The 144,179-nt window shown below is 36.7% G+C and overlaps 1 protein-coding gene across 1 annotated transcript; it reads left to right on the top strand.

Moving 5' to 3' along the window:
• Positions 1-44,219: 44,219 nt before the first annotated feature.
• On the top strand, positions 44,220-136,629 carry ITGB8 (integrin subunit beta 8). Its single transcript, XM_060020404.2, has 14 exons — positions 44,220-45,265; positions 81,469-81,554; positions 87,495-87,666; positions 96,332-96,578; positions 97,979-98,144; positions 98,726-98,884; positions 111,983-112,078; positions 121,283-121,372; positions 125,113-125,247; positions 127,896-128,301; positions 130,721-130,946; positions 132,207-132,313; positions 135,315-135,478; positions 135,575-136,629. Exons 1-14 carry the CDS (start codon positions 45,139-45,141, stop codon positions 135,695-135,697), a joined length of 2,304 nt encoding a protein of 767 aa, XP_059876387.1. The 5' UTR covers positions 44,220-45,138; the 3' UTR covers positions 135,698-136,629.
• The last annotated feature ends 7,550 nt before the right edge of the window (positions 136,630-144,179 follow it).

Genomic DNA, 144,179 nt, shown 5'->3' with positions numbered 1-144,179 from the left:
TCCTTTTTCAGGTTGAAAATATTCCATTGCATGGATATACCACATCTTACATATCCATTTATCCATCGATGGACTCTTGGGTTTCTTATGTGTTAGCTGTTATGAATAATGTTGCTATGAACATGGGTGTACAAATATCTCTTCAAGACTCTGCTTTCAATTCTTTTGGATATATACCCAGAAATGGGATTATGGAATCATATGGTAATTCTATGTTTTATTTTTTTAGAAACCTTCAAACTGTTTTCCACAGTGGCTACACCATTTCACATTCCCACTAACAGTGAATAAAAGTTCCAATTTCTCCATGTCCTAGCCAACACTTGTTATTTTTTTGCTTTTTGTTTTTCTTTTTGATAATACTGATCCTAGTGGGTGTGAGGTGGTATATCACTGTAGTTTTGACTTGAATTTCCCTAATGATTAGTGATGTTGAACATCTTTTGATATGCTTACTGAACATTTATATAATACATCTTCTTTGGAGAAATATTCAGGTCCTTTGCCCATTTTTGAATCAGATTGTATGTTTTTTTTTATGTTGAATTTTAGAAAAATCATTGCCAAGTTCAATGTCATAAATCTTTTGCCCAATATTTTTTACAAGAATTCTATAGTTTTAGGTCTTACATTTAAGTCTTTAATACATTCTGAGTTAATTTTTGTTGTTATAACTTCTAATTTCACCCCATTGTAGTTGGAAAAGATACTTTATATGATATCTATCTTTTAAAAATCTATTGAGACTTAATTTGCAACCTAATATATGATCTGTTGTGGAAAATATCCCGTATGTACTTGAGAAGAATGTGTATTCTGTTGCTGTTGAGAAGCATGTTCTTTATATGTCTATTAGATCTAGTTGGCTTATTGTGTTGTTTAAGTGCTCTATTTCCTTACTTATCATCTGTCTGGTTGTTCTATGCATTATTGAGAGTGGAGTAGTGAAGCCTCCAACTATTATTTAGAACTGTTTCTCAATTTTTGCTTCATATATTTTGATGGTCTGTTATTAAGTACATAAATGTTTGTAATTATTATATCTTTTTGCTGTGTTGAATCTTCTATTAACATAAATTGTCCTTCTTTGTTTCTTATAAACTTTTTTTAATATAAAGTCTATTTTGTCTGATATTAGTATATTACCCCTGCTCTCTTTTGGTTACTATTCTCATGGAATATCTTTTTCCACCTTTTCACATTCAAACTCCTTGCATCTTTGGATCTAAAGTGAATTTCTTGTAGACAGCATATAGTGGTATCATTAAAAAGAAATCCAGGGCTTCCCTGGTGGCGCAGTGATTGGGAGTCCGCCTGCCGATGCAGGGGACACGGGTTTGCACCCTGGTCCGGGAGGATCCCACGTGCCGCGGAGCGGCTGGGCCCATGAGCCATGGCCGCTGAGCCTGCGCGTCCGGAGCCTGTGCTCTGCAGCGGGAGAGGCCACAACAGTGAGAGGCCCGCATACCACAAAAAAAAAAAAAAAAAAATCCATTCTGCTAATCTCTGTTTTTTGATTGGAGAGTTTAATCTTTTTACATTTAAAGTAATTACTCTAAGGAGGGACTTACCTCTGTCATTTTGCTGTTTGTTGTCTATATGCCTTACAGCATTTTTTGTCTCTCATCTCCTGCATCACTGTCTTATTTTATGTTTAATTTTTTTATAGTGAAACGTTTTAATTCCCTTCTGTCTTCCTTTTATGTATATTCTATAGCTATCTTCTTTGTGGTTACCATGGCGATAACATTCAACATCTTAAAGTTATAACACTAATTTGAATTTATACCATCTTAACTTTAATAACATATAAAAGTTCTACTCCTTTACAGTTCCATTCCCACCCTTTTCAGTTTTTGATGTCACAAAATTATACATTGTGTGTCCAAAACTACAAACTAATTACTGGGTTTTTTCATGCATTAGTCTCTTAAATTACATAGAAACCAAAATGTGGAGTTGCAAGCCAAAGTTACCGTGAAATAAAAGGAAATCCATATTGATATTGATATAGAGAAACATAGACCTATAGATATAGATACACAGATATAGATATAATGTCCCCAGTTCCTGAAACACAGCCCTTAAAACCTTTGTGAATAGGGGTGGTAGAAGAATCTTTATTATAACAGTTATTCTTTGACCCCAGTTTATGACACAGAGTTCCTAAGACCTTTGTAATTCCTGACTGACAGGAATATCTTTTGTCCTATTGTGGTGACTCCTGGTAGACTCCTGGATAGGAGCTTGTCACCTGAAAGAACAAGCCATGATTAGATGTTTGAAACTTTCCATGCCACTCCACCCCCATCCTTCAAGAAGGAGACAGGAGTTAACAGTTAGGACAGGGTTCTGAGAGCTGCAGGATTGCTGTACACATGGAGGTACTGAGAGGGTGGCATGCCTGGTGAGGGCATGGAAGCTCTGAGCCCCTTCCCTCATACCTTGCCTTATGCACCTCTTCTGTCTGGATGCTTATCTATATCCTTTATCACATCCTTTTATAATAAGCCAGTAAACATAAATGTTTCCCTGAGTTCTGTGAGCCACTCTAGCAAATTATCAAGCCCAAAGAGGGGGGCTGTAGGATTCCTGATTTATAACCAGTCAGTCAGAAGTACAGGGGAAAACCTGGGACTTGTGATTGGTATCTGTAGTTGGGGAAGCAGTCCTCTAGGACGAGTCCTTAGCCTGTGGGAGCTGAGGCCATCTCCACATAGATAGTGTTAGAATTAAGTTAAATTGTAGGACACTCAGGTGTTGTTGTAGAGAATTGTTTGATGTGTGGAAAACCCACACATCTAGTGCCAGAAGTGTTGTGAGTATGGTAGTAGTAGGCAGAATAAAGTAGACACACAGAAGGAGTGTGTTTTTCTCTTACAGTTACAACGATACTAGCTTTTACAATTGCTAATGCATTTACATTTACTATGATCTTTATTTCTTTACATGGCTTCAAATTACTGTCTAGTGTACTTTCATTTGAACCTGCAAGACTTCCTTTAGCATTTCTTGAAGGGCAAGTCTAGTGGCAACAAACTCCCTCAGCTTTGGCTTATCTGGGAATGTCTTAATTTTCCCCTCACTTTTGAAGAACACTTTTATCTGATATAGGATTCCTGGTTGACAGACTTCTGGCCTCCAATGTTTCTAATGACAAATCTGCTGATCATGTTATTGAGATTCCCCTGTATGTGATGAGTCACTTCTCTCACACTGCTTTCAAGATAGTCTTTGTCTTTCAACAGTTTTATTACGATGTGTCTCAGTGTGAGTCTCTTTGAGCTCATACTACTTTGAGTTCATTGAGCTTCTTGGATGTTTACAGTTATGTCCTTCATCCAATTTAGAAGAATTTTGGCCATTATTTCTTCAAATATATTATCTGTACTCTTCTCTCACTCTCTCTTCTCCTTCTGGACTCCCACTGTGCATATGTCGATCCACTTTATATAGGGTTCTGAGAGCTGCAGGGTTGCTGAACACATGGAGATTCTAGAAGAGTGGCATTCACTTTTAGGCTCTGCTCGCTTTTCCCCAATCTTTTTTCTTTCTTTTCCTCAGTCTCAGTAATTTCAATTTTTCTATCTTCAAGTTCACTGATTCTTTGTTCTGCCTATTTAAATTTTCCCCTGAACCCCTCTAGTGAATTTTTTTTTTTTTTTTTGCGGTACGCGGGCCTCTCACTGTTGTGGCCTCTCCCGTTGTGGAGCACAGGCTCTGGACGCGCAGGCTCAGCGGCCATGGCTCACGAGTCCAGCCGCTCCGCGGCATGTGGGATCTTCCCAGACCGGGGCACGAACCCGTGTCCCCTGCATCGGCAGGTGGACTCTCAACCACTGTGCCACCAGGGAAGCCCTCTAGTGAATTTTTTTATTTCAGTTGTTATACTTATCAATTGCAGAATTTATTTTTCGTTTCTTTATAGATTTTTCTATCTATTTATATTTCCATTTTGTTCAGACATCTTTTTCTCCCCATCTTTCTTTAGTTCTTTGAGCATCTTTAAGATAGTTGTTTTAAAGGCTTTTTATAGTAGATCTGTCATCAGATCTTTCTCAGCAAAAGTTTATGTTAGTTTATTTATTTTTTTCATTTGAATGGGACATACTTTCCTGTTTATTTGTATGCCCTGTGATTTTATTTGGAAAATTGGACATTAGAATCTAATAATCCTGTAATTCTGAAAATTACATTCTTCCCCTTCCCCAGGGTTTGCTGAGGTGTTTTGTTTTGTTTTGATTATTGGAGTATGTCTCTATGCCAAAGATGAATGTGAGGTATAAACTTAAGGTCTTACCAGGTCTTTTCTTAGCAGGCACCTTTCTCTGGGCATGCATGGTGGCTTTCTAATTCCCCCCATACACATGGTTGCTTTAGAATATTCTAATCTTTAATGCCTGGTTCCCAAAATGTGAAAAAGAGAAAAATAAAGTGTGGGGCAGGGAGAGTGCCAGCCCTTTAAATCTCCTGGAATTCACTTCATCTGGAAGCAGGAGAGGTTTCCAACAATAAGGGGTGGTGCAACACACATAGTTGCCCACTTCTATGTCTGCACATCCATGATCAGAGATAGCAATCAGCAATCAGAACATAGATCCCTGATATTTGAAAGACAGGGTTCTCATTGCCACTCTGGCTCCTGCAAGCTGTGTGCAAGCTGCTTCAGAAACATGTGCACAGTTGCCTGCCATTGGCCTGGGGAGTGTGCGATGGGTAGCTGATAAGTGCTGAAATTGCAATTAAGCATAATTTAATATCTAAGCCTTCCCCTAGAAGTAGCAAGTCTTCATTAGACTCCAAGGTTTCAAAATAATTACATCAGCCAAATTCTGTCTCTGTAACTTTGTCTGGGTGGGATGATGAATTCTTGGTGCTTCCTACTGCACCATCTTCCCAGAATCCTATCATGCCCAGATAAACTTTTTTAGGGGTCATCAATAGCACTGAACTCACAATGAATACAATGACTCACTAAAATGCAAATATAATTTTCATAAAATAATTTCTAAACTGAAGATGAAGTATGACGCTAAGACCATTGTCCTATGGTTTTCTCAATACATTTGTATAATTTTGATTCTTTTTTTCAGTGGTTCTAAAATGTACTCTAATAGATATGTTGAAGAACTGATGTTGAAGAATTTTCAATAATTTTCATTTCCGGTATTCTTTCTTATGGATTATTCTACTTAGTCACTCTCCATCTCAAACACAATAGGAGTGTACTTTCCCTGTGGGTTCCATAAATGCCTCATGACAGGAATAATTTTCCTTGCCTTGCAATAGTGCCTTTAGAATCCAAACTATTTGCTCTCACACTCCCAACTTAGATATTGGGGGAAAGTAAGAAGTAAAAAATCAAGAAGTGAATATACTCTGAGTCATATTTTTTTTTAAAAAATGACATGTACACATAACTGTTTTTAAAAGAGACATCATCTGTTAGGTAAGAATGAAATTAATGCACAAAACTGCAATAAGATAAAAATACCCAGATGTAGTTTCTGAGGTGATAGGATATGGATTATGAAAATACATGTCCTGTGAAGTTCTAGTGGGAAGTATGAAAACACATGCTGTGAACTGAGGAATTTTGTCCCTTTGTTTATGATTATAAACAATGGTGGGACTGAGACTGGGGATTCTCCTTTCTCCTGGAAAATCCCTACTTCTTCCCTCTTAGAACTGAAAGGGACTAACTCTGTGTTATGAGGCTACTGGGGAATTACAGCTAACTCCTGTGGGAAAGAGATGGAAACAAGCATTCCTCAACAATCCCACTGATCAACCACAGGTTTTCCATAAGCATCTCTGAGATTCCCATATGTCCTGCTGAGGGATAAGTGAGAAAAATGGAATCACCACATTTAGTCAAGCTTACTATAATGACTGCCACTAACTATAACAACTATTTATTCCTCCTGAAACCTGGACCCATCTGACACATGCTAGAGGCTAAAAAGCAACAAGAGGGCTTAATGATCACCATGGATTCCTGGCAGGCTTGATCATCTTAGTACCTATAGGAAGCAGGCTATCTATGAAATCAGATACCTGGAAACTTGGGCCCATGCCACTACCAAAATGACTAGAAATCAAATTTCCATTAATAAATGGAATCCCATCTATGTCACTTCTGGCTAACCTACAACTTCTTACCTCCCTATCCACCTTAGATACTACAGATAAAGATCATTAGTCCTAGAGTCCCATCTTCATTCTGCTCCTTTCCCTCCAGTTCTGCTCTCATTCCAGACCCTTCCACAGGTCTTTGGAACCCTCCATTCTGAAAAAGAAGCAAGCAAACCCAAATCCTCTATATCCTTAAATCTTTAAGCTCTCTCAGGTCATGTCCTGAATGCCTTTTTCTAAAAAAAAAATAGAAACCTTACATCAATGGGAGGTCAATTCTTCTCATGTTGACTTCTCCAGTAGGGGGTGTACATTCTTCCATATATCAACATGAACACCTCAGCCCCTGAGGCAGGGCTGGCATCCTCCTGTCTCCCTACTGCCTCTTTGTTTATCACACATCTATTTTCATTCAAGAAGTCTCTTCTTTTAAGCTCATGCTGTGTGGCTTTACATCGATTTATCTGAACCTACTGCTCTCATCTTCTAACCCTTGGACATTTAATAATAATATTGTCATTTGACCAACAGTCTTCATCCTTACTTATCCAACATCCTATTCCACATCTGAGCTACTCAACTGACCTCCTCTATTCCAAAGATCTTTACCACTATTCAACTTCCACAAGTCATACCCTGGGTCAGTCAACATCTGAAATTAACTCACATCCACATCCAGAATATTAAACTATGAGTACAAAGTGCTATTTTAACTCTCTTGTTCCATACAAAAAAGAAGAAGAAGAAAGAAAGAGAAATAGACAAAGAGAGAGAGAGAGAGAGAGGGAGGGAGGGAGGGAGGGAGAGAGGGAGGGAGGGAGGGAGGGAGGGAGGGAGGAAGGAAGGAAGGAAGGAAGGAAGGAAGGAAGGAAGGAAGGAAGGAAGGAAGGAAAGAAATTCCACTCATCCTCTGTACCTGTTGCTTCATTTCCTTCTCCTTTCTTTCACGGCATACTTCTTAAAAGAATTATCTGCCCTCACTATCTCTAGTTCCTCACTTCACACTCTTTCCTGATGAAATTCAGCTTCCACCGCAACAATGGAAACTGTTCTCACTAAGGTTAACATCTTCCTCCTTATCACTTGATACTACCTCATCTTTGAAATCCTTTCTTAGTTTGGCTTTCTTGACTTCTCTTTCTTTTAGTTTGTCTCTCACTTCTCTGAGTATTCCTCATTTAGTTCTCTATATACCTCTTAAATATTAGTGGCTTCCAGAGTTTAATCTGTGTTTACTTTCCTTCAGTACACTCTTCTTTTCTAAAACAGCCTCTCCACTGCAATTATTATACCTAAAAATGTAAAATAGGTGTAAAATGACTGCCCAGTCTATAAACATCAATCCCACAACACTCTTCCATGTTTCAAACAAGATTTTCCTTTGCCCCTCAACTATCTTCACTTCAATGAATTACAGATACATCAATATCCACATGCCCTTCCTTCATTTATTAATGGAGTACATTATAACAGACAAGCAAGAAATAGGTGAGGCTGCTAGACCAAATATCACAGGACTCAAAGCTCTCTTTTTTCTTTCTATAGCTGCTTACTTGGACACATTATTTCTCGCCTGAATTATTGCAATCACCAACCAGGTTGTATAGCAAATACTGTTTCTTTACACCTTTATGCACAGACATCTTTTCCTTCTGAACATCTAAAATATATAATATGCAATAAATTTTTTCCTAAAAATCTGAAAATAGCCATACCATCGAATATAAAATTTAAGAGGATAGTATCTCCTTTTAAACTGACAATAAATTTTAATACTGCTCTTATTTGTTAATAAAAGCCACATTAGCACTTGTGACACAAGCCTCCTTATGTTACCCTAGTCGAAAGGGAAAACTATTTCAGCAAAGGTCTTTAGAAAATCATTTTAGAAACCACTAGATCATTACTATAGTTTTTAAAAAAATAAATTCAAGAATTTTATAATATTGCTCAATCTAACAAAACTGGAATTGTAACAATAGAAAAGGCATTTCCAAAATAATGGTCAAGTCTATGATAAATGAGTTAGTGGTATGTGCAGAACATCTTCCATTTGCCCCTCCAGATCTATTATCCATTCTTCTCCACTCTGTTCCCTTCTGGGAGGCTGTTTGGCCAAAGGAAGGAAAGAGGGAAGAGAAAGAAGTTGGACTACTTCTCTAATCCTTCCCTGTGTGACCATTAATTGTATATATCAATTTGGCTGTGCAACAATGCCCAGATATGTGGTCAAATATTGTTCTGGATGTTTCTGTGAGAGGGTTTTTAGATGAGGTTAACATTTAAATTGATGGGCTTTGAGTAAAGCAGATTGCCCTCCATAATGTGGGTAGACTTCATCCAATCAACTGAAAGCCTAAATAGAATAAAAGACTGACCTCCCCCAGATAAAAGGGGATTCTGCCAGCCAACAGCCTTCAGACTTAAAACTGCAACATAGGCTCTTCCTTGGTCTCTAGCCTGCAGACCCACCTTGCAGATATTGGACTTACTGGCCTCCATAATCACATGAGCCAATTTCTTAAAATAAATCTCTTTCTACATATATATATATATATATATATATAGAGAGAGAGAGAGAGAGAGAGAGAGACAGAGACAGAGACAGAGACAGAGAGACAGAGAGAGAGAAAAGTGTGTGTGTGCGTGTGGTGGTGTAGAGACAGAGACAGAGACAGAGAGATCCTTTTGGTTCTGTTTCTCTGGAAAACCCTGACAAATACACCCTGCTTCAGCACTGAGTGTCTGGAAGTAGTTGTATCCTCCTCAAACTAGAACTCTGGTAAAATGGCCCCTTCTCCACAAGTCCAACTCTCACTGGGTCAATCTATTTCTACTGTCTTCTTTGTCTCTTGGCCATAAGGGTAGTAATGATGCCCCTCCTCTTCCCCATTACTAGTCTCTGGTGTTTTACCATCCTTTATTTCTTAACTCTGCTCACACCTCTGAAATCAGTCCTTTCATTAAAGCATTGGCTGTCAACTCAAGTTGCATATTAGAATCAACTGGGAAGCTTTTAAAAATCCCAATGGCCAGGCCACAAACCAGACCAACTAAACCAGAACCTTTGGGGGCAGCATACAGGCATCAGTTTTCTTAAAGCTCCCCAACACAGCCAAGGTTAAGAACCACTGCATCAATGTCTCTTCATTTGACAGGAATTTTGTTTCCAGCCACGACCCCAACCAATACAGTCATCATCTAATATCCCCTTCAATAAATTCCCCTCAAAGTTTACAGACAAAAAAGTTTCTTGAAATCTTACAAGCATTTATCACCTGTATTTTTCTTATAGCTATTTTCTATACTGCCAAGGATTATTTCACTTTTAAGACTATTTTGCTACTCTTTCATTTTCTCCAGTTCATTCATTTGTGCCTAACCAAAAACTTGTCTTCCAACTACCATTCTCAACCTAATATTTTCAATCTCTTACCCCCACTTCTGGCGAATACTCTTTCTAAAATATGTCTGACCATGTTGCCTCATAATGCAAACTTAAAATTTCTATCAGTAAAGGTCTACAGCCTATATAAGTTGAAAGGTCTACAGCCTATATAAGTTCTTGGTTAGGCATTAAAACCTCTCTACACCCAGCACAATCGGACATTCCTAATTCTCAACAACCTCTCCCCTCCCTTGCCCTGATATCCTACACTCTACCAAACTACTGTCTGTTCCTTTGACTCTCCTTATCCCTTCATGCCTCTTCTTCATATTAACGGAGATCATTTCTCCTGCCTGAAACTTCCTTCTGTTCTTCAGCAGCCTGACCCTTCATCCTTCAAGACTCATCTCACATGTTACCTCCTCAGTGAAGACATCTCCAGTCCCTCTACAATGTTCAATAAACGGTAACTATTATTAACCCTCTTGAGGGCTTGGGGAGATTTTCTGAAGGAAGAGACTTGTAAACTGGGACTGAAAAAAAATAATGAAGGGGAAAGTGTTGGGGAAATGGTGAAGAAAGTTCAGAAGGCTTACATAAAAGTCCAAAGATGAGACAGCATCCATAGCACATGTGTGATGAACTGCAATTATGTCTGTATGGGTAAACAAAGGAGACTGAGGAACAATGAGCCTTGTACAGAGTTTTGTTTTCATCGTAATAGCAATGGATTGTAAAGCATCACTCACAGAGCCACAGAGAATAAATCAGAGGAGACAAAGATTAGAGACAGAGAGGTGACTATGAGACTGTCACAGAAACCCAAAAGTTCCTCACCTGAGCTAGGTCAGTGGTAGTGAAAAAGAAGCCATGTGCCATTTTCTATACTGTCCTTAAGTATAACAATTTTGCCTTTTCCATAGAGATCTGTTAAGATTCAGAGTAAGAATCCAACACTTCTCAGATTCTTTTGATTGATTGAAATATCATATGAAAATGCACATTTCTTTAAAAATCAGTCAAGTATATTTAATGACATATGTGTAAACAAATCATTTACCATCAGCCATGGCATTGAAGTCAACCATTTCTATGTTTTCTTCCAAAAGTCACCCACTGCAACAGTTTTTTCTCATTCCACTATGATATTTTTCTTTTCATTTGACAGCCTTGTTGGTCATTTGATTATCTTTGTCTTTATAGGTATATACGTAAGTCTTGAAAAATCTTTTGTCAGTGTACATAATGGACCTTTCATGAATACAGCAAAGACTAAATATTTTTAAAATGGTGGTAGCTAGGAACAAGGGTGGGATCTCCATTACTACGTCTGTTGTTGTGATAGGGGAATATAATTTGAGCTATAGAATAACTCACAATTAGAACACTATTAAAGGATTTTCCTTTATATATGGAGAAGATATTTATTATAAAAATTTAAGAACTTAACATTTCTATTTCAAAATAACTCTAGTGTGGATATTATGTCACAGATTTTCATATAGGCAGTAAATCATGACTCTAAATCATGACTATTGATGCCTGAAATGTCATGTGGCCATGTATAAAGCAAATGTCACCCGAGACCCTCCCACACAGAGACCAAAGCGAGTCTCATTCAAACCACTGGTTTGAGTTTGATGCTCCAAATCCTCCCTGTGAAGATTATGACTATACCTGTAAATTTCTTAGGGTTTACTTTTTTAGGTCCCTGTTGCTTCCATTCCTAAATCCATGCAGCCTGTTGGCCTGGCATGGATTTAGGTGTGTCACTTTTCTGATATCCACAAAAACCCATTCACAACAAGCATTCTGTGAGTCTAGTAACTTCAACGGTCATGAGGAAAGTAATGATATTCATAGAACGGCTTTCTCCCATCTCCTGTTGCCTCTGCTTTGTTCCCATTCTCATCCTTCTCATCCCTTAATTCTGTCCTCCTCTGTTCCCTTGTATACAAACAACCTTATCTCTACATCACACACACTACTCCTAATCCCTGGTGAAGCCAACACTATACCTGCAAAAACTTACCTCATCTAAGAACTTATCAAGAACTTCCCAAATAAACGTTGTTCTACATCTACTAAACAAATAAAAACTGTTGTCTCATTATATGTGTAATACATGTGAATGCAGAAGACAATCTTGCCTAATGGGGTCTGATATTTTACCCAGGTCATGATCTGTTTGCTTTTTGTCATTATCTGTCATTATCTATCATTACCTATCATTCATCTTTATAGATTTTAACACATCATCTTCCATCAAGAAATGGATGACATGGAGAAGCAAAATATTTTATCTCTCTTTCAAGGAAGGAATGGGGGATGAGATAGACAATTTTGGGGAAAAAACAAAACAAAACTATATGCTAGGTGACATCTGAGGCATTTTACAAATATTACCACATTCAATAACCTTTTTAATTGAATCTTCACAGCAAATGAATGAGATGGGACTCCTGAGGCTGAAAGAGACTGAGTAACTTTCTCAAGGTCACAACAGCTATTAACATCAGTATGGTAAGTGAAGTTACTTTATTCTGCTGAAATGCTGAACTAAAGATTGGAATAGATGTATAAGTTTTCTTTAGCATCTCTTTTTTTATAGCTATGACATCACTCGTCAACCTAAAGTCTTGGTCCTGCATTTGCAAACTGACCAAAAATTAAGCAAGGAGGATATGCCTTTGTAAGAATTTAAGCTCATTACAGACTCATGGAAGAGAAGTTCAGAAACCCAAGGCTTGGGATATCACCTTGTTTCTACTGGAGATGGTAACAAGGGAAAGAGTTAAATTTTTACCTACTAAATCAGTTATTCCTTCATTGATTTATCTTAATAACAGAATCACCTTATTTTAAGTCCAGATGAAATTCAAAACTGAACTTGGATCCTGTAGTCTAACAAATGTCTGTGACCTTAATATAGTTATCCAGACTTTTACCACTCACAGTCATCCCCCAAACAGAGGAAATGACTCATCTCTTTTTAAAACTGAAAGTGTTAAAGTTAACATAAAATATGCCAAGACAAAGTACTTCTTTATATATGGTTCAGGAAGTATGCACTTGTGTTTTTACAAGTCTAATTCATGTGCAGGCCTTTAATTCTTGGGCACCTATGTCAAAATTTCAGTAAAAGTAAGCCCAAAATTGAAAAATAAATAGATTATCAGTAGAAAGGACCATCTATTCTTGGGTTTAATTATATCTATATGTTTCATATGAAAATTTAAAACTTATTTTTAAGTGTGCATCTATTATTTTATCTCCAAATATAACAAAATTTCCAAAAATGTTGAAAATGAGAAACCATGAAGTACTTCATTTGAATACAAATAATACATGATGAACTGAAACTATGACTGTGCTAATTTTTCATTTAAAGACTTAGCTATTCTAAGACTCATTTTGAAGAGGTCCATTGAAACTAAAAGGCAGACTGACCTCACCACAGCCATTCAGCAAGGAAAAGCCACCTTCAAGGTGATGATAGCCGTATACAATATGTATTCTTTGATAAGAAAAAACACAGCATCTCTGGAGACAGAGAGAATACCTTCAGATGCACGCCTCAAAGAGAAACTCAAAAGGAAAAGAAATCTATTTCAAAAGAAAGAAAAAATGTTTGAGGTCTTGCTCCCAAAGAGAGATTTTGCTTTAAACTACTCAAAAAAGGAAAATGGCTGGCTGATATCCAAAGATGAAGAAAGCTTTGGCGTTCTTGACCTCAGATACCTTAATGAATGATACATAAAAAGTCCTATGCTACAAATTCCCATTACTAAGCTGGCATGCAAGAGGGAGGAATCATCCTGTGAGACAGGGGGTACCTATACAAGACAATTATTTTACTGTAGGAACACTGGTGCCAGGATCTGATACACAAGGGTCCAAAGCTTGGCTGGGGATAGTATTCACAAATGCCCAAAAGTAAAAGCAGTAAAATAAAGACCAAAGAAAATCCTGAAGTTTAAGGCCAAACTACACTAGAAACCAAGGACATAATCTAGAATTAATGCCTGGCAGAACAAAAAGTTACCTGGGCATGATGTAGGTGAACCAAAGCAGTGAGAAGTCAGGTTTTGCAAATAAGGCTGTTTTCATGGCTTGCTTTTATTGGCTGTATAGTAGAAAATGTTACAGTGTGTTGGGTTTGACCTTAAAGCAATGGGACCTAGGAAGACAATAGGTTTAAATAAACTTTGTTGTACATCCAGTAACAACTGGCAAGGCATTTCTTATTCTTGGTTTTTATTTTCCTTTTCTTTTGCTCTGGTTATTTTTCTGTAACTCCTATTTCAGTTAATGACACCACCATTCTCTCCTTTGAGCAACTCCAAAATAAGGGATTCATCTTGACTCTTCCTTCAGCTAGTGTACCTAATATCTGTCTTTAAATGAACTCAGCATTTTTTAACTTAAATGTGTTTAAAAGGAAATCTTCATATTATTAATTAAAATGAAAAACCTCCATTAGTTACTATAAAACAAATTATCTTTAAAAATTCAATGAAAATAAAGCAATGTCAATAAATTTTAGTAGAAATCCACTCCCTCTTTTTCAAAAAGATAATTAGCAAATACCATTGATACTTAGTATCAACCTAAGTTTTTCTCCTTAATTAGAGGGGTTAAAAGATAATTGAAAAGGAAATTATTTTTTCATTGTGTGACTTAATTATGATTTAATGCAGCATCCTTGTACCATCAAAAGGTCATCTGTAGACAAGTTCCACACTTTGAGAAGCACTGGACCATGGGATAAAATCCAAACTCAGTAGCTTGATATGATCTCACTCCTGACTACCTTTCAACATAATTTCCTGCCACTCCACAAGCCACACACCCTGACTAAATTTGGCCCCGTTAATTTCCCCACTGTGTCTGCTGGGAAAATTCTAATGCCTCACTCTGGAGGTTTCAGATGTGAAGTCTAGAGGGACCTCCCAGGCACATTTCTCCTTAGCACTGACAAACATTCCTCATGGACTAAACTCTAGTCAGGTTCTTCTGAGTCCTCGACTCAACTAGGTTTCAACCTTGGCCTATAACGATTTGAATAAATGCTAGTATGGTTTATAACAGCTCAAGGCCACATCCCCAGGATGACCCTAGTCCCCTCAAATTACCTGCCTGAGAAAGCTCAAGACTTCCAAAAGAACTCACTACTTGTTCCAGCCGACGCCTAAAGATAGGGCCCCCATCTCCCAGTCTCTGTGGGAGGGTAGGACCCTAATTTTGATAAGTGCCAGTTAGGAAACCCAGATGGACTTCATGTGGACCAAATGCCCCCTTCTTGCTTTTGTAATTTTTTTTTTTACTTCCCTGAAAAATTCTGTTGCTCTCTTCCTTACTCCTTCATTCTCTTTTTAAAACACCAAGTCTCCTCTGTACAAATTAAAGTTGAGTTGACAGCATGCTGGACTGCTTTCCCTACCGCAATAGTTATTGCTGATTAAGTCTATTTTTACCACTTTAACTGTGACTGCCTTTGTTTACCTTTCACAGCACTTCACATCTGCTCCTAATTCACTACATTGTAAATCTTCAACCATCCCTCTTTCTTGCTATGTTGTGCTCACTGGTGTACTCCAAGTGCCCAGATCAGTACCTGTACAGTGTCTCCCATATTAGAAATGGCAAACTCTTTTGCTCACAGGTTAATGAAGTGAAATGATTCAACAATATTTTGTCAGATAGGTTTTTGTACTATATGTGTACTATGCATGAAATAGCTAAACAATATTTTGTCACATAGACAAGGACCCACCACTGAGGCAATATTTCCTTGAGAGGAATTTTTAACTTTAAATAACTGCATACACAAAAAGGGAGAACACTGCTATGTGACTACTGTGACCAGGGCCATGTGGAAAGGATCTAACATATTGCTGTCGTTTTTCTCTCAACCTACAAATCATAAGAGGGACATCACACATTACATTAAGTTTTACAGTTTAAAAATAATTTTAAAATCTTTATTTTCATTCTTCCTTAACTTTGTCAGTATCATTTTTAATTCCAATGTTTCCTTTAACCTCTCATCTTCCTCTTTTGGATGTTCACTTCCTTTTAAAATGAAATTGTCTATGACTTTTCGTATTTTTTGTTTTATATTAGTAAGAGGATTTCTATAACTATGGCATGGGGAATTTACATGCAAGTTATGGGAGACACTGGGTTTTTACTTCAAGATTATTGATAGTTTTGTTTTACTGCTACTAACTTATAGGTGAAAATGCTACTTTGCATAGAAGCCTATTTTATTCCATGAAATTAAATGAACCATAACTCCAAAGTGTGATGAGGCACACACAGCACGACCACATTATTTCGGAAAGCTGAAGAGTTGCCAGTCTGTTGATCTCAGACTTCATGAACCAAAGTGCACCTCAAACTGGTTCCCTGCAGTGGCTTTGAGCTTCTGCCAAACACACTGTAGGACTGAAAACTACAAGGTACGGAGATGGCACCTAGGCACAAGTTTAGAAAGTTAACTCTTTTACTGAAGTTTATTTTCTTACTTTTATTAAAGGGGTTGTTGTCACATCAGACATTTTGCTTACTTAAAGGTAATATAAAATAATTGCTGGGATAGCCTACCACTGAAAACGTGAAACTAAATGTGGGGCCTGTGTGAGCATCCTTCTTTTGCCACTGAATTGCAAATGCTTCTTCCTATACGCAATTGTACTAGCATTAAACCATAAATGTAGAATTCTTATTGTGGGCTGATTTGGGGCATATTAAGTCTCTTCTTGTCTCCAATTGCTGTATCAGCATCACCCTGTTGCCTAAAACTTCGTTGTTTCAGTCTCTGCCCCTCCCACTCTCGGAGTCAATCCTAATGCAATCAGGCAATATATTAAGACTTCTAACCACAATCATTAAATGGAGCCTGGAATTAAACACGCATTACTGTGCCCAGAATCCAGTGTCTGTGGAGTGACTACGCATTCATGCACCTGGCAAGCTGCAACCACTCTCCCACCCAACATTCTGTTGCCCAATCTTCATTATCGGATTCCTGTCCCTGCAGACATCCTCCACTCCTCGGGCTGCAACGCGTGTCCTAAGCGAAACCACCACTGGTTTAACAAGGGACCTGTCCCTGACTAGAATCTGGCCTGGCACTTCACACCCCTTCCCTAGACACTGACTGAAGCTCTGCTTCCAACTAAATGAGCTCTTTCCTTTCCTTGCCTGGAGCTGAAACACTAGCACTGCCATGAATTCTTATTGCTATATTGTCTCCCACCAGATTCCAACCCCTTATAAATTATTCCTGGCCCACAATCTCAGTCTTCCTAATCTCAGATATTACGATTAGGAATGCTGGTAACCCACCCACTTTAGATCCCAGCCCCCTTTTTCCTGCTTATTTCTCTTTCCCTGACCTGAGGTCCAGTGTACTTCATAGTAGGTGAGGTGTGCGATAAGACATGTCAGTGTATTTATATCCCATCATATAAAGAAAATCTTTGAAGGCATCTTTTTTATTCAATGCAAATAATCACCACAATTAATCTGTTTGGTGGTTTCTATTTTTTTTAATGAAAAATAAACCTTTATTTTTTTTCTATTGAGAAAATAGTATAATTTCCTTTTGTTTTATTGTTCCAAAATTTGATAAAAGTTACTCTTTCGAGTTGCCATAATTTGTTAGGTGTTAGAAGTACCTGCAGTACGTAGTTTACTTTGTGTTAGGAGCTTGATTCTTCCTATAAAGCTTTCTGTACTATCTATATTCTGTGCTGCCCAGTTTCCCTGGCAACATGTTTGTTCCCATGGAGAAACAAAAATGAACACCTATACAGAGTTGAACTTGAAGATATAAAACTTCACAGGATGGGTAGTTTGATCAGAGGCTATTAAGGAGCAAAATGAAAAGAAAGAAAAGCAGAAAATATATCTAGGTTTCAAGTTCCAGCTCAAAGCTAAGAAACTACTTCTGATCTCTTTTGACCTAAGTAACAAATGCATTCTTGGTGTCCTTAACAGCAACTTTAAAGAAATTTTTTTTTTTTTCTCCCAAAACCACTTTTTAAAACTCACTACCTAGGCAAAGGGCCTTTTGAAATAGTGACTGGATGGTTTGTTTTATTTTAGCAATTTGGTCCCCGTAATGGCAATTTTTATTACATGTTACATGAAACTGCCTAAATTTAAGTCAACTTGATTTGAGAAACAAACAAACCACCCAATCTATATGCTAACAGTGAGACTGTTAGCAAATGAGCATAAGATTATTTTTTTTAATAAAAACAGTTTATTTTTCTTTCTTTTTTTAAATGTCCAGAATTTTCCTAGTCAACCTATTGCCAGTTTATGCTATCTGAATAGTGCTTGCAAACTGCAAATGGATAGAAATTCGGCTGCTTTGGTTGAATATGAAGGGAAGTTGATAGCCTCAGTTAAGGCTCACACCACTATGCCAAATTCCTAACATTATTATAGCAGGACTTGGAATGATAAATGATACCAGTAAAATAATTCACACTCATTTGCAAGCTCCATGCAAGTGGCATGAACTCCACTAATAAGAGACAAAGCGAAATCACTGGCTCTGGTGGCTCTTTGCTCTGTGACCTCCCACCCTCCTGCCTGCCTTCTTTGCCCCCCACTTTATAATCCAGACTTCATCCTCTCCATTTGTATCTCACTTCTTTGTCTGCTATCCGCTAGCCTTCTTGTGTTTTTGCTCTAAAACCTTGACCTCCTTTTTCCCATTTTGTTCTGCTGTTCCTACTCTACATCTTTGTCACTTTTTTCCTAGCTTCACTCTTGTTTCTTACTCTCTTCCCTCTTCAATCTTTACCTTTTTTTGTATTATCCTTATTTTCAGTCTCCTTACCTGCCTTTAGTTTATTTTCAATCTTGCTACCTTTTCATCCTCTCTATGCTCCCCCTCTTCTCCTAGAAGTTTGTACATTTTGCTCTATCTTTTTTATTATTATGTATTGTTTCTGGATGAATTATTTTTCTTTCTCCTTCCATGTATTACTTTTTTCTGATTGTTTGAACCCCAGTCCCACTGACCTTGTGCAAAAGACTATGACAGGAGCAATTTAAAGTTTGTCTTTATTATGATAAAAGTGGAAGAAAAATTAGCTTTAGGAAATAGCATCTTAAACAGTAGGTTGCCTTCTTGTTAACCAGTCTCTTTGTCCTCCCTGTAGGTTCACAGTGAGTAGAATCAATGAGATTTGTCACCTTTATCTGTCTAGATCAGGTGTTATTCACCCTAATCATGTAGAGAAGAACAGGACTTTGAAATCAGTAAGTCCAGCATGCTGAGTTGCTGCCACTCAAGAAAAAATAACTTTTGTATATTATACGGTTGGTCAACTGACAAGCAGAAGAATAAAGATGTGGCCCAGGATTTGCTGTAGCTGTTGAAGCAATAGTTAACAAGGAAAGAAAACACAGGTTTTACTCCCACTTATTTTTGTATGGTATTCGGGTGGGGGCATTTGCATCATTTTATATTGTTTATTCCATACGGCAGATAGAATAATAAAAATGTTTTAAACTCAGAACTTGTTTTTGATCCTCTGTCATCAAATGGCATGTACTTTGAGTTGCTTCTTTACAAAAAATTTTGGGAGTAGGATGTTCATCTTTCTTTTATAAACTTTTACATAATTTCTAAAAGTATTCAATAGTGAATTGCATGTAAAGATAAATGGTCATTCAGGTTTCAATGCATTGCTTTGAACTAATAAGATATACATCCTAATATCTGAATTATTCATGACCATATAGCTATATACATTATATATATATATATATCCATTAGTATAGTGGCAGATTCTTTGTGTATGCTTGCTTTGTCATACTTAAAATTGAATTTTAATGTAAATTACATTTATTAAGCACCTAAAGGTCACACTCATCCCCTGACAAATTTTCAGTCTTATAAATCCATAAGAAAATATTCATGTCCCATGATATCTACTGGTTTTATAGCACTCAAAGACTTGCTCAATCATTTTCACTAACCTTAGTTAAGATATCTGCCCTTTCTGTTTTCTTCAGTTTACTGCTTTTGCATTTAACAGTTTTTATCTTGCTTAAAGACCTCAGGTTCTTAAAAAAGACCATGACTTGGTAACTAAACCAAATTTATCCTATTCTAGTTTAATATTCTGTTATAATAAAATTTTTAGTACAGAGGAATTTTCCATACAGTATCTTCTTTTCCTTATTATTAATATAATTATAGAGCCAACATATACAGTCATGCAAGCTGAACATTGCACAATGCTAGGGGGTCATTCTTGACCTATGTGTGGGGTCCTGTATACAGTTGGATTCATTTTGCAATTCTCACTGAAACGATGCCCTGCTTTTACTCATCTGATGGACAAAAATTTCTGCTTCAATAATGCTGAATCATGTTTGGTTTTTATTCTCTAAAAATCCTGGAATGTAACATTTTAGAGTTAAGAGGAAATTTAAAGGTCTAGTTCTCCTCTTTCATGTTACATAGAAGGAAGATAATTCCAGAGAAATGATGTATCCTGACCACAATTTCATCACCATATCCACGATCAGAGTCAGCGTTAGAGCCAACCCTCTGAATCCTAGCTTCAGGAATATCATTTTGAATACATTCATGGTGATACAGAAAATATTTCTACCACACAAATCCCATTGGTTCAACTTTTTAGATTTTTAGCCTAATTTTACTCCTAGACAATTTTACATTGCAAACTGCTAGAGGACTGAAATAATTTCTGAGTAATCCTCCTTATGCAGCTTGCTATGTAATCCAGCAACATATTAAAAGGCTTTTTGAGCTGGGATGGTCACCATCTCCATTGACTAACACAGTGAAGAATACTTAGAAAAGAAACTGTTCAATGCTACTGTTACACCTATATTACTACAGTATAATTTTGGAATATTAACATTAAGTAATTGAAATAGAGTTTCTTAGGAATTAAAATGTTTCCCAATAATGTACTGAGAAACTACCAGTTTAATTTTAATCTTCTCTATAGAGATTTTCTCCATTAATATCAGCCCATATTTTTCCTTCTCTTCTTTTTTATTATTCAAAAACAATGTGTGGTTTTTGCTATAGTATTTTAATTTGTTTCTGTTCTCTTGCTGCATCTAAAAAGCTTATCAATTCCATGTACACCAAGTTTGTCTTTTATTTGTTTTCTCTCCTCCATGCTCCTCGGTGTGCATACGGTTCATGTTAAATGTGTGCTACTGAAGTGGACAAGAATTGAACCTGACACTTCATCACCGAAGTTCTGATTAAATGGAAACAAATATCTAAATTTAGTCTACATTGCCAAAAACATTGTCAAAAGTGTATGTAATGAATTTAAATGCCAGTGGAACTAATCATTAATGTAACAACTTTAAAATGGAAATTACTATAAAGCAATATATAATAGTGATGCTTAAAATTGTTTCTCCTTCAAGTAGGTTAATGCATATTGATGGAGAAAACAAGCAGAGAGGAAAAACTGGTGCATACCATCACAAAATCATAATGCTTTTTAAAAAATTATTTCATCTTTCCCCCTTTTTTTTAGAACTGAAAGAGGTAAATGATGGGTTTGGTCGGCTCTTCATTTTGCAAAAGAAGAGAAAGAGAACATATTAGTGCTCCAAGAAGCCATAGCTTCTGGCAGATGCTGCAAAAATGAATTAGCTCGTTGGCCTCTTTTTATTTATTTATTTTTTTGGAGACTTGTGTCAACTTTGAGTGGAGTTTCCAACTGCACAATGAGCATCTGGACAGTTTTGACATCTTTATTACACTCTCTGAGTTCTTAAAATGCTACCATTTTGTTTAAAGATGATGATTTCTTTCAAGATTAAAACAATTATTTAACTGCCAAGAATAAATAATTCCATGACTTCCCAGATCTGGTTTCCTAACTAATACTCATAATCAAAATACCCGTTGTTTAAGCAAAATTAAGATTTGATTGATTGCTTGACGATATTCTCATTCAAATCCATTTCTTTCCAGTCCTAATTTTGTTTCTTGTATTTGCTTTGCACTGAATTTTTGTGGTTTAAATAGCCCGTTTAACATGACCACTTTCAAACAAGATCATAAATTCTCATAAAAGCAGACTATGGAATTCATAATCATAGCTCTTGGCCGCCACCTAAAGGTTTCTTTTTTGTTTTATTTTACATAAGACCTACTGTGCATTCCATTTATAACAAAACCGTTGCATGCAACATCACATGTTTTCACATAAGTATAGGGTAAAGAGACTTATTTCACAATGTCTTTTCACTTTTGTATACTTGTATCAGCAGCCAATATAATTATATCCACTTCTCAATCTATTTGGTACTCAAAGGCAATTTAAACTAGGGCCTCTGAGTGGCTTGAAATTTTCCATTCATTCAAGAAATAGTTTGTCCTTATTATGTATCACTCCCACTCCTAGGTCCATCTTAGAAATAAAAATATTTAAATCATGGTTTCTGGCTTCAAGAAAAATGTCCCAGATACTGATGTTTTAAGAAACTGGCTTCTCTTTTGTCATAATCTGTATTAGAATTATCATTAATTGGATGCCATAGAGTAAATCAAGGAGAAGCCTGAACAAAGAGAAATGTTTCTCATTTCCAACTTTCCAAGGTAAATGCAATTAAACTCATGTTTACTGAACAATTGCTGAATGTAATGTATATGCTAAACTCTTTGAATTCCACAGAAAACATAAATAACAGGTGTAACCTCTTGATTATATTTAAGGGTAAATAAGATATCAGAATTAATAATTGACCTGTTCCATATCCTATTCTCACTCCCTTTATTCGCCTCCTAAGAAACACCTGATTGAATCAGGCAAAATATCTCCAACTCCCTACTTGTATTCTTTTTTTGTTTGTTTTGTTTTGTTTTGTTTTGTTTTTTTGCGGTACGCAGGCCACTCACTGCCGTGGCCTTTCCCGTTGTGGAGCACAGGCTCTGGACGCACAGGCCCAGCGGCCATGGCCCATGGGCCCAGCCGCTCTGTGGCATGTGGGATCCTCCTTTATCGGGGCACGAACCCGTGTTCCCTGCATCGGCAGGCGAACTCTCAACCACTGCGCCACCAGGGAAGCCCCCTACTTGTATTCTGACAAAGTCATGTTTGGAGACTGAAATAAATGCCATACGATATCATAGTGAAAAGTTAGGTATGAGCTCTACAAACTTCTCATTTCAAAATTCATATGAATAAAGCATCTATGAACTACCCAAGTTGTTCCCAAACTTGTAGACATGTTTTATTAGCATGTATACTTACCACTATGGATTTTATGTATTTATCCCTTGACCTATTTATAGACCACTAATCATTAATTCATCAATTCAAAAAATATTTAGTAGGTGTGTCAGGCACTCACCATTGTCAGTGTTCAATAAAACAGACCTCTTTGCCCTCATGGGGTTTGTGAAGAAGATGAAAGAAAGACAGGAAGGAAGGGAGAAAGAAAGGGAGAGAGGGAGGGAGGGAGGGAGGGAGGGAGGAAGGAAGGAAGGAAGGAAGGAAGGAAGGAAGGAAGGAAGGAAATATAAAGGAACTTAAACTTAACACACTGTACTGTGATAGAGAATAATGTTGAGGGGAGACAGACTTTCATCAGGGTAATAAAGAAAAGTTTCTAAGGGGAGGCAGTATTCAAAATGAGACCTGAAGAATAAGGAGCCAGCTCTGCCAAGAACACAGAGAAAGAGGCAGAGGGAATTGTCTATGATGAGGCCAAAATACAAAGAGAGGGCCACGGGATACAGAGCTGAATGAGCAAAGGGGAGTTTTGTGAGATGGGAATGGAGAAGTAACAAGGAACCCAATCATGCAGGGCCTTGAGAGCCAGGGTAAGGACGCTGGGTTTTACTTGAAGTAGAATGGAAATCTACAGTAACAGATTAGAGAAGTAATCTGATCTGATGGCTGCATGAAGAAGGGGTTGGAATGGGCCAAGGGAAGAGAGAGACAGTTAATAGTCTATTACAGAAGTACAAATGGGAGAGATGATGGTGACATGGACAAGGGTGGTGGCAGTGGAGGCAAGAGAAATGAACACACTGGAGATGAATTTTGGAGCTAAATTCAATAAGATTTGGTGGTGTTAAATGACCCCTTGCTTCTGCTGTTCTCTCCCAGCTTGTTAACATTTGCTGATATGAATATAACTGAAATGCTGATATAGTTCTCCATGTTAGACTTAGACTTCTAATTTAGATTTTACGTCAAATGTGAGCTTTAAATTTAGTAAAAAAAATTTTAAGAGGTCTTCCCTGGTGGCGCAGTGGTTGAGAGTCTGCCTGCCAATGCAGGGGACACGGGTTCTTGCCCCGGTCCGGGAAGATCCCACATGCCGCGGAGCAGCTGGGCCCATGAGCCATGGCCGCTGAGCCTGCGTGTCCGGAGCCTGTGCTCCGCAACGGGAGAGGCCACAACAGTGAGAGGCCCGCGTACCGCAAAAACAAACAAACAAACAAAAACAAATTTTTTAAGAAAATATTTTAATAGAATGACCTATTTGTACATCAATAAACACTTATTATCCAGCATTTTCTGCATATGAGGCAATCTACAAAAATTAGTTTTATGAATAATGGAAGTTTATTTACTAAAAGCACCAAAGCTTAGTTCATTTTAACCACTTAGAAGAATTTTTTCTAAAATTGTTAAATATTTCCCTGATCTCTTAAGTAGAATATATTTACAATAAGTTAAGCTTTTCAAAAACTCTGGGTCACCATGATGAAAAATAGCTGCTGTACCTAGTGGTACCCCTAAAAAAAGTGAGATATAAAAGTGGGTCTGGGGCTTCCCTGGTGGCGCAGTGGTTGAGAGTCCGCCTGCCGATGCAGGGGACACGGGTTCATGCCCCGGTCCGGCAGGATCTCACATGCCACAGAGCAGCTGGGCCCATGAGCCATGGCCGCTGAGCCTGCACGTCCGGAGCCTGTGCTCCGCAACGGGAGAGGCCACAACAGTGCGAGGCCCGCGTACTGCAGAAACAAACAAACAGAAAAACAAAACAAACAAAAAAAGTGGGTCTCCTCTACTCTGAAAAACTGAAAACTATTCTGCTTTTAAATAATTACATTTTGTGTTATTGTCGTCTCAGCTGTCCTAGTCCTCATTGTGCCAAACTGTAGACATCCACTTCTGACCCATTCTAACACGATGCTTTTCTTTGGCTGTAAGCTCGGAAACCTGCTACTAGACTTTCATGCAAGTTAACAGTATGTAGACTCCAAGTAAAGTATGAACTTTTGTATTCTATTTTGACTGTACAGAGGCTTTGTTAACATGCTGTTTTCTCAAGTATATTTTAGGTCACTGAAGTTGCTTGATCAGCAAAATTTAGAACAGGGAAATGTCCCTATACTAGCATTTTATTTCCCACATTTTTCATGATGCTTCTTGAAAATGGTATTCACATTATCACATACATTATCATTTTAGGTATCTGCAAAGGATCCTTCCTTATGACACAACTTCAACTACATCATTATAAACATTGTTTTTTTTTTGTTTGATGCCAAAAGTATAGTTTTAAATGTAACATAAAAGCACATAAAATTTGACCGTAAGACTAGACTAAAAAAAAATCCCAAATCTCTTGACTTGGATTATAATGTTATCTCTTTCCTTTTTTCATTTTGCCATGCATGGAAACTAAAACAAATCAAACGTTCACAAAATCCCAATTAGCAACACTAATTTCAAAGTGTCTCTTGACAAATAATATGTGCAGATTACAAACCCAAAGATATGTTTGAAGCAGCTCTTCTAAATAGCCACATTCCTCTCTCTATATCACGACCTTGTTTCATGGAAGAAAATGTGTAAATGTGTAATGGAAATGTGTAAATGATTAAAGGATCTGTATAAACAAAGAACATTCTTAACACGCATAAGAATTATTTTGAGGACTTATTGAAAAATCAGATACCAGATGCCTAAAGCTGACCTGAGAAATGAGAGTCCTTGAGAGAGAGGTCTAGAAATTAGTATTTGAAACAAGAATTCCCCAGCTTATTGATGTAGGTGTTCCATAGAACAATCTTTCGTTAGCATTGTCATAGACACCAGGTAATCAATCATAAACAATCTGCCTTTGTATTTTCCAAAGATGACTGTACCAATGCATACCATCCTATATGCTCTTCCTATAAGGTGACATTGGCATCTCTTCACCAAAAGATGGGGTTTATGTTCCTTTTTCTTGAATCTGGGCAGACTTTTGGCTACAGTGGAAATGATGTTATGTGACTCCCAAGACCAATTCATAAAATGCAATACAGCTTCCACCTAATTTTCCTGGGACGCTTGTCCTTGGAATCCAGCCATCATGCTGTGAGAAAGCCAAGCAGCCACATGGAAAGGCCACATGAAGGTTTCGCAGCCATAGCTCCCACTGAAGCCCCCATTGACAGCAAGGCATCGACCACCAGACATGTGAGTGAACCTTTAGATGATTCTGGTTCCCTGCTTTTTGGCCACCACAGTAGAGCAAAATCAAGGCCTCTCACCCAGCCATGGCCAAATTTCAGCTTTGTGAATAGAATTAATGTTGTCACTGTTCTAAGTCACTAATTTGTACGGCAGTTTTTATACAGCAATAAATAACCAGAATAAATTCAAAATATTGTGTGGCTTCCTCAGATGAAACATAAAGCTTCAGATAAATCTTCACACATGCCAGTTTCCATTTAAGGATTTCAAATTCTATCCAGCCAGGTCTCCCCAGGTCCCAGACCTGCTTGCTAGGTCTCGCTTTAGTTTATCGGCTAGACCTCTGGTTCTCAACCAGGAGTGATTTTTGCCCCTCAGGAGACCTTTGGCAGTGTCTGGACACAGTTAACTGTTGTCACGACTGGGGAGGAAATGCAATTGGCATCTAGTGGGTAAAAGCTAAGGATGTCGGTAAACACTGCAGTGCATAGCACAGCGCCTCCTCCCCAAAACAAAGAATTATCAAGCCTAAATAGGAGACTGAGAAACTTGCACCTAGACCTGGCCCAGCAGTGAGGTACTCCATACTTACCTGTGATTCTCTTCATTATATAGGTATGGAGTTCTCAACCAGGAGTTGAGGAAAAGGGGTGGGTGGGGGCACTAGAGTTGGAACATCAGGATTATCTGTAAAGATTTTCAACTTACACAAGTGAGCCTATGGTGCTTAAAACTGGCTACAAATTAGAATAATTTATCAGTTCTTTTCCTTTTGAAATACCAACTGTATTTAAATACCAGCTCAATCCCCAACTCTAAAGATTCTGATTCAAAAAATGCTGGAAAGGCAGTAGTATTTAAAAACTACTTAGGTGATTCTAATGTGTAGAATATTAGCCCCTTCAACTGGAGATTATGACTCCTAACTTGAGGAGAAGTATTTGCGGAGTCTAAAGAGTGAAACTGTAAAATACTTACAGGTGATTCTGCTGGCACCCCTCTTCCTCTCCCCCCACTGAGAACCTTTGGCCTAAGTGCTCTCCTGAACTTACCTGCCATGTTATGGCAAGAAAAGGACCTGTGCCAGACTCTCACTTCACTCTCCTTCAGTCCCTTCTTTGGGACTGAAGCAAATCCTAAGGCTCAGTAAATGCTTCGTAGGCCAGTAATAAGCACCACTTGGTAAATGCTGAACAGCCAATTCAAGTATAATAGGATCACTCTGCTTCACACCTCTCCACCAATAAAATCAGCTCTATTTACTAGATTTTCCATTAGAAGCCTGAGGTAGATATAAAAATATCGGTCAATATTCTTAGAATTTTACCACTTGGATGTCAAGCTACACCAAATAGTTTATACGATTCACAAAGTTTAAGATGAGACTGAAGTTGTTGATGGGATGTTATCATGCTGAGTCAGATTCATCTCCTTCTATATAGAACTTGTCTTGCCCCATCCCCCCAAAAAGCCATTAGCTAGGCAAATGCATTGTCATCTGCCTCAGATGCTAAGCAGATGAAAGTCTGCTCATTAAAAAAAATGAGTTGGGTGGAGAAGGGAAAAATGTGAAATAGGCTATTATTATAGTAATTACTTTGGCAAAAATGTGTTATTTCATCATGACAATAATCTTTTCTGAACATGTTATTATTACATTTATGGTAAAAAGAAAAAAATCAAAACTATGTTTTTCTTTTAAAAATGTATTTGTTGAAGGAAAACACCAATTGAATAAATTAAATTTCTCAATAATAATCAAGTTCTAACTTTTCTGTTTTTAATTCTTTCCCATTAAACCCAAAGCCAGAAAGAATCTTTAATGTGTTTTGTTACTTAGTAAAATTATTTTTCACCCTCCTCAAAACATAAATGTATGTGTATTTTAATATGTCCTTAAATCTTCTGTCCTTGGGCCTAAAATAGATAAGAGAAAACCAAAACAGAGTAAGGTTTTTGGAATGAGTTTTCAAGCTCTGGGATCCTTCTAAAAGAAGTTTGTATGGCAATTATGCTTTGAGTTGTTACACCTCTCCCTTCTCTAGAGACATATTGTTAGCTATGTGGGTAAAATGAACTTTAAGTTCTTCAAACTCTTGTTATCTTCTCAGCTTGCTAGTACTCAAAAGAATACTTATAAATAGTTTCTTAAAGGTGTTAGGCCTTCTTAAAGGTCTTACTGAATACTTTATGTAAATAACAAAACCTGTTGTTGACCAGTTGTATGTACATCTTTGCTTGAGCATGTCCCTAATACTGTCTTCAGTGTCCATGATGGAGGCAATATTGTTATTTAGTTTCAGGACCTAAAACCAGCTAGGCAGGATCTAGTTTCATAAAAGTATATCTGTTTTAACAGGAGAGAAGCTGTTATAATTCTAAACCACTTCCTGCAGGCTGAGTAAAACACAGAGAGAAGAGGCACAGTGGAAAGCGGTGAGGGCCAGGACACAGAACAGGTAACAGGTAATCACTATTTGGTAAAAGGAACTGTGAAAAGATTGTCAGTAATTTTACTTACGCCAAATTCCATTGGCCATAATGTAGTTCCTGCTGCATTGATATTAAATGTTTGGTTGATGCTAAGGAAATAAAGAATTGGAGGTTGGGCACTGCCCCTTTGTCCATAAGCCACTAGTGCAGGGATCACAAAGTTAAATGTCCACAGGACTCAGGCATGTAACAGATATGAGCAAATCCTGTCTAGGTATATGAAAAGCAGTAACATGATTGCAGTGAAAAATGGTAATTGACTCTCAGAAAGACAACAGAGAATGGTGAAGACTGTAGCAAACTGGAGAGCCTGGGCTCCTTAGGGGGCAGCTAATATGCAGTTCCAGCTCATTGCCTTGCAGAAATGTAAGCCTAGTCGTGCCTAATATTCTCATTGTTCAATAGAAGCTGAAAGTAGGATTTTATGAAATCTCTTGATTTTAAAACATTTGGCAAAAAATCAATAATTTTTTAAACCACTCTATGGGCAGACAGTATGAGGGCCAAACAAAATGTGTTCATATTTGATTCTGAAACTTGTGTTTCACAGTCAGGAAGATCCAGGAAATCCAAGCAAATAATTAGGGGTATATTTGAGAGGAAAGGGACCTCAGCTAGCAGCAATACAAAAGCTCAACGATTAGCAAAGATGTGAAGCTCAGACTAAGAAGCAATTCTCAAGTTTCTTTGGCTAATCTTGCCAAGATAGATTATGACTATCTTAATAAAGCCAATCTCCTTTCCCTTGGCCATTTGACCTCCTTTAAAGCTAAATGTGTTAGATATTTTCCATTCACCCATCCAGTTCCCTTCTCTACCCTCTTTGTGTCCCAGGAAGCTAGCCAGTGTAGATTGCATTAAAGGGTTGCTTCCTCTCTGGATTACACCGTGTTTGTTTGGCCCATCTGGGGCACTGACAGGAGATTGGAGAGTAGGAAGAGATGGACATCAGGGCATTTATTTGCTCTGCTTTTTCCCTGCTGGTTCACTGATTAGCTCCTTTCTTCCCATCTGGAGGCTCTCTATTATACAGATCCTCCATGCCCTTTGTGTGTGTGTGTTTCTTGAAATACTTCCTCTTCTTGACCCTCAAGACAAGGGTCCTAAGGGTTCCCCACTGTTATAAGGCTTAGGGGACTACACCATCACTTGTTCCCTTCCATAAAACCTGCCCTGCAGGCTTCAACTACCCAGCTTAACTCTGCTTTCTATTTCCTTCTGGGAGCCTGCCTTAAGATGCCATTTCCAAGGACACAATCATTCCCCATTTCTCTGCCCTGAGGTGCCAGCCTTTCTGGACTCCACTACCACCTGGCTTAGGGATGAGCTTTGCCAATTGTGTGTCTTGATCAGAAATCAGAGAAGGGGAAAAGAATGAAGTAGGGGTAGTTATTCTTCCTGTCCCTCCCTGAAGATGACCTCAGGCTGGCTGTGACTCTTCAACAAAGGTGACAGAACTTGTCAGGTGATATCCACACACTAAGTACTTCTGGGTTCCAGTGATGCACCCTTCTTTTGCCCTTTGAAGCCTAAGGAAAGCGACGTGTCTCCCCATGGTTTCTAACTCAAGGATACAGCACTATTACAAAACCCTATCACTATGTTTGCGAATAGCCCCTTTATTGTCAAATTCTCTTCAAATTACCCAGTTTGAGCATACCATCTATTTCACTGCCAAGAATCTAGTGGAATCAAGGAGCATATTTAAGTAAACTCATTTGGGAATAATATATAACATAGAAAGATATTCCTGAAAAATCTATATTAACAAAACTGGTAAGTCCAGTATGAACAAAGCAACATAAAAATAAAACAAATGAAATTCACCACGAAAATGTAATACGTCCTTCACATTTTCTGTTATAAAAACACACTACAGGGCTTCCCTGGTGGCGCAGTGGTTGAGAGTCCGCCTGCCGATGCAGGGGACACGGGTTCATGCCCCGGTCCGGGAAGATCCCACATGCCGCAGAGCGGCTAGGGCCGTGAGCCATGGCCGCTGAGCCTGCGCATCCGGAGCCTGTGCCCCGCAATGGGAGAGGCCACAACAGTGAGAGGCCCACGTACCGCAAACAAACAAACAAACAGAAAACACATTACATTTTTAATAAAAAATTTCCTTTAAAAATTACTTAAAAGTGAAAGACACTTTAGATTATGCCTACAGGAATCCAGAAAGATGTAGAAGTGGAATTAGAAATAATTCTTGAGAATAAAGTAGGACAAAAGAGAAGGAAAAGGAGAAAAAAATGCCCAGCTGAGGAAAAAGCCTATGGAAAAAACAAGTAAAAGTGCTTGTACAAAAATCAGGATTCTGTTCTGTACAGCATGTAGGTGAAGTTGAGAAGAGGGGAGAAACATGCCATTGAAAGTGGTACCCAGAATGTGATTTGGGACCAGAATATTCAGGGTTTCATAGTTGAAGCTAATGGTCTCTTTCATGGCCTGCAGAGAGGTTGGGAATGGCATAAGATGAATCATAGATGGGTTTAAGAAAAGGATAACAAGTTTATTTTTATTTTCTTTAATTTAAAAACTTTTCCCTCTTTGCACAGTTTTATTTATTTTTTTATTGAAGTATAGTTGATTTACAATGTTGTGTTAGTTTTGGCTTGTACAGCAAAGTGATTCAGATATATATATATATATGTATATTATAAATATATAATATATATACATATTCTTTTTCAGATTCCTTTCCCTTATAGGTTATTACAAAGTACTGAATATAGTTTCCTGTACAGTAGCTCCTTGCTGGTTATCTATTTTACATATAGTAGTGGGCATATGTTGATTCCAAACTCCTAATTTATCCCTCCCCCGACTTGCCCCTTTGGTAACCATAAGGTTGTTTTCCGTGTCTATAGGTCTATTTCTGTTTTGTACATAAGTTCATTTGTATCACTTTTTAGATTCCAAATATTAGCAATATCATATAATATTTGTCTTTGTCTGGCTTACTTCACTTAGTATGATAATCTCTAAGGCCATCCATGTTGCTACAAATACCATTATTTCATTCTTTTTTATGGCTGAGTAATATTCCATTGTATAATATATACCACATCTCCTTTACCCATTCATCTGTTGATGGACATTTAGGTGGTTCCATGTCTTTGCTACTGTAAATAGTGCTGCTATGAACATTGGGGTAAACGTATCCTTTCGAATTATGGTTTTCTCCAGATATATGCCCAGGAGTGAGATCGCAGGATCATATGTTAGCTCTATTTTTAGTTTTTTAAGGAAACTGTATACTGTTCTCCATAGTGGCTGCACTAATTTACATTCCACCAACACTGTAGGAAAGTTCCTTTTTCTCCACACCCTCTCCACCATTTATTATTTGTAGACTTTTTGATCCTGGCCATTCTCATTGGTGTGAGGTGATACCTCATTGTAGCTTTGAATTGGATTTCTCTAGTAATTGGCTACGTTGAGCATCTTTTCATGTGCCTTTTGGTCATCTGTATGTCTTCTTTGGAGAAATGTCTTTTCAGATCTTCTGCCCGTGTTTTGATTGGGCTGTTTGTTTTTTTGCTTTTGAGCTGCCTGAATTGTTTATATATTTTGGAGATTAATCCTTTGTCAGTTGCATCATTTGCAAATATTTTCTCCCATTCTGTAGGCAGTCTTGTCATTTTATTTATGGTTTCCTCTGCTGTGCAAAAGCTTTTAAGTTTAATTAGGTCCCATTTGTTTACTTTTGTTTTTATTTCCATTACTCTAGGAGGTGGATCCAAAAAGACATTGCTGCGATTTATGTCAAAGAGTGTTCTGCTATGTTTTCCTCTGGCAATTTTATAGTATCCAGTCTTACATTTAGGTATTTTTAATCCATTTTGTATTTATTTTTGTATATGGTGTTAGGGAATGTTCTACTTTCATTCTTTTACACGTAGCTGTCCAGTTTTTCCAGCACCACTTATTGAAGATACTGTCTGTTCTCCCTTGTATATTCTTGCCTCCTTTGTCATAGATTAATTGACCACAGGTGTGTGTGTTTATTTCTGGGCTTTCTGTCCTGTTCTATTGATCTATATGACTGTTTTTGTGCCAGGACTATACTGTTTTGATGACTGTAGTTTTGTAGTATAGTATAAAGTCAGGGAGCCTGATTCCTCCAGCTCCATTTTCCATGCAGATGGAAAGCAAAAAAAAGCTGGAGAAGCAATGCTTATATCAGACAAGATAGACTTTAAAATAAAGGCTGTTACAAGAGACAAAGAAGGACACTACATCATGATCAAGGGATCAATCCAAGAGGAAGACATAACAATTTAAATACATATGCACCCAACATAGGAGCAACTCAGTATATAAGGCAAATGTTAACAGGCATAAAAGGAGAAATTGACAGTAGCACAATAACAGTGGGGGACTTTAATACACCACTTACACCAATGGACAGATCATCTAGACAGAAAATCAATAAGGGAACACAGGCCTTAAATGACACATTAGACCAGATGAACTTAATTGATATTTATAGAGCATTCCACCTGAGAGCAGCAGAATACACATTCTTTTCAAGTACACAGGGAACATTTTCCAGGATAGATCACATGCTGAGCCACAAAAAAAGCCTTAGTAAATTTAAGAAAATTGAAATCATATCAAGCATCTTTTCCAACCACAATGCCTATGAGATTAGAAATCAATTACAAGAAAAAAACTCCAAAATCACAAACATGAGGAGGCTAAACAATATGCTACTAAACAACCAGTGGATCACTGATGAAATCAAAGAGTAAATCAAGAAATACCTAGAGACAAATGAAAATGAAAACTTGACCATCCAAAACCTATGGGATGCAGCAAAAGCAGTTCTAAGAGGGAAGTTTATAGTGATACAAGCTTACCTCAGGAATCAAGAAAAATCTCAAATAAGCAACCTAACCTTACACCTAAAGAAACCAGAGAAAGAAGAACAACAAAAAAACAAAATTACTAGAAAGATAGAAATCATAAAGCTCAGAGCAGAAATAAATAAAATAGAGACCAAACATATAAATAAATAAAATAAAAAAGATCAATGAAACTAAAAGCTGGTTCTTTGAAAAGATAAATAAAATTGATAAACCTTTAGCCAGATCATCAAGGAAAAAAAGGGAAGGGCCCAAATCAATAAAATCAGAAATGAAAAAGAGGCATTACAACTGATACCGCAGAAATCCAAAGACCATAAGAGAGTAGTATAAGTAACTATATGCCAACAAGATGAACAAGCTAGAAGTAATGGACAAATTCTTAGAAAGGTACAATCCCCCAAGACTGAACCAGGAAGAAAGAGAAAATATGAACAGACAAATTACAAGTACTGAAATTGAATCCGTGATTTTAAAATTCCCAACAAACAAAAGTCCAGGACCAGATGGCTTCACAGGCAAATTATACCAAACATTTAGAGAAGAATTAACACCTATCCCTCTAAAACTATTTCAAAAAATTGCAGAGGGAGAAACACTTCTGAACTCATTCTATGAGGTCACCATCACCCTGATACCAAAACCAGACAAAGATATCACAAAAAAAGAAAGTTACAGGCTGATACCACTGATGAACACAGATGCAAAAATCCTCCCCAAAATATCAGCAAACTGAATCTAAACAATGCATTACAGGGTCATACACCATGATCAAGTGGGATTTATTGCAGGGATGTAAGGATTTTTCAATATCCACACATCAATCAGTGTGATAAACCACATTAACAAGTTGAAGAATAAAAAACATGTGATCATCTCAATAGATGCAGAAAAAGTTTTTGATAACATTCAACATCCATTTATGATAAAAACTCTCCAGAAAGTGCGTACAGAGAAAGCATACCTCAACATAATAAAGGCCATGTATGACAAAACCACAGCTAACATCATTCTCAATGGTGAAAAGCTGAAAGCATTTCCTCTAAGATCAGGAACAAGACAAGGATGCCCACTCTAGCCACTTTTATTCAACATAGTTTTGGAAGCCCTAGCCACAGTAATCAGATAAGAAAAAGAAATAAAAGGAATCCAAATTGGAAAAGAAGAAGTAGAACTGTCATTGTTTGCAGATGACATGATACTAAACATAGAAAACCCTAAAGATGCTCCCAGAAAACTACTAGAGCTCAATGCATTCAGTAAATTTGCAGGATACAAAAGTAATATAAAGAAACTGGTTGCATTTCTACACACTAACAACAAAAGATGAGAAAGAGGAATTAAGGAAACAATCCCATTTACCATCACATCAAAAAGAATAAAATACCTAGGAATAAACCTACCTAAGGAGGCAAAAGACCTGTACTCAGAAAACTACAAGACACTTATGAAAGAAACTGAAGATGACACAATCAGCTGGAAAGATATACCGTGTTCTTGGATTGGAAGAATCAATATTGTGAAACTGAGTACACTACTCAAGGCAATCTACAGATTCAACGCAATCCTTATCAAATTACCAATGGCATTTTTACAGAACTAGAACAAAAGTTTTAAAATTTGTATGGAAACACAAAGGACCCCAAATAGCCAGAGTAATCTTTAGGAAGGATAACAAGTTTAGATTTGTATTTTGGAAGGAAAACTCTCATAGCACTGTGGCAATGAGATGGCTGGGAGTTCAAGATAAGGATGAGAAAAGCCTGAACTAAGGCAGCAATAAAGAAATAAAATAGGAAGGAAAAGACTGCAGACGCTTCACTAAGGTGGGATTAATAAAATTTGTTAACTAATGAAAGACAGGGGTTATGCAGTACATATCTTTAAGAGAGAACAGTAATACCTAGGGCACACCTAAAATCTTGATAATATTCTTTGCTACTCTAGCTTTAAAAAGCATTCTTCTAGTGACCAAAATATCGTTTGCATTTTTTGTTGTTGTTGTGATTTCTATCATACTGAAATGTGTATCTTTATAAATAACTTTATTATATTTCTGAATCTTTAGGGGGCTAATTTTCCAGATATAAAATCAGTGTTTCAGATATTTTAAAGATTTATTACATGCTGTCAATGGATTGTAAGAAAGTTTGAGCCAATTTACCATTCTAAGATTAATGAGTTTCTATTTCAGCCTTCTATTGTTAGATTAAGTATTGTCATTTAAAAATTCTTTGAGCATTTAATGGGTAAAAATGGCATCTCAGTTTTTTAATTAGTATTTTTTGGATAGCTGATGGCACTGAACTGCCATGTTTTTAAGCATTTGTATTTCCTATCCTTGAATCATATGCTGATGCTTTCTGCATATATTTATCTATTGCAGACTAAATGTTTTCTTATCCATTTGTACGGACATATTCTGTGTTAAGTATTTTTACCCTTTTTTGAAATATTTATAAACACCTAAGTTTTAAAGAAATCATATCAAATTTGTTGATCTGTTCTTTTGAAATTGCATACATTATTTTTACATTTAGAAAGAACTTTTATTACCAACACCAGAAAACAATTATATGTATATAGTTTTGAAGTTTTACACTAAGCTCTTTAATCCATCATGAATGCATTTTGGTATAAAGTAAGTTTCTAGTATAAAATAGGTAAGCAACAGGATATATTCTACAGCCCATGGACATATAGCCATTATTTTGTAATAACTTCAAATGGAGTATAATATATAAAAATATTGAATCACTATGGTGTACACATGAAACTAATATAATACTGTAAATCAACTATACTTAAGAAAAAAAGAGAAAAAAGGCTTAGTTACAGATGGAAAAATAAAAAAATAAATTTCAAATTCATGTTGGATGTTTTCCAAATAACTCACATTGTCCCATCACTATTTATTAAATTTATTATTCTCTCTAATTGATATTCAAAGCATATCTTATGTTATATTAAATCATCATTGATAGTAGAGTCAACAGCTGAGCTATTCTATTTACCAACTCAGTCATCTTTTTTTTTTATTATTATATATTACTCCCAAATCAGATTATAATATCTTTGAGAAAAGGGACTGGGTTTTACTAATGCTTGTATTTTCCATAGGACCTATCACTTTACACATAGTAAACGTTCAATAAATATTGACATATCTATTAAATGAATGTTTAAATTGAATATCCTGTGCCTAATTTACAAAGAATTTCCTCACCATGTTAAAAGGTCACATTCTTCAAGGTGAAACATGAAGTAATTTTGAAATTGGAGAACAGGGCTGAGAATGGAAGCGTTCCAAGTATAAAAATGCCATGTGAATTTGATTAGAATAATTTAAATTTTGTAGTGACTTCATTCTCCAGAGGCGATGTGATCATGAGAAAATACTGAGAGAATTTTAGTCGTGGGCTTACTCTGAATTACTGAAGTTCAGAAAGCCCTTTAGCTGTATAGTGATGTGCAAATCAGTCCACATACCACCATGGCTCAACAGATGAACTATGTCAATGGTGAAATGTTGTCTTTATAATGTCTGCTGATACCTTTATTTGGGAGAACCAGCTGCGGATCCTTAACATTGTTATACATTTAGAGTACTGAGCAATAAAGCAATGATATTTAAAACATATTACATATTCATTTCCCCTCCTCACTAAGTATAAGTTTAAACATGCTAAATTTTAAATAAAAGGCAGTATTAAGTATGTTGTCCCTGTCATGTACAAATATGTGAAGCTTTCATATAGTTAGCTTTCTGTCAAACTATACAGGATGACTTCAGGCTGAAAAGATTGCGGAACAATCTTTTTGATTAAGGAGACATAAAACTAGGCTGTCATAAAGAATGCTAGGATTACAGGCTTCTATATAAAGACATGCTCACTACAGCTATTAATGTGGGTAAAGAATTGTATAGTTACCAGAAAAGGAAAGTTATGTATTCAGCAAAACCAAAGATATTTGATGTTATTTTTATGACAATATGCAAGTCTTGAAATAAGTATTTATGCATTTTCAATGTTGTTTACATTGTGAAATTAAAGTAACCTAAATTACCATCCCAAAAACCCTTGGGATAATGTATGGTGAATTCTAACATGTTTCATTCTCCTTTGATTCTCATAATAATCTTACTTAGTAGTGTGTGTGTGTGTGTGTGTGTGTGTGTGTGTGTGTGTGCGTGTGTGTGTGCACGTGTTAATAGACTTTACTTTTTATAGTAGTTTTACGTTCCCAGCAAAATTGATGGAAAAGTACAGCGTTCCCTTTTGCTCCCTACCCTCCCATATTTTGCTTCCCCCACTATCAAAACCCCATACCACAGCAGTATGCTTAAAACAATGGATGAACCTACACTGACATACCATTATCACCCAAAGTCCATAGTTTACATTAGAGTTCACTCTGGATGTTGTACATTCTATGGGTTTTAACAATTGTACAATGACATATATCCACCACTGCAGTATTATACAGAGTATAATTCTCCTGTGCTCCATCGATTTACCCTTCCCTCCCCTCTTAACCTGGCAACCATCTTTTTCCTGTCTCCGTACTTTCGCCTTTTCTAGAATATCATATAGTTGGAATCATAGAGTATGTAGCCTTTTCGCATTGCCTTCTTTTACTTAGCAACATACGTTTAACTTTTCCCCATGTCTTTTCATGGCTTGATAGCTCAGTTCTTTTTAGTGCTGAATAATATTCCATTGTCTGGATGTACCCCCTTGTATTTATCCATTCACCTCCTGAAGGACATCCCGGTTGCTTCCAACTTTTAGCAATTATAAATAAAGCTGCCGTAAACGTCCCAAGTGCAGATTTTTGTGTGGAGATAAGTTTTCAACTCCTTTTGGTAAATACCAAAGAGTGCAAGTGATGGATTATATGGTAACAGTGTGTTCAGTTTTGTAAGAAATCACCACTCTTCTAAAATGGCTGCAACATTTTGCATTCCCCCCAATACTGAGTGAGGGTCCCTGTTACTCCACATCCTCACCAGCATTTGGTAGTGTCAGTGTTTGGGATTTTGGCCATTCTAATAGAAGTGTAGTAGTATCTTGTTTTAATTTGCAATTTTGGTAGCTATTTTAATTTTATCACTGTATAAATGAATAAACTCAATCTCAGTGAAGTTAAATAACTTGCCCATGATTCTACACTACTAAGTAGCAGATTAAAAATTAGTTTGTACAGATTCCAAAGCCCTTGGTGCTTTTTATTCTGCAGGTTGCCTTATAGCTAGACAAGAATAAAATTCAAATTCACACACAGAGAACACCATAGAGTAGTTTCCAGGCTCATTATTACTCGTTTTAGTTTAGGTTCCTCCAGAAGAGGACCCTGAGACAAGAAAGTATCAGGGAACAGTGGAGAAAGGAAGGAGGGAAAGGCAGTGAATGAAGGATGTTTGAATACAGTTATCCCTGTGGGCAACTACAGCTTACTCCTACAGGGAACCTAGGGAAACAGTGCTCAGTATTACTCAAAATATAGCGTGTGACAGAACCAGTCCTTGAACTGTTTAAGACGCACCCAGGAAAAAGAATATATAAAAAGTAAAAGTAAGTACTTAGAAACTTTGATAACAACTTGACATTTTTGTAACTTCCATTTTTCTTTTTTTTCAAATTTATTTTATCATTCATTTTTGTCCACATTGGGTCTTTGTTGCTACGCGTGGGCTTTCTCTAGTTGCGGTGAGCGGGGGCTACTCTTCACTGTTGTGCACAGGCTTCTCATTGTGGTGGCTTCTCTTGTTGCAGAGCATGGGCTCTAGGCATGTGGGCTTCAGTAGTTGTGGGACACAAGCTCAGTAGTTGTGGCATGCGGGCTTAGTTGCTCCACGGCATGTGGGATCTTCCCGGACCATGGCTTGAACCCATGTCCCCTGCATTGGTAGGTGGATTCTTAACCACTGTGCCACCAGGGAAGCCCCAACATCCATTCTTCTAACAATTTGTTTTATTTTTTTCCAATCCATGATGGATTGAAAATGAAAAACTGGTCCAAAAATAGTTTGAGAAGCACTAGTATGGAACACAAGGCCCAAAATGATTCCTTTCAAGGAGCAAGGGAGCTGGGGTATTCATACCTCACTTCCCATCAGGTCAGTCCTTGGTTGAGACAGTGTCCAGAAGTGTTCATTTCCCAGCACTTCTGCCTGGGTGGAATGAAGTGGTATGCCCAGAGGGACACATGAATGTCAACAGTAGTGTCTACTACAAACTTTGTCAATGAAAAATTTCACTAAGCTAATTAATCTAAACATCATCACATCTCTATAATCATACTGATAATCAGTTAAAGGCTAAATAAGCATTAATTTGCTATGTGCTATATATAGAAGGATAACAGAAAGCTAGAATTTGACTATGCACAGATAAAATGTTTCATTCAAAAGCACCCATGAAAATAACTAATATTGTCAACCAAAGCATTGGTTAGTGGGTAGGGTAGCTAAATTAAAGCTACATCATTACCTAAAATTCAACTGTAATGCAAAGCAGTAGTCCATGGAATTCAGGATATGTGAGTAATGAGCATCTGTCACTTTACAGGGCTTCCTTCATCAACCTAAGATAATTTTGTGTCATCTTGTTGGAAAATAGTATTTTATTTTCCACTAAGGAAGCCAAAGGCAAAAAGAGCTCCTCCTTCCTTCTCTCCACTCCCAGAAAGCCAGGGGACTGGCATGTGATGAAAGTTCTGAAAATTAGATATTCTCAACCAGGATTCTGAATCTTAAGCAAGTGGTCCAAAGATGAAAGGATGATTAGAGAGCATTCTTATTTTTTGGAGACTTACTGCTACTGCTTACGCCTTCCTTGGTTTCTGGCCTTATTTAATCTTGGTCTCTCAGCCTCCTGCTAATTCTGTGAGCTCCCAATTTACTTCCAATAGTTTCCTTTTCTTACTTATGACAGTTACAGTCTGACTCTTACTTGAAACCAAAAGTCATCACTGATATGAGGTGGTGGTGAAGAATCAGAGCTCTGATTCATGCTTGCTCAGTAATTCTCTTGAAGAAGTGAGGTCAGCCTCTTCATCAACCTGGTTTTTAGTTTCCACATTTCTACAGTAGTATTAGTTCAGCAGTGTGCTTTATGTAAAATTAGTCTGTGAGATGTTCTCTGAATAAAGGATTCTTCCTTTGGAGAATCCAGTTGCATGTTAGCCTATTTAAGTTCCTAAAAAATTGTCCAGCAAAGGATTTAACTTAACTTTAACCCAGCATTTCCTAAACTTAATCATGGAAGTCTTATTTCTGAAAATATTAACATCTCACACAGTTATTCATCCATAGAATACCTTGGAAAGAGGCATTGGCTCCAGCAGTTCATTTTTCTTTGACTTTGCACCTGACACTGGAGTTTATCACTAAGCACACATGAGGCCTTTGAGGAGTCTCTGCATTAATCCATTATGGCAGGGGTTCTTAAACCACAGTAAATAAAGAAGTATTTGAGAAGTTTGTAATAATGCATATTGCTGGACATCACACCAAATCTATGAATTCAGAATCTCCTGGAATAGAGTAAGGAATCACTCTACAGGTGACTATGTTGTAGGCAGTCCTCAGTTCACAGTATGAGGAACACTACTTTCTGTAAATTACCTCCTGATGGCTTACATTCTTTATCATTGGAAGAATCTAGAAGTCATAGTCATAATACTATATCCCACTGGCTTGATCATTCAGATCATTCATCTCCTAAAAGCTGTAGATGAAGCAAGTTCGTAGACAACTTGTGAACATCAGCTTAAAACCTCTGTATAAAACTTTGAAAATCTCTGATCCAACTTCAGAAAGATACAATATTAAAATGTGAATATGGTTTTAGCTGTAACTATGGGGTCAATAATTTGGACAAAATCTACTTAAAGGTTGAACACACACTAAAAGGAGCAGTCAGTCTCTCAGATGTCTCTCTCACTCCTGTTAACTGTCTATAGCTTATTCATTTCTCACCATAAACTATTAGTGAGAAATCAAGGTTAAAGGAGTAGTAGGTCAGAAACTTAATTCATCCAATTTTATGACTTATTAGCAACTAAAAGATTCTGATGATAGGAAGCCTGAAATGAATAGCTAAAATGTTATTTTTAGAGTATCTGTGAATTTCACTTGCTCTCATCAACACAAATGATGAAAAATCACCTGTCAGAAATTTCAAAGCAAGACAGCAGAACACGAAAGAAACAAAAATTACTCAAGTCACCATCTTCTGGAACATTTTTTCTCTGTTAGAATTCTTCAGGTAATATATGAAGAGAATAATACTACATTTCTTCACAATATCCTGTACATTTTCTTACAGGAAAAAGGACGAGCTGTGGTGAAATTTTTGTTGTTGTTGTTGGAAACAAGCAAACTTTTTGCTCCTGGGCCACTAGTTATATTTACTGTAAGAAACCCTTACAGATGATTTGGAAGATTCGGGAGAATTCCCTTTTGTCTTTGTAATACAGCCCCAAATGTATAGATAATTTGTTAGTAAATAATTTGCAATCATAGTCTCACAGCTGCAATATTCTCTTATTTTATTTTGATAATCGGAATTATAACCTCTTTGCAACGGGGGAGTGACAATATATGGAGGTGTGCTTATTCTTCAACATCTCCATAAAACTGGTATACTGACATATATTTGCATGGGCTTCATATAACACAACACAGAATTCTTTCTTTCCAAAGGGCTTCAAAATTTACAAGCTTACCGATTTACAAGCTTCGTTTTATTCCTCTTGCTACACAGTTGTTTTGGCTTAGTATATAGAATATATCAACATCTAACAATATAGAGTTTAAGAAATTTGTACATACCTTATCATATTTCACAGTTACTTTCATTATTTGCATAAATTTATTTTATTTAATATTGTAACTTCCATTTACATTTCCAATACTAAGAATTAAAAATGTCATAAAACTCTGATGTGATAGTCACTCAACAATGCAGAGTGTACTTACACATGCATCCTTATAGGGATTACGGATTGACCTTTTTTCTTTATTGTAGCACTGCACTGTCTCAAGGGTGGCTGCATTCCTTAGGGTTGTGAACTAATCTCTGGAGAATACACATGCTGCCTCACTGAAGAGTCACTAATCAAAGCCTGAATATGTTCCTTTTGTGTTCAAATTTCAAATCCTCATCCCCACTCCAGCCATTTTTCAGGATCCTTCCTTTAAGACCACCGAAAGCAAAACTATAGCTGTTCAAACTTGGAACTAAGGAAAGAAAATAAAAAATGAAGCTGGGCTGGATTTAATTCTATATAGAGTACATTGCCAAGAGTGGAATTACGTTTACAAGCATCAGTTTTTTCAGGTTTGGGTCATTCATTTGGTCTCTCAAAAGGACCTGCTTTGTAGATCCAGGGCACTTGTAATTTTCCACCTGCGTTCCTGGTTTGCTTAGCTAAGCCTGTGGGCCCCAACGTGCAGTCCACACCTGAAAAGGGGGAGTTTTTAATGTCGTGGTTTATTAACCAGGTACTTTCCATTCACTCAGTTAACAATTAGAAAACAGAAAGAAAGAAAAATAAAGAGCGAGAAAGCCTCCTACTTGTTTTTTTACTCCAAATATGGAGATGGAAACTATTAAACAAATAAGAAGGAGGGAAACTCCCGCATATTTCACCTTGACCTGGCTGGAATGCTCTGATGCCTGTAAGAGGCGGTGCTCTATGAAAGATATCGGGCAGGCTGCTAGTGGAAAAATGAGAGGTCAGACTTTACCACGGGGAACCTCTCCTGCCCCTAGAGGAAAAAGAGAACCAGCCTGTGTCTCAGATTGGAAACAGCGCCTTGTTTTCAATCCGGGGGACTGGGTTCCCTCCCTCGACGTAACGTCGTAGGAATGGGACCCAAGAAGGCGCGCGGCTTCCCCGACAGTTGCCGGGCTTAACACCCGCTCCAGGCTTGAACCGATATTTCTGAGCTGCCAACAGGCAGAACGGCCCTCCCACCTCCTCTCTTTAGTCTCACTCTTCTGCTCCGCCGCCCTTTGTAACTTCTTTGTTCCGTTTATTTGGAAGGTGACGCTTAAGGTCAAAAGATCCACCGTGACTGGCAAAAGCCCAGAGCCACCACCAGACCCTGGGCAGAGCAGGGCTGTCCACCTCAAGGGCTGAGGCTCGGTGTGGAGAAGGAGCCGTGAGAAATTTCAGCTGCAACTCCGGGTACAGCCCCTGCGGACCGGTCCAACTCTCCAAGGGTTGGGGAGACGACGGTCTCGGGGTGGGGCAAAGGGTGAGCTCCGAACTCTGCCAGCAAAGTGGGCAGTGCTCACCAGCGAAACAGAGGGTGTTGGGGGGCGGGGAAAGGTGCCTGGACTCCACGTAGTCTGTGGCAGCTGCCGAGCAGTGAGTATCTCCCAACAAAGGAACGCGCAGCTTCGGGGTCAGAGGCTGGGGTTTGCGCACAGCTGCCAGTCTTGCTGAGCTAGTCTCCGCGCCACCTAGGCGAGCGTTGGGATGTAGGGATTCGGAGAGGAGGGGGAAAGAGAACACGGTGTGAGATTCCTGCTGCGCGGCTACGCATCAGGAGTTCTTGTGAACGATGGGAATGGCAACTCTCAGAGCCAAGGGGAGGAAAAAGAGCTGGAGTGAGCAAAACAAAGAGCGAGTGTGGGCCGCGGTGACTTCATGCCTCACCAATGTCCCGCCCACGCTGCTCCGAGCTGTTGCTGCAGCCCGAGCCTCCGCGGCAAGGAACTCTGTAGCGTGGGGCGGTTTCCTAGCAACTCGCAGCCCGAACGCGCCTAGCTAGCCGCACTTTGGGAGCCCCAACCCTCCCTCCCCACCCCAGCGGGGCCGGGGCAGGACCATTCCTCCCCCGCCCCTCGCCAGCCTCGCCTCCTTCTCATCCTCTCCGGGGTGCATCCCAGAGCGCGACAGCTGTCCCGGCTCCGGACGGCGGGACGCCTGAGCAGCACACTGGAGCCAAAAGGACAAGGGCACGAAGCACCCGCCCCCGTGAAGCCAGGCTCCTGCACCCCTGGGGGACCTCTCCTCCTGCGCTCGCGGCCGTGCGCTCCACTCCCGGTCAAGCAGGGAGCTGCGATGCCTCACTCGGTGTCCGCGGGCGCCGGCGGGGGCTTCTAGGGCGCTCCGGGGCCGCCTCCCCCAGCTGCTGGCACATCAAGCTTCCTCCCTCGCCAACCAGGACGCTGCCTCTTCGACTTTGCCCGCTGCTCAGCTGACGAGGCTGCAAAGTTGCAATTAAGTGAAGTTGGCTTCCCTGCCCACCTGTGGAAGAAGCTCGACCTCATTGATGCGCCATCGACTTTTTTCCCCTTCGGCCTCGCCAGCGTCCCCTCCCACAGAGGCAGCATCACCCACTGAATGTACATTAGGCTGGTTTTTCCCCCCAGCTTCGGGCTTTGTTTGGGTTTGATTGTGTTTGGCTCTTCGCTAAGCTGATTTATGCAGCAGAAGCCCCATCGGCTGGAGAGAGACAAAAGCTCTTTTCTTTGTCCCAGAGCGGGCTGCGGAGCCTTTGCTCGCGTCGCCGCCCCGGGCCTTTGGCCGTCAGAGGAGGTGCTTCTCGCGGAGATCGCGGGACCAGCCGTGCGGAGCTGGGAGGGCCGCGGGGGCCCTGAAATGCCGAGCTGTGCTCAGGCCGCCGTACCTGCATCGTTTGCTCCGAGCCGCGGGGTCCGCCTGCCGGGCCTGCTGGAAACGTCCTAGCAACACTTGGCACTTCGCGCCCGGGAGCGCGAGCGCGCATCCGGTTAGCAGCCAGGCGGCGGGCGCGGTGCAGTGCGGGCTGCTTTGCATTATGTGCCGCTCGGCCCTGGCTTTTTTTACTGCCACATTAGTCTGCCTGCAAAACTGCAGGCCAGGTCCTGCCCCATTCCTCCGGGCGGCCTGGGTGTTTTCAGTTGTTCTTGGACTGGGCCAAAGTGGTAAGTTGTTTTGTTTTCTTTTGTTTTCTTCCCTTCCTCAAAGGTCTTGGGCTGTCACGAAGAGCATCCCGGCCAGGTAAGCGGCCCGGTGACAGCCTCCATCTGCAGAGAACTTCAGAAGGGTGGGTGTGTGGCGCCGTTCTCCGTTGCAGGTGGCTCGAGGGAGGCCAGGTGTCAAGCGTTTCCTCCCTAAAGGGACAGCAATAACTGATTACCTGAGGAGACCCTGTGTATTGCTGAGGGAGGCAGTAATAGCATGGAAGTTTGGGAGGGTGGTGGGCCGTATTTACAGAAGCCCGTTTAGGGGTTCTGCCCCGTCCTTGAAAGCATCCTCCTTGAAAGCATCCTCCTTGAAGGCATCCTTGAAGATGCTCCCCATCTTTCTAGTATGTGGGTCCACTAACCCCTAGCTTGCATTTGATTCAAGCCTGAGGATAAATTGGTATAATGAGAGTGAGCGTTCTGTTTTTGAGTCCATGAAAGAAAAGGATAGCTGCACACAAGTTTCCTCTACCATAGTGCTCAGCTTGAATGACTTAAACATATATGAAGAATATTCTTGCTTTAAGTCACTGTTTTTTCAGCTCAAGAAACAATTCCTAGCTAACTCATCCCTCAGTGAGATCAATCCTTGAGACCGAGACCCTGAGACAGAACCCGAGAGCAGGATTGACACCTTTCAGTCCAGGCAAGCCACTTTTGTCAGAACTACCTGATTTGGAGAGGATACTTCTTTATATAGGATATTGTCCCCTCATTTTACAAATCACAAAGAGAAGCTCAAGTCAAATAGTGTATGAAAAAGTGCTTTGGCACTTGTGAATTAGATGCAAATTTAAGGTGGCAGTACTGGATTGTTAGCAAACAGTAAGACATAAAGTAAGTGATAATAATAATCATGAATTTAGGATGAGTTCTTATTGGTATTAAATGTAGGCCAAATATTTATTTTTGCCAATGCAATGATTATTGCCATACTTTTTGGAACATGTTTACTTTATCTGTGTTTGGTCATTGAGACTTAAATTCTATTAGAGCCTTTCTCTGGCCTCTCCTGTTGAAGGAGAGTTGTAATTGTTCTGTATACTAAAATGTTCTCCTATGCTTTGAATTGATGAGCCAAATTTCTGCCTGAAGCTAATTAAAACCATCAAGTCATAACCTTATAAATAAGGGTTTATAATGGAAACATGCTAGCTTCACTTATTGGTTGCATACACAGCTGTCTAATATTTGTTTCCAAAGAAGATTTATCCAACTGTGTGAAATGAGAGCAGTTAGAGTTAATTTTTATCTTGTGGCTCTTTTTTGGCTTATAAGTTGATTTCAAAATAAGTGAAACTTAAGGCAAAGGAAAAAGTAACATTATCAATTATCGGTTAAGTGACACCACTGAGCATAACTCCATCCTGTGTCAATAAGTGACAAAGTATTTTTCTGGATTTAGTAAATACATACACACGCACATACACTAGTAAGATGACCAAAACTCGTGTCAACAGAGTATATTTTGTTCCCAATACTTAGGCAAAAGAAAAAGTGCTACTTGCCCCCAGATTTTGCTAGTAATTGTGAGTTTTTAAAAAATATTCATTGTGTTTGTAAAGATTAGTCAAGTTCTCGTGTAATAGCATTGTATTTCCATCCAGTGACTGTAGCTGATTTGAAGCAAATATTATGAATGAGCTCTCTTGCACCTGCAGTTGTGAAAAGGGAATGCTTATCTGAAATCAGAACAAGGCATCCTTTTCCTAGTCTCTGTCAATATACAAAGATTTCTGATGTATACTGGTTTGCACTGCAGTTAAAAACATGCAAAAAATTTAAATTATAGCCAGTACAACTCAGAAAATTAGAGATCAGCGTAAACTGTTGTACTTTTGTGATATAGCTACAAGTCTCAAATTATATGTCTTCACAGTACAAATTAGATGCTTAAAGCAGAATAGGAATTTAGGTATCACTTACAAAGGAAATCTTGTTCCCTTGCTCAGTAGTTTACACCAAGGAAATGTTGAGGGCAATAAAGCCATACAAAAGAAACCATAAACAGCACAACTTTGGGTTTAATTTTTGAAGTAGAATTTACAGGTCCCAAATACATAGTGGACTTTTAATAATGAATATATAGTGAGAAAGGGGGATGTTATTAATAAAATCTGAACATTATTCTGATCTAGAAAAAAAATTATTGGAGTTTGTTTTTCAACTTTCCTTGGTGGAAATTACCGACAATCAGAGAAACAGTAACACTATAAAATGGTTAATGAGTAACTGGAAAACACTAGAGAATACGTAATGGTTAATATTTGAAGAGCTAATGTACTAACACTGCTGTTTCTACATTTGCTAGTTTTGAAAGGCTAAAAATCTTTTTAACCTAAATTTTTATATAGCAACATAAGAGTGACAAATTTCAGAAACTACCATTTCTTTTTGGAAAGTGGTAACTATTGCGCTGAAATTTCACCTTCTGTGCATAATCAACTATTTATTCTTTTACATAACGATCAACTGGATTAGCATTGTTTTATAAGTGTAGTATATTACCTCAGAACATGTTTTATAGAATAAGTTTCAGAATTCTTTATGCTTACCTAAAGTGAGAGGATATTTAAGAGAACCAACGCTTCATTTTTAAAAATCCAGTTTTCCAAATTATTTGCACAATAAGCATCCAAATTAATTCTATCTTAAAGCAACTGAGATACTTTCCGATAAAAAAGCTTGTACTGTATATGAAAAGGCTGTTTGTGCTGTATATTTTCAAATCATACCAGCAAAGTAGGTGATATGATTTGAAAAATGACATAAAAATTCCTGCGCCCCTGAACAGTTCTTTCACCTGTTACCAAATTATCAAAATTTTCACCATTTAATGGATTTCTTTGGATTAAGCATGGTATTGATACTATGTTTCTTCTAATTTTTAACTTTATATTACGGACATTTTCAAACACACAGAGAAGAAGAAAGAATGGTGTAAGGAATCACCACAGACCCATCACCCAGCTTCATCAACTATCAACTGAAGCCCAACTTCTTTCATGTCTTCCCCCACGCATTTCATTTCCTTCCCCCAAGAAGACTATTTTGAAGCAAATGTCTCATATCATTTTGTCCTAAAATGTATCAGTAAATCAAAATACTACTGGAGGAGAAGCACGCTTCATTAATTCCCATAACACGAATTTTTTTAGCTAAAATTTAGGGCCACAAGAACGTCCACTATCTTTAAAGGGAGGAATGCGGAAGTGAGGGAGGCAAGCAAAGGCAAAGACAGTTTCAAGTATTTGCTTCTCAGTGGTTCTATTATATAGCTCCATTAAAAATATTCTTTAAAAAGTATGCATGCATATGAAAAAGAAAAAATACAGACAAATGTAATTACTTTATTCCAGTGGAATCACAGCAAGTATACCTTGTTTGAGTTTCAGTTTTAAGGAATGTTCCCCCTGTCTCTTGCACCATCAGTTTTCTCCTCTCTGCTAGATCATTTGCAGCATATGCATATCCATACATGCTGTAATAGCTCTCATCTTCTATTTCTGTCTCCTTTGTAGCAAAAATTCTTGAAAGAGTTGTCCATACTTGCTATCTCCAATTCTCCTCACCTTCTCTTTTAATCCATTGCTCAGGATTTCTTTACCATCCCTGAAGTTACACCACTCTGTTAAGATCAGTGACCTTCCTATTGTCAATCCGATGGTCAGTTCATTGTCTTCATCCTTCTTGACCTACCATCTGTCGGCGAGTTGACACTGCTGATCACTCCCACCTTTGAAACACTTCTTTCCTTGGCTTCCTGGACCCACATTCTCTTGGTTTAAGCTCCTTCTCCATCCCTGATGTTGGTTCTTTCTCATGTCCCAACCTCCAAATATAGGAGTGGCCCAGGATTCAGCCCTCAGATGTTCTCTTCTAGATATATACTGGTCTCAGGTGGACTGATCAGGTCTTGGGTATTAAATACCATTTCTATGCTGACAACTCCAGTCCTGCCCTCTCATCTCATCTCCAGAGGGTCTAGCAAACTGCCTATTCAACATCTCCACTGTATGTCTAAAGGCAAAGTTAACCCTAACATAGTCAAAACCAAACTTCCAATTTTCTCCCTCAGGTTTGCTCCTTTCACACACTTATTCATCTCAGTAAGCGATGTCAGTCTTCCAGTAGTTTGGGATAACACTTTGGCAGCACCCTTGATTTCTCTGTTTCTCCCACATTCCATGGTCAGTTCACCACCTCAATTGCCTAAAAAGCTGATTTTGCTGTGATTTTCTTTCGTCCACTCAGATTTGATAAAAGTTGAGTTGAATTAATACCATAACTTTTTTTTTAAGTATAGGATATCTTCAAGTGGTAGAGCCATATATAGCACTCTGAAGAATAAGAGGACTGACCAGGTAGAAAAAGATCTTAGAATAATATTAACCAGCTGATATTTTTTTAAATGTATGTTTAAGTCTTAAAGATATATTATTTATTCATGAATATATATACCTATTAAGCTAATTAAGCCTTGATTGGACTGAAAACAAAATTAGTAACTTTAATAAAACAAGGAAAGTCAGAGGATATAGTTTAGAAGAGAAAGGGACACTATTGAATAGGATTTAATGTAGACAGTTAACAAGATAATCAGTTTTCAGTCCAATTTGATATTTTTATGAGACATAAGAAATAACATGATATAGCAACAGTATATTGCCTTTTCAATTTTCCTGTACTCCATTTTGAATGAACCTTCCTTGAAGCAAATAAAGTATTTGAGATAATCTGGTCTGTGTTTTTTAACAGCCTTTTCTGCCCCACCTGCTAAATTAGCTTTATCCAGGTATAGTTTATGTTAAATTTTCACTTTGTTCACCACTCCTCTCCCCCAGGGCCATTCTATTGATCACTAGATGGATCTCAGAGGGTACAGTTTTTATCTAAAGTTCTTTAAACTTTAATAAATGGGGCCTGATATGCAGAGACCATCCAGTTTTCTTAAAAAGTAATAAACTGTTTGCCTTGTGATATAGTCTTTCTCTTGTTTGTACTTATTAAGGAAAGATGCTCAAAGCATCCTCTTTGAAAGTGCCTGTTGTATAGCATTCTCAGTCATTTAAATGATGTCTTTTCACTGGTTTGATAGGTCTCAGTGATAGGTCTCAATGAGTAACTTATATAAAAATTATGTTATTTTTGATATTATTGAATCTTACCTTAACAAAGTGACATAAGGAAATAGTCTTTTTATATGTTCATTGAACGACCTGACAACATTCATAACCAATCCTGTATTGTTTATGCTCAGTCCTTCTTGGTCCTCAGAACTCTAGTCCCTGTTGCAGCCCAAGTCTACACATTTAGAGGAGTTTTGCCAGCATGAGGACTGTGAGGCCCTATGTATCTTCTCCAGTTATATATGAAATGTATTCTGTAAGCTATTTATTGATTATAAAAGAAGCCATAGAAAAAATATTTTATGCTTATGCATATTGCATTTTATTAAATTGAACAATTAAATACTGAGCTTCTTAAGTAGGTGACCTAACTGCTAATCTCTAAAAATGTAACTTTTCCAGTTGTATCCTAAAGATGTCATATAAGTATGGCTTCTATATGTAGTGGAAAGAAAGTGCAATGCTCATGTAATTTCACAAACAACTGGGTAGCTCTCTCTCTGTGCCATGCACTGATATAAATGATTTACCACATTAATTTAACCTTCATACTAACACTATGAGAGAGGTAGAATTGTTATTCCTGTTATAGAAATGAGAAAACTGAAGCACAGAGGAGATAACTAACTCACTGAAAATCACCTAGCTAGTAAGTAGAAAAGATGGGATCTGAATTCGGTTATGCTGCCTCATACTTGATTTAAAAAGTTTCTAGATGTTGAAGTTATACATTCAGTGTGACTGTCAGATAGAGGACCTTCATGAGGAGGCCCATGGCATATTTGGAAAAAGGCCCTTCATTCATCCCCTTTCTTAATTGTTGGTGTGCAAAGGTGAATTGTGGTGGAAATCTGGGTGTTTCAGGGTTGTCCAGGAGGCAAGGAAACAATGGCCATAGGTAACATGCATGTGAGAGCACGGAAGCCTAGGAACAGAGTTTGGACCTCCTTCCCTGGAGATTGCTGGGCTATGCCATGTAATGCTGTTACCCTCACGGAGTAACTGCAGCGAGGAGGATAAAGATTTGTGAATCAGGGCATGGTGAAAACATACCTCCTGTGGAGGCAAATACTCTCAACCTCATATACACCTCACTATGGTTGTTTTCATATGGGAGTAAGAAAGGGCGAGAAGACATGTGGCCTTACGGGCGTAAACTGGAGTGAAACTCTGCCTCCCACAGGATTTCCGATGTGTTACAGATGTGTTTGACTTGTGGTTATAAGAAAGGAAAAGAGAAAGACATTGAGCTACTAAGTAGCTGGTAACCAGTTCAGTCAGTGTTCAAAGGGACAAAATCATGGTACAAGGCATCACACCATTGATCAACATAGGGCTCAAAGCATTCCTAGCCATTTGGAGCCACTCTATTATATAGCTTGATACTCTATGTTGTTTAATATATTCATATTATTTTTTCTCCATGCATTTTTACAAAGTAAGTGTTTTTTTGGCTGTTAAATATTTACAGTGATTAGCCATAGCCAGTAGTCTACCAATATTGGTCATTTAGAGCATGGCATTTCCAGTATATGCCAGGCTCAAGGCGTCTACTGCTGTACTTTCTTCAGGCAGAAGTTTTTGCTCTGTTGTATGTGTGTGTGTGTGAATGATTTCAGTTTTATAACTATTTGACAGCAGCGGTTAGTTCACATCTATATGGACTGTCTATAGATTTCTGAAAGTGGTGAAAGATTTATAGGTTATCCACATATAGAGCTTGTTTAGTGAATCTTCACCCTTGTTTCCCACATATGGATATGGTATAGGACATTCCTTATTCCTTTGGCTCAGACAGCTTTGTTAAACTTCGTGTCAATGCACACATCTGGAGTTCCCACCTCCTTCATGGCAAACTTCCAGATCTCTTTGAGTGTCCAAGGGCCATGCTTCTTTTAAAGCCTACTCCATATATGCACAGGTAAATGCTGATGGTTTATTCTCTGTTCATCACCTCATTGATGGAAGAATGGCCCTTTCTCCTCACCTCTCTTTTCCGTGGGAGCCATCCAAAGAGTGCAAGAGATTGTGACTCTTCGGGAAAGAGTTTAATGCTGAGACATCAAAGGCTCTATCTAAGCACTAAGAATACAGCAGAGAGCAAAACAAAGTCCCTGCTCTCATGATGCTTACATTCTAACTGAAGAAGACAAATACATGTATATATACATGTGTATATATGCATGATATATATGATATACAATTTATCACATGTGACATATATCATACATACACATGTGTATATATATATGTGTGTGTGTGTGTGTGTGTGTGAATATATATGGTAAAAAGAAGAAAAAATAAAGCAGAGTGAGGGAACTGACCTGAGAGGGACTGGACAGTCTACTATTATATACAGGATAATCAGAGTAGGTCATTCTAGTAAGATAACGTTAAATTTCTTAAATTTTTTTCTTTCTATGATACACGTCAGACATTTCACAATCTTTCCTATAGTTTAGCTCCTTCCTGAAAATGGGAGGCAAAAAGATACACTAGGATTTCTAAGCTGTTAGTAATAGGAGTTTTTTTCCCCTTTGCTATGAAAGGTCATCAAATTATCACTTATGGCTAGGAAGAAAAGAGGTGAAAGGTAGTGGGGGGGGTGACAAGATGATAAATAAGTGGGTGATTCTAGGTAAGATGACTAAAGGAAAATGGAGATTTTTGTTTTTTAGCATCAACTCTGTCCATAATGGTTTCTCGAATCTATCTGCTCCTTTTAATACAATGCCAATAGAGTAGAGAAAGCCTGAAATAGTCTTCATTCCATGAGGCAAATCTTTTGGCAAAATCTATGAGTGTCCTAACCAGTCTCCATTATTTCAAACCTTTGTCCACACTTTACCTCCCTACTCAGAATCTTCATGGCTTCCATTGTCTTCAGGCTCCTCTGCATGGTATGCAAAGCCCTTCCAGAACATCCCATGCCTAACATTCTGGCTCCTCGTTCAAGTCCTGTCTCCACATCAACCTGTGACCTCCTTGAGAGGAGAAACTGTGCCTGTTGATTCCGCATTTTCAATACCTGGCATGCAATAGGCCCTAATAAATTATTTGAAGTAAATGACTCAGTGAATGAGGTGAGGATAATAGTGATCAGTTTTAAATTGGGCAGCTAAGCAAATAAGCCCTATTCAGCTCTAATCCTCACTAGAATTTGAACTTTAAGAAATACAGTTTTCTTTTGAATGTGAGTTCTACTATAAAAGGTTTAACACCATGAAAGGATGTTTGTTTCTGCATTCCCAGTCCACTCCAAAAAGCAGTCTCTTGACTTGATAGGCAAATCTTTAGCAAAGATCACAATAGAGACTTAGTTTTTTAATCTACTTTTTACAAATTTGTTTTGCTTTCAAATTTCTGTGATAATTATTTTCATTGTTTTTAATTAATATGAAAAGTAATCCTGATCCTTTACCCTCAGTGTGTATTTTAAAATTGATTTCTACTTAGATTATACAAACTGAAATTTGTAGTCATTTTAACCAAATACTAGAAAAAGTAATGAAAAAACAAGATATTCTAATCAATTTAGTCATTATACACTCAGATTTTCTTAAAGCATCTATAGCTTTGTGTCAGACACTGTTCTGGAGTTAAAAGAATAACAATAGTTAACATTTGTAAGGTATTTTCTCTATGCCAGACACACTCCTGTATATATGATAGGAAAATATATACTTTAATGCCCACAACCCTCTGAGGTATGTACTCTGATAATTCACATTTTATAGGTAATCAAACTAGTTAAAGAGTCATTGAATAACTTCTTCAAGATCTCTTAGCTAATAAGTAATAGAACCAGAATTCAGACCTGCGTGGGTTTGACTCTGTATGCTCAACCTCACAACAGACTATCTTCCAGGGGTATCTTCCAGAGTCTCTATCCCGGGCCTTGGAGGGCCTTGCTCTGGCCCTCTCCACAGGCAAGGAATCCATGGGGCATGCCTGTCCAGAGTCTTCAATTCCCTTCTAGATCATCTTTAGAATTCTCTGCCCAAGCAGCCCCAACCTACTTTCTTTAGACTGTGCCACCCATATGCCAAGCCCAAGGAGAGGGGAAATAAATAGAGCTTGGGCATAAAGGCTGGAGTATCCATGCAGGTAAGTGATAGGCTATTTGCTTTGCAGAATAAACCTAGAAGTGAGAGAGAAGAGGGGCAGCTTGAGGGCTGGAGGAACAACATGCACTGCAAAGTTCCCAACCAGAAATCTTAAGAATCTGAAATTCTAAATTCACACCTAGCCTTCTAGGGCACTATCAATGCGTGTTTATCAATGTAGGAAAACAGAACATATTTTACGTAATAGTTTCTTAGCCTGGGTTTTAACTGTTAAATATTTAATCCTGTTATGCCTGCAACGATTTGTATTCTTGCTCCTGTCCTAAAAAAAGTTAGGGACAGATTTGTCTAGTACATTAAATATTACTGGGGGGAGGGTGACAGACAATGAATGCACCATAGATCACTGAATAAAGAGAACTACTTTATGTCGAGGTGCTATTTGGTAAAGCTCTGAGATGTATACAGATTACACTAAATTCTATTTTCCTGAAAAACAGTGTCATACAGAGAGTCTAGTGTATACATTTTTTAATTTAGTTTTACTTTTTATTTCCCCTTATTGGTTTAAAACATGTCACAGAAAAGAACATTTTACTGACATGAATTAGCCAAATTCGGTTGAATTATTCAGCTGGCATATATTTAATATCTATAAGTAAATGAATGTGTGGAAAAAATACTGCCAGACTGCCTTTATGGACTAAAAGGACTATTTTCCAATTTAAATATCAGTCTTTTTTTTTTTCTTTTCCTACAATTCTTTTTTTTTTAATATCTTTATTGGAGTATAATAAATATCAGTCTTAATGTGACCTCCTTTCTGTTTTTACAGCAAGTAAATTACTCTAATTTACATATGAAAGAAAAATGTAATAAAAGTCAAAATGATTTCCATTGGGATTTTATAATTTAATTAAAACAGTCCTACATTTCAACAAAAGTACTAGGATCGATTCTTGCTAGGAAATTACTAATATTAAATAGATATATTAAAATTATCTTCTCTAACTTTAGGAAATTAGTTTAGGAAATACGAATAAGATCATTAAATTAAAATTGCAGTGTTAAATTATAGTGGTCTTATTGGATATATACTCTTAAGATGATTCTAAAGGACGCTTTTATTTTCAATGCTGTTATTCAAAGTACTAGAAGTTCATATTTTAAAAAAGCATATAAAGTCTTAAAAAGTGATCTTTCATGCTGACCTTATCAATGAGCCAAACTATCATTACTATAGTTATTTTGAAGAGAGTTGTTACACTCTTTCCCAGGTGTTTTTGTTGTTTTAATCCACTGTTAACAGTTGTCAAAGATAGAGTCTGTTGCCATTCTAGATCAGTACTGGTACAGTTTGATTACTCTGGAGAATTGCCCAAAAAAATCACAGCACCCAGGTAGTACAGAGTGAGGAACGAGAGTAGCAACCAAAGGCTAATTCAAGCTAAAGTCCATGAGAGAGACTGAGTTTGGAAAGACTGGAAATGGGAAAGGCTGGTAATGAAGACAGGAGAATAGCAGACTAGAAATATGTCAGCTCTGAAGAAACGTGCCAAATATTTCTCATTACGTATGTGAGGTGTGCAGTAGCTTTTGGTCAGGGATGTTTTGATATTTTGGACCCAGCCTCCTTTTAGGATTGAAAGAGTTGATATGCCGATGGTAAAATACAGCCACAGTCAAGGTACTGTTGTTCCAAATATACATACGGTAACAGAGTCCTGTCCTTGGAATTGAACCACAAACATTTTCCAAGGTACAAGCATGTTTCCTGATTTCAGTGGGGGCCATATATTCAGTATAATTCCCTAGTAACTGTTGCAGGTACTAGGTAGGGAAAAGATCTTCAATCTTATAGAATGAGGGATGACTACTATGCTCTGAAGGAGCTTTAGAATATTATGAGTTCAAACAAAGAAAATAATTAAAAGAAAAATTCAAAATTCTACAGAACCTTAAGGAAGTACCTTACGGAGTGCCAGACTAGGCATTGTCTTTTTTAATTGCCTACTCAAGTCAGGCTTGGAGGTCAGGCTGGCTACGCCTAATGGTGTAAGGTATTCATTGATTGCAGTAAAACAAAGAATGCAGGAAAGTTTTGGGGTGTGCAGAAATTGCTGTAGAACTCGCTGTTCTAGTTGGAAACAAAGAACTCATTGTAGCAGAACTGAATTATTGGCTGAAAAATGACCTACCTGGTCTCTTTCTTAGTACAAGGCATACCTCCCAAGGTATCACTCTATTGTCTTTTGTGCATTTGGTTTGGATTTATATGGTGAATTGAAGACAACTGAATCATAATTTGCAAAAGAAAACCCTCAAGAAATGATACAAGAGGCTCAAGTTCCAAGAAAATTTATCTGGAAGATGATAACACTGAAAAACACACTCAAGAAGGGAGTCAGTTTCAGGCATCCTGAATTTTGGTTTAAAATGTCCCTTTTGATGAGTGTTTCAACCACAACCGTCTAGAAACAGAGCCCTAAGGTGAAGGACAATGTATATAATCACAGGGCCCAACCCCTGAGGTTGGTAATGGAAACACAAAGATTAAATGTTATTAGTACCAGTCTTTAGTTCAGAGGATATAACTTGTTTGATGCCTCTTGAAGACTTCACGGCCACACGATGCTTGGTGACATCTGATGGGACTAAGACGGGGTGTTAGAAGGGGTGAGGTGTCCTGAATAGGTACCTGTGCCCCAATGAAGACAGCATGACACAGCTGGAGAATAAAGCCCAGCACCCACTGTTAGGGACCACATGTGTGTTAATATATATGTCCAGGGCCGACCCTTGGCTACTTGCAGGTCAGCATAGCATTGATGCCAGAAATCATTACTCTCTGAGGATAAGACTGCAGGCTAGATCATCTGGTGGTAGACTTACTGGGGTAGAAATCAACTTATGGGCATTATCAGAAGTCAGATATCAGGGCTTTTTGGACAAATCCTGCCTCTCAGAGATGTGTTTGATTTTGAAGTTAAAAAAAGACAAGTGCTGCTTCTGACTGAATTACTTGGCAGTGCAGAAATGTTTTGTCGGTTAGACCTATAACTGGATGTTACACCCCGCTTCCCCACAGGATAGACTTCTCAAATACTGCCCAGATGACATGGGTTTTTTCTCCTACACTGGGCACCTATCAATTCCTTTGGGTTTAATTTTTTTAAAACAGAAAAGCCCATGTACAGAACTTGGGTTTTCTTGGCCTTTTTACTAAATTACATACAGGCATACCTTGGAGATATTTTGGGTTTGATTCCAGAGCACTGCAATAAAGCAAATACTGCAAAAGCAAGTCACATGAAATTTTTCGTTTCCCAGTACATATAGAAGTTATGCTTACACTATACTGTAGACCATTAAGTATGCAAAACCATTATATCTAAAAAAAATAATGTACATACATTAATTAAAAATATTTTATTGCTGAAAAATGCTGTCATCTGAGCCTTCAGTGAGTCATTATCTTTTTGCTTGTGGAGGGTCTTGCCTGGATGTTGATGGCTGCTGACTGATCAGGATGGTGGTTGCTGAAGGTTGGGGTGGTTTTGGCAATTTCTTAAAATAAAACAACAATGAAGTTTGCTGCATCGATGGACTCTTCCTTTCACAAAGGATTTCTCTGTAGCATGCAATGCTGTTTGATCACATCTACCCACAGCAGAACTTCTTTCAAAACTGGAGTCAATCCTCTCAAACCCTGCTGCTGCTTTATCAACTAAGTTTACGTAATATTCTAAGTCCTTTGTCGTCATTTCAACAATCTTCACAGCATCTTCACCAGGAGTAGATTCCATCTCAAGAAACCACTTTCTTTGCTCATCTATGAGAAGCAACTCTTCATCTGTTAAAGTTTTATCATGAGACTGTAGCAATTCACTCAATCTTCAGGCTCCACTTCTAATTTTCTTGTTATTCCCACCACATCTGCAGTTATTCCTCCACTGAAGTCCTGAATCTCTCGAAGTGATTCATGAGGGTTGGAATTAACTTCTTCCACACTTCTGTTAATATTGATATTTTGACCTCTTCCCGTGAATCACAACTGTTCTTAATGGCATCTAGAATGGTTAATCCTTTCCAGAAGGTTTTCAATTGACTTTGCCCAGATCTTTCAGAGGAATCACTATCTATGGCAGCAATAGCCTTATGAAATGTACTTCTTAAATAAAACTCAAAAGTCAAACTTACTCCTTTATCCAGGGGCTGCAGAATGATCTTTTGTTAGCAGGAGTGAAAACAAATTAATCTTGTCCATCTCCATCAAAGCCCTTAGGTGATGAGGTGCATTGTCAGTGAGCAGTAATATTTTGAACAGAATCTTTTTTTCTGAGTAGCTGGTCTCAAAAGTGGGCTTAAAATATTCAGTAAACCATGTCATAAACGGATATGCTCTCATCCAGGCTTTGTTTTTCCATTTATAGAGCACAAGCAGAGTAGATTTAGCATAATTCTTAAGGGCCCTAGGATTTTCCGAATGGTAAATGAACATTGGCTTCAAGTAAAGTTACCAGCTGCATTAGCCCCTAACAAGAGAGTCAGCCTGCCCTCTGAAGCTTTGGAGCCAGGCATTGACTCTTCCTCTGTAGCTATGAAAGTCCTAGATGACATCTTCTTTCAATATAAGGCTATTCTGTCTACACTGAAAATGTGTTGTTTGGTGCAATCACCTTTATTTTAATTATCTTAGCTAGATCTTCTGGATAATTATCTGCAGCTTCTACATGAGCATTTGCTACTTCACCTTGTACTTTTACTTTATGGAGACTGTGTCTTCCCTTAAACCTCATGAACCAACCTCTGCTAGCTTCAAACTTTTCTTCTGCAGCCTCCTCACTTCTCTCAACCTTCACAGAACTGAAGAGAATTAGGGCCTTGCTCTGGATTGGGTTTAGGCTTAAGGGAATATTGTGGCTGGTTTAATCTTCTATCCAGACCACTAAAACTTTCTTCATATCAGCAGTAAGGCTGTTTTGCTTTCCTATCATTTGTGTGTTCACTGGAGCAGCACATTTGATTTCCTTCAAGAACTTTTCCTTTCCATTCACAACTTGGCTAACTGTTTGGCTCACGAGGCCTAGCTTTCGGCCTGTCTCAGCTTTCAACCTGCCTTTCTCACTAAGTTTGATCATTTTTAGCTTTTGATTTAAAGTGAGAGACATAGGACGCTTCCTTCACTTGGCTGCTTAGAGGCCACCACGTGGTTATTAACTGGCCTAATTTCAGTACTCTTGTGTCTCAAGGAATAGGGAGGCCCAAGGAGAGGGAGAAAGATGGAGAAACAGCATGTCAGTGGAGGAGTCAGAACACACTTAATATTTATTAAGTTTGTTGTCTTATATGGGCATGGTTCGTGGTGCCCCAAAACAATTACAATAATAACATCAAAGATCACTGATCACAGATCATAAGAAATATAATAATAATGAAAAAGTTTGAAATATTGTAAGAATTACCAAAATGCTGCACAGAGACATGAAGTGAACAAATACACTTGATGCAGGGTTATCACAAACGTGCAGTTTGCAAAAACACAGTAACTACAGAGCGCAATAAGATGAAGCACAATAAAATGAGGTAAGCCTGTAGATGCTTCTAGCTCTATGTTAAAGAATTCAAGCTCCAGAGTACTCCAGAATTGGGCCTTTGAGTTCTGTGGAGCTGCCATAGTGGCAGATGACCTACTAACTGGTCAATCCACTTTAGGATATTTCCTAGGGGTCTTTATTGACAAGCAGAGAACTAAAACACCCAGAAAAATCCCAAGAAATATGGAATTACCTAAAATTTGGAAGCCTACCTCTACAGCACAGTGGCACTCCTATATATGACTTACCTATGAGGAATTTGGGTTCCCAAGAACTTTACCCTTAATAGCACAAACTCACCTTTCCAAAGCTTTGAGGATGCTATACAGTAATTGGCCTAGGATAGTCTGAATTAGTTGGTTATACAAAGAAGGCTGTTGGATATTGCCCAGATATACAGTGGCCCCCTCCATCCAAAAGATCACAGGAGATACCACATGAACACTGGGAGACTGGCAGGGAATTCTAGAATCTGAGAAGACATTATCAATAATGTATATAACTTAATTTATATGTTAAAAATATATTTTGAAAAAGACCTTTCATTCATCTCCTTTTTCAACTGTTGGTGTGCAAAGGTGAAGTGTGGTGGGAATCTGGGTGTCTCAGGGTTGTTCAGGAGGCAAGTAATCAATGGCCACAGGTACACATGCATGTGAGAGCACAGAAGCCTAGGAACAGAGTTTGGAGTCAGGTTGTCATTTGTTTGGGAATAGAATACAATCTTCCAGGGAAGAAGGGGTAGATAAACTGACCTATCTCTGCACACTCAGTGGATCTGCAAAATGGGTCTGACAGGATAGAGAGGCACTCAAGAGCCTCAGTCATGGTGAGGAAACAGCTCCTATTTACCATTCAAAAATAATCATACTTGATTATGTATTTTAAAAGGCAGCTTGGGAGTCTTTAGCAGAAGCATAGAGGTTGAACTTGAAAGGGGTGGTTAAGTATCAGAAGACAAAAGGGATATAAGGGCCAAGGGGAAGCTGAGTAGAAAACAGAAGGGTTCAGAGATTAGACCTGGGGTGTTGTATGTTGGGGAATGATTTCATTTTTCTGAATGGGTTGCTGCTGTTTTGCCAACTTTAACTGATCCAGCTGAATGGGCTGACCCCCTGTAGCAACTTAACAGTACTGTGTGATTTCTAACAGACAGTATATATTTGGGAACAAGACAGAATAGAGATGCAATTATGTAAGAAAAGGATGTGGCAAATTCCTCAAGGAAGTTTTTACTGACCCTCCCAGTCTGCCTTTTAGGTGACATCCTCCTCCTATGGTTTGCTGCCATAGCACCTAGCCTGTTCTTTTCACAGCACACTTATTAAGGTTCTGTCATATGTTAGTTTTTGCTATTACTCTAGAAGCTTCACAAGGTAGATAACCTATTCTTAAGACCCTTCACAATGCCATGATTATAGCAGGTATTAAACAATTACCAAATAATTCATGAATGGACGAAGGCCATCCAAATCATTATAACTTCAAATTCCTTAAGAAGTGGAATTTTCTGCTGTGTTCCCAGATGATAATCTTTTCCTCTTTTGACCAAATCTCTGTCCATTCTCTTCCTTCTACTCAAGAAATCTTTTTTTTTTTTTTTTTTTTTTTTTGCGGTACGCGGGCTTCTCACTCTTATAGCCTCTCCCGTTGCGGAGCACAGGCTCCGGAAGTGCAGGCCCAGCAGCCATGGCTCACGCGCCCAGCCGCTCCGCGGCATGTGGGATCTTCCCAGACCGGGGCACGAACCTGCGTCCCCTGCATTGGCAGGCGGACTCTCAACCACAGCGCCACCAGGGAAGCCCAAGAAATCTTTTAATAATACTAACAGTGCTGCCCATGAGAAGGTGAGCAACAGTTATAGTAAAACCCTGGTTACCTACAGTGTATGTGAAATCCATGGTCATTCATAGTTTGATGCTTTCGTTTGAAAACCTTTTAAGGATGTATTTGTAAACTTTCCTATCTTAGTAAGTACATCATTCAGACTTTGAGATTTGAGAAAAGCCTCACAGTTATCATTCAATCAATAAATCAGAAGGTATTGTTTGAACACCTACTCAGTACATTTGGCATTGTACTAGTTGCTATGGGGACAGAGGAGATGTAAGATAGCATGCAGGTGGGATAGCTGAGCTTGGGAACTGTGTGAGTATGTAAAACAAGATAGTGATGTGGGGCCGAGATGGGTGGTCTGGGTCATTAGTGTTGCAGGGCTTTTGACTTCTCCAGAATTGGACAGGATATAGGTCAAGTGTGTCCTGATGCCGAGACACAACCTCAAAGTACCTTCTAAATATTAATTTTAAATTTTCCTATGCTTCAGCAGAGAATTAAAGCGCAGAGCCTTGATTAACTGAAGGTTTCAACTACTTAGGTTTTACTATACATATGGTTCACCTTTTTAGGTACAATGTATTCCTAGAAACCATCATAAAATGCATCAACATAAAGCAAATCCAGGTTGTGTATCCCTTACCCTAAAGGTATATGTGATTACTTGCATTGTCTTTAGCTATTAGCAGAAAACTGTTAAATGAGTGTATAAAAACAGGAAGAACAGAAATATAAGGATTAATTTATCGAATGAGTAGACTAGGGATATCAAAGTGGCAAAATTCAGAGACAACGTGTCAAAAAAAGAAAGTGTTATGAGTGCTGGGGAGCAGTGCAGAATGGCCAGAGAGAATAAGTGCAGTAACAGGACAAAGCTTCCCCGAGGGGAGGCATCCTGAGCTGAATTCCAGAGTTGACTGAGAGAAGGGGACACAACTGGGAGAAAGTTAACTGAATGATGCAGAAGTAAACACATCAACTCAGAGAGAGAAGGGATTGGGGGAGAGGGCACACACGGGACATTTTGGTCAATGCAGAGGAGACATGCATTCATCTTCTCATTAAACAAATATGTAGTGAGTCTCTATAATGTGCCAGATATTGCTCTAAGTCCTGAAAATAGAGCAGTGGACAAAATAGACAGAAATATCTGCCCACATGTAGTTTATATCCTAATGGGAGGAGCCAGACCATTGACAAAATAAATAGAATGTCCAGCGTGCTAGAGGGTGCTATTTGTCTAGCACCTTCTGTAGTGAAAACAAACGCAGCTGGGGAATAAGCAGCAGTGCTCACACCTTCCTCTCTAGCACTCCTCACTCCCCATCTGAGTCTGTTTTTCTCTACAGAAAGTGCTAGACATATAGCACCTTCTAGAATGCTAGACCTTCTATTTATTTTGTCTATGGTCTGCCTCCTCCCATCAGAATGTGATATCTGAGCCAAGTCCTGGAGGGAAATATGAAAGGATAGCATCTGCCTCAGTGATATGTCACTTGAAAGGAAGAGACTGGCACTTAAACGTGAATTATAATCTAATAGGTTCTATAATTTAAACTAAAATCTAATAAGTGCTAATCATTTAACAAATAATTTTTCAACAATGACCGTGTGGAAAGCATAGTTCAAGATGTATAAGAAACATTAGGAAACAAAAGGACAAAAATCCTTGTCCTCATGAGTCTTATATTTTGGGGGAAGAGGAAACAAAATAAAAAGTAAACATGGTTATACATAATTACATAGTATGTTAGAAAGTGCTAAGTGCTATGGAAAATAGTAGACCAGGATTAGGGGGATAGGTGGGAGTTGCCATTTTAAATGGATTAGACAGGCTAGACATCATTAAGAAAGGGGATGTCTGAGCCAAGTCTTAAGGGCAGTGAGAGTTAGCCTTGTGGATACTTGGTGGAGGGGATCAGAAAAAAAAGAGAGGCTATCAAGGGATGTAAGAGATGTGACATAGATGGGAAGATGGAAGGAGTGGAGGTGGCAGATTGTTGGTGTCAGGATCCTGGAAGTGAGTGAGATTGAAAGACAGGAGGTAGTGGTCAGAGAGGGTAATATGGGAAATATTGGGATTGTAGAGGGGTTGCAATTACTGGTAATTACAAGGTCTAAAGCTATGACCGTGGCTTAAGCAAGTAGCTAAATCAGAGTGGAGGACAAAATAACTGGAGAAGAGAATGAGGAAGTGGGGCATCTAGGTATTGCAAAGATGTTCTGCATATATACTGAAATTGCCATGAACTGAAATAGTAGTAGTATTGGAGAGTGTGATAAGCAATAAGTCAAAATTCTCTAGAAATGAGAAGGTATCACCCTGGCGTCAGTAAATGCCCGTAGTAATTCAGGGTTGTGAGTGATGTAATCTGAGTTAAGAGTGTCAAAACTGGGAGAAGTGAGAGTGCCCTGGAAGTGGCAATAAGAACTAAGGAGGGCCGCTATCTGCCTCTAGGCCCAGTGTCATGAGGGTCATGGGAGAAACAGCCATTACTCATGAGGTCAGCAAAGGAAGCGAACCTCAGGGGTGATTCAGTTTTCATTAGAGCAAGGAGTGGGAAAATTCATAGAAGAGACCGATATACAGGGAATTCTTCTGGAAATGGGCTAACAATTTTGGAGAGCACAAGAAGAGGGTTTCTGGAGTTGTAAAAGAGCGCAGATGAGGGGAGAAGAGAGATTGTGTACAGCCTAATAGGGATTAGAGGGGCATTTGCAAGTCTTAGACTCCTTGAAGCGACTGAGGTGAACACGGGTAAGTCAGATTAGTCTTTGTGAACTCAAGGTAGATAGTGGTGATAAAGCTGTGAGTGGCAAGAGGAAGGTGGATGTTCTGGGGCTTGTTCTTGATTCTATGGAAGGAAGAGAAACGGTCTGAGGAAGCCTGACTTTGTTCTGGTGTGAGGATGCTCATGCTACTCAATCTCCTACTGAGCGGGAGATGGACATTTTTTTTGAATGCCTTGGGCTACCTCCTCAGACAATGAGCTGGAGCTGATTATCCGAGACAACGCTTTGGAAGTGAAAGGGTTTATTGAAGACTTTCCAAACTATCTAACATCATCTCCTCCCTGGGGGAATTTGCTTCTTGCTAAGTATATTTACAAACGTAATATGTAAATTATACCCACACTTGCACAATCTGCAACTAACTGAATAAACAAATAAAACACAAATAACTAAATAAAATACATACAAATAACTATAATTTAATGAAGAATGTAAGAATCACAATGCAAATTCTGTAAGGACTCAAAAGTAGCAAGATAAGCCACACCTGAAAGGAACAGGAAGGAACTGATGGCAGAGATGTAAAAGTAAGATAAGTGTCTTAACTGGATGCTGAAGAACTGGAAGGACTGTAATAGAGGGAAATGCCCAGGATGACTCTTCAGGCAGAGAGAGGAGGCATACATACTGGCCATGACTAGGGCATCAGGGGAGAAGTGAAAGTGAGAGCCATTGAGTTAGATATAGGTGAATTTGTTTGAACTTGACTACTCAGCTGGTGGGAAATCATTGAAGGCTTTTTATCTGATTGTTCAGTAGGGTAGGCAATAATGTATACAGTCAACCCTCCATATCCAGGGGTGTCACATCCCTGGATTCAACCAACCACAGATTGAAAACATTCAGAAAAAAAATTCCAGAAAGTTCCAAAAACAAAACTTGAATTTGCCACATGCTGGCAACTATTTCCATAATATTTACACTGTATTTACAAATATTTACATAGCATTAACATGAAGATTTAAAGTATATGAGAGGATGCGCATAGCTTATATGCAAATACTATGCCATTTTATATTACATAAGGGACTTGAGCATCCGTGGATTTTGGTATGGGGCGGAAGGTCCTGGAACCAACCCCCTGGAGAAACTGAGGAACATCTGTATAAAGTATTTCAGTGGTAGATGCCCAAGGTAAAAGACTGAGAAAATTGTTAACAGTAAAGCAAATGATAAATGAGAGTCTAAACTAGGTTGAAGTCCAATAAGGGAAAGATGAATGCTAAAGATACTGAGGTAAAAGCAAGAAGTATTGGTGACTAACACGTTGCTGGGATTATGGCAGAGGGAGGAGTCAATGTTGACCATAAAGATTTAAAGCAGAATAACTAGGAAAATACTGTAATTAACAGAAATAGGTCAGTCAAGTCAGGAAGAGCTACTGATAGATGGGAAGATGATTTTTATTTGAGACTTGCAGCTTTTGAAGTTCCAGTAGGAACCTACGTGGAATGTCCAGAAGACTGTTGAAAATTCAAGACAGAAACTTGAGTGAGAATTTGGAACTGCAGATACTAAGTTGATGGTCATGTGCAAGCAGATGAGACTTAAAGTCATGTTAGTTCATGAAGCCATCAAGGTATAGAGTTTAGAGAGATGTAAAAACAGCCAGACATAAAAAGAGAATTAGTTGTGGGAATGGGAGAAGTGATAGTGTCCACTCACTGTTAAAAGGCAGAGCACATTTAAACATTACTAAATACTAGCTGCTAGATATAATTAGGAAATTATCGTTTGCCTTTGAGTGAGGAATTCACTAGACAGATAGAGGAAATGATCTTGGCAAGTACGAAACTCTTCTTCCTCTGAAAAGAGAACAAAGACAAATTTGACTTAAAAAAAAAGTAATTTAGATATTCTAGGTAATATAAAGGTAAGGTTGGGTCATATCTTAAGTATGAGGACTTGGCAGAAGCGTTTGCGGATTTGAAGAGAAAGAATTAGAATAGTGAATGTGAGAAACTATGATGGAAAGTCAACAAGAGATGAATCAACAAGGCCTAGGCGTTAGGTGAAATGAGAAAGAAATTTGGAAGAAACAGTGCCCCACAAAGGCAGCTTCAGATGCTAAGGTATAAGCTGTTGCTTGGGATGCATAAACACTACTTCTGTTTATTTTCAACTTCATGTTTAGAATTCTTGGCTCAGGAGCCTGCCTTCTGTCCCATCCTCTGGCTCCTCCTGAATTTGTCCTTTATCCTACTTTTGGTCTTTGGGTCTAATAACTCTCTCATGGTTTCATGATCCATTGGCCCCAATAGCTCATGAGAATTCCCTGCTGCAGGCCCCAGGGATTCCCAACAACTCTGTCTAAGGTGGAGGTAGTGAGATGTGGGGTGATTTGGGTGATTTTATGTAATTGGGTAAGCTGAAAATCATGAGCAAGATAATACTTTGTAAAATGTAGAAAAATGTCTGGTGATGATAACAAAGATTGGGAGGAGCATATTAGATACGAGCTGTGAACTTTGAAAGAATAGAAGTTGACACGTTTTGGGAGGCAGAGACTGGGGGAATGGGGGGAGAAGCCTACAAACAGCTAGTGAGAGCAAGAAGATTAAAGCATTGGTTGAAGATTTACCCAAAGAATGATAAACTCTAATAAAGCTGAGTTTTGATGAAGTGGAAGCAACAGCTGGACCATTTGGGGAAATATGGAGACTATGGAACAAGAATTTCATAGGACAATATGGACTATAGATTAGTTTGTGTTATAGTATCAATATAAAATGTCCTAAATTCACCAACTCTTGGTGGTTTTATAAGAGAATATCCTTGTCCTTGGAAAGTACACCTTGAAGATTATGAGGTAAAGTACTGATCATTGATATATGTATGTAGCAAGAAGTACCTAGTCAAATTCCAGCCAATGGAAGTAAACTGGGCAATTAGTTGAAATAGTTTAGGTAATTTAAATGTTATAGAATATTAAATTTCATTCCTATAAGGTAGAGTAAGGTGAAAATTTTAAAATTATAATTCAGAATTTCCTTTTCCTGAGTCCAAAAGTAAAATGAATTTTATAAGAGACACTGAAGTATTTAGAATCATCTTTGGCTTGAAGATTGAAGTGATTTTATTATAGAGAATGGACTATAAAATATATTATTAATGTGTACTTCAAACTATACTAGTATTAGTGCTAATATTAATACTAATTACTAAGATACTTAATCTTACACTTGGTATTAGTACACACTCCTTTCAATTTTTCATGCTGCTGAAGCCTTGCAAGGAATTCCAAGTAGAATATAAAAAATAATTTTTTAACCTGAAAAAAATTTTTATCATCTCACAGCTGAGCTCAATCTGTTTGAAGGAGCATTACAATAATTTACCCCTCGATCTGAATAGGTTATATAAATCAGGTAAATATAGTATAGGGATAAATGACTTTAGTTAACCACAAATTGATCTGTAAGTCAAAAGATTTATATAATGTGTCATTGGCATACTTTTTAAAAACCACATAAAGTAATTTAATATTTTTATATATATTCTCAAGAAAGGAATATATTTCCCCACTGTGCTCTGGCCTTTATCTAACGAATAATATTCTATCAAAGTTAATTTACAATGCTAATCTTAAATAAACTTTATTGATAAATATTATATCAATAAATCAACCTTACTGATAAAATTTACATCATTTAAAGCGTCAAATGAACAGTTTTTGACAGATGTATAGACCTGCGAAACTAACACTACAAACAACATACAGAACACTTTCATCCCAGCAAAAGTTTGTTTGTACTTCTTTGCTGACAAGGTTAAAACATAAAACAATGAATGATTCCGCATTACAGACAACTGATGAGTAACTGATATATATAACATATAGGGTTGTGGATGACCTTTAAAAACACATCTTTCATATTATAAATTACATCTTAAAATGTCCGCATAAACTAACAGGACTGTACATGCTATAAAGCAAAAGTTTTCCACCAATCGTCATTTTAACTCATACTCTACTTTTTAAAGTGTTTTCACAACACAGTAGATGAATACAGCATATAAAGAGCAGGAGCATTTTCCCTACCTCATCAGCAAGGAAGCAAAACCTCAGCAAAGTTAAATTATGAAGCCAAGGTCTGAGAATAGGCAGTTAGGACAAGAACAAGTTGCTTGCTTCCCTGTTCCAGATTTGGCTTCCAGGGCAGAACTGGAAATTCACAAATGGAAACTGCAACTGCAAACACCATTTCAAGTGCTTCTGCCTAATTAGCATGCAGCCCAGAACTGTCCCCTGGCAAGATATTGGGGAAACACAGTAGTAAAAGGAGAAGCTCTCTCCCTTGCTGAAAAAGTGCCAACCAATCTGATTCAGGCACTTGGTAAGACATTCAAGCTGGGGCTTTGGTGTTAAAACTCAAAGTTTCCTTGTGCTTAGAAATAAAGTGAATTTTGAAAAGGGCACTGAAGTACTTAGGGAAGTCTTTGGCACTGAGGACAGAAAATAATCCTACTGGGGAGAATCTAACATCCTCATCTCTAGAGTGGGACTGATGATAGGAAAGTAATGACATACTACTAGTATGAAAGAATTGTCTTCAGCTACATGGAAATTATTATTGAGTCATCACTTAAGAATTAATAATAGTACTAATTAACAAGGGTTTTAGGTTTTAAATCATACTTCGGTATAATTGTCTTTCTTTATGTTTTTCTCTGTTCTATACAGGACAATGTTTAAGAGAAGAGGCTTTGTAGTCAGAATTGGGTTCACACTTGGTCTCTGTGCTTACTAGCTCTCTGACTTTGAGATGAGACTTTGCCTGAGTTTTAGTTAGTTCCTCATCTTTAAAATGGGCTTAGTAGTGCTTTCCTCATAGGACTTTTATAAATTTTCAGTGAGGTAATACATATAAAGTGCTTGGGACAGGGCCCAAATGAGAGTAATCACTTAATAAATATTTGGGGTTTTTTCCCTAATTTTATCCTATCATATATATAGGTTTGATTTTCAAGTGGCAGAGTCAACTATAGATACCTTTTTGGTCTTTGAAGTGTAATTACAGGAAAACCAAATGCTAAATTAACTAAAATTCACTTTGAGTTTTAATTTATTTTTTTACTTAGAATAAAATTCTTTACAATATAGGGTGTTTCCCTGCTGCTCTAATCAAGTGCACACCTGCAACGTGACTTCAAGATTAAAAGATACAATGAAAAAAATGTATTCCTACTATCCTGGGGCATTTGGGTTTTGACATGAATAGCACTATGATTTTTTTTTTAGGGGGGAGAAAGGAAATTCATACATGCCAAGAGTTGGAGAGGAAAATAGGAAGAGCCCCTAGAACTCTAGTGTGTTAGATTAAAAAACATTATTTAGAGGAACAGAGTGGGAAACCGGTGAATATTTTGGCTTTTATAAAAAGGGAGTGTGCCTCATAAACAGGACAGTTGGAATGTATGGAAAAGTTCCAGTTAAAACAAGACACAAAGCACATGACTAATATTGCTTTTCCAAGTTAGACAAATGCAGCTTTAACCAGAATTTGCCTCAGAGGGGCCTCTGGAGCCCTCCTTGAATCTTGAGATTTTGATCCTTTTTCAAGTTCCAAGTCTGAAGTAGGAAAGCAATATTGAGAGATGCTGTGTTTTTGCCCCTCACCTTTCTTCCTGAGTTTCCCTCGCTTTGTCACAAATTCCCACCAGGTGAGTGAATGTCAGAAGACAAACTGATATGCACAGGCAAAGGAGTAAATGCAAAACTTGATTCGAGCCTCTTCTTGTTGAACTATCTTGTTGAATACCTGCTTGGCCCACCAAAAGAAAATTCACTGTTACGAAATAATATGAACTGCAAAGTCATTTTCAAATGCAAATGACAAGTACTCTTTATACTCTTTTGTCTCCTTCCCATTTCAAAGAAGATATAACCTAAAAAACAATCAAACAAATTTCAGCCAGATTTCTGCATTTTACCTATCTTTCAAACCTGACGGTTTGTCCTTAATGTGAAGAGATCCCCTCATCAATAATAACTCATGGGAGCTTCCCTGGTGGCGCAGTGGTTAAGAATCCACCTGCTAATGCAGGGGACACAGGTTCGAGCCCTGGTCTGGGAAGATCCCACATGCCGCGGAGCAACTAAGCGCGTGCGCCACAACTACTGAGCCTGCGCTCTAGAGCCCGGGAGCCACAACTACTGAGCCCACGTGCCACAACTGCTGAGCCCGAGTGCCACAACTACTGAAGTCTGAGCGCCTAGAGCCCCTTCTCTGCAACAAGAGAAGCCACCGCAGTGAGAAGCCTGTGCGCCACGAGGAAGCCCACTCGCCACAACTGGAGAGAGCCTGCGTGCAGTAAAGAAGACCCAATGCAGCCAAAAATAAATAAAATAAATTTTTTTAAAAAAGAAATAATAGCTGAGAACTTCTCAACCTGAAGAGAGAACTGGATATGCAAATACATGAAGCTTATAGATCACACTATAAAAAATAATAATAATAATAACTCATGGTATTTTATTTCTCCTTGTACATTTTCTATCACCTGAGCACGGATTGCCTTGTGTATTGTTTTTATTTCTTGTTCTACACACCAAACTACTGTGCATTTAGGGTAACCTGAGGCCTCAGCTTGCCTGAGGAGTTTCAGTTTACACTTGTTTCACCAGTGTAATTAATAGTTCCCCCTTTCAAGTTAAAATTGTTCTGGTATAGAGCATAAATTACACAATCACTGAAGATGGCCTGCAATCAGAACTTTTTCAAAGCAAAGTTGGTTAAAATGTGTGTAAATGAGTCACAATAAAAGTTTCTGATATGACCCCTCCAGACTAGCCTTCTTGATGTGGCCCATTTCAACACAAATGAGTGTCATCAGTGGCTTCACAATGGTTCTTCTTGTAAATTCCATCATGAACTAGAGTTTTGATTTATGCCATCCCAGCGTACTTTAAATACTGACTCATGTTGGGATTGCCCCAAACAGGGCAGGGCAGACTAATGGAATGTGAAGCATTGCCCTGACATTTCTTAACCTGCCCAGTGTTGAAAGTGGCTTTATTTTCCCCGTTTGTGCTCCAAAAATCTTTATGCTAGCATAAAACCCTATTGTACTCACATGATTTTCTGCTATATAACAAGGGAGGTTGAAATTTGTCCCTGAAACGAGGATTACATGTAATAAAAGTCTAATACACCTGGTTAATAAGAAGAAAAGATACTAATGCTATTTCCTAACATTGGCATTATAAGGAAGTTCCTCTCAGTAAGAAGGTACTCAACCTCATAGGGGCATAAAACATTTGCTGAAATGGAATCTGATTTAGATCTCAACAATAAGAAAAAAAAAAGTGAATTTGGTAGTTTTGCATCTGATAAATATAAAATGAAATAGCATTCAAAAGTGCTATTTCAATTCAGTATCATTCTATCACATATTCAGAGTTCTTTAGAAAGAAACTAGCCTTGCTTTAAAATAAATCAGCGGCACTGTACAATATCAGAAGACCAAATGTAAGGAAAAGAAACTTGTCACTAGAGAGTGGCATGGACATATATACACTACCAAACGTAAAATAGATAGCTAGTGGGAAGCAGCCGCATAGCACAGGGAGATCAGCTCGGTGCTTTGTGACCACCTAGAGGGGTGGGATAGGGAGGGTGGGAGGGAGGGAGACGCAAGAGGGAAGAGATATGGGAACATATGTATATGTATAACTGATTCACTTTGTTATAAAGCAGAAACTAACACACCAAGCAATTATACTCCAATAAAGATGTAAAAAAAAAAAAAAAAAAGAAATTTGTCACTATAGGTATATTTGGTTTTTTTCACATTTGGAAACATCAAGATGAGGTCATCCAGATATGAAACATTAAGTAAACATAGTTAGGGCTTCCCTGGTGGCACAGTGGTTGAGAGTCCGCCTGCCGACGCAGAGAGCGCGGGTTCGTGCCCCGGTCCGGGAGGATCCCACATGCCGCGGAGCGGCTGGGCCCGTGGGCCATGGCCGCTGAGCCTGCGCGTCCGGAGCCTGTGCTCCGCAACGGGAGAGGCCTGTTACAACAGTGAGAGGCCCGCGTACCGTAAAAAAAAAAAAAAAAAAAACATAGTTATATTGCCTTCTGCAATAAATAGGTTTCGGTAAGAAAGATTATTTTAAAATGCATATTCAGGAGCTAGAAAGACCTGAGAAATTAAATTGACAAATCAAACTCAACTTAGAATATCAATTAATCATCCCACATTAATTGAGTGTGTACCAGGTGCTAGGCTCAGACACTGAGAAAAGAAAGAAAATACATGTAAGCACTTGTTTTCTAGGAACTGACAGTCTAGTAGTCTTACTTTTCCAAAGAATAGCAAAACATGAAAAAACACAGTCTCTTTAGGGTGGATGATCTGTTTCATATAAAGTAATGTTATACTTAACATTTCTAAAAAAGCAGTTATATTAATTCTGCTCAAGTCTTTCTCTTATTAATTTTTTTTTCATTTTTTCATTGAGATATAGTTGACATACAATATTGTAAGTTACTGGTGTACAACAGAGTGATTTACAATTTTTAAAGGTTATATTCCTTTTATAGTTATTGTAAAATACTGGTATATTCCCTGTGTTGTACAATATATCTTTCTAGCTTTTTTTTTAATACATAATAGTTTGTAACTCTTAATCCTCTACCTATATCTTGCCCCTCTCCCCTTCTCTCTCCCCACTGGTAACTAATAGTTTGTTCTCTATATCTCTGAGTCTGTTTCCTTTCTGTTATATTCACTAGTTTGTTTTATTTTATATATTCCACATATAAGTAACATCATACAGTATTTGTCTTTCTCTGACTTATTTCACTTAGTATAATACCCTCCAAGTCCATCCATGTTGTTGCAAATGGCAAAATTTCATTCTTTTTCATGGATGAGTAATATTCCAGTGTGTGTGTGTGTGTGTGTGTGTGTGTGTGTGTGTGTGTATACCACATCTTCTATATCCATTCATCTATTGACGGACACTTATGTTCCTTCCATATCTTGGCAACTGTAAATAATGCTGCTATGAACATCTCATTAATTTATATTTTGAATCTCAGATGAAAAACTGTCTGAGGCATTGTGTTCATCTGCTAGTAAGAGGGCCTTTAAAAATAGTGGCTTAAGTAAGATTGGGGTGAATTTTCCTGTTAATGTCAGAAACAGTTCTGAGAGACAACCCAGAAAGGGGGCAGGAACTCCACAGTGATGAGCGGCCTGGGCTTCTTTACTTTTGCCATCTTTACTATTGGCTTCTATGAAAAAGGTTACCTCAAGTATGAAGATTGCTGCTGCTGTTTGAGACATCACATCCATGTTCCAGGCAGGAAGAAGCAGGACAAGCATAAGACAAAAGGGGCCTTCCAGCTGAATCAGCCCTCTTTTTGAAGAACTTTGACAGAAGCCCCATTCAGCAATTTCTGCCTCCTCATCCTAGTCATCACAACTAGTCATATGACCATGTAAGTGAGGCTGGAAAGTGTGATGTTCCAGTTCTTCTCAATGCCATCTTCAGCAAAACTAAGATACTCTTAGTAAAGAACAGGCAGGCAAATAGCAATCTCTGCCTGCTACTCTAATTATTTATCACTCTCTGGGGTACATCATTTTAGTAGATGTTGCTGGCACCCCATCTGGAATCTTTTTATAGGTTGGCACACCATTCCCAGCTACTGTGAATTCTGGCTGTTAATGGCTCACAAATGCCACCTTCTCAGAATTGGCTTCCACCAAAGCAAACTACGTGGCTCAAAGATATCTGGGACTTTAACCCACCCTGACCCCACCCTATGCCCTCCAGGCTGCCTGCAGCCAATGACTGACTGGTATGAGGGTATAAATGTTAGACCACCCTTGCCTCAAGGTGGGATAACTCCATGGTGTCAATTGGGTATGACTTCTGGGTTGGATCAGACTGAGATCAGACTTGGACTGCACCAACATCTTTGCTGAGCACCTTGTCCTGACCTTCTCATCTCACTTCCCTTCTCAAAAATCACTTGCCAAGAATCTCTCTCAGGTTCTTCCTCTGAGGATCTAAGACAATTATTTTTTCTTAGAATCCCCTCACCCTTTTTCCTGAGCCACTATATAAGAATTGAACATTATCATACCACCACCTTTTCTCCAAATACATCTTTAGACTATCAAACCTAATCACTGGAAATACTAACAGGGAGACAAGAAAGAAAGAAAGCCAAGGTGTTTTTCACTAAACATAAATGTAGGTGTATGTTTCTTCAAGTGCAAGTAGAGGCAAAATTATTTAGACAAAATGGTTTTCCCATAAAGGTACTCATTTTCATTTATATGGGCTGAATGCTTATTTGCTACAAGTTCAAAAGAAATTAAGCAGTATGTTAGAGGTAGAGGAGAAAAATTTGCCAATCTAGGCTAGATGCTGCTGCTGGAGAATAGTATTTTCTGAATTATAGTTTAGTAACAAACTACAAATATTAAAGTGAATTTTTTCAACTAATTCTATATGAGCACACTTGAAATATGCATTTGTTGCATAAAAATTATTTTAGTAGTTGAAGTTTTGCCACATAAGTATTATTATAATTATTTTAATTATATCTGCTTCTTTGTCTATTTCAAAAGTAAAATTATGTTTCATGTATTCTGAATACTAATTAAAAGAGGAAATGAAGAACACATAAATGAACAATTCAATTTTGTATTATTTATGTGAACTCCAAGGAAAAAACTAGAAGAAAAAAGAGAAATACCAATAGTTGTATTATTTCTTTGCTCTCCCTGTTTTGAGATACTGCCTCAGGCACTAACTTCCTTGTAATACATTTCTTTTTTTTTAATATAATATTAGTTACTATTATTAGTTCTTGTTACCTAGATAAAATTTTTTAAACATTTTTATTGGAGTATAATTGCTTTACAATGGTGTGTTAGTTTCTGCTCTATAACAAAGTGAATCAGTTATACATATACATATGTTCCTATATCTCTTCCCTCTTGCATCTCCCTCCCTCTCACTCTCCCTATCCCACCCCTCTAGGTGGTCACAAAGCACCGAGTTGATCTCCCTGTGCTATGCGGCTGCTTCCCACTAGCTATCTATTTGACGTTTGGTAGTGTATATATGTCCATGCCACTCTCTCACTTTGTCACAGCTTACTCTTCCCCCTCCCCATATCCTCAAGTCCATTCTCTAGTAGGTCTGTGTCTTTACTCCCGTCTTACCCCTAGGTTCTTCATGACCTTTTTTTTTTTCTTACATTCCATATATATGTGTTAGCATACGGTATTTGTTTTTCTCTTTCTGACTTACTTCACTCTGTATGACAGACTCTAGGTCCATCTACCTCACTACAAATATCTCAATTTCATTTCTTTTTATGGCTGAGTAATATTCCATTGTATATATGGGCCACATCTTTATCCATTCATCTGATGATGGACACTTAGGTTGTTTCCATGTCCTGGCTATTGTAAATAGGGCAGCAATGAACATTTTGGTACATGACTCTTTTTGAATTATGGTTTTCTCAGGGTATATGCCCAGTAGTGGGATTGCTGGGTCATATGGTAGTTCTATTTGTAGTTTTTTAAGGAACCTCCATACTGTTCTCCATAGTGGCTGTATCAATTCACATTCCCACCAACAGTGCAAGAGTGTGTTCCCTTTTCTCCACACCCTCTCCAGCATTTATTGTTTCTAGATTTTTTGATGATGGCCATTCTGACCGGTGTGAGATGATATCGCATTGTAGTTTTGATTTGCATTTCTCTAATGATTAATGATGTTGAGCATTCTTTCATGTGTTTGTTGGCAGTCTGTATATCTTCTTTGGAGAAATGTCTACTTAGGTCTTCTGCCCATTTTTGGATTGGGTTGTTTGTTTTTTTGTTATTGAGCTGCATGAGCCGCTTGTAAATCTTGGAGATTAATCCTTTGTCAGTTGCTTCATTTGCAAATATTTTCTCCCATTCTGAGTGTTGTCTTTTGGTCTTGTTTATGGTTTCCTTTGCTGTGCAAAAGCTTTTAAGTTTCATTAGGTCCCATTTGTTTATTTTTGTTTTTATTTCCATTTATCTAGGAGGTGGGTCAAAAAGGATCTTGCTGTGATTTAGAGTCTTCTGTCTATGTTTTCCTCTAAGAGTTTGATAGTGTCTGGCCTTACATTTAGGTCTTTAATCCATTTTGAGTTTATTTTTATGTATGGTGTTAGGGAGTGTTCTAATTTCATACTTTTACATGTACCTGTCCAGTTTTCCCAGCACCACTTATTGAAGAGACTGTCTTTTCTCCACTGTATATTCTTGCCTCCTTTATCAAAGATAAGGTGACCATATGTGCGTGGGTTTATCTCTGGGCAGGTGGACTTTGGGAACAAGATATATTATTTTTTCCCCTTTCCCTCTTTTTGTGAGTGTGTATGTGTATGCTTCTGTGTGAGATTTTGTCTGTATAGCTTTGCTTTCACCATTTGTCCTAGGGTTCTGTCTGTCCGGTTTTTTGTTACTTTAAAAAAATTTTTTTCTTAATTATTTTTTATTTTAATAACTTTATTTTATTTTATCCTCTTTCTCTCTATTTTTTCTCCCTTTTATTCTGAGCCATGTGGATGAAAGGCTCTTGGTGCTCCAGCCAGGCATGAGGGCTGTGCCTCTGAGGTGGGAGAGCCAAGTTCAGGACACTGGTCCACAAGAGACCTCCCAGCTCCACATAATATCAAACGGCAAACACCTCCCAGACATCTCCATCTCAACACCAAGACCCAGCTTCACTCAACGACCAGCAAGCTACAGTGCTGGAAACCCTATGCCAAACAACTAGCAAGACAGGAACACAACCCCACCCATTAGCAGAGAGGCTGCCTAAAATCATAATAAGGCCACAGACACCCCAAAACACACCACCGGATGTGATCCTGCCCACCAGAGAGACAAGATCCAGCCTCATCCACCAGAACACAGGCACTAGTCCCCTCTACCAGGAAGCCTACACAACCCACTGAACCAACCTTGTAATACATTTCTAAGCTCTTCCACGTTTCCCTACTCAGATCCATCTTTTCCAAAGAGCTTCCCATGCTTCCACCTTTTCTCCCTTGCCCCTTTACTTAATCACTATTGAAATTTAACTGTGACTTTGGTTCTGTTTCCTGTGCCTGATTTTCAAAGAAGGAGACCTAAACCACCTCCTCCCTCCCTATATTTTTGTAGGGGCCTTTACGAAACAGTTCCTCAGTCAAAACTTGGAATAAGTAGATAATTACAAGTGATTAAAACACGAATCTATTTCTTTAACTTTTATATCAAATGGTAACACATTAAATGTCGTGTATGCAAGAACTTTCAGTAATCAGGTAATGTATTTTGAAGATATCTGTAACATTTACATGACTATGATATACACCTAGAACAAGGAAACCCTGAAGTTATACTCCAAACTTTATTCTACATATACTCAGTTTGCCTGGTTTTGACTGTTATCAAAGTAGAATACATATCCATTATAACAGTGTTTATTTTGTTTTTTTTTTAAAGGAAGCAATTTTACATAATTATACAAGTTTAATTTAATTAGTATAGTAAATGCAATTAGGAAGAGGATGCTGTCTGGAAAAAATGCATTTCTGTGTTTTTTACAAATCATTCTGTCTAGGAGTAACAGGAGGATCTAGAATGATTGATTCTAAATACCACGGACGATAATCTTTATCAGTTTTCGGTTCATTCTTCCAGATAACTATGGACATCCTTTAAATTTTGTTGAAATTTTGTGGTGTAGACTTTAGACCATAAAAACATTAGAAATGTTTCCTAGAACTTTCACTTGATCTGATCACGTGACTTATGGAAAGCTCCCAAGCTAAACGTTGAAATTTCTACGGTCTTTAGGTTATTTTTTTCCTGGTCCATTTTCTTCTTCCTTTCACTTCTGTAGATTAAACACCCTCAAAATAATATTAATAAACATATCATCTAAACAGGATCATTTTTCTTGTAGTTAAATAGACTGAGAAATGTCAGCCTTGGAACCAGGGAAGTATTAACAGAACCAAAGTCTCTGTGTCCCTTGGTCATCATCCTTAGGTGTCTGAAGTTTGAGAACAGAGGTTGGCACTAGAACTTTTAAAAGAAAACAGAAAGCAAAATTCAGAGAGAACAGGGCTTCCCTGGTGGCGCAGTGGTTAAGAATCCGCCTTCCAATGCAGGGGACACGGGTTCGAGCCCTGGTCAGGAAAGTTCCCACATGCCGCGGAGCAACTAATCCCATGCACCACAACTACTGAGCCTGCGCTCTAGAGCCCACGTGACACAACTACTGAGCCCGCGTGCCACAACTACTGAAGCCCATGTGCTTAGAGCCCGTGCTCCACAACAAGAGAAACAGCTGCAATGAGAAGCCCGTGCACTGCAACGAAGAGTAGCCCCCGCTCAACGCAACTAAAGAAAGCGCACACGCAGCAACGAAGACCCAACATAGCTGAAAATCAATTAATTAATTAATTTAAAAAAAAGATTCAGAGAGAACAGATTTTTGCTTATAAATTCATTATTTACTACATGTGCTATAGACGTAGGAGCCTGACTTGAACTTGAACCAGGTTAACTTAAGACAGAGTCGGACAACCATTTGAAACAAAGACCAAAGTCATAGAATATGCAGCTTCCCTTCTAGGAGACTGCTGTCTTTTGCCACAGCAAAAGTCCTACCTATTCAGTGAAAGGCTTGCTCAACTCTGATCTGAAATAGACTTAATTCCATTTTCCAGCTGGGTCAAGCTTAAGAGTTGGTAAAGGTCAAGTTAGGTCTGCAAATGTGCTTGACTTCTAGACCTAAACTGATTTGCTTTCTGAGAACGAAACTAAAAAGGTCACTCCTCTTCTGAATACTTTAGGAATAAGCAGGTTTTACAGTTTTGGAGGATAAGCCAGATGGAAGATTTTTAGGTTATGGAGTCTTCATAGTTGGTGACCACACTGTAGTAAAGAGAGCCCAAACCTTAGTTTTTTTAGTCCTTGGAATTCTAGGCCAGTGAAGAAAATTCTAGCCCAGTGCAGTGCATCTAGATCAGGGAAGATGTTTTGGATGGTGTATTTTAAAAGCTGATGTAAAGCCAAGGACAAAGGATGAAGGGGACAGAAGAGATGGATAATAGAACAATGAGATGTTAAGGAAGAATGCTTTTAGCTTAACTCATTGGTACCTGGGGAAATACAGGGAAGAGTGCTCACTACCACCCCAGTTATTTCAGTTTTCAAAATACATTTTGGTCTAGAATTGCACATACTTCCCAATATCCCAATGCACCTCTCTGCTATGTTTACTTCTCTGTATTCCTCTCTCTCTTTTCACTGCCAACACCCATCCCATGCCACCTCCAGGTCAGAACCGTTTTAAGCCTGTCTTCAAGAATGTTGGGGCAAGTTGAGAGAGAAGGAAAAGAGAAACCAATTAGATGGGGATAGCTAGAGATTTTGTAGACTCTATCCCCTTTCAAACTCTGATGTACATGTGTGATTGGGCACACACACAGTCTTCTTTCATGCCTATTACATTTTTTAAAAAGAGATGAACACAAATGAGAAGAAACAAAATGAGAGGGCAAAGAGACGTACTGGGTATCACTGCCTCTGGGGAGCCATCTGTAAACATGCCCTCTTCTCTGACCCCTGCCCTTCCCTCTAAGTAGAGTGAGAAGATCCTCACCATATTCCCATAGTGCATTGGTGATATTTTGTTATGCTTATCACCCTGTATTTTATTGTTTTCTTATACAGTTTTCACCTCACCTGGACTGTGAACTACTTAAAGCCAGGATGTCTATGTTATTTACTGTGTGCGTGTGAGATGGGTAGAATGCTGTGATTTCCCATGTCCTTGGGACATTTCATTGTAAAGGATGGAGTATGGGAAGCATGTGATTGTTCCACTAAAACCTCATGATAAAATAATTTATGACTCTCTCTTTATTATATTTTTTGTGTTTAAGTCTGTAATATGAGCCTCTTTTTAATGATCTAAGTAGTAGCTAGAAGGATAAAGGTAAATAGTATCCAGGCACAACTATGTTATTAACACATAACAGACAAGTGTGGGTAGCTATGGAAAAGTGAATTGGTCATAATCTTAAAGTGGTCCAGTCAGAGAAACTAAATTAGGTTAACTAAAACAACCCATTCATTTTAACCACTTTACTTCTAAAATACTGAATCATTGCCATTTTGTCTGGTTCTGATATCCTTCATGCCAAAATAATCAATATTAATGCAGTCAGAATTACCAAGCGAACTACTGTGTATGTCCATCAAGAATGTTTCTCAGAAACTTCATTCACTGTGACTCAATATGGATTTACATGTTGAGATTGAGGTCTGTATATGATTATTTTTACAGAAAAATTCTAGATCCAAAAACACCTCATTGGTTCAGATAATATGAACTACAGTGAAACTTTAGCACACTAAAATATTTGGAGGATCCTCTGCCATTGCAACAGAGTTTCAAACGAAACCCCAAAACCTAAAGTCATATTTTTATCACCTTCTTTTCCCTAATTTTATAAAACCAGATGATAGCTATCCAGAAAATACGGTACATATTAATTGCAGTGATCAGGTTAACAATTCCCAAAGAAATTATATATTTTTGATGTCGTATACTTAAAACTATGGGTCAGCTTATGTCAGTTTTCAAAATACATTTTGGTCTAGAATTGCACATACTTCCCAATACCAGAGTAAACCGTAATGCCTCATTTTATCCTCCATTACAGAAGACAATAGATGTGCATCTTCGAATGCAGTGTCCTGCACCAAGTGCCTTGCGCTGGGTCCGGAATGTGGATGGTGTGCTCAAGAGGTGTGCCTTTTTCTTTCTTTCCTTTTTTGCTCTTTTCTCTTCTCCTTAAAGTTGACCTTCTTTCTAGCATGATTTCACTGACCTAATATTCTGTGCCTTGAAGATGCATCAGGAAAAAGAAAGATACTGCTGAGCATCAGGAAAATTTTCTTTGGTTTCATGCTTGGAAACAGCATATCTGGCTGAATATAAGTATAACCTTTTTATTAGGAAAATTATGGTAATTTTGAAATGAAGTGCAAACCATTTTATGTTTTCCATCTGTTCTATAGAGAGAATTGGCAAACACGGATAGTAACTTTTGATAGGTCAGTAGGCTTTGTGCGAAATTCTTGCTGCAGCTTGGGGCATTAGGTTATATATCCAAGTTGGATCGTTGTCTTGTGCTTGCTTATTAAAGAAAAGCAAGCTAATTTATTGTTCCATCTCATTTGTTTTTATTTGAAATACTTGGAGATAAGTGATTTGCTCCATTTCATAACACTGTACATCAGTTCACTGGCTACTTATGCAAAATGGGATGCTTTTCTTTGACATGCGACCCTATTCATGCAATATTGTGTACATTAAATTCTGTTACATGGAGAATAACCAGAAAATGTTTATTCTTCAAAATTTATGTTTTTATAGTCAAATAAAGAGAAACATGTCCTAATAACAAACTTTATAGTAAAACAATTATAATGTGTTCCTTCCTTCTTGGCTCTAAACTTGTATTGAGTTTTTTCTTTTGTTGGTAATCTTCAATCAAAACTACCTTATATAATAAGTTTCAATGAGGAAGCCAACTGCTAATTTGGTTTTTTTTTTATGAGATTACCTAGGTAACTTTACAATTATTTATGTAGTTCCTGAGAATTGAAACAAACAGACTTTTAATGGCCTTTTGCTTGACATGAAGAGAAATCTCTAGCTTTTGCAGCCTCTGATTTAGATGAAAAAACTGTATCTACCATTAGCTTTCCAATCTCTCCTGTTATTACTTGTCCTTTTATACATCCCCCAAGAGGAAACAGAAATATGAAAAGTAGCAAAGGATGATGGACATTACTTTCTTCTATGCAACAAGTCAGGAAAAAGGCAGGGGAGGGGATCATGAAACAGTAGCCATGTCTTCCGGAAGTAAGCAGCCCTCCTACTGACAGCCCAAAGGCTTCCTGGACGTACTCTGGGCTTTATCGGTCAGAAAATCAGATGTCACTCAAAACTAGGCAGTGCTTTGCCAGAACCCATGGAGCCAGGCAATGTCATAGAGAGGACAATTCCACAGTTTCCAGGACCAATCTCATTCCCTCCTATGATCCAAATGACCAGACAGAATTCACTCTTTTCTCTGAGCCTCCCTTTCCGCATCTCTATAACCTTGAGTTTGAAGTTTACTTCCAGTTTTTCCCTGTCAGGTATGTTTTACATTTGTTGATATGTTGATATTTCATGACCCTCACCCAACACTCCGTTTTAGACCTCTACTGCATGACCAAGGAAGATCATTAGAGTTGTGAAGACTGTGCCAACTTAACTTCAGCTCCTGAGAACTTTAGTGACTATAGTTTAGAGGGATTTTCAAAAGATGGTTCAGAAACCCAGTTACCAGCTAAATGCAACACGCCAGCCATATAGAATGTCAGTTTCCAGACAGCACCCTTCTCCATCTCACACCTCTACTGGCATGAAAAGTCTGGAGAGTCACAGTTATGGGAGGAGCAATGTCAGTCCTGCCATGGAGGAGGGATTTTGTGTATTCAGAGGAATGGGTGGTCAAATGGAAGGAGGTAAGCCAAGGAGGAAACGTAGGGTGGCTTCCAGAGGTGTCTGCTGTTGGTCCAATCCTCAGAAGGGGATCTCAGAAAACATCCAGAAATGACTTGGCTGTTCATATCCCGAAATATTCTTCTATGTGGTACAGGGTAGTCTAATTTATGTGTTGACAAAGCAGGCTCTGAAATGTGATCAACTTGGATTCAAATCCCAGTGCCATCCATTTCCAACTATGTAAACTTGGCCATGTTAACCTACCCACTCTGAGCCTCAGTTTTCCCTAGCTCTAAAATGGAAATAATAACTGTAACTATGACACACCGTTGTGAAGTTTAAATGAAACTGTATGTGGAAGGCATTTAGCACACAGGCATTGCTTAAGTTACTATAAGAACTATGGTGAGACTCTAGAGCAATTCATTCAGACTTAGGAAACTAAGAAAATTGCCTGTGTTAAGAATACAATGTCAGGGGAAGCAACCCATGTTAGCACTCAGTCACTGGCCATATCATTAACAGAAGGAGCTGTCCACTCCCTACATGCTGACCTGACACCACTGAAAGGAAAAATGCAATGGTTAATTTTGAAAGATTGCCCACCATTTAGTCACATATGCAACTGCTGGTTTTATTTCTCAGCCAGCAAGAGAAGAGGGACAAGAAAGAAAGAGGCATTTTTTTCTCTGTTCATGATTAGAAAAGATAAACATGACCAACTTAAGCCTGGTTTGTATAATTCTCAAAGCTGGTCAAAAGTAAAAGTTCACTAGAAAATTTACACAGAGTATAATCAATTTGTCTGCATTCTTGTGTGGCATGTCAATCTGCCATTCTGTATATTTTGACTTCTCTTTCTCTCCATGCTACATAAAAGGAACTGGAAAATATTTAGGATAGACAAAATTGTATCAATATTACCTAGTTCAATGCCTCATATTCATTTTAACATATGTGAAAGACTGGACATAACATATGTGAAAAAAAAGATGACTTAACGTATGTGAAAGTTTTGAAGACTTCTCCTCTTCTGCCTGATATGTCAGATACAGGTTGTGATTACATAGTCAGAAGTTTACAGGGCAGCCTTGGAGCATAATTAAACCAAAATACAATACAAAGGGCATTCACTGTCAAAAAGGAAGATGAAGGAATTCTTTCATTTCTGTACAGATTGCCATGCTTGGAGGTTAGAAAGACTCAGAAACGAGTAGGAGAAAAACCTTTTCCTATTTATATCTCCAGACTATTACATTAAATGGATGAAAGTAACAATTGATGAGAAGCCAACCAGGGTAACTTTCTAAGCTGGGCTTTTCATTCTCAAATAGGTTTTAGACAGCTGGAGTATAAGTTTGCTTGAGTATTTCTTGTAGAAAAAGTAAAATATAAGAATTAGAAGACATTAAAATGACACAAAACACCAAAAGTTAAAAGGGTGTGGTTTCAAATTCTTTTCTTTTATACGGAGTGGAAAGTAGGCCACAGTGGGTAGGGGCAGCATTCCATTCTTTATTTTGATGCCACGATCTTTTCTTCCCTTTTCAAACCTAATTGTCAAGTTGGCAATGTTTTTCTAACTTAGTTTTTACAGTAGAGTAAAAACAGCCATGCTGATTCAGACACTGCAAAACAAATGATATTTTTTTGCCTACTTCAGCAAAATGATTTGACATTTAAAGGTCAAATGGCATAGATTGATGTATAGTTGCAGTGAATTAACCACCTTCCCCTCTTTTTCATTCTGTATATATAAATCACAAAATTTCCAGCTGAAAAGAAAAATCAGAGTTATTTGTACTTTATTTCCTTTCCTGATTTGAAGGCTTGCAGTTTTTACTTAAATTAATTAAATTAAAGCGCATGTGGCCCTTGGTCTGTGGCCTTCATGGGAGGCATGAATGAGCATACATGTACCAAGCCTTATGCGCCCTCAGTATTCCCCAGGCTCTGGGACAGCTGAGATCCCCCATCCAGCCCCTTATATCTAGCAGTACATGCCACCTTTCTCTGAGGAGCTCCAAGTTGTTTAAAAACTAAATCTCACATTCAGAACCTCTAAGTTTTAACAACAGATAGGATAAACTTGGAAATGAGAAATTAAGGCTTTAAACATTTTAAACTTCAGCAAGCAAGGTCAATAGCAAGGCAAATCAAATTCTTCTATTCCCATGAAGTCATTCACCAATGACACCTGGAGATCTTGACTGAAAAGAACCTATTCTCTCTTGTCTTTTTTTAAAACAAATTTATTTATTTATTTATTTATTTATTTTTTGGCTGTGTTGGGTCTTTGTTGCTGTGTGTGGGCTTTTCTCTAGTTGTGGCGAGCGGGGGCTGCTCTTCGTTGCAGTGCGCTGCCTTCTCACTGCAGTGGCTTCTCTTGCGGAGCACGGGCTCTAGGCACACGGACTTCAGTAGTTGTGGCACGTGGGCTCAGTAGTTGTGGCTCCCGGGATCTAGAGCGCAGGCTCAGTAGTCGTGGGGCACGGGCTTAGTTGCTCCGCAGCATGTGGGATCTTCCCCGACCAGGGCTCGAACCTGTGTCCCCTGCATTGGCAGGTGGATTCTCAACCACCGTGCCACCAGGGAAGCCCTCTCTTTTGTCTTTTAATTATATTTATATTGCAACTGTGCACCACACTCTAATTCAGGATCAGTACTGTAAAGGGTCACATAGTAAAATTTTTTGTGCCACATACTATCTCTGTTGTACATTCTTCTTCTCCGTTTTTATTGTTTTACAGCATTTAAAAAATGTAACAAGTATTTTTTAGCACTCAAGCCATACAAAAACAAGCCATGAGCTGTGTTTGTCCCACTGTCTCTAGTTTTCCAACCCTTTTTCTAAATTGAGAGAAGAATTAAATTAAAATCTTTGTATGAATGTTTTTATATTGCCTACCACCATCCCATCTAATTCCTCACCAGTGCCAAGGATCTCCTTATTCATAATTAGTGATCTCATAGTCAAGTAATATTAAACGTGAATATAATCTCTTTTCTCCATAACCCTATGACATTCTGTGCTTCCCCTAAATTTAATGCCTATGATAATTACATTTACTTGCTTAATGGCTGAATTCACTGATGGTCTGTTGACTCTGATAACAGGGACTCTATCTGTCGTGTTCCAGTCTGTATCCTCAGCACCTAACAAACTACTGTCCCTGAGTAAGTATTCAGTCAACATTCTTCGATTGAATGAGTAATTGATCAGAAACCCAGTTCTCTGAATCGGTTAAACTAGATGAGGAATGACTGAATGCCAGATCAAAATAGCCACATCCAGGAAGATCACTAAGCAAATATCCCAAATAATTCAGGCCAACATTATATATAATAAACTATATTTCTATACTTTTCAATACATTTCCTGTTCTTAGGAAAAAACCTGAATGGTTACATTCAAAAATAAAAATATCAAATCTTTCTCAGTCAAGATAAATTATATTTTAAGCTTGCTCCATTAATTCCAAGTTTAATGGATGGCTATTGGATTACCATCAACTAACCAGTGCTGAATGGTAATGAAAGTTCAAGATTCTGTTCAAAATCAGGAGACTTTGAGCTGCACTTTTATATCTCCCAGTCTCATTATGAGCATCTTCCTTGGTTTACTGAATTACAGGCTGTTACGTGTATAAGAAGTCGGGGAATTTTTAGTCTAAGAAATATAGATTTCCAATTCATTCTTTTATGAATTTTCAGTATCTAATTAGGCATGTGATTTCTAAGGACTTGCTCTCACATTCCAAACATAATAGTATATAGTAAACATACCAGTTGGGTTCTTTGAGAACTGAAGCTTACATGTGGAACCACACTGAATGGTCTATTTTGGCTAAATTTTCTTTTGGAGCAGTATTTCCAAAATAAAATATTTAGAAGGAATTAAGTTGGTATAATTTTAAAGTGATCAGTTAACAATATTTAAAGTACTTAGTTTAAATCTCCTTTTTAATATTCATTTTCTTCTTTCAAAATAACATTTAGAAATTAAAGCTTTATTTAAGACAAATTTGCCAGTATTCTTATTGGAAACATGCAGCTATTCTTAACAGTTGTATAATTTGTACAATATTGGAAGATGGCTTCTTTGCAGTGTTCGTTATGTGGTTTTCTTTGGTTATAACTGAGATGATATGCACTAAAAACATCAGTGATTTTCCTTCTTTTAAACAGGATTTCATTTCAGGTGGATCAAAGAATGAACGTTGTGATATTGTTTCCAATTTAATAAACAAAGGCTGCTCAATTGATTTGATAGAATACCCATCTGTGCATGTAACACCAAGTGAAAATGAAATCAATACCCAGGTGACACCAGGAGAAGTGCTGATTCAGCTACGTCAAGGTATGGTTATTTTCAAATAAATCAATGATGATTCTTCATTTGAAATTATATCTAGCTTTATTTGCTCATATTTAACATTTTATGGCAGGCAGTATTGCTACAGTAGAAATAAGAGTGGGCTCAGAATCAAGAAATCAGAATTCTAGTCTTTCTTATGCCTATAGCTAGCTGTGTGGCCTCGGACACTCTGCAAACCTGACCACACTATATTATAATTATGTGTTTCCAAACTTGATCACATTGTACTGTAATTGTGTTCCTATGCCACTGCCAGCTCTGGAAGAAAGAGAACATGTTTTATTCCACTCTGTTTCTCCAATGCCTAACAGAGTGCTGGCATGTAGTAAGCACTCCATAAGTGTTTGCTGAATTTGTTAGTTGATTAATTAGTAAGAGATGTGAATTAAGCTAAGTCTTAGAGCCTGTGTGATAAGCTTGTAACAGAAAACTATAATTCATAATTATCATAATTAACTTGAGCTGATTTGGCCCCTGAGAGTAACGTACGCTTTTCCTCCAATACTTCTCTTATACTTGTCCTTCCACACCACTGTATTGCACATGTAGCAGGCCACTGGAAATTATTCATTTTCTCCAGTGCCAGAGAATCCCAATGAACTAACTACATATGGCAAGATAAGTTCAGGTACAAAGATATGCATCACTCAACTAGATACATTTAGTTTTAAGTGGTATGCGATTGCCTTCAAGCCATCATTATTTCATTTTGGGTGGTATTGTCCTGTCATTAAACTTTTGAATAACCATTATCAACATATGACCTCCCAATTCCAAAGCTGAGCTATTTTTCCCAGACTCTTGGATTACCAAAATAACGAAATCCATTTCTTTCTTGGCCCTAGGCATATTCCCAGCTTCCAATTAAAACTGTGCACTTCACCATATCCAACAATTATACAGCCCAGTATGGACATAAATGAGTGACAGCTGGAAAGGGGTACACAAAAATTAAAGTAACTAGGTTGGTAAGATTATGACACTTGCCACCTTCTATTGCTGCCATAGCAAAATACCACATACTATGTGCCTTAAACAACAGAAATTTATTTTCTCACAGTTCTAGGAGCTAGGAAGTCTAAGATCAAGGTGCTGGCAGATTCGGTTTCTGGGGAGGGAGAGAGAATGACAGACAGACAGAAAAGGAGCTCTCTGTTGTCTATATATAAGGGCACTGAACCCACCATGAGGACCCCACCCTCAGGACCTCATCTATATCTAGTCATCTCCCAAAGGCTCCATCTCCAAACACCATCACATTGTGAGTCAGGGCTTCAACATAGAAATTTGGCTGGGGGCGGGCAGGGAGGGGGCAAAATTCAATCCATAATTCTTGATATATAAAATAATGTTTTCAAAAGCTATGAAATATTTTTAGAAATTAATTATATTTTATACAAGAAAACTGAACTCCAAAAAGTGAAACTGTTTTTATAGGCCAACATCTCTGAACACCTCGCAATAAAATTTAAAATCAATACAAGAGGATAAACAAATATTAAATAATAGAGAAACAAAGAAAAGATTTTCCTAAATAAGTTCTATCTCCAAGAATAAATCAAAACTCTAGTCATAGACTATTTGATAATAACAATAATAACAACACACATCATAACATAATGGTATGTGTTCAAAGTTGCTCTCAGGATAATTCAAAACTTTAAATGCTTTTATTATTAAAGAAGAATGAAGCATCCAGATAAAGGTATAGAAACAACAAAAACAAAATAACCATAAGGAAAACAGAGGAAGAAATTCATAAGTTAAGAAAAAAAACAAAATGGAATGCAAAATAGAAATAAAAAAGTAAAACGAACGTATAAATCCAAAATCTGGTTATTTGTAAAGCCCAATGAAATAGACAAATTATTGGCAAAGCTAATTAAGAAAAAAGGACAAAAAGCAAATGACCTGATTATACAGACCATAACCAGAGAAACAAATATTGGGTAAAAAAAAACTTTAAGAAAATATTAAAAATGGTAAAATGCATTAAATGTGGTAAAATATATAAATCGTAATAATAAAGATAATTTTCTAGGAAAATATACATGACTAAAATTGACTCAAGAAGAGGGAAACCCCTAAGAAACCTAATAAAGATATAAGAAGTTAAGAAAATTATAAAAGAAACTCCCCCTAAAAACATTAGGTCTAAAGGATTTCATGGGGAGAAATGATTTCATGTTCCCCTAAACATTTAAAGAACACATTATCCCTATGCTACATGAACTCTTCCATGGTTTTAGAGAAGGCTTAGAAGCTACTCAATTTTTACAAGCTTATCATAACTCTAGTATCAAATCCCTAATAACATTTTAAGAAATCAAATTAAACTGCATGTGATAATAAGAGCAATGTCACCATACAAGTAGATCTAACCTAGGGTAGTTGATTGTCTTAAAATTAATGTATTTTTATCATCTTAGTTTGCCAAAAGAAGAAAAATATATATTGTTATCTCAATAGATGCCAAAAATCATACAAAAAAAATTTAGTATCCATTCCTGCCCAAACCAAAATTGAAGACTACTTTTTTAATATGTATTAAAATCCTTCTGAAAGTTTTACATAAAAGCAATCAGACAAGAAAACCAAGTATGTGTTATCAACATTTTGAAAAGATAAAGCAAAATTATCATTATATTTCTACCTGGAAATCCAGGCAAATCAACGAAAACTAACTATTAAAATTAAAAATAAAAGGCCATGGCAGGAAATTTTTTAAATATTCAAAAATCAATGAATTTCTTATATAGTATTAAATATAACTTAAAAAGGGATCATTTCAAAGCAGCAACCTAAAATGTAAACTGCCTAGTGATAAACTTTCTAAAAAATATGTAGAGTCTATTGTGCTACGTAAAAGACAGTATGAATAGATGCAGAAGAATTTTATGTTCCTGAATAGGGAAACAATATTATAAAAATAACAGTTTTCTATAAATATATTCTAGTAATGTAACAAAATCTAAGTGAATCAATAAATGTAAGACAGTCCCAATCAAATTTAAATGCAGTTTGTTTAAACAAATCTTCAGTGATACTCATTATACATGTATCTATCTATATCTATCTATCTCTCCATATATGTAACAACATATTTATTTAGGATACATTCCTAGGAATAGATTTACTAGGTCATGTGTATTACCAGATTATTCACAAGAAAAATTCATGTCCAGTTAGGCTTTCAAGAGTCAACCTCACCCATTCTCATTCTTTTTAATCTCTTCAATTTGTTAAGTGTAACTAGTCTATTAGCTGTTTTCTTTTGTCTTTTTCCTATTACTAGAAAGCTTGAATATTTTTCTTAAGCTTATTAATTATCTTTATCTCTCCACTTTGTGTGTGATTTGCCCCTCCATATAAATTTGCTTATTTTTCTCACTGAATATTAATTTTCAACAGCTTACAGATGAGGCTTATCATATATTATTTACCTCTAAAAAATGACTAATAGCCTTAAAAAATGTCTTGCTCTTTTTTAAATACTTGAGATTTGAAAATTACAAGGTGCATTTTTTTATACTGGTATGTTACTTTTAAATTTATACACTTAAATGAATTTAGTCTGTTCTCTTCTGTAGACATAATGGTGGCTGAATCCTCCTGAGACTATAAATTAACAGTTCAAAAGTTGGGAAGTTATTTCAGTGCTGTAGATAAGCAATGGCAGTAATGGTAACAAGGCAGGAGAAAAATGGCCAGACTTGAGAGATAATCCGGAGGTTTCATCCCCAGGGATTGGTGATTGATGAGTATGGGAACACCTGGGCTCTGGCTCGAGCATCTAGGTGAGGTGGAGAAGGCTGCTCTTTGTGGAGGGGGTGAGTCTGAGTTCAAACAGACATCTTGAATTAAGGTAGTGACTTACCCATTAGGTGTTCTGGGGAGAGACAGAGTTGGAGATTGAGAAGCTGGAGATGTCAACATGAGGTAGTAAGTGAAGGTAGTATGAATGAGATCATGGGAGTAGGAGAATCAAAACACAAATGCTTAATGTCTATGTCAATCATTATAGGGTTTGATTTTAGTCAATTCCCCAATCCTCATGAATTTCTGTGTGGAAATAGTTACTAACTGTCTAACGTGTATGTTATCTTTCCAACATAGCTATGACAGAACTATATTTTTATAATCTGCATATATAGCAAATAATTATTAAAATAGATTTAATAAGTTCATCTAAAAGTGCATCGTGGCATCAAAGACATGCCAGCTTTGGGGCATAATATATAAAGCTGTATTTTACCAACTCCAGATATACAGGAACCTCATTCCTTACAATGTAAAGTCCTTTGCACCCTAATATATATATAAGAGTTGAGGGTCTGGTATAATGAATACCTAAGTGTAAAATACATTTATTCCCTAATATTAATTTTGATTTATTAGATTTATTTATAGATAACCACTTTATTCTTACCTGATAAAAATTCATGACCTTCAATGTAGCATTTATTAAGGATTTTAAAAAGTTTTTATTTTTAAAAATAAAAATATTTCCACTATATCATATACTAAGTTTTTAAAGGAATGTTAGGGCTATATAAAATATGTATATAATATATATAATTGAATATTTTAAATGAGATTTTAAAAAGATATTTACTTTTTACTTCTTAAACTATACTTTTTAAAATTTTTACCTATCAATTTTATGGAAAAATAATAACAGAAATAGGTGACTAATCCTAGTTTATGTCCCCTAAGAACAGTGAAATGAAATGAAATCTTTAGGAAGATAGGTGAGAGAAGATAATTCTCGATTTCTGTTTCAGAAGTAATATAATGTATATGACAAGGATGAGTATAATTTGTACTTCACTAATTGAAGAAAAGGTTTCAAACTTGATTCATTTTAATATTTTAAAGAAAAAAAGTTCTTTAGTGTAGCTTAATTTAAAATGTAAGATTTTTCAGGTATTCTTCTTGAATTCAAAACTTTTTTCAAAAAACCTAAAACTATAGAGTCATGCATTTTTCCTCCTCAACACCTGGCACATATCCCCCATTTTATCCCACACAGAAATCCAGAAATGTGCTGGAGTCTGTACCTTGCTGTTTCAAACTAGTCTAATTCTTGGGCCTTCTCCTTCCCCTGCTCAAGGATAATGAATAGAAATTGGCAGCTCTTTCCTCCTGCTACAGTTCTCCATATTTTCTTACGGTTTTTCACTTTCATCTTATGCAGAATATTTCTTAGTTATCTTTTCTTAATATCCAGTCATGTTTGTTGTAGCCAGCTCTTCAGAGATGCTCACGCCATTATTTGAGTGATTTAAAACTCATTCGAACAACTTTATTTTTTTGGTCTATTCAAACCAATATTGGCAATAGTTCTAAGTAGGTCTCAACTTTCCTCCAAGTCCTCTTTCTTATTCTATGTCACAGACTCTTTTCTTGCCTTTAAAGTTAATCAAAGGAATAGGACTTGAGCCTTTAGAATCTCAAATTATGAGGATGAAGCTTTCCTGGAGATAATGTAAGTGGTGGCATAAATATTTTGGGGGCCAGATGATACTCTTTTCCTCTTATAGAGAGAAACTATTTAAGATCTCCCTAAACTATGGGAAAGAAGTTATAAATATTAGCTTCTTACTGTGGTATATATATGGGCCTTTTGAAATGCTGTATCAAAATATTCTTCCAATATAGTTTAAAGAACATTTATGAGTGGCTATGCATGTACCAAACCCAGAGGCTTCAGAGATAAATAAACAGTTCTTATCCTAATGTTGTTCTATCTAATGTTAGATAGAACAGTGCTATCTATCATCTATTCTAACATTAGAACAGATCTAATGTTAGAATCTAGTAATACTAATGGTAATAATTACTAATGTCTATATATTTACTGTGTACCAAATACTGTGGTAAATATTTTATATGGATCACTGCACTTAGTAGCTCTTACCCACTAAAAGAATCCACCCCCACATAGCTCCTTCTCTCAGAGTAGCATTTAAGACATTGCTGCTGGAATTTATATCACAGTGGTGATGGCCGCAGATATTGTCTTATTTTTAGATGTGTTTCTTTCTCATTCAATATATTCAAAACCTCTTTAATGTCATCTTCCCTTTGAGCCCATTGTTGGTGGCACCACAGTAGGAACTGAATGGAGATTTTATCCAAGGACATGGTATCCATGTTCCCATGAAAAGATATTTCTACTGCTTCCAAGAGAAGGTTTCTCCGTCATATATAATTATCCAATCCAAAGCCAACTTGAGAGCATAATGTGGGGAGTGTCTCAGGCTCATGGGCAAAATATGGTAATCTAAGCTTGGCCCCTTCAGCTTCCTCCTTAACAAGCAGAGTGGGGTTTGGGGTCAGCCTATGTAGGGCTGCCCACCTTAAGCTTACTACTTAAAGCTAGAACCTTTTAGGAAACTCAAGTGCCTTGCAGTTTAAAAGTAGCGATTATCATTCTCTCCAGCAATGAGTAAAAGGCCTGTGTACAGAAAGATTCTCCTTTCTCCTTTAGTGAAAACTTGTCTTACTGAGGTGTCAGCCCACGCTGAGGTCTTCAACTGACCCAGGTACATGTGCTAACGCCAGCATCTATGTAATCAAAATAAAGCTACAGCAGCCTGCACCCTCTAACCATGGCCATTTGGCCAGGCTTCCTAAAAGCCCTCTTCTTTGCTGAGGTCAGTGAGACTAGGATTCACTTGCTGGGCTATGAGCAGCTGACCTGTGCTGAAGGCTCCTGTGTGGCTAGCATTTTACTGGAGCTCCCTGAATAGCTCAGGCCTCCAAGGCCTGTGCTTTTGCTGATGCTATGTAGACTCTGCCTGTTGGCTGAGATAACCAACCAATAATATAACAACTCACACAACACGCTGAATATCTGGTACATTTTTCGATGACTCTATAAAAATAGGCAGCCATTCATCTTTAGACAGAGCCACCATAAACTATAATGATCCATCAAGATGAGAATACCATGTGGCCAGCTCCTAATGCCTTCAGCCATATGTCCAAGTCAACAGTTAAAAACAACTACACAACTTTAAAAAAATTAAAAATTAAATGCTGACCCACATTAAAATTCAAGCTCCTCCACATGAACCACACTCCCCAATACGCTCCATTTCTATTTCTCATCGATCCAGCCCTATCTACCAGATTCTATCATTCTTCTGAATTAAACTTCTCTACCCAAATTGCAGGACACTTCCACATGGGCAGGATTTTTCACCAGATACTTGGAAAGCAGAGCCAAATATATGTTCACTGGAGGCAGCCCAGCTCCTAAAAAAAGGAGTGAAAGAATTGACTGGGCTGGGCTATGCAAGCCCAATTTCTCCTCCCAAACTCTTGGGCTGAAAATCCAAGAATGTTATAATAAAGAAGTTTCCTGCATTTAAAGGCAAATTAGGAATAAGTAAATAGCCCCTTTCTCCCATAATTAATATTACAAACCAAAAAACCTTACTATTTTTAATACATTCCATAATCTGGCTGTATAACATTTGATTTGTGAAGTTTTAAAATATTGCTATTTTTAAGCATATTAAGACTGAAAATATGATTTGATAAATTGTAAGATTCCTTTAATAAGTAGATCAGGCTACCAATTATGTATACAAATTTGTATTTATTAAAAAATTTTTTACACTCAAAATATTCCCCATGTGCAAATAATTAATGACTTACAAGCATTTGCTTTATTATTTAAAAAAGTAAAATTCACAAACTTCCTCTATTTAAATTGATAACTTTTCATCATGTACTTTAAAAAGTTAAATACAGAAGTACTAACTCTGTAGGGTACCAAATCCTTGTATGACTTGATAATGGACAGAAAACTAAATAAAACTGTATTGCAAAGACAGTTGTCTTTTGGAGGCTCCAACAATTCTCCTTATGGTGACCCTCTCTACTCATCCAGTTTCTTTGCCCCTGTGATCCCTCTTCAACATATGTTTATCATGCACCCATTATGCATTGGACAAATGCTGTCCCCTACATTGTCTTGGTCCTCAATGTGGCAATGCTGCATATCATTCTTCAGACCACTGTCTCATTTCCTCTTACAACTAACTGTTGGGGAGAATCTAATCAAGTAACATGATGAGGTAGGAATTATTTTGAATAGCTTAATGTACTGCTCAGTACCAGAGTTTTCACATCTCATATGTAAATATACCTTAACCCAAAAGAATGAATCTACACCTGCATCCAATAAGGGGTAAATTTTCTTAGAATACCTTTCTGGCTGTCTTCATATCTAAATGCGACCTGAAAACAAGCACAGACACCTACTCTCTCTTATGATAGAATGCTGCTTGCTGTTTGTCCTATGCTTTACTAGACACTAGAAATACAGGTTCATATGGTGATAAATATATTACCTATTACATTTATGTTGAGCTGGTCTATTTGTTATTATCTCTATCTGCCCTATAGAATTACGAGAAATGCACTGTAGAAGTTGGAGACTAAGACATTGGTATGTCTGGGATGGTAGAGTTTCCAAACTGCCTTGAAATTATTCTGGAATATTCCCAATTTCATTCATTATGCACAAATTTGTGATAATTGTTCTATACCTAAAATGTGACCGGATGATTGATAGCTTAACCTGAGATGTTTAAAATGAATACTATACTATGTTTGTCTTTCTCTGAACTAGGAGCTGAAGCTAATTTTATGCTGAAAATTCATCCTCTGAAGAAATATCCTGTGGATCTTTATTATCTGGTTGATGTCTCAGCATCAATGCACAATAATATTGAAAAATTAAATTCAGTTGGAAATGATTTATCTAGAAAAATGGCATTTTTCTCCCATGACTTCCGCCTTGGATTTGGCTCATACGTTGATAAAACAGTTTCACCATACATTAGTATCCATCCAGAAAGAATTCATAATCAATGCAGGTATCTAATATTTGACGTGGACTTCCTAATGCTAAACAAATTTAAAATCTTATAAAACCGCATTTTGTTTTTAAATCAAAGACTTACTAAATTTTATATTTTTGTTTTAATTAAATGATAAATGAAAATATGTATAGAAGAAGTATGTTTCTATCTGAAAACTTCTGAGACTGAAGGGTGGCTTTTTACTTTATATTTTTTCAAATATCATTCACTTAGTTTCTATTACAAAAAACACAAATAATATTAGTAATTTTGGATAAACCTCCAATAATCAGGCTACTATATATATATATATATATATATATATATATAAAAAATACATCTTTGAAACTTCTGTATTCCTTTTTTGATTGATCCAAATTTGCTGAATTAAGGTTTATCAAATTTAAAGTACTTATTTTGCCAGTATTGCATCTGTATTTCCATTACTGTATTGTGACTGTTTATAATTACATTGCTTATGATGTGATTTCAAACAAAACTCAGCTAGCACATGGAGGATAGGTAGGTCAAAAGAGAGAATTTGTTTGCTAGAAAGAGCCCTTTTCCTTATCATTTTGGAACAGCATATTCCCTACTATGAAAGGAAAACAGACCTTTAAAATATGAATTTCTCACACGATACTTAGCTTGTTGAATTTTCAGAGAGAACTATAAATGTGTTCAGTTCTTCCTTAACAAAACATTTCATTTTATCGTCTTCTTTCCTACTTTCATGAATTGCCCAGATCACTTTACAGCATATACTCTAATTTACCAAAACAACTCTGCTTTCTGTTGTAGAGGAACAAGACTGATGCCTCTCCACATGGAGCTTCACACACCTTCTCCCTGAATACAAATGCACCTGAGGAATGATCCTCACCTTTGGGGACATTATGGAATTCTCAAAACAATTTTAATGAATTTTGACCATGCATCAATAATTCTACACCAAGCATCACTTTAAAATTAGCAAAATATTTTAAAATATCTAACAGTAGTATAATATTTTAACTAAATTCCTAAAAACATTTCCCAAAAAGTGTTTTTCAGCTGTTCCATGGGCAAATGTGATAGGAAATCACTGTAAATTTTCATCTCCTCTTAAAAATTAACAGTGCATATTTGCATAATAAAAGCCCTTAGGTGTCCTATATTAAACATGTTTAATCTTCTTTATGTTTTGACGACCAAAGCATTATATTGCTACATGCAAAGAAATATTCACCAATATTGAGCTTTTCTCTGATTTTATAAAATACAGATTTTCTCTAATAAAATTTTCTTGGCAAAAATAAAAAAGGTATTCCCTTCTCACATCAACCACACACTTTTACTATGACCATGAGTAGTATTTTGGATCTTTGAAGGACGCATAGCAAAACAGAATTTGCATTTCTTCTTTACCCATATAGTGACTACAACTTAGACTGTATGCCTCCCCATGGGTATATCCATGTGCTGTCTTTGACGGAAAACATCACTGAGTTTGAAAAAGCAGTTCACAGACAGAAGATCTCTGGAAATATAGATACACCTGAAGGAGGTTTTGATGCTATGCTTCAGGCAGCTGTCTGTGAGGTAAGAAGTTTCACATTATTGAATATTTGCTCAGATGAAAAATTCTCCAAGAATTTAGGATTTTTCCCTTTGATTTATGGAGTGAAAACATAGCATAGAAGAATACATTCTTCTCCTATCTGTTATTTGTCACCAGTATTATTCATTTTGGTATGTGTTCAGGACAGAGGGGCTAAATTAGGAGAGGGTTATAAATAGGAAAAGATAAAAGGGAAAGAATAACTTATGCACTTGGAAAATCATTTCCAAAAGGGCTGCTCTTTTCACTCACTACTCTCCAAGGAAAAAAACAGAAGTAGCTTGTTGTCCTACTCACATCACAGTGGGCAGTCTGCACTTCATAAACCTGGCTTGTTCTTCCTCTGTGGAACACCAGAAGTCTCTAGCCAGGAGAAAGTGTGGTCAAACGGCTGTGGAAGAGGATATACAAATAAAAGTTAATGCTATTTATGAAACAGCACTGAATTTATGCACATCATTCTAGCCTGACTTAATGTTTTAAATTTAATGTTTACTTGAAATGAAAACCATAGTAAAGATCTATGTTATTGTACAAGATCTAATTACATGTTTATTTTAAGAGTCACATTGGATGGCGAAAAGAAGCTAAAAGATTGCTGCTGGTGATGACAGACCAGACATCTCATCTTGCTCTAGATAGCAAATTGGCAGGCATAGTGGTGCCAAATGATGGAAACTGCCATCTGAAAAACAACGTCTACGTCAGATCAACGAGCATGGTAATACAGCAACAGCCTATTAGTAGTTATGACTTTTCTGGTTATAGTATAAGTTTAAATCGGCAATTCAGCTGTCCTTGTACCGAGAAATTACCTAAAGGATCATGATGCAGAGTCAGGATAAGTCATGAAAGACAAGTTACAGAACAATGCAGTCTATAAATTCTGCTCAATAAAATATAAGGCTGAAATACTTTGATAATATCTAGTAGCTGACTCTCTAATATCCTACAAAGCACTGTATAATTTATGAAAATAAAAGTGATAGAGAGCTTACTTTTTACTCAACTGAAGGACATTAAAAGGAAAAGAGCATATACATATACGTTTGCCTTACTAGTTTACTTATAACTACTTCTACAGGGTTAGTATTGAAAAACATATTAGAGATTAAGAAGAACGTATTTGGCTTGAGGAATCCTCGCAGTAAAATAGACAGAATCAAAGTAGAGACTAGGGGAAAAAAGGAGTAAAACAAAACCGGCTTTCAATTTTATACCTCACTCCTTCCTTCTGAAGTTTATCTATATTTAAGGGCTCTTTTGTTTAAACAGTGCATATCTGGATTGCTTCCTGAGGGTTAGTTTCGGCTCTGAATCATATATTTAAATTCAATCTCTTAGAACATCTTTCCCAGCATTAGCTATTCTTCATGTAGAAAATAACTGCATAAAGCATCATTTACTTGTGACATGACACCTACTTATACAGGCATGCAAATTTTAGAACAAAAGCTTCCAAACTTTCTCATATTGCGGTACCTAGTGTCTTAGTAATCTTTCCCCTTGTACACGTAGGCAAAACAAGCAAACAAAGAGCCTGACAGTTCTGTTTATTAAGTAGTTAGGTCCAAATAACATAACTATTTGTGTCCTAAAAACTTAGTAGCCAGTTAAAAAAATAATACACATGAACATCAAAAAACATATGTGTGTGTGTGTGTGTGTGTGTGTGTGTGTGTGTGTGTGTGTGTATATATATATATATATATATATATGTATAGTTTGTCATTCTTAGTAAATAAGTTACAATGGGAACTTCCCAAGCCTTGGAATCAGACTAGATGTAACCATCCTCACTTCCTGTTCCGCACTGATTTTCATGTTGCCCAGTTTTGCAAAGATATGGCATCATCTAAAACAACAGAGACGAATGTAATGGTAAAGCTGTGAACCACCTCCAGCTAGTAGTTCATGGGTACCTGACAGATGCCACGTATTACTGTGCTTCCCTTAAAAATTCAAGATATTTTGAGGTATCCTGGTGAGTGTACTGCAGTGCTCTAAGGCACCTCATGCACAGTTTGGGAAATGCAATATTAGAAACATATAAATTATGCTGAAATGTGTGTGGTTCCCATGAGTGAAATTTAAATAGTTTAAATTTTGTTAATCTGAAACATTCTACCAGACTTTTTGAAAGTCTAGAGGAGCAACTGTTATTACCGCATAAAACAAGTTCAACCCTTGGTTGGTTTAGATTCTTGAAAGCAGCCTCAACATTTAAAGATTTTTAAAAATAACTAGAATTTGAATTTTAAATTTTAGCATTTGGAGTTATTCCCTTAGTGTCTTTCTCTTTGCTAATTCTCTTCTACTCAGCCACATTTCACTTTGGTAGACCCATCCACTTTAATTAAGTCATTTATTATCTTTCCTTCCATCCAACCTCTTTTAATCTGAGACAGAGTTCTAATTCATTTACTGGGAGTGGAGGAGAAGACAAGAGGAACTATTCTATTGTGAGACAAGTAGAAGCTTTTTTTTTTTTAAAGGGAAAATAATAATCACATTATTCTCAAATTGCATTGCATTATCGTTTTGAAGTTTTGCCAAGTCATTGAAGTCATCGCTCCATAATTGTATTTTAGAGGGTGCTGTCGCTCATATAGGACGGATTCCTTAAGGCAAAGAAATGTTCTCATACTTTTAGACATATGCCATGCCATATAACCTTATGGAAACAAATTATAATTCTGATGGAATTTTACACAGTGTTTGGGCTCTTATGATATCAGGAATTTGGACAAACTATCATGAACTTTACTTGCTCTCTTGAAAATTGTTTTACCTACTTAAAACAATGAACCTTCCACATGTCACTGATATGTATTGAATAAACCAAGGAGTAGTGTGTTTATTAATAGCTTAGAAGAATATTTTTATCTCATTTATCCCATGTCTGTGTTTTAAGAGATCCTCTTCCTAAGAAGTTCATTCCCTTCATTTCCAGGGACACTGCCCTAAAACAAAAGAAGTTGAAGCATTTTGATTGATTCCTTGACTATGTGTTTATATACACAAGGTGTACGACTGCTCTGAAACCTCCTACATCCAAAGCTACTCTGAGCCTAATAAGCATATGTACCTGCTTATTTTAAAATGACCTCCATTCTCTCCTATTCAGCCATTATAGAGGAATTTAAAAAGGTATTATTTAGACAAGCAATCAAACACTTTGCTTCTTGGCTTTATGTCTAGCAGCCAATACCAGTAATGTTGAATAGTACCTGAGCTTCTTGGGCCAAGACTCTGGTCCTTTCATTTATAAAAGGAAATGATAAAAGATCTTTTACCTGTCTAAATTACATGATCCAGAGTTCTACTGCTTATTCACCTAGGTATTTCATGAGGGTCAATGTGAATTCCAGAATTATAACATCTACCCTGTTTTCAGTTTTTATTAACTGAAACCACATATGTACATACAGTATCAGTATACTGCATACAGTACAGTGTATACAGTATGAAATTTATCTTTACAACAACTTGGTAAGGTAGTCATAGTTATCTTTCTTTTATAAACAGAAAAACTGAGGGGAGAAGAAACTAAGAATGTTGACTGAGGACAGACAGCTAAGAAGCTAATAAGTGGCAGAGGTAGGGCTCAATCCAGTTCAATCTTTTATTAAAATCTATATTCTTAACCACTTTGCCACAGTGTCTCAAGGGAAAACTAGAATAAATAGAGCAGTGAAGTTCTTGCTGTAGTTTCTGCTCTAACTTTCTAGTTACAGTCTTACTTACAGAAGAAATAAAGCAGATAATCTGGCCTACTTAAATTACATAACATGATAAAATTTTAAACAGTTTAAGCATTGTTACATTTTATATATGGCCATTGGCAAATAATATTATAGTATTAAATAAATTACCTTTTCCACTGCTTTTTCTCCAGTTGCCAGTAAGAAAAACTTGAGTAGTAATGTAGTTTTATAATTTACCAGTAATAATGCCAGCTTAAAATAAGGATTTGTTTCTAAAATGGTAGAGGTTAGTATAAAAATTGTTAATGGTGTAGAAGACAGGTTAATACTGAGGTCCTAGAATTTCACCCTGTCTCCCTACCCAGATCCTCCAGGGTGATTCCCAACTTCATGCAAAGCCCTCCTCACAACCATTCACCCCATCCTTGGCCAAGAATAACACCAGAGTCTCCAGTAACAATGAAAGGGGCCCAAAGAGCAAATATTTGGAAGAGGCACACAGGTCATGCAATGAACCATTATTAATGGGACTTTCAAATATTGCTGTGACTCTCAGTCCTGATGGAGAGATGCAAATAAGCAAGATCCTACCACACTTCTAATTATATTAGTAGCTCAGGTATGGTGTTTCTTTCTCTGAGCATTTTTTTGTGCCCCATCATATTATGGTCAGTGATTCTTCACCCCTCCTATCATTTAACTCCTCAGAATTCCTTTACTTATTTAGTCTCATGGAAATTACTGATACATAATTATAAGAATAATAACATTAAAATTCTAATATGTCAAAACTAAAGCATATAATAAAAATTTTCACCTTATTTCCTGATTCTTACTTTGTTTTTCTCTGCTTAACACTGCATAAGAAAAACTTTTTAAATTAATTAAAAAGATAAGATCAGTTTAGAGTGTTAGCACCTTTGGGTTTTATGAACATGCACCATCAGGAAAGTAAAGGGAATATCACTCAGGCTAAATGCACCCAGAAAGTTTTAAGTCCATATGCAGCTGATTTTTAAAAAAATATTGTTACAACTTTTAGTTAAAGGTAAAGAGAGAACTTCAGCAAGAGAAAAATAAAGAGTCACATACAAGGGAACACCCATAAGGCTATCAGCTGGTTTTATAGCAGACTTTGCAGGCCAGAAGGGAGTGACATGATATACTTAAAGTGTTGAAAGGAAAAAAACCCCTACAACCTAGGATACTCTATACAGCAAGTCATCATTCAGAATTGAAGGAGAGAGAAAGAGCATCTCAGACAAGCAAAAACTAACAGAGTTAATCAACACTAAACCAAACTTACAAGAAACATTAAAGGGCGTCCTTTAAGTGAAAAAGAAAAGGCTCTAACAAAGAAATAAATTATAGGAAGGGGAAAATGCCACTGGTAAAGGCAGATATATAGTAAAGACAGGGGTTCAACTACCTAAATAAGCTACTACAAAGGTTAAAAGACAAAAATTGTAGAAGCAACTAAAACTACAATAAATAGTTAAGGGATTGATATGAAGATATAAAATATGATATCAAAAACAAAATGTGGAGGGGATAGTAAAAAATGTAGCTCTTTTAGAATGTCCTTGAACTTAAATGACTATCAGTTTAAAACAAGTAGATATAGTTAAAGGTCAAAATATATGAACTTCATGATAACCACAAATCAAAAACCTGCAATAGGCATACAAAAACTAAAAAGAAAAGAGATGAGCTAAAGCACACCACTAAACTAAAGAGAGACTAAAACTAAAAAGACATGAACACAAGCATACAACTAAAGAAAATCATCAAACCACAAGGGGATAGACTAAAACAAGAAGACAAAACAGAGAAACAACCAGAAAAAAGTAACAAAATGGTAATAAGCACATACCTACCAATAATCACTTTAAATGTCAATGGACTAAATGCTCCAATCAAAGGACACAGCGTGGCTGATTGGATAAAAAATAACCCATCTATATGCTGTTTATAAGACACTCACTTTAGAGCTAAAGATACACGGACTGAAGGTAAGGGGTTGATATTCTATGCAAATGGAAACAAAAGAAAGCAGAAGCAGCAGACCCTTATCAGACAAAATAGACTTTAAAACAAAGTCTATAACAAAAGACAAAGAGGGAATTATATACTATATTATGATAAAGGGATCAATACAAGAAGAGATTACACTCATTAACATATATGTGTCCAGAACAGGAATACATATATAAAATATTAACAGAAATAAAGGGAGAAATGGACAGTAATACAATAATAGTAGGGCACTTTAACATCCCAATGACATCAATGGGGAGATCATCCAGACAGAAAATAAATAAGGGAACAGTGGCCTTAAATGAATCATTAGGCCAGTTGGACTTAATAGATATCTACAGGACATTCCATCCAAAACAGCAGCACGCACATTCTTTTCAAGTGTACATGGAGCATTCTCCAGGATAGATCACATGCTTGTCAAAACAAGTCTCAACAAATTTAAGAAAATAGACATTATATCAAGCATCTTTTCTGACCACAATGGCATGAAACTATAGATCATTTATAGAAAGAAAAACAGGAAAAGAACAAACACATGGAGACTAAACAACATGCTACTAAAAAAAACAGTGGTCAATGAAGAAACCAATGAGGAAATCAGAAAATATCTTGAGACAAGGCAAATGAAAATGGAACACAACACTCAAAAATATATGGGGTGCACCAAAAGCAGTTCTAAGAGGGAAGTTAATAGTGATACAGGCCTAACTGAAGAAATAAGAAAAAATTTCAAATAAACAGCCTAACTTACCAACTAAAGGAATTAGAAAAAGAAGAGCAAAGTCCAAAGTCAGCAGAAAGAAGGATATAATAAAGATCAAAGCAGAAATAAATAAATTAAAGACACTACCCCCCCAAAAAACAACAGAAAAGATCAATGAAACCAAGAACTTATTTTTTGAAAAGATAAACAAAACTGATAAGTCTTTAACCAGGTTCATTCAGAAAAAAAAAAGAGAGTACCCAAATACACAAGATAAGAAATGAAAGAGAAGCTACTGCTGTTATCACAGAAATACAATCATAAGAGAATACTATGAACAGTTAATGCCAACAAATTGGACAACCTAGAAGAAATGGATAAATTCCTAGAAACATACAATATTCCAAGACTGAATCAAGAAGAAATAGATAATTTGAATAGACTGATAACTAGTGTTGAAATTGAATCAGTAATCAAAACCTCCCAAACAAAAGTCCAGGACCAAAGGGCTTCACAGGGGAATGCTAACAAACATATAAAGAAGAGTTAATACCTATCTTTCTTAAACTATTTCAAGAAATTGAAGAGGAGGAAACACTTTCAAACTCATTCTATGAAGCCACCATTACCCTGACACCAAAACCAGAGAAATACAGTAAAAAAAAAAGAAAATTATAGGTCAATATGTCTGATGAATATAGATGATTCTATCACTATATGCAGATGACATGATACTGTATATAGAAAACCCTAAAGTCTTCATCAAAAAGCTATTAGCACTAATAAATTAATTCAGTAAAGTTGCAGGATACAAGATTAATATACAAAAATCTATTGCTTTTCTATACACTAATAATGTATTAGTATTATATATTTTCTCAGGAAGAGAAGGTAAGAAAACAATTCCATTTAAAATCACATCAAAAAGAATACAATACCTAGGAATAAACTTAACCAAGGAGGTGAAAGACCTATACTCTGAAAACTATAAAGCACTGATGAAGGAAACTGAAAATGATAAAAAGAAATGGAAAGACATCTCATGCTCTTGGATTGGAAGAATTAATATTGTTTAAATGGCCATTCTACCCAAAGCAATCTACAGATTTAATGCAATCCCTATCAAATTACCAATAACATTTTTCACAGAACTAGAACAAATTATCCTAAAATTTATACGTAACCATGGGAGACCCCCAAATTGCCAAAGAAATCTTGAGAAAAAAGAAGAAAGCTGGAGGCATCATGCTTCCTGACTTCAGACTATACTACAAAGCTACAATAATCAAAACAGTATGGTATTGGCACAACAAGAGCCATAAAGATCAGCTGAACAGAATAGAGAGCCCAGAAATAAGCCCATGCACATATGGTCAATTAATCTATGACAACGGAGGCAAGAATATACAGTGGGGAAAAGACAGTCTCTTCAACAAGTGGTGCTGGGAAAACTGGACAGCTACATTCAAAGGAATAAAATTAGAACATTTTTTTCCACACCATATATAAAAATAAACTGAAAATGGATTAAAGACCTAAATGTAAGACCAGAAACCACAAAAGTCCTAGAAGAAAACATAGGGAGTATGGTCTTTGACAAAGATCTTAGCACTATGTTTTTGGACCTGTCTCTTCAGGCAAGGGAAACAAAAGCAAAAATAAACAAATGGGGCCTAATCAAACTTAAAAGCTTTTACACAGCAAAGGAAACCATCAAAAAAATGAAAATGCAACCTACTGAACATGAGAAGATATTTGCAAATGGTATGTCCAATAAGGGGGCAATATCCAAAATATATCAACAGCTAATACAACTCAATATCAAAAACACCCTGATTAAAAAAATGGGCAGAAGACCTGAATAGGCATTCTTCCAAAGAAGACATACAGATGGCCAACAGGCATGTGAAAAGATGTTCAACATCATTAATCATCAGGGAAATGCAAATCAAAACCACAATGAGATATCACCTCACACCAGTCAGAATGACCATCATCAAAAAGACCACAAACAATAAATGTCAGTGAGGAATGTAAAGAAAAGGGAACCCTCCAACTTGGAAAACAGTATGGAGGCTACTCAAAAAATTAAAAATAGAACTAACATATGATCCAGCAATTCCACTCCTGGGTATATATATATCTGAAGAAAATGAAAACATTAATTCAAAAAGATCTATGTACACCGATGTTCATAGGAGCAATATGTAAAACAGCCAAGATATGGAAGCAACGTAAGCATCCATCAACAACTGAATAGATAAAGAAGTTTGTGGTATATATATACAATGGAATATTACTCATCCATAATAAAGAATGAAATTTTGCCATACGCAACAACATGGATGGATATAGAGGGTATTATGCTTAGTAAAATGACTCAGACAGAGAAATACAAATACTGCATATTTTCACTTATATGTGGAATATAAAAAATAAAACAAATGAATGGATATAACAAAACAGAAACAGACTCACAGATACAGAGAACAAGCTAGTGGTTACCAGTGGGGAGCGGGATGGAGGGGGCATGTGAACAATAATGACTTTAATAATAACTTTAGAATAGACCTAATTTTAATGCTTGTCATGCTTGCAGAAAATTACCCAGGAAATTATTTCTGCAAACAATATTTACTTTTTCTTCTTTAAAATTGAAAGCAAAAGTTTCACACAGAATCACCTGAGCTAGGCTCAGAGTAGTCTCATGTTGCTTTTATAGTGCCCCTGAAAATGAGAAAAAATATTGATTTTCCAAAGTGACTCAATAAAACCAAAAATTGATGAAAATACTTATGAAATAGACTGTTCCAAATAAATTATATGTTTGGTTAAGTCATATTTAAGCAGAAAACTTACTACCATTCTCATTGAAAAGCTTACAAAAATGGTTATTCCATGCCCCTCATTCAGTAGCAAGGATATCAAGAATGCAACTGATAGCATGTTTGGCAAGAGCCACAAATTCGAACACTTCAGGAGCCAGGTGCAAAAGGTAAATAAATGAGGCAAGTTAAAGCATATCCAAGAGCCCAGCATTTAGCCTTTAGTAATGGCCTCCAAATGTCTTTTATTAAGCAGTCTTTTATTGAAAGCTGTCTTTTATTAAGCAGCCCTGTGGTATTTGTCCCTTTACACGTAGGGAGCACCACCCAGCCTCCCAGTGAAGTGTAGATATTGTTATTACCTCCATTTTATAAATGAGAAAATGGAAGCACTAAAAGGATCAGGAACTTGTCTGTGGTCACACAGCCCTGCATAGTAGTGCCTAGGTAAATGACAAGCAGTGTGACATCAGGACATGAGCTTCTACTTACCATTAATACGGGCTTAATAATTAGAAAATGGTAAATGAAAGTCTTTACACATGTTAACCCATTTAATTCCCACCATAACCCTGAGAGGTAGATACTAGTATTTATACGTTTTACATATATAGAAACTGTATCACAGAAGGTTAAGACAGATGCCCAGTGTTACATGGCTAGTAATTGCAGAGCCAAGAGTTGAAGGCCCAGGTGGTCTGCTTCCAAGCCCCTGCTCTTGGTATGGCTCTCAACCAGAACGATTTTGCCCTCCAGAGAACATTTCAATGTCCAGAGACATTTTGGTTGTTACAACTGGGGGAGGAGGGAGATACTGGCCTCTTATAGGTAGAGGCCAGGGATGTAGCCAAGTACCCTACAATGCACAGGACAGCCTCACACCCACAACACAAACTGTCCATAGCGCCACTAATGGGAAACATGGGTCTATGCGATTATGACTATGCAGCCATATAGATAGACAAATAGGCCATTGGGAGAGATGGGGACTGACAACACATAAAATCTTCATCTCTAAATAAATCTGTGCTATCACATTGTTTTCATGCTGTCTCTGTCCTCTAAAAAGTGAACTATAAAAAGTAATCCAGATAACTGAATACTTTTATTTAACCAAGACATTGGTTTTTTGTTTTGTATCTTATTATGATATTCAATGTTTCAAATTCTATATTATCTTATAAGAACTTTTTATAATGAAACTCACTTTTATGGAGAATCTTAAACACTTATTTTCTTGTCACTACACAGGCACATTATTAAAATTCATACATCTCTACATAGTTATCTCTTTAACCGAAACTGTCTCCATTGAATCTTTCTTACCTCATCTTCCCTTCTAACATTTATAAGTTATTTCCCACAAATCACAGTGAAGGTGTTGGTGAAGAAGAAAAATGTGAATGGAATCCTTTTGCCCTTAATTACTTAGCAGCTGCCTTGGCACATTGCTTTCCCTTCTCCCTTCTGCCCCAGAAATGCTTGTTATCTCCATTAATTATTTTCAGAGTTCAGAGAAACAATATGTAATGGGTTAGACAGAGGGGGAGTTAAAGCTGAGGAGCAGTGACGTCACCAGCACAGGACAGCTGGCCGAGAGGGAGTGTTCCTGCTAGTGAAATACAAGACATAAAAGATAAAATACTTAAAAGATACTATGCTTCATGGAGGAAAGGGGAAGGGGCTTCAACAATGGCCATTAATCCAAAATTCTCCCATCAACGATGGTTTGTTTAAACATCTATTAAACATTTGTAGTTTTAACAATCTGCCTCGAGGTACTTGGAATTTTCTTTTAAAACATTTCTTTCTAGGCTTAAAAAATGTGTTCTTTTAAGCTTAAAAATCCAACTGACCTTCTTAATGATCTTCGGAGCAAACAAGAACTTTCTAGATTTAAATTTTGTGTCCTTTTGGTCAATGTGACTTCCTGTTTTTGAAAAGGGGAAAGAGATTAAGCAGCCTCCAAAAGCTGCTTACATTTTGGACTGTTCTTTAATATTGATTTTATGTGAGTTAAATGTAAGCTGGTTAAAAACATATGGATTAAATTTTCCTGAAAATATGAATGGTTTTAAAAATTAAGAAGGGGGAATGCTTGGCAAACTGTGATTATTTTTTGTCAAAGCAAAAATATTTGAAAAGTAGTTGTTGCCCTTAAAAAAATATTCCCAATACAGCTAGACTTACCTTCTTTTACTTGTTCTCTTTTTTGTTGTTGTTCTCTTTAATTTACCAGCATTATGCAAACTGTCGTAAGTCTATTTTAAGAGTATGCATATTATTAGGAACAAGGAATAAAACTTTATCTGATAGAACTTATATTTTGGGGATTGTTCTTCTATTACTCTAAAATTATATTCTTAAGAATTGCTGTGGGTAGAATTTTTCTTATGCAAATCCATGTGGTAATACTTTTTATACCCCTTCGTAAATTGGAGTCATATCACATTTAATTGTAGTTCAAGAAAATTTTATTTGTTTCTACAAAGCAATTATAGATTATATAGAAATAAAGGATATTTGTTATGATTATTATCTTAGTCCATTCGGGCTCCTATACCAAAACATCATAAATTAGGTGGCTTATAAACAGCAGAAATTTATTCCTCACAGTTTTTGAGGTTGGTAAGTCCAAGATCAAGGCACTAGAGGATTCGGGGTCTGGTGAGAGCCTACTTTTTGGTTCAAAGACAACACCTCCTAGTTATAACCTCATATGGCAGAAGGTGCAAGGGAACTTTCTCCACTGGCTCTCTTTTATAAGGGCACTAATCCCATTCAAGAGGGCTCTACCTTCAAGACCTAATCACATCCTAAAGGCCCACCTCCTAATATTACATCACCTTGGAGGTTAGGATTTCAATGTATGAATCTGGAAAGCGGGACGTAGATATTCAAATCACACCAGTTACTCATGTTAGTGATGGCAGTTTTAAGCACAAGGCTGTGTCTTATAACTTATTAAACTTATATATATAAGTTTAATATATTAAACTTATATATATAAGTTTAATAAGTGGGTCAAAGAACTTAGGCTGTAAGTGAAACTAGTAAAATTAGCTCTTTCTAAGTTCATATAGTTGCCAAAATCCAGAAATATTAACCAAGATGGTTTAAACAAACTTTTCCCTTAACAAAAGCACAGTTAGCATTGGAGGGTGAAAGGGGAAACAAAAACTACAGCGTAATCTGAACTTGAATCAGATGATACTAATTAGGCTCAGTCACATGATCCTTGGCTTACACTACTAGGCACCAAAACCAGGTGGGCCCAACTGCAGGTGAAGTTTGACATCATTTCTCTAAAGGTATCTAGAGTTGTTATTTGAGATTGCTTTAATATCTAAAAGACCATTTATAGAAAGAAAAATATCAAGTACTATGTCTTACTACATAACTTTATATAGCAAATTCCATAGTTGTCAGACTTCTCATATTTACTAAGTTTTATTCCCTTTCTACTCATCCCCTGCTTTCTTTCCCACTACTGCAAAGAGTGTCACAGTTAGAGCTACTTAAGTTTTATATATCAATGTAAGACAGATTTGTAATAAAATATATGTATACATAAATGACAAAAAAGTATAATGATAATAAGTGGAAAGATCTGTAACCTACACCTTGTATAAGCTCTTGGAAATAAAAATTATAATAACTGCTATTAGCTTTGAGTATATGCAAGAAACTGCTCTAAATAATTCACATACTATTGTTATCTTTCTACTTTTGCCAGCAATCATGGAAGGCAGATACCATTCACATGTTATAGAGGATAGACCTGAAATACAATTTTTATCATAAACTGACAATCCGAGATTTGAATACAGGGTTTTCTTCTTTTAAACAAACTTTGTTCTATGCCATGTTATATATCAAATTTTTATATGTATGTAAATATGTATATATATACATGCATATATCTGCATTTTAAAACTTGTTACTGAATTTCACCTCAGAATGTGATTGTCACTAATAGGTCTCTGTTTCTGAATATTAAATAATCTGTCAATTATATTACTTGGAGTCCAATGTTAATCTAAAGAAGTGCTAAACACTCTTTGTACTATGTTGAATGCAACCCTCTTCGTTTTTCTGAATTTCTAAGGTTTTTATGGAGACTTTGTCTTTAAAATATCCTTAATAATGTTGACGTTGACCTTATTTATTTATTTATTTTTTTGTGGTATGTGGGCCTCTCACCGTTGTGGCCTCTCCCATTGCGGAGCACAGGCTCCGAACACGCTGGCTCAACGGCCATGGTTCACAGGCCCAGCCGCTCCGCAGCATGTGGGATCTTCCCGGACTGGGGCATGAACCCGTGTCCCCTGCATCGGCAGGCGGACTCTCAACCACTGCGCCACCAGGGAAGCCCTGACCTTATTTTTTAAAAGAATTTAAATGCCTCTAGTAAAATGATAATCCTTCCCAACACAATACATTTTTATGTTAATCATACAGTTTTCCTCATAACAGATGTTTGGAAGTGTGTGGAATTGAGCTACTAAATTTCACTCCCTTCTTTATTTCATTTTCTGTTACAGGAACATCCCTCGTTAGGCCAACTTTCAGAAAAGTTAATAGACAACAACATTAATGTCATATTTGCAGTTCAAGGAAAACAGTTTCACTGGTATAAGGTATGTTAACTCCCAAAATATAAAAATTAAAATGTTTGCATCTATAGTTAAAATTAGAATACTTTTTAGAACCCCAGGTAAGGATTCTGGAGTTATTATACTTTGTACAATCTAAATTTAATACTGTATTAACTAACATAGCCCAGGTGTCCATTCCTCTGGTGAGATGGGGCAGGAGATGCTCTCCTCAACTCCTTGCCTGGGTGGGCAACTCAGGCTCCAGGGCCGGCAGAAATCCTCGTGTGAGGGTCCCACTGAGTTCCCCGGTCAGAGTACTGCAGCTGAGCGGAGTGGCTGCTTGGGACTACTGCTCAGGTGCTGCAGAAAGCCTTCTTGGAATCTGACATGTTATCACTCTGGGACCATTGGCCAGCTACTCCTGACTTGGTCACATGAAGGCTGACTGTTACAGACTCTGAACTAAAGAGAACCAACACTATTAGCGTATGTCGCACCACCATGAATGCAAGGTATTTCAATTAAGAGTATCAGGAGGACATCTATAAATCCCAGACTGGCATGTGCAAGTTCTGCTGGTGGAATAACCCAATGCATCTGGGTGACCTTTGGAGACAGCTGAGACAGAGCTACAACAGGGCAGTGGCTGACACCCAACTCATAGCCCATCTTCTCCAGCCGTGTGGCTGCCAGGGTCTTGGGGCTCCAGCCGGCTGTAAGGCCCGAGCCTCTGAGATGGGAGAGCTGAATTCAGGACATTGGTCTACCAGAGACCTCCCAGCCCCATGAAATATCAATCGGCGAGAGCTCTCCCAGAGATCCCCATCTCAAAGCTAAAACCCAGCTCCACTCAACGACAAGCAAGGTCCACTGCTGGACACCCCATGCCAAACAATTAGCAAGGCAGGAACACAAACCTACCCATCAACAGAGAGGCTGCCTAACATCATAACAAGTTCCCACAAACCCCAAAACACACAACCGGACGTGGTCCTGCCAGAAAGACAAGATCCAACCTCATCCACCAGAACACAGGCGCTAGTCCCATCCACCAGGAAGCCTACACAACCCATGGAACCGACCTTACCCACTGGGGGCAGACACCAAAAACAACAGGAACTACGAACCTGTAGCCTGCGAAAAGGAGACCCAAAACACAGTAAGTTAAGCAAAATAAGACAGAGAAACACACAGCATATGCAGGAGCAACGTAAAAACCCACCAGACCAAACAAATGAAGAGGAAATAGGCAGTCTACCTGAAAAAGAATTCAGAGTAATGATAGTTAAGATGATCCAAGATCTTGGAAATACAATGAAGAAAATACAAGAAATGTTTAACAAGGACCTAGGAGAACTAAAGAGCAAACATACAAGGATGAACAACACAATAAATGAAATTAAAAATTCTCTAGAAGGAATCAATAGCAGAAAAACTGAGGCAGCAGAACAGATAATTGACCTGGAAGATAAAATAGTGGAAATAACTACCACAGAGCAGAGTAAAGAAAAAGGAATGAAAAGAATTCAGGACAGACTCAGAGACCTCTGGGACAAGATTAAATGCATCAACATTCAAATTATAGGGGCCCCATAAGAAGAAGAGAAAAAGAATGGGAAGGAGAAAATATCTGAAGAAATTATAGTTGAAAACTTCCCTAATATGGGAAAGGGAACAGTCAGTCAAGCCCAGGAAGCACAGAGTCCCATACAGGATAAATCCAAGGAAAAACACGCCAAGATACATATTAATCAAGCTATCAAAAATTAAATACAAGGAAAAAATATTAAAAGCAGCAAGGGAAAAACAACAAATAACATAAAAGGGAATCCCCATAAGGTTAACAGCTGATCTTTCAGCAGAAACTCTGCAAGCCAAAAGGGACTGCAGGACATATTTAAAGTGATGAAAGAGAAAAAACTATAACCAAGATTACTCTAACCAGCTAGGATCTCATTCAGAATCAACAGAGAAATTAAAACCTTTACAGACAAGCAAAAGCTAAGAGAAACCACCAAACCAGCTTTACAACAAACGCTAAAGGAACTTCTCTAGGCAGGAAACACAAGAGAAGGAAAAGACATACAATAACAAACCCAAAATAATTAAAAAAATGGTAATAGAAACATACATATCGATAATTACCTTAAACATAAATAGGTTAAATGCTCCAACCAAAAGACATAGACTGGTTCAATGGATACAAAAACAAGACCCATATATAGGCTGTCTACAAGAGACCTACTTCAGACCTAGGGACACATACAGACTGAAAGTGAGGGGATGGAAAAAGATATTCCATGCAAATGGAAATCAAAAGAAAGATGGAGTAGCAATACTCATATCAGACAAAATAGACTTTAAAATAAAGACTACTACAAGAGACAAAGAAGGACAGTACATAATGACCAAGAGATCAATCCAAGAAGAAGATATAACAATTGTAAATATTTATGCACCCAACATAGGAGCACCTCAAAACATAAGGCAAATGCTAACAGCCATGAAAGGGGAAATCGACAGTAACACATTCATAGTAGAGGATTTTAACACCCCACTTTCACCAATGGACAGATCATCCAAAATGAAAATAAATAAGGAAACACAAGCTTTAAATGATACATTAAACAAGATGGACTTAATTGATATTTATAGGACACTCCATCCAAAAACAACAGGATACACTTTCTTCTCAAGTGCTCATGGAACATTCTCCAGGATAGATCGTATCTTGGGTCACAAATAAAGCCTTGGCAAATTTAAGAAATTTGAAATTCTATCAAGTATCTTTTGAAACCACAATACTATGAGACTAGACATAAAATAAAGGAAAAAATCTGTAAAAAATACAAACACATGGAGGCTAAACAATACACTACTAAATAGCCAAGAGATCACTGAAGAAATCAAAGAGGAAATCAAAAAATACCTAGAAACAAAGGACAATGAAAACACGATGACCCAAAACCTTTGGGATGCAGCAAAATCAGTTCTAAGATGGAAGTTTATAGCAATACAATCCTACCTCAAGAAACAAGAAACATTTCAAATAAACAACTAACCTTACACCTAAAGCAATTAGAGAAAGAAGAACAACAGCAAAAAAAAACCCAAAGGAGGCAGAAGGAAAGAAATCATAAAGATCAGATCAGAAATAAATGAAAAAGACATGAAGGAAATGATAGCAAAGATCAATGGAAATGAAAGCTGGTTCTTTGAGAAGATAAACAAAATTGATAAACCATTAGCCAGACTCATCAACAAAAAAAAGAGAGAAGACTCAAATAAATAGAATTAGAAATGAAAAAGGAGACGTAACAACTGGCACTGCACAAATGCAAAGGATCATGAGAGATTACTACAAGCAACTCTATGCCAATAAAATGGACAACCTGGAAGAAATGGACAAATTCTTAGAAAAGCACAACCTTCTCAGACTGAACCAGGAAGAAATAGAAAATATAAACAGACCAATCACAAGCACTGAAATTGAAACTGTGATTAAAAATCTTCCACAAACAAAAGCCCAGGACCAGATTTCTTCACAGGTGAATTGTATCAAACATTTAGAGAAGAGCTAACATCTATCCTTCTCAAACTCTTCCAAAATATAGCAGAGGGAGGAACACTCCCAAACTCATTCTACAAGGTCACCATCACCCTGATAACCAAACCAGACGAAGATGTCACGAAAAAAAGAAAAGTACAGGCGAATATCACTGATGATCATAGATGCAAAAATCCTCAACAAAATATTAGCAAAGAGAATCCAACAGCACTTTAAAAGGATCATACACCCTGATCAAGTAGGGTTTTCCCAGGAATGCAAGGATTCTTCAATATGCAAATCAATCACTGTGATAAACCATATTAAGAAATTGAAGGAGAAAAACCATATGATCATCTCAATAGATACAGAAAAATCTTTCGACAAAATTCAACACCGATTTATGATAAAACCCTCCAGATAGTAGGCATAGAGGGAACTTACCTCAACATAATAAAGGCCATATACAACAAACCCGCAGCCAACATCGTTCTCAATGGTGAAAAACTGAAACCATTTCCTCTAAGATCAGGAAGAAGACAAGGTTGTCCACTCTCACCACTATTATTCAACACAGTTTTGGAAGTTTTAGCCACAACAAGCAGAGAAGAAAAAGAAATAAAAGGAATCCAAATTGGAAAAGAAGAAGTAAAACTGTCACTGTTTACAGATGACATGATACTATACATAGAGAATCCTAAAGATGCTACCAGAAAACCACTAGAGCTAAACAATGAATTTGGTAAAGTAGCAGGATACAAAATTTAATGCACAGAAATATCTTGCATTCTTATCCACTAATGATGGAATATCGAAAGAGAATTTAAGGAAATACTCCCATTTACCGTTGCAACAAAAAGATAAAATACTTAGGGTTAAACCTACCTAAGGAGACAAAAGACCTGTATGCAGCAAACTATAAGACACTGATGAAAGTAATTAAAGATGATACAAACAGATGGAAAGATATACCATGTTCTTGGATTCAAAGAATCAACATTGTGAAAATGACTATACTACCCAAAGCAATCTACAGATTCAATGCAATCCCTATCAAACTACCAATGGCATTTTTCACAGAACTAGAACAAAAATTTCACAATTTGTATGGAAACACAAAAGACCCTGAATAGCCAAAAAGCCAAAGCAATCTTGAGAAAGAAAAACGGAGCTTGAGGAATCAGGCTCCCTTACTTCAGACTATCCTACAAAGCTACAGTAATCAAGACAGTGTGGTACTGCCACAAAAAGAGAAATATAGATCAATGTAACAGGATAGAAAGCCCAGAAATAAACCCACGCACATATGGTCACCTTATCTTTGATAAAGGAGACAAGAATATATAGTGCAGAAAAGACAGCCTCTTCAATAAGTGGTGCTGGGAAAACTGGACAGCTACATGTAAAAGAATGAAATTAGAACACTGCCTAACACCATACACAATAATAAACTCTAAATGGATTAAAGACCTAAATGTAAGGCCAGACACTATAAAACTCTCAGAGGAAAACATAGGCAGAACACTCTATGACATAAATCACCGCAAGATCCTTTTTGACCCACCTCCTAGAGAAAAGGAAATAAAAACAAAAATAAACAAATGGGACCTAATGAAACTTAAAATCTTTTGCACAGCAAAGGAAACCAGAAAGAAGACGAAAAGACAACCCTCAGAATGTGAAAAAATATTTGCAAACGAAGCAAGTGACAAAGAATTAATCTCCAAAATATACAAGCAGCTCATGCAGCTCAATATCAAAAGAACAAAACAAGCCAATCCAAAAATGGGCCGAAAGCCTAAATAGACATTTCTCCAAAGAAGATATACAGATTGCCAACAAACACATGAAAGGATGCTCAACATTACTAATCATTAGAGGAATGCAAGTCAAAACTACAATGAGGTATCACCTCACACCGGTCAGAATGGCCATTATCAAAAAGTCTACAAACAATAAATGCTGGAAAGGGTGTGGAGAAAACAGAACCCTCTTGCACTGTTGGTGGGAATGTAAATTGATACAGTCACTATGGAGAACAGTATGGAGGTTCCTTAAAAAACTAAAAATAGAACTACCATACGACCCAGCAATCCCACTACTGTGCATATACCCTGAGAAAACCATAATTCAAAAAGAGTCATGTACCACAATGTTCATTGCAGCTCTATTTACAATAGCCAGGACATGGAAGCAACCTAAGTGTCCATCAACGGATGAATGGATAAAGAAGATGTGGCACATATATACAATGGAATATTACTCTGCCATAAAAAGAAACGAAGTTTTGTTACTTGTAGTGAGGTGGATGGACCTAGAGTCTGTCATACAGAGTGAAGTAAGTCAGAAAGAGAAAAACGAATACCGTATGCTAACACATATGTATGGAATCTAATTTTAAAAAATGGTTCTGAAGAACCTAGGGGCAGTACAGGAGTAAAGACACAGATGTGGAAACTGGACTTGAGGACACAGGGAGAGGGAGTGGTGGGCTGGGATGAGATGAGAAAGTGACATGGACGTTTATAGACTACCAAATGTTGAATGGATGGCTGGTGGGAAGCAGCTGCATAGCACAGGGAGATCAGCTCGGTGCTTTGTGACCACCTAGAGGGGTGGGATAGGGAGGCTGGGAGGGAGATGCAAGAGGGAGAGGATATGGGGATATATGTATACATATGGCTGGTTCACTTTGTTATACAGCAGAAGGTAACACACCATTGTAGAGCAATTATACTCCAATAAAGATGTTGAAATTTTAAAAAAAGTAATTTATACTACACAGGGTCTTAAGTTAGCAGTTAAGTATAAATAAGTATAAATTCTATGTTTGTAACACCTAGAACCAAGTGTGGGCACTGATACTTGGTGTTGTACTGACTGTGACAATAATGGAGGAGACTTTTATCAGGTGAAAAGTAGTTCACACTCGAAGTATACCACTCATGTCCAGAGTTCTGCTTTTTCTAGCCCATGGGCATATCTTTATAATAGATTAGGTTGGGGAATAGCAGCATATTTTAAAATAGCACCAACGTACCTAGGTTTGGTCTAGGTCATCTAGTAAAGGAACAAGAGGAGCCATGGAATTGGCTAACCCAGTCAAAGCCTTCCTACATAAGAATAATGTTGATTTTGTCCAGTATCTTTTGGGCCAGGTGAGTCCTACAAGCCCAAAAGACGTTTGGCACCTATGTCACTCTGGCAGCACCCAATGGGATTCCCCCTGTCACCCCCAAACCTGTAACTTCTGTGATCCTGCTATAGCTTTCTTTTCACAGTCTTTAAAGTTCTTTTTTCCAGAAAACTCTCTTTTTTTCATTTCTACAATATTGTGATACCCTAATTTTCATTACACATATCTGTTCACTGGGTCTTCTTCATCTCCTTTGTTGTCTTTGCTTCTTCCTTCTACTCCTAATGTCCTTTACTTATTTTTGAATACTTCAGAGAAACTACATTTTCTTTTGGCTTCAACAAATACTTGAACCCATTTTAACTTGCCACAAAGCTGGTGTTCCCTTCAACAATTTCCCTAATACCTGACTACCACGTTTATCATCTGAAAGTGCTACTTAAATTATACCATTTCTTCTCTTAGAAATTTATAGTGAAAATATAAATCCCTGTTTTCCCAAACTTATATACCATGGAACCCCCTTTTTAAGCAAACAACCATTAATATCCACAGAAGTAGGGCTCTGACCCAAATTAAATGCCTGAATCACTTTATTAACAATAGTAACTGCTTCCACTTATTGAGCACTTACTATTGTCAGGCACTGAGTTTATTAACATTAACTCATTTAATACTCTTAAAACTCATAACAATGAGGGCAATATTACTAGTATGCCCATTTTAAAGATGAAGGAAATGCATTTAGGGAAGTTATATACTTCCCCAAACTTTCCTAACAGCCTAAATCCTGTGTTCTTAACCCCTAAGCTTAAATTTCAAATTGAATTTCAACTTACTGTGCAGCTCTTTATTGCTTTTACCTCCTTTTTCTCTGCTATTACTTCTTGATGGTGATATTAGCTCTAGCAGTTTCTCCCTACTCCTTTAAGAAAATTTCCACTGACTGTTAAACCATAAAACCAGGTTTATTATTAATTGAATTGTGTGCAAAGTAAGAGTCAGCAGGTTCTAAAAGCCTGACAGGCTCTGCTAAGAGTCCTGTGTATGCCGTTTCAGTCACCTAATTTGGCTGCTCAGAGATATTTTTATTAATTATCTTTGTTTGGATTGTAACAGCCTCCTAACTCATCTCCCAAATCTATCTTCCACTCGGCTGCAGGATGAGCTATTTGAATCACAGGTGTGAGCACAGTACTCCCCAGAGTAAAATGTTCCAGTGGTTCCCTCTGATCTAGAGGATCAAGTCTTTAATATTGTCTGCGTTAAACTTGTCCCTCCAGTCGTGCTTCTAATCCTCCTGTGTACACACACTCACCAGGCTCTTTCTTTCCTTTGTGACTTTGTTCTTGCTACCTAACTCTCATGCCTGAAAGCCCTTCTCCATCATTACGTGACTCTTACTCATCCTTTAAGACACAGCTCATGAATCACCTCCTCCAGGAAACAGTCCCTGACAACTTTCCCCAGCTCTCAAATGCTTGCTCAGTATCCCTCTCATTAGGGTCTGTACATATGTCTATTGCTTCAGGTGTACGTTGTTTTTTGAAACTGTCATTTATATTCCTGTGAGATCCTTAAGGATGGAAACTATGTGGCATAGCAATTTAGCATTCCCAAAGTGGTATATGGTGGTTAGTTAATCAAGGTTGTATAAATGAATTTTTAAAATATTTAACTGATACATTTTCCCTATTACCTGAGATACCAAATTGTTAGTAACCAAGTAGTAGCTGGCATACAGCAGGAACTTAATGATACTTGTGAATGGTAAAATGAGTATATAAATGTATTTCAAGACTTTTCATAATCTGATTCCATATAAATATGCACCGCACCATTCACTCTAGTCAGACTAGTTTCTTCTCTATCCTTACTTCATCTACAACTTGAGTAAACCTTTAAGCCTTTGCTAATTCTCATTTCTCACTAGGAATACCTAGAGTTGATTCCATAATTATTATGTACCATCCATCAAGAACACCCGCTCCATGAAGCTTCCATTTGTGACTTTGATTTTTTTCTCCTGTCTGGGCAAATATGTCCTAAAGACCATTCCATGGAAAAGTAGTTCTGCAGAATAGTTGTATATGTTACATGAGAAAAGAGTTTTGTAATTAAGTAAATGTTAGGGAATGCTGCATTTAATAATGCTAAATCATTTCTGAATTGCAGTGGTGTACATTTTGAGTCTCTATGTGGAATAAACCATATGCAGAACTTATCAAACTTATTTGCCCTCAGAACCCTTTTCATTTTAAAATCTCTTGGGACCATGTTCTATGGGAGATAGTTTGGGAAATGCCGGTCTGTGCTTTGAGTTTTAGGTCAGCATGTAACTTGTGAACGCACACACACTCATGCACATACAAATACATACTATTTCAGGAACATATGTTTTGGCTGCTCTGCTTAGTTGCTTATATTTTTCTTGTGTCTCATATTTTTTGATTCATGTAATGACTCACCTTCCACTGATAACTACAGATTTTTAAATATTTGTTGATTGCTAAACCACTGTATACTATTGTCATTAAGTGCAGGTTATTGGTATGTTTTCTAGGATCTTCTACCCCTCTTGCCTGGCACCATTGCTGGTGAAATAGAATCAAAGGCTGCAAACCTCAATAATCTGGTTGTAGAAGCCTATAAGGTATGTATATACTGTACACATTTTTTCAAATAAACTTTTAACCCCAATTTCCATGGCAAGGTACAAACTAATGCCCTATCATCTTGAGAGGAGTGGTGGAAAAAACAGATTAGGAATTAGGAAACTGAGCTTAGCCCTGGCTCTACCACTAACTAGCTATAGAACGTTGGGAAAGTCATTTCAGTTTTCTGTGCTTCACTATGTCTCAATGACACAGTTTACTAAACTCAGGTTGAGTTACAGACTATCTAAATTTCCTTCCTCATCAAATGTTCAGTGAGTCACCAAATCACAGCTATAGAACATACTTTATTACCAAGAAATTTCACAATTTCCAGTGCCATAAAGATAAAGTAATCAATCCACAGTGTTATAAACAGCAACTTTCCAGGGAAAATGAACTATATGAGATACAGAGATTACTAAGAGAACTTTGTTGGGGTCTCCTAGATCAATAACTTGGTTGTTCAATCGTTTACTTTAGCAGTTTTACTAAACTAGTTTGATTAAAAGAATCACCCTAAGAGATACACTACTTTATTGAGATGACAGTTGTATGCTGTCCCCAGTTCGTGTAGAGTGGGTACCAAATGCAAAGATTTAAGAAACATCTGCTCTCTCAATCTAAGTCATTTCTGGATAGAATAATCTCTTTTAAGAAGTTGTAATAATAGTAGCTGTCATTTTAATACCACTAAGAACCAGTTATTTTCCATACATGACCTCATTTAATCCACACAACCAACCTATAAGGCAAGTATTAGTACTCCCACTGTGTATTTGTAGAACTTCAAAGAAGCTAAGCAAATCAATCAAAGGCCAAACAGCTAACAAGCAGAAGCAGCAGCACCAGAACCTAGGTCTTCCTTAATTCTAGCTTCCACATGCTTCCTCCTGTGTTACACAATCTGTTTTTCTGTTGTTGTTTTTTTCTTTTTTACATAGTGTCTAAAGATATGCCTTATTCTACCCTGAATTTATGCACCATTGATAAACTCTCACTTCCCAAAATTCTCTTTTTCCCTTCCTGACACAGTAGAGTTGAACAGTGTTAAAGTAGCCCAAGCATTGTGAGAAATCGCAGGCTTCTCTTCTCATTTTCTTCATGGAACATCTGCCTTCAACTCAATTACAAAAGAGAAAGGCAGGAAGTAGACACGGGATAGAAAATGAAGGACTTGTTTAAACTTTCTTTTTTTAAAAGGAAAATAAACCTTGCGAGATTTTTTTGTTTTTCTGTTTTTTGCCAAGGAATTTTTCTATATCTGAAGACTATGTTGGATGAAATAAGAAAAGCATCTTTAATTATATTTCTTCTTCACTGTTACGAAACAAAAACAAAAACAAAAAGCATTAAGACTGGTGCAGCTTCTTATCAAGGAAAACCAAACCTGTGTACAATTCGTTCCCATCCGAAGTTTGTTCCCAAGTATAATCAAAATAAGAAAGGAGCTTACAGTGTTAGAAGTCACCCTAGTTTTCATAGTATGAACCCATTTATTACCCCAAAGAAAAAATATAAGTCGACAAACTTTCCTGTATCTCAAACTGCACCCATGGAAAGGGAAACAGCAGGGTTTTTTTTCATGTTCTTTATTTGCTAGGATAGGTATGTGATGCATTATCTAATTGCAGTTCTGATTAACCTTAAACAATCTGAATAACAATTTTAATAAAACCAACAAAAACTCTGGCGAAACAATCTCCTTAAGTTGGGATTCTGTTATTATTTTATATATGTCTATACTTTCAAAATTCTTCTGAAATTTCATTTTGTCTTCACAGCTCAACAGAAACTGTTCACAGCTCATTGAAGAAAAAAATAATAAAAATATTTTATTCTAACTTTTAATACTTTGCATTTCCTTTTTAAGACTTTTATAAAATTATATACAAATTTAGTACAGGTGAATGTGATTGCATTTTGTTTTTTATCCTTTACATCTGCATTGCCATTAGAATTAAAACTATATAAAAATCATGACTATAATAACTTAATAGTAATTTAGCTGAAATTAAGACATAAAAAAATTATGTTGAATAAAAAATAATTATACATTAGAAAAAATAAATTCTGCCTCTGTTCCTGTTAGATATTAAAAGACAAGCTTAAGACTGTGTCTGAAACTTAATTTCTTTTTTTTGCGGTACGCGGGCGTCTCACTGTTGTGGCCTCTCCCATTGCGGAGCACAGGCTCCGGACGCGCAGGCTCAGCGGCCATGGCTCACGGGCCCAGCCGCTCCGCGGCATGTGGGATCTTCCCAGACCGGGGCACTAACCCGTGTCCCCTGCATCGGCAGATGGACTCTCAACCACTGCGCCACCAGGGAAGCCCTGAAACTTAATTTCTTAATCTCAAAACTGGGCAAAATTTTAGATATTTGTCTTCATACCCTGTTTGAAAAACATTGGTTAAACTAGATTAAGGTTTTAAGGGAAGCAGAATTTCAAAAGGGCAAAAAGAACAGTCATGGTATTAGGAACTTCCTTCTGATTTGTCAAACCAACCATATCAATACCATTTGTATACCATTAGAAGTTTCTATTTTTTACTGAAATTGTTTAATTAAGTGATTACAATGTATGAATTCTCTAGTAGATAAAAAATGTGACTAATATAGTCTTACCTTTATTCAAATAAAATTTGAGGAAGTATCTTACTCTAAAGATTTACTACCATAATTCCATGATCAATTATTAATCAGTAAGCACACATCTCTTTATTGATTATACAGTTGAAGAAGAAAAATTACTCAAGTAAAGAATTAGAAACCATGGGGATTTCTTTTTCCTTCACACCCTGCTACTCACTCTTTCCTTAGGTACATACTTCATCTTTTCCCTTTCCTTTTGTTTACAAAAATAAGTTAAGGATTTTTGCATGTGATAGACTCTTAGTTTTATGAGATGAAATTCACACAGATCTACAGAATATATTTAATGCAGCTAGAACTTTTGGAACCCAGAGATTGGATGAAATTAGGATGTGCTTGATACATAATAGGCAATACATACATGGTTTTTGAATGATTATATAAATTAGTGAATAAATGAGCAAATGATTTTCTGCCCAGTAAGGGGCTCTATTTCAGTATTAAGGATTGGAACAAATTTGATTGACATAAGCAAGCACCAGGGATTTGGCAAAAATTCTAGGCCATTCTTGGAGAATTTATAGAGCCATAACTGGCAGGTATTTCTTATACCTACAGTATAGAAATGCCCTCCCAAAAATTTACCTTTCAATTCTGTATCAGTAAGGCAGTTTAGCTTTCATGATAGTCTAAAATGTTTGAAACGGAAATGCTTCTTTAACAGCTGTAAATGTCAGAAGCATGTTCCAGATTTTAAGCTGTCAAGATTTAGCCTCTATGATGATATATGTATTCTCAATGCTTTATTTAAATTTTACCAAAAAATATAAATGTTATTGGATTAAAATGATTATTTTCCTAACAAGCTGAGTGAGAAATATCTCTGAAGTGATCAAAATGCAGTCATGGAAATATGTGAAAAAATAGAGCCATTTAAATGCAGATAATCCTTCAGTATTTTTTATGTATTTCAAATGTAACTGGGTCATTATGTGGAAACACTGTTTTTAATCGACCTTTTACAGAGACAAACTCTTTGATTTAGTTAAAAATTAAATCTAGAATGACATGATAAACTTGACTCTGTTTTGTTGCTTACATTAGAAACTGCTATAGTATACAACTAAAAAATGTCATCTCTGCAGAAACTCATTTCAGAAGTGAAAGTTCAGGTGGAAAACCAGATAAAAGGCATCTATTTTAACATTACTGCCATCTGTCCAGATGGGAGCAGAAAGCCAGGCACAGACGGATGCGGAAATGTGACAAGCAATGACGAAGTATGTGCGTGTGCGTTTTTCCCATTTAAAGTAAACTAAGTTGTTTGGCATGCTTTCTTACAGAAAAATCAAACCATTCAGAAAAACTTTTTTTACTACCGACCTCAAGAATCTCATTTACACTTCAAAGTAACTTTTATTATCTAATCCCTAAGTTCCTACTTCTTGTAACTCCATTGACTGTTTTCTCAAACTCTCTAGCTAAAATAAATAAATATATATCATATTAAATAATTATTTAATAATAATAACTTTAAACTTAGATGACACAGACAGTGAATGTTAGGAAATCATATCTCCTCAAACAAGAAGTGCCTATACTTAGGATGATGATAATACCTTTTTGTTTCAAATCTGAAAATTCTCAGAGTAAATGTGAAAGTTGAAAGTAAAAACGACAGAGAAGAATGCTGTTGATAAAGATTAAGAATTACAAAATCTTTCACTTTGTGATTGTCCCAGTACACTTGTATTAGCTCAATACAATGACCTACGAGGTACGGAAATTTGTTAAGAACAACAGCAACAAAAAAAAAGGTGTCATCATTTAACTAAAAAGGAATGAGATATGGAAAAGAGAGATCCGGATATAGCAGCATCAGGAAATAGGACTGGGGAAGATATGGATTCTCCCAGGATTGGCACAATAGAAAGTAAATATACAGAAATATGCTTTTACAAGAAATTCTTGTAGAATGAAGTGATTTTCAGTGAGTCATTTACCTCTTGAGGCATCAGTTGCCTCATTTTTAAATAAACAGCTAGAACTAGAAGATTTCCAATCCTACCTCCATCCATCTCCAAGGTTCTATGATGTTATTATTTTAATATCATGCTATAGACAAAAAGAAAAAGTTATTGAAAGAGATTAAAAATCCTAGTATTCTAAGGTTGAATAAAGGAGAATCTTCCTTCTCTTTAGTTAGAATATAATTTTCTCTCTTGGGAAGTTTAGAATCTGCAGGTAGTATAGTTGTTCCAACAAGCTGTATATTTGAAATTAATTATTTCAAATTCAAATTCTGTAGGCTCCTCCATAATCACTCCTTGAATTTTGTTCAAAAGATATTTTATGCCAGTTTACAAAATACATATTTAATTTCCACTGAATATAGAGAAACTTTGTGCTAGCAAAAGATAGTGCTAAGTTAGTTTCTGAGAAAAGGTTACCTTTTTAGAAGTAGCTCTTTCTTTCAAAATCGATTTTGGCAGAATGGTTTTCCTTACTCCTTACATTTTTTTTCTTTTTCTTTGTCTACATCCCTTTTTTCCCCTCACTTTCAACCAAGTAGTATAAACAGTTTGACTAAGGAAGAGTCATTTGACCACTTAATTATATAAACCCCAAGTTTTGCTCTATTAATATTGGCAGTTGACCACATTATCCTACAGTCTGTTAATCCTTATATTTTTAAAGAGAAAAAACATTTCAAGTCTGACACCAACTGTATTGATTTTAATATTATGAGACTAACTCTAATTCCGAATGGATATATATATAACGTATAAACCTAAATTTAGACCTTTCATATCAGTGTGTATATTTGTGCTAGGCTTTTTGGTTGGGATGGATATCTATCTATCTATATCTATATACACATACATATATATATAGAGAGAGAGAGAGCGTGAATCTGTATATATTCATATATATATCCATCTATATATATCATCCATATCTATTATCATCTATCTATCTAATCTAATTCCATCCCAACCAAAAAGCCTAGCACAAAGTATTTTTAAATTGTAACTTATCTCAGTCTAACATGGAAAAAAAACATGTAACCTTCTTATTTGCCAAAGTACCTGAAGATCATAAGGTGAGTTAACAAATATAAATAGACACACTAAGCCAATCGTGTTGTACAGGAAGGCAAAATAGAGAAAAAGGAAAAATTTGGCAGGAGAAAGACATTCTGTAGTTTGCATGGGGGAAACCAATTCCTGCCAGGCCAGATCCTTAGTTGTGGACTAACATCTTCCAGTGAGACAAATGTATGACCTTTTATTGAGATCTTAAGATCTAAAAGTGAGAATCCTAAATCTTTTTCCCTTGAGTAACATCAGGGAAAGCCCCATATTTTCTTCATAACACCATGTATAAACTAAAATTTAACTCTAAAACTTACTTGGGCCCCTGGAAAACAGAAACAAAATAAAAATTGTTCATTTGAACAATTGTTCATCTCAGGGTTTTAAACCAGTAGAGCAGAAGCTCTTGACTTGACTTTATTTGATCTATCTTTAGTGCCAAATATATTCAGTAACTCCACATGTTAAGAACTGAATCCAGAAAATGGTCTATTCTCTCTCAAGTTTACTAAGAAGTCAGTTGAGGATATAAATTAATGATCGGAAGTAGAGTACACATTTCAAATAGGCTTGAACCCATGTCCATTTAATGCTGTAATACAGGCAAGTCTCAGTCATTGCATCCTTTAACTCTCCAGTTCATTAATTAGGAAATAAATGAAATTAAAAAGGAATGTTATGTCTACATATGAGAATGCATGTGTAATTTATAAATATTAATTTCTATAAGATGGTATATTATTGACTTAAATATTATTAACAGATATAATATTGGTAATAAAAATTATCAAGACATATAAATATATTTTCTTCCTCCCCACCCAAATATTTAGGTTCTTTTCAATGTAACAGTTACAATGGAAAAATGTGATGTCATGGAAGGAAAGAGCTATGCAATAATCAAACCTATTGGTTTCAATGAAACCACTAAAATTCATATACATAGAAACTGCAGCTGTCGGTGTGATGACAGCAGAGGACCTAAAAGAAAGTGTGTAGAAGAAACTTTTCTAGATGCCAAGTGCTTCCAGTGTGATGAGAATAAATGTCATTTTGATGAAGATCAATTTCCTTCTGAAAGTTGCAAGTCACACAAGGATCAACCTGCTTGCAGCGGTAGAGGAGTTTGTATTTGTGGGAAATGTTTATGTCACAAAATTAAGCTTGGAAAAGTGTATGGAAAATACTGTGAAAAAGATGACTTTTCTTGTCCATATCACCATGGAAATCTGTGTGCTGGTGAGTATAAGTATGTACATGCAGTTATTTATATAGTTATATATTAAACTAGCATATATGTTAAAGTATCTTTAAATCACATCTTTATAATTACCAACTTTGACTATGAATTTAATATTCAAAGTCTGTGAAATTAGGACATAGCTACAGATTTACAGTACATGATTCTGATATTTATAGTTTAAATTATTTTATACAGGAAATATTTAAAAATTAAAACCAAAAGTTAATTGTTATTTTCAAGTATGCCTTGATCTTGTAAAGACATATACCAGAAAAGGAAATTACTGATAATGTCTGACAGATTTTCTATAATCTGGGTATTCTTCTAGAAGGATCTGATTCATTCTCATACGTGGTTACTCCCTCCATCTTGCTCAGAGGATAGTTAGCTATAAAAATATACTTTTCATTCATTGTAAAATTCTTAATGCATTATCATAGATGGCATTGTAAATCTGTAGTAATTTAAATTTCTCTAGTTTATTTTTGGAACAACGCCAGCAACAAAACTGTCAAAGGACAGAATTCTTCAAGAAAATGCTGGTTTCATAAGAAATCTAGATTAGGCCCAGAGGCCACACAAAGACCAGATTTAAAAATGAGATAATTTAAAATGAAAATATCAAAAGTACTTTTTGGCTAATTCAGTTTACTGCCACCTAGAGGTTAGATTCTAGAAAATATATGCAACATTTGAAAATTAATACAAAATATTATTTTTAAATGAATTAAGTTTTCTGTGACAGTGTGCTAAATCCACTTATTGTTAAAGCACCTTTTTAAAGTTTGCATTTTGGTAAGCAAATATTAATTAAATTATTGATGAAATGAAATATTTCATTGTAATAAGCATATGGAAAGTAACAAACCTATACAAAATAAATTTTTATTCTTGTGTAAATTAAAAATGTGCCCTATATCACATAAATATGTGATGGCAAATTTCCTTTATATTCTGTCTTATACACATAATATTTTATATTCTAAACATTTATTCAGCTGTACCTGGTATCTAGGTAGAATGGATTATAGATGACTTTAGAACAAACTGCAATTGTCATCTAATATTTTAGTGTTAATCCTGTTTGGGACAGGGCAGAAAAAGAATTCTGAGATCATCATTTCCCACAGCTGTCAAGCTCTCAATGAACTTTGAAATACACTGAGAATCCCAGTCTCTGTTAATAGTAGAATTAAAAATCAATGCACTGGTCCTTCTATATGACTATGATACTACTGACCTACAGGCAGTTGAGAATCTGCTTTGAATTATTTGTATATAAGTTATAAATGCAAACTGTAGGCTGACAAGCATTTTCTTCACTAGCGTCCTTTGAGAATAAGAACACACGATCACAGATATGCTGGCTAGGATTAGGCATGCAGCCCATATACAGGGAACCGGGTCTGGCAGGCATTTGTTTGGCCTGGATATCATTAGTTCTACATTTAACAAATTGAGCTGATCCAACAGTAGATGCTAAGGAACAGTTACCCTGTGACGTGCTCCACAATAAAAGGAAGGAGGGAGGAAGCCAGGAATTGAGGGAAGGAAAGAAAGGAGGAAGAGAAGGAGGGAGGGAGGAAAAGAGAAGGAAGGAAGGGAAAGTCTTTGGCCAGATAAACTTGAAAAACATTTTACAGCCCTGAAAATTTACCCTCTCTTGAAGATTTCTAGTTCATATTAGCATATTAAATCTTGCATACTTCCTGCAGGCTAAAATCCACTTAACTGAGTATAATCAGTGTTCTTCTTCAACTACAACATGCACACACATACCACCTTGCTTTCTTTCTTGCCTTCTCTCATTTAACACCTAATAACACCTCACAGCATACTTTAAGACATGTCCCACAAACCTGCTAAATAATGTGCTGAAGATGTGAAAGGATTACTTCAACTTCCCCAGAGATCTTATCTTTAAACAAGGCACTAGCAGAACTGAAGCACTTAAAAGGGTTTGCCAAATAGACCTTCAAAGTTATCCCAGGCCCTGAGCAATAATGAGTGACTAAGAGAAAAATTATGGAAGCTATTCATAAAATACCCATTTTTCAAATTTCAAATCAGACAACATTACATCAGCCTCTGTAGCTTCTTTATATTTGTCTTTTTAATTTAAAACTGAATGTACAGCGACCTTCAAGTAGTTGGGCAGCCACTGCAGCAGGGCAGAATTCACAATTGTCAGCACAATAGATTACCATGGGGAGATTATCTACAACAGAACAGCTTTGAAAATAGACACTCCTAAGTCCTGGTATTGTTTATGTCAGACAAATAGAAAGTGATGCTGTTTCTATTCACTTGACTGTCAGTGTATTTCCATGGAAATGGAAGGGGAATTCATGTTTGGAAATGCTTCACAAAGTCAGTGACCTCAATAACTTAGGTCTTGGAGTGTCTTTGTTGCAGGGCATGGAGAGTGTGAGGCAGGCAAATGCCAGTGCTTCAGGGGCTGGGAAGGGGATCGGTGCCAGTGCCCAACAGCATCTGCCCAGCACTGTGTCAGTCCAAAAGGCCAAGTGTGTAGTGGAAGAGGCACATGTGTATGTGGCAGGTGTGAGTGCACCGATCCCAGGAGCATCGGCCGCTTCTGTGAACATTGTCCCACATGTCACACAGCCTGCAATGAAAACTGGTATGTGTTTCCTGATTCCAAATATACATAAAGCAGTCCTTCATTATAGTCATGTTCGACCTTTTCTATTTTGCCTACCTTAACCTAAAAGCAGGATCTTCTCCAGATAAATTGTTATCATCATGCTAAAAAAGAACTGAATGAGGAATTTAGGAATTAGAAGACTTAGATTCCAATCTTTGGCCATGCATGAAAATTTATCTAGGTATTCACTGCCTTTTTTGAAATAGGTTTTTTTCTTTAAAGAATAATATTCAGTGTTCATAAAGGTTCATTTTTTTTCCCCCAGCTTTTTTGAGATATAATTGACATATAACCTCGTGTAAGTTTAAGATGTACGATGTGATGATTTAGGGGCTGCCTGCTTCCCAACTTACTATTAATTAGCTGTTTAATCTAGGGCAAGATTTTTTAAATTCTTTGTGCCTCAGTTTTGTGATATTAAAAGTGAGGATAATAATAATACTGTGGTATAATTCTGTGAGATAATTAAATTAGATGTTCATGCAAAATATACCTAAACCTTTGTACTTGGTGCATAGTAATCATAGAATAAATGTTAGCTGTTATTATTGTTTTATTTTTATTCTTTTAAAGATAAAAAGTGGTGGCTACGAAGCATTCTAGAAAGAAGTGATGGATAAGGGAAAGGTGATGTTAAATAATGGTGGCATTGTTGTTTTGTGCCAATAATTAATTTTCCAATAACAATTTGAGTCCTGCTCAAAGACCACTACTCAGAATATCACTGTGCCTTACAATTTGTTTTATTCAATTTTTAAAAAGACATTCTCAAGTAAAATTTTTTAAATTATACACTGTAGGTTATGTAACACACTAGGAAGATAACGATGGAGTGATGGAGGTATTTCTAATGAACCCAACCAAAATTTGAACTGTATGTTCATTGCTAAATTTTTCTAGTAGTATCATAATATTCATCTTCTAAAACATCTGTGCTAGCTGGTTTTGTTTTTGATTTTGCAGTGAGAGTATCTTATTCATTTCCTAGAGATTTTCTTCTCAGTACAGAAAAATCATTATGTTAATTTTATACATTAAAATATTTTAAGTGGTTAGAATGTAACTTTGCCATGATATTAAATTCAGCCAAGATTACAAATAAATGTCATAGTCTTCTTTCCCCGTTTTACAATTCTGCTGTCCTAAAGCAGTACCCTATTTTATTTTTTACAGAAAATACTATAGGCTACAACCTTTTAAAAAATTAAATGTTTTCACTTCTGTTTCCCCTTACAGGAATTGTATGCAATGCCTTCACCCTCACAATCTGTCTCAAGCTATACTTGATCGGTGTAAAACCTCATGTACTCTCAAGGAACAGCATTATGTGGACCAAACATCAGGTAAACAAAAGGTTAATAATCAAAGTACTGAAGAGTATCTGTAGAGAATCATATTCCCCAAAAAGGCTCATAATCAACCATCCTAAAGAAAGAACTAACTGCTTCAATGTTTTCAACCTCCAAGAAATAGTGCTCTATAAAACCAGCTGAGGATATTTGCCATGGTATGGCTGAATTGCTAGATCTCCCACCTAACAATTAAACTACCATCTCAACTACCCAGCTAAATTCGCATGCTGTGCACCTCCATGGAAGTATACCAAACAGATTTTCTAGAGAGACCTCAGTGAGCCAAGAATAGGAGTTTCCTAGGTAGAGTCCATTTCACCCTTAGAGACAAGGTCTATGGAGCCATCATTACCCTTCACAATCCAAACTTGTTTCCAGTTATAACCTTCCTCATGTCAAACGAACATTTATTTTCACGTTTCAGGTGATGCCAAAAAATTCTAAGTAGCAATGATTTAATTTTGCAAAGTACATAATTTCAAAAGGGCCATTCCTCCCTGATAATTTTCATTCTGATATAAATATAATTTAGGGGTGAATGAATATAAAGGTGACACAGTGGAAAGGGTATGGAAATTTTAGTCTGAAGACCTTAGCTTAAGGCATGTCTCCTGACAGTAGTAGCTAAGAAATATCAGCCCTCTTACAAAATTTCACTGAGCCTCAGTTTCCTCATCTGTAAAATGGAGATAATAATACTAACCTCAAAGAGTTGTGTGGATTAAATGAGCCAGTGAACATGAAAAAACTTTTTCAGTTAAAAGATGATATATGAATGGAAGAAACATGTGAAAGCTGAGTTCAAAGATCATTTTGGACAAAAGTTCATTAGAACTCAAAAGCCAGCACCCCCATTTTGTTCAGGTTTAAGGTGTTAAACTATATAAGAATTAGAAATGAAGCTTGAAATTATGTATTCATTAAAATGTTCCTACTGCTACTACTATTTCTAGTCTTTCCTCTAACCTGTAAGAATAATTCCAGGTCTTAAAGAGATTGCACAGGAGAATAAACTTTCTGCAGAGTTTTGTTTCCCTCTCCCCTCACATCCACACTAATCTTAGCCCATAATAAATTTGGCTTTGAAAAGAGCCCATGTGCTGCCAGCTGGGGCTGCAGCAATCACACCCCAAAGCCAAGTGCCTTTTCTAATAAATAAAGCTCTTATTGTCAACACGTAATTTATTATGTTAAGGAAACAAACCTATTCTGACCTAAGTGTGGTTACAAAAACTATTCCCTTAAAGCTCCTTAGGAAAAGCCCTTGCTTGACCTAAACTAAGAAAAGAGGCATGGCCAGGGCTAAATTTTTGGCTCCCCAAATTTTGAAATTTAAAAATGCATGCAGATTTGAGTCCCAAAAATGTCCATTAGAAATATTTGTAAAATGTATTAGTAGCTAGGGGGCTACCCTCCCCTTCACAACTATTGTGCAAGGAGAGGGAAAGGGCATTTGTTAGCCACCTCTATTATCTATCCACTTGATCACACTTAAAGGGTGTTCTTTTGGTCTTTCTGGCTAAGCTCCTACTAGGCAAGAAGCCATTAAGTGAGATCAAGCCACGTGCCACCTTAGCTGATTAAGTATTCTAAGTCAGCCAAGGGAAATGAAAGGCATGCATGTCACAAACCTGGGCACCACCAAGGGTACCACTTTTGAACAGAGCATCTTGGATTCTCTCTGCATGTGAGACTATAACAAAGGGAGACTTGCACTTGCATCTGGTGCTTCTATTCCAGTTAGTAGTCCTCCAGCCTCCTTTTAGCATTTCTTTCAAGGAACCTTATCACTATGACCAAGAGAAAACTGGGCTCTAAGTCTTCCCACTTAGAGAAGAGCCCCTGCCCTTGTTACTGAATTCTTGGCGTATTCAAGAGAAATGCTTGGTCATCCCTGGGATTTCAGACACAAATCACTCATGACTGACTGTTCTTCTAAGCCTTGGCAGGTCCCCTCCCAAAAGCCATTCTCAAGGAGACCTTCAGACAGTTAGGTGAAGTCCCCAAAGTCTGGAGGATGCACGGAAAACACATGCTTCTTTAGGCCAGGAGGTAATTTTGTGAGTGTGGGGCAGCTGGTGAGTTCTGTGGAGTACTTGTGTATTATGCAACCATGTTCCTCTTAGATTAGGGTAATACCTCTAACAGCCACAGAGCCTGCAGATTTTCCAACTAGAGTTTGCCAAAGGTCTAGGGCTAAAACAGAGACCTAGAATGCCCCTCCTCTTAATGTAGCATTTCCTTTTCCAGCTAGTAATTATCTGTTCTTGAAAAAACAAAAAGCAGAATTTTTAGAAGCAAAATAGGATAGATGTGGTTAACAGACAAGTAAAAAATAAATTAATAACAATTGAGGAAAGAGATTTGGGTATTGTCCCAAATTATACACTCCCATTTCCTGGAGAAGCTATGTGTAATAATAATGAAAACTTACACTGCAGTTTCAAAGGAAATATTTATTCATCTATTAAAGTAGTACTGATTTTAGCTTCTGCAGATGTTTACTTTATTTTCCATTACTGATGTGTAACAAATGAGGAGTAAGCATAACAAGAAAAACATACGTTAATGCACAGAGCTGTTAAATAATTTTTTAAATCCTATTTTCCACTTAGTGATCCACACCACACCAAAATACTGTCCCTCTCTCTGTCATGGATAAAATTATATTTGGTTAAGGGATTTGGACATATTCCAGTTAGTTCAAATAAAGAATCAAGCTGCAAAGAAATAATCTTATTGAATACCTTAATTGTGGCTACTGTCCAAAAGAGAGTTTTCTGTTGAAAAGATTTGAATAATAAATGTGTAATAATAATTAGTTTACTTCTTGAATCAACAATGGCAGTCCTCTATTTTGAAAATGTAGATTTGCAAATATCTCTGATCCTACTGAGATGATGAACACTATTTACTTCTAACATTATTGTTAGAACCTTTTGATTTACTCATTCCAGTTTTTTAAACCATTTATTCGTTTGCTTCTTTACAGAATGTTTCTCTAGCCCAAGCTACTTGAGGATATTTTTCATCATCTTCATAGTTACATTCTTGATTGGGTTGCTTAAAGTCCTTATTATTAGACAGGTGATACTACAATGGAATAGTAATAAAGTTAAGTCCTCGGCAGATTACAGGGTGTCAGCCTCAAAAAAGGTCAGTGAATTCTAAAACAGAAATACTTTCAGTATGTTTTTGTCTACTTTCAATATTTAGGCACTTAATTAATGATAATATTTCTTCTCCATCAAGGACAAGTTGATTCTGCAAGGTGTTTGCACAAGAGCAGTAACCTACCGACGTGAGAAACCTGAAGAAATAAAAATGGACATTAGCAAATTAAACACTCATGAAACTTTCAGGTGCAACTTCTAAAAAGATAAAAAAGTACTTTATGGGAAACTGGATTTTTAATGATCGCTCCTAAAAATTATTATTATAAAATAATAATTTTATAAGTCACAGGAGGAGATAAATTTTCTAGATCATGCCAGTTGCTGGTTGTCCACTCGAATGAAGACTGACAAGCATCCTCATCATCATGTGACTCACACTGCTGCTGAATTCTTCAGAGAAAAATGTGTCTTACTACTGTTTGATACTAGTATCATTGTAGCACTTTACTGTAATATATAACTTATTTAGATCAGCATAGAATGTAGATCATCTGAAGAGCACTGATTACACTTTACAGATACCCGCCATTTCTACACTTCCCAGAGAGACAATGCTGTGAGATAGTTTTGGCATTGTGTCACTACAAGGGTACAGTAATCCCTGCACCAAACATGCAGATGAAAAAATAATACGGCAGTTATACTAATGTTGCCAAACACTTTAACAATTGGCAGTGAATAGACAAGAACAGATAGATAAGTAAATGATTAGTGTTTCACTCATTCAAGAGATGAACAGATAAAAGCTTAATCTTGAGGGATATTGCTTTTGAAACTAGTTTCATGCATGTGTGTTTGTTTTCTTCTTTTACAAGATGGATATTAATTCTAACATTCTTTCCTCTTCGCCTTTATATTTTGGTTTTCTTTCTTACAGGATAAGTTTATAGAATGTCACAGATGACTGGATTAAATAAGTGCTAAGTTACTACTGCCATAAAACCTAATAATAATACAATGTCACTTTATTAGAATACTTTTAAAAGCCAAACATTTAATAAGGGACACTTCAAGTAAATCAAAATTTGAACAGCTTCGTTGTGTGCAGATGTGGAGTTTTATATCTTCTTACCTGGTAAACTGGATGGATTTTTTCACCATTTCATTTGTCTAATCATCAGGTTGAAATTCACAACATATTTAGAAACTCTGTGGAGTTTCTAAGCAAAGTGCCACACTTTTGAGTCTTCTCCAATATTTATTCCAAGTAGATAGTAGCATTTTTCAAATTAAAAGCTAAATTAAGCTATATTAGTTTTGCCCTTCAATGCAGTCTAAGGACATTCTTTCTTTGAATCACCTCAACCTTACTCACCAGAATTCTAAAAGTACACAATTGGAGGAGGATAGACAATATCTTAGAAATAAGCTAATTCACTCTTGTACTTAGTCAGAGAACTGAGGCTCAGCAAGTTTAAATGATTTCTCAAAAACCCCTAAGTGACCAAGTGGCAACATTCAAAGAGAACTATTTTCTTATTGCCAGGCCAGTGTTCACTGAACAATGTCATACTACCTCTTAAATCTTTAAAATAATCAATTGGCAAGTATTTTTAGATGTGATTTACTGAAGTCTTAAGTATAAGAAAATTTCAAAACAAAGCAGAAAAGAGTAATTCAAACAGAATTGTCCATGGTTGGCTTCCAGTCTATCTGCTAATCAGCTTCTAAGAGACTGCAAAATAGCCTAACTAGAGAGAAGTCCATTCACACCATAGCCTGTGTGAACGGCGCCCCCTGGAGTTGTGCAGTGCTCCGTGCTCAGCCAGAGAGCTTGATACAGACAGAGGCCATGAACTTTTATCCTCCCCAACAGGAACTTCCTCACAATTACCATATCCTTACAGACTTATTCAGTCTGATTTTATTGGCTAGAAGTCCAACAGTCCTGTATGCAGTACAGAGCTTTGCCTATGACAACTAAGGAATTTATTTTAAATTCCTTTAAAATGTCTTCTTATAATCAGCTTCCTAGACTTTCTGTCTTTCAACACTTGAGTTAAAGTGCCAGATATTTGCATTTCGATGAAGACTAAATCCCACTCCATATTCTACCCTAAAGAGGATTTAAAAACATATAATAAGTTGTTCTGCAGCCAACAAACACAATAACTCCATCAGCTGTCCCCTGCAGCCAAGCAATTATGATGCTAGCTTGAACTGTATGTCTTTCCCCAAATGAGAAATCAGCAGCATTGACATAATTCAGTACTGTGACTCACTTATGTAAAATACCTTTGATCACCAAGGATAATGCAAAACTTTTTGAAGCATGCCTGTCACAGCATCCTTTTTAAAAAAGAAAATAAATGGATATTTGACAGCCCACAAAAAGGAAAAAGTGGAAAATATCCATTCACTGAAATGCTGAAAATTTTAAAACATTTAAAAATTTTAAAACATTATGATGTTCATAAGCTAATTTCTATGTGGGCTGAGTTATCCAAAATAGCATAATAAAATGAAATTCTTAAAATAAAGGGATATATATTCTGACACTCTCACTAGTTTGCACTAATTTATAGTGGAACAAGGCTCTTCTCATAGGAAGGGACAAACTTTCTGATAGGCAGTTCAATGCTAGATGATGACTGCAGTTACGCTTGTGATGTCTTGTGTTTTCCTTTTTTACTTAAAGGTCTAATTCTTAAAAGATTTTAGAGCTTACATTTACTTGAATAATTGACATTTTCCTTGTGAGAAAAGAATTAATATTTGACTAGCTAGAATTAATTAAAAGTTAAGGGAAACAGGGTATTCTTAGATTAAATAATTTATGTAAATAAAGCCTATTTTCAACTAATATGAACACAGGAGCCTTTTGAGATTCACTGATATTAAACACGAGTTATGAAACTTTAAATGATTAACAAAGTTAAGAACTTCAACAACACTTTTGGTACGACAGCATTTCTGTGCCCTAAAGTATTTCATGATTTAGAAATGTGCCATATATGTACTACAATATAACTGTATGCATTTTACTTCTCTGGGGATATCTTTACACTGCAGTGTACATGCATTTATAAGCATCTGATATCTTTTTTTGAAATTTATTAATATTTATGAAGTCTCAGACATTCTCTGAAACACTCAGAAATTCACTAAAACTCTGATTATGTCCTAAATGTTTAATTTAGCTTTGGTTTATAAAGATAAAAAAAAAATCTAAGGTTAAACAGAATAGATTTCTCTGGAGGCAAATTTTTCAAAATTCAAAATTAAAATTAGTGGATGCATCAGATGCAACACTTCACTAAAGAATAAATTTCAAAATTTTTTAATATACACTTAATATCTATTGAAGATATTCTTATGTATGACAATGGGCATCTATAAGATGTTGAAATATGATTATGATGGACTATGAAAATTTTTCTCCTTAGAATTATGTTCCTCCTGTTACCTGATATAGTAAGTTAAACTCAATGGCTTTTCCTTCTTTTCCTTACTCCTGTTCTTTTCTATTCATTTTTCCTAAGAGAGTGCCCCAAAACTTCAAGCTCAATAAGCCTAATTGTGAAAAATAACTGACTGTAATGGTATAATGAAGTTCTTCATTTCCATACATCTCTTAATGATTTTAAAAGTTATTTGAATCTATGCACCTGAACAAAGACCCATTAAAAATGAAGAATTTTAAATTTTTACAACTGTTCGACTTCTTTCAATTTTAAAGGATTTGAGATCTATATATTTTAATAAAAGTATCAAGTGAAACACAACCACTTGGGAGTTCAATCATGTGCATATTATATTGTTTTATTTACTCTTAACATTTAATTTACAACTATCCTTATTTATATCGACCTTAAGAACTCCACTTCATGCAATGCAAACTGAGATATATTTTGAAAGAAATATAAAACTAGCATTCTTTCAGATCATTTCCCTTTTCTCTTATAATTCCTCAATGGTAAATTTATTATGGGTAACTAATTATACATGTTCATATTTCATTAATTCTAAGACATCCACTTTTTAATTTAACATCTCTAAAATGTATCTTACAGTTGTTGACCTCTTAATGCAGTGTTTGAAGTTTTGCTTAAATAAACATTATATTAATTTATCTTTAACCAAATATTCATGGGTATAGGGACATTCATTTTTGTATAAATATTTAATAACACATTTATGATAACATGTGAAGTCAGTTTTCAGTACATCTGGATCACATACAACTCAACATGGAGCCTAACCATCTGATTATGAGTTCAAATCCTGTAGACCTTTAGGTTATAAAAGCTCTTTCAGCCTCCTACTTATGCTTTATGCTAGTGGCTACAATTTCAGCGAACCCTAACCTAACTGACAAGAATGAGTGAGTTTCTCCCAGGTTTGTTAACAAATTTTTATTCTTTCTATTACTTCCTAAAGAATACTTGCATATGATCATCTCACTTTTAGACAGAATTAACTGGAAAAATATTACATAAAACCATCAGATTTAGATTTTGCATATTTAGGTTTTGCAGCATCTTGTATGTTGTATGTCAATGATAGGAGAAAAATATATAACCAATCAGTGTTGTAGGAAAACTTTCCTTTCAAGTTCTCTTACATTTTTATTCTTTATCATTTCTGTTCTTTTGTTTGACTTTTTTCTTTGGCTCTGATAAATTCACCTTAAGCCCATGTAACAACTGTCATAAAACTGCATATTTAAATTATTTGACTTATATGAAACAATTGTTCAGCTATCTGGGCAGCTGTTAATGAAATACCTGAGAGTAATAACACTACTCTTTTATCTACCTGGATTACTTTTTCCCACAAAAATTTACCTTTGTAAGGTAATTCTATTAATCAGGTTTCTAACCTCCATAACCTATTTCAGTTAAAATCATCTAATCCAACAATAAAAAAACCCAAAACACTGTAGTCATCAAGGATGGAAATTGTATGACTTGTGTAAAAAATCTTTACTAACTTTACACTGTACAACAGATAAATGTGATTTTGATAACAATTCCACACAATAAGTATGGCACATAGATTTTATTAATATTGAATATAAAATATTTTAATTCTAAATTAAAATAAAATATAAATTTGCACATATTAATATAGAAATTCATTTGGTGTATATTTAACATAACTTTAAAACCATTTTACATTTACCAGCTACTTCATTAAAGTTTTTTAAATGTCTGCAAAAAAAGTAGAAATGTTTTTAAATTTCAGTAATATAACCTATGTGTTTCATTTAAGTCCTGCCTTTGTAAAAAAAAATTTTTTAATATAGAGTGTATTTTTAAATTAAAATATTTGAATATAAAATAGTTCTAAGAAAGAAACTATTTCTCATTAAGCAAGTTTCTTATTATTTCTGGCTTTGAATTATACATAAATTTAAATTGCCTTAAATGACATAGAAGATTGGGGAATATGATGATTTCACATTGTATACTATGAGCCTGTTCATATAATTCTGATTGACTACTAACTTTGGTTTATGTATTTATTAAAGAGCTGACACTGTAGTTTGTTGAGATGTTTATTTTTATAACAGAGCTTATAACAGTTATGACAAGGCATTTAATTAATGCATCATTCTGTTTAAAAGTAGGTGTTAACCAATATGAAATTCTATGTTTTAAAATAAAAATGTAAAGATCTAAGTATGCACAGAATGCTTCTTTATTTCTTATTGTGTGCTACATGACTCTCAGCACTGCCAGACAATAGTACATTGTCACACAAGGAAATGCAATAACATTCATACATGGTCATTGGTAGAGGACATTACATAATTCCAAAAAGCTACTACTTCTGGAAAACTGTAGAGCCAATGATAAAGATGTGAGGCCATCCTAATTACTCTATTTCCCTTCAATAGCCACCCAATGGTGAAAGCAGAAGGAATATCCTAATTACAAAAACTGAAAAATTAGCTAAAAGACAAACTGGGCTTTTTCTAGCAGACAAAGGCTTCTACCATCACCCTGATACAAACATATCATGTTCATAATCTTCAACTGCACATTCTCCAGAGCCATATTTAAACAAGTGAAATTTATGGAGTACCCTTGTGTTGTGATTTTCCTTTATTTAATCTAGTGGAAAAACTAAAGCAGATGAGGGAGCACACTGAAAGTTAAATAAGATATGCAGACAGATTTCCTGTCCTTAAGGAGTTTTAATAGTTTGAAGGAAAGGATATGTGTAGCATACTATAGATAAAAGGTTTTCACTGGAGAGATCAGATGGAAGCTATCAGGAGGTTTAACAAGGCCTTTGTTTTTGAGGATTCATCCCAGTTGGGTTTGGGCTACAGTCTTTCAGGCTCAGAATACTGATTTTGTTATGAGTGTTGTTTGGCCCCATTTTCCCCTTCCCTCTTTAGCAATAGGACCCACACCCTGAGTTTGAATAGAGCACACAGCTGAGACTTAACTACCCAGACTCCTTTGCAGCTAAATGTGGTTACAGGACTAAATGTTGGCCAGTGGGGCAGATGCGAGAGGAACCCAGGATCTCACTTCCCCTTTCCATGTTTTTGCTATCTCGACCACTAGTGGTGTCTTGGCAAAGGAAACCCTGTGCTGAAATATTCAGAGCTTCCCCTTCAGCCAAGAACTGCTCTCCTCAACTGAACCCTGGTAGGGAAACAATCTGTTTAGCTAAACCATTGCATTTGATGGTATAGCAGATATTTTGTACTCTAATGATGTGTTATTTATATAATTGTCTTACTCCTCAGCGATAATAAATACCATTTCTGTCAATTTTTCAAATAAGGAAAACAACACACATAGAGGTTAAGCACCGTGTATAAATGAACGCAGCCAGTAGGTGGCCAAGGCCGGATTCATAGGAAGATCTGTTTTTCATTCCATAAATGACTGATCATATGTTTTATGAGGATAGATTTTTACTAGGTTAATTAGTTTTACTAGTTTAACTATGTCCTTATGAACCAAAAAAAGGTGTAATAAAGTTGAGGAGCTAATATATGTGCAGAAACACTACACAGGAAGAAGTGAATGGAACTTAAAAATGAAAAACAAAATGTTAAGTGCACTCAGATGCTGTAACTAGACTGGAGCAGTCCATGGAGGATAGCATTTGGCCTACGCCTTGCAGGAAAGGTAAGTGTAGCCATGCAGAAAAGCAAGGTCATGGAGAGGTAAGGGAATAGTAAAGTAGAAAAGGGTGGGGATTCCATCCAAGAACATTGAAATCTTGTTGAGATGCAGCACTGGATACTGAAAAACAGTAACCTACAGGTTCTAGTCTATGGAAAGCCTGCTTTCCTGACTAAGAAGTTTGAACTTTGGTTACTAGGAAAAAGCAAGCCCTGAAGTTTTTGCACAGAAAAGTGGTATTACTGGAACTATACATGGTTTGGAATATACTAACATAAACTAAATATAACTTTTAATTAAACATTAATTTTATCCCCTCTAACACTAAATATAAATACCACTTAATAATGTTAAATATTTAATTCTATTAAATGCCATTTAATAATAAATTTAAATACTATTTAATACTAATGTAAAAGAAACTGAAGTATACAAAAGCAGAAAAATTTGAAAATCCAACTTCCTAACGGCAATCACTTTCATATGTAGGCATATTTTCACTTTATTTTTCTATGCACTTTATAGCTTATTATGCAGATAACACATATTTGTGGTAAAACATCTAAAAATACCTTGACATTAAAATTAAATATTACTCCAATCCAACCACTCAGAGTTGACCATTGCCATATATTATGTGTGCGTGTGTTTGTAACTAAGAAAGAAATATGCTATTAATAGTATGGTATAAAGATATTTTTTCTTCGAAAACATTTCAAACATTTTTCCATGTCAAGATTTAAACTATAGTTTTACTAGGTGAATATAATCCCATCCAAGAATGTGCCACAATCATAGCTCTATGTTCAATGACAAAAAGAATGAGCAAGAAATGATACCAAATATAAAACAATGGTCAACAACTTTAGTATTCAATAGGAGGAGACTGGTTAAGTAAACTGTTTTTGAATGGGAGAGATTTGCACATTTATAATGGCAGAGGAGAGGGAACCAGTGCAGAGAGAAATGTTTATATTGGGATGGTTTGTATTGGTCTAAGGTACAATAGGGGAGCATTTCAAATTATGACAAAGTGGAATCAGTGAAATGAGCTTAGAGAATTTTCGTGAGGAAATAAAGATTTAGACAAAAGTACAAAGGGAGGGAATAAGAGCTACTGCTACAAGGAAAATTAGAGAGAACTTGGAGATTGGCTAGATACAGGTGATAAGGAAAGAATTTAGTTGAACAGAATTCTAATGCCAACTCTGAAAGTCACTACAAACTTCTACCCAAATTGGATAAAACTCCCAATCTGGTCTCACAAACCACATTGTTCTTGCCAGTCCATGACTTTTAGACTAAATTCTAACTTCATCAAAATATTTGGCCAGACAAAACCAAAGCTGCAAATTTTTAAACCATGTCAATGGTCATGCTTTCAGTACTATCAAAATAAGCCTAAGCGCAAGATAAGCAGTATCTCCTTTTAACCTAGTTATTTATATATGAATATTTTGATCATAATCAGAAGTAGTGGTGGGCTGCACAAGAAAAACAAATGGCACCTTGGCTTCCAACTTGGCAATCCTATTTAGCACTTATTTGGACTGGTGCATTATTTCGTACTCAGGGCCCAGTGCTGTTTAG

The sequence above is a fragment of the Delphinus delphis genome, chromosome 9, assembly GCF_949987515.2.
Source record: "Delphinus delphis chromosome 9, mDelDel1.2, whole genome shotgun sequence".
Taxonomy (NCBI): Eukaryota; Metazoa; Chordata; class Mammalia; order Artiodactyla; family Delphinidae; genus Delphinus; species Delphinus delphis.
The sequence above is the reverse complement of the archived record's forward strand: the minus strand, read 5'-3'. Positions and strand labels throughout refer to the sequence as shown.

Coding starts and splice junctions, on each gene's coding strand:
- ITGB8 (XM_060020404.2), top strand. CDS start 45,139: ATGTGCCGCTCGGCCCTGGCTTTTTTTACTGCCACATTAGTCTGCCTG. Junction 96,579..97,978: donor AGAATTCATAATCAATGCAG/GTATCTAATATT, acceptor TTACCCATATAG/TGACTACAACTTAGACTGTA. Junction 128,302..130,720: donor CCATGGAAATCTGTGTGCTG/GTGAGTATAAGT, acceptor TCTTTGTTGCAG/GGCATGGAGAGTGTGAGGCA.